At 37.0% G+C, this 144,179-nt stretch overlaps 2 protein-coding genes and 2 long non-coding RNA genes across 7 annotated transcripts; 1 reads left to right on the top strand and 3 right to left on the bottom strand.

Moving 5' to 3' along the window:
- Positions 1–59,668: 59,668 nt before the first annotated feature.
- Positions 59,669–64,085, bottom strand: LOC145123761 (RING/U-box superfamily protein). Its single transcript, XM_079058973.1, has 9 exons — positions 63,725–64,085; positions 63,111–63,375; positions 62,929–63,030; positions 62,280–62,362; positions 62,062–62,178; positions 61,592–61,694; positions 61,107–61,515; positions 60,113–60,354; positions 59,669–59,952 (listed from the first exon to the last, which is right to left on the bottom strand). The coding sequence occupies exons 1-9, from the start codon at positions 63,856–63,858 to the stop codon at positions 59,845–59,847; spliced, it is 1,563 nt and encodes a 520-aa protein (XP_078915099.1). The 5' UTR covers positions 63,859–64,085; the 3' UTR covers positions 59,669–59,844.
- Positions 64,086–71,531: 7,446 nt separating this feature from the next.
- Positions 71,532–72,227, bottom strand: LOC145124068 (uncharacterized). The gene is made up of 3 exons (XR_013715496.1): positions 72,102–72,227; positions 71,760–72,017; positions 71,532–71,654 (listed from the first exon to the last, which is right to left on the bottom strand). It is a non-coding gene; the product is annotated as an uncharacterized LOC145124068 (long non-coding RNA).
- A 1,243-nt stretch (positions 72,228–73,470) lies between these two features.
- On the top strand, positions 73,471–82,185 carry LOC145123372 (uncharacterized). 4 transcript variants are annotated; one of them, XR_013715115.1, is made up of 9 exons: positions 73,471–73,679; positions 73,806–73,947; positions 74,535–74,578; positions 74,666–74,774; positions 74,855–74,913; positions 75,949–76,051; positions 81,479–81,594; positions 81,681–81,727; positions 81,833–82,185. It is a non-coding gene; the product is annotated as an uncharacterized LOC145123372 (long non-coding RNA). The 4 variants fall into 4 exon arrangements; XR_013715112.1 differs by having other exon boundaries at positions 73,471–73,947; XR_013715114.1 differs by having other exon boundaries at positions 73,471–73,947; positions 81,476–81,594.
- A 12,993-nt stretch (positions 82,186–95,178) lies between these two features.
- LOC145123845 (methylenetetrahydrofolate reductase (NADH) 1-like) lies at positions 95,179–100,478 on the bottom strand. Its single transcript, XM_079059052.1, has 11 exons — positions 99,950–100,478; positions 98,853–98,913; positions 98,600–98,682; positions 98,308–98,481; positions 98,006–98,179; positions 97,239–97,339; positions 97,038–97,149; positions 96,449–96,529; positions 96,164–96,341; positions 95,663–96,000; positions 95,179–95,564 (listed from the first exon to the last, which is right to left on the bottom strand). The coding sequence occupies exons 1-11, from the start codon at positions 100,358–100,360 to the stop codon at positions 95,481–95,483; spliced, it is 1,797 nt and encodes a 598-aa protein (XP_078915178.1). The 5' UTR covers positions 100,361–100,478; the 3' UTR covers positions 95,179–95,480.
- Between the last annotated feature and the right edge of the window lie 43,701 nt (positions 100,479–144,179).

Here is a 144,179-nt window from a genome sequence, read left to right as displayed (position 1 = left end):
CATGGACTTGAAGATCAGATTTTGAGCTTAGGAAGTTATGATAGATTAGTTAGGAGTATTTGAATACATAGTTTTTCATTTGAATTTTGCATTGTAAGGACATGTTTTCCGCTGCTTTTATGAATAAAATAAATTATGGTTTTATCTTATTTATTTATCCTTACAATGGCATATATGAAAAATTGATGTTTGTGTACTTCTATTATTAGCAAAATGGATTTGATTCTTAATTAGATTTCTTGTGGAAGCGTCAAAAGTTTACCAAATAGGGAGAGTTTCTCATCGCCCAAGTTTCAAGTGGATAGGAACTTGGAATCGTGCAACAAGTATTGCATGATGAATGAAAACTTTCACATTTGGGAAATTTAGACTAATTTGGACAAAGTGTCAATTTAAGGACTAAGAGATCGAGTACACTAGGTCGTACGTTGATCAAGTCTACCACAAGAGTAACAAAGATATTAGTCATGATTTACTAAAGTTTAGTGAATATGGTTATACTTATAAGATTAAGTATAATTCTGGGTTGATTAAATGAGTTTCAATCAATAGCAGAACGAATAAGAAGAGTCAAGTGGGCAGATAGATAAAAGTTTCTCCGTTCTAAGAAGAAGGGAGAGTACCTTTTATTGTGTTTTATGATAGGACTTAATGATTAAGAACCATATCTCAATTAATCCTCTAAAGTGATTCTCAGTACAATTTGTATGTCTAAGAAGAGGAAATGAGAATTGTGAAAATGGTTAAATCAAGAAGTCAATCATACTTCGTTCCAATGTCAAGTCTTAGAGTTATACTCCAAGATTGTGAATTAGGTGATAAATCTTAAGAAGGTTTATAACTTTCATCAAATGTGGAACTTGGAAAAAAGTTTTCTTGTTCTCGCACATTTGAAATTGGTAAGTTGTGATGTCTTGCATAAGACAAAGACCAACTAGGACCAATTATGTGAAGAGTTTTGTCTTGATAAAAGCTGCACTAACTCTTGAATATTTGTTTGTCAAGAAATGTTTCTTAACAAGGATATCTTATATGTCAAAGAGTCAGTGGGAGTCTTAATGGTCTTGAAAGATTTCAAGAACAAATCAAGAATAAACCTTATCGATCATCACTAGCACACGACTTGAGGTTTATAACCTATCAAGTTGACGTTATTTTGTTTCTGTGCCATTCCAATTGAGTTAATTATGCATGTGAGTTCTACGAGTTCTCAATAGATTGTATAGGGGCAAGGCACCTTGTTCAATGGAAAGTACATTGAAATGAAGGGGTGGGCTGCTCAATAACTTGGAAGTAATGGTGGGACCCTTGATGTCAAGAAATTAAGAAGAACAAGTTCTATCCATAAGAGTTTGGATTTGTCACTGACATTATCTTGTGATTATGGTTATGACGAATTCACATGGACGGGAATGTATACACCACAAAATCTAAGTGTCATAAGGTTTCTCTCATTCATGAAAATGGTTGTGAGGAAACGCTTTCACTAAGAGAGATTTTGAAGATAACATTATGTAATTTGGGTTTCTCAAATTCAACTATGATTACAGCATACCTCTTCATAGTTCGAATTGTGGGAAATGACAAATGGGTCTGAACATTTTAGACTTGTTGATATGAGTCCTAGAATTGTTTAGACATATACATATGAGCTGTCCAAGGAAAAGTGTATAAGTTTGAGAAGCTTAGATAAAGTCTTATCAAAGCATCTAGTATTAGAAATATGAACTTAAGAAATTGTTTTCTAGAAGTTCAGCTGATTTCTGAATACATGTCAAAGCTAGTGGGAGCATAAGTGTTATGCCGGTAAAGAAATAATCATCATGTAAGTGGGAGCATGATTATTATGATAAGTATTGCAAGTTAGCAATATTAATTATAGAAAACAAGTGTTATACTTTGCAAAGTCGTAAGGGTTGAAAAGTTGTTTTACTATAATTAAGGGAGAGAATATTATACTTCGTTCAAAATCTAAAGCTTAGATTGAGAAATTTTAATAAATTTAGTCAAAGGATACATAGTGTGTTCTTAAATTTTGATTATGATTACGGTATCCCTCTTCATAGTTCAAATTGTAAGAACGTGACACATAAAATATTATGGCAGAAGATTGATAGAGTATCGTATCTTTATGTAAGACATTATGCATCGTGTTAATACGCTTCAGGTAAAGGATCGATTGCAAGTGCTGTAATATTTGACCATTCTAAAAATTTTCCAAATGTCTAGCGCATTATGAGGGAAAAAGGACAAGAATCGGTTTTGACTAAGATAATTAAACAACTATCAAAGGACGATCCAAAGTTCGCTGAGGATTGGTCGCTTGTGAGTAGTTGGAAGTATGGTATTGAATGGACCATATCGACATTATTATGAATAGATAAGATTCTATTAAGAATGAGTTGTCACATGGTAAATATGGAAATGTTTCCATAATTGGGAGTTGGAAATTAAGAATTTATGTCTAGATTAGAAAATTTTATGCAAAAGGATGTTCAAGGAATGTACTTTGAATGAGAGACATCACAGAATTGTTCTGTAACTATTTTGATAGAGTACCTTGTGATTTCGATGGCCGAGTCTTTGTGATTTTGTGCTGTAACTTCACAAGAGAATCATTGCATAAAATATTAGAATTTGACATATTCTATAAGTGACAAGAATTTGATATTCTTGTGCTTATGATAAAGAATTGGGATTTGTGAAATGAGAATGATTGAAAATGTGTTCACTTGATCTATTTCACGAAGTGATAAACCATTGAAAACCAAAGTGTGCATGCTTGGAGCATGGGACAATTGTGGTTATAATTCAAGTTATAAAGTTGACTATCTGAAACGTTAAACAATAGATAATGAGTAATCAATATGGTGATTAAATAAAGGTGTTTTATTTATACTCAAGGGTTTGGGACCATATAGGATTAGTATAATTCTTGTGTTTTACTTTGCATGTTTTGACTTCCAGAATAATTGAGTTTATTAAGAATAGTCGAATTATTCAAACGGACCACATTCGGTCATACGTTGGAAGTAGGTATGAATGAAGACTGTCATGAATTGGTTGTAGATTGTGTAAAGCGTATTAGACATAGCAAAGGTTTGCTACAACGTTCATGAGTGCTTATGAATATGATTTTGAGCATTGGATTAAACCCACGTTCACTTGGATCGCTTCATGGATTCTATCACGAGCGATTGGTGAGACGATAATATCTTGTATTCTTGAAACCAAGATGTGTGAGTTGTATCTTGCGAATCGGTTACACATTGATAATATGTAAACGCACCAGTAACTTGGTGTTATAAAACTTATTGTTGTGTGTGATTTGGTGAGTGAGTGCAAGCAAACATTGAGTCGAAGTTTATTCGTTCCTTTTACCCAAAGTGGGATAAAAGCGATATCTGTGGGCCCCTCGATGATTTAGTGATGACAAACGTAAATGCTCGGCCGAGCTAGGGCTAATTTGATTTGTTCAATTAGTCAGTCGTTGTAAATCGGAAATCGGGAAACAACACATAGACTGAGAGAATGATTTCAATCCATGTCTCGTGTCTATACGATATCTAGAATGGAGGAATATATGATCCCTTATCTAAAGGACAGGTTACTGATAAGATCAGAGTTCGACAGCGTCTTTGAGAGCTACGATTGCTAATCGGGTAGTACTTACTATTATAGTTACTAGACTTATCCAAGTGGGAGACTGTTGGATTAGTGTCTAAGCCCGTAACCATATTTGTCAAGTACTTGACCCGATTGTGCATGGTCCTTTTGGGTTGCCTTCACCAAAGCAACTTGACTGGAGAAATAATAGAGAAAGAGGTTATTATGATTTATTAATATGTTATAAGAATAACATATTAAAGGAGAAATCATATTTGTTTAATTAATATTGGTCAATAATTAATTAAGAATTAATTTTGTGATCAAATGTAATTAATTAAACTAGAGGGGCTGAATTGTAATTATGTGATAGTTACAAAATAGGGTAAGGATTATCCCAAGGATAGGTTGGATGAATTTAAGGTGATAAGGCCTTAGAATTCGTCCATGATAAGGATTCAAGGCTTATCTTATGGGTTGCTTGGTGGGCAAGCAACTAGATAAGGATAAGGACTGAAACCCTAATCTTTACACCTATATAAACACCCATTTGGCTCATGAATTCGACCATACCTTCCCAAGGCTTCTTAGGGACGAATTTTTATACCTCACCTCTCTCTCTATATCATCTCCAATTGCTTGTGGTGTTTGTGAGCCATTAGAGGCACTACACTTGTGGTGCTTGCTTTCAAGACTTAGGGTTTTGAAGATTTAAGTTGTTATTACAATATAACAACAAGAGGTATGTAATCTAACCTTTTTGGTTAATTTCGAAAATAGTAAGCATCATTAGGGTTTTATTATGTGTTCATAATGTTGTATAACTAATAGTGATAACATAGATCCAACTCTAGGGTTGCATGCACACATAGGATTGTTTGTATAAAACCCATCATAAATACCACTCTAGGTAACGTATAGTGAGAAGACTCACCTCGGGTAAACTCGGATGATCTCGTACTCGAAACACTGATCTAGCCTCCGCCTAATCACATACATAAATTACCTCTAGTTAACAATGGCTCTCAAAGGCTAGCCTATACCCTTCCTATGCTCTCTCTCAGAAGGGTAAAAGACCATTCTACCCTTCCTGACTTCTTACACTCATCTTGACCAAACTCTAACGTCAAAAAAAGTCAACTCCAGTCAACAGTCCAACTTTTGACCAGACTCGTCGAGTGCACTCGGGCGACTCGTCGAGTCCAGTCGATTCACGGAAACCCCAGCAAGCTCCAACTCGACGAGCTAACCCCTAACTCTTCGGGTCACCATCTGACTCAGTTCATCGGGATAAAACCCTGGGCTACTCGCCGAGTCAGCGGCTCGACTCGGCGAGTCTATTCAGACTCTTTGCATTCAGCCATTTTAGTGCAAGACACTTTCCCAAACTTCAGATCTATGCACTCAAAGCTCATTAATCACGTAAAGGTTCGACCTTTATGACCATGCATAACTTATCTAGCTCTAATTGACAAAATAACCCTTAAAATGGTGCCTTTGGTTCAATATTCTTATGTAACTCCATAAAGTTGGGTTCTTGGGACTATCTGGACCTCTCAAGGTCTAGATCTGATGTCTAAACCTCAAAGGGACTTCACATGCTTCATATCTCAACTTAAAAGAGGGTAAAGAAGCCCTAAATTCATGAGATCTACTAATCATATGAAAACAGGTATGGATTCATACCTCCAACAGCAGCCTTGAATGAAATAGTGGAAGATCTGAGCCCCTCTAGTCAGTCAAGCTTGAACCTTCTCCTTCTTCCTTGCAAGAATGCACCAAAATGAAGCAATTAGATCCCTCTATATCTCTAAGCTCTCTGGATCAATTTGGGGTCTCTCAAGGGGAAGTGTGGCCGCAAATGAAGGCCATAAGAGCCTTTAAATAGGTCACAAACCCGGGCAATTAGGGGTTTCCTCAGCAGCGCTGGCTCGGCGAGTCAGATACCCGACTCGTCGAGTCCACTCATTAAACACGTCACCAAGTCGTGACCCTACTCGACGAGTTGAGGCACCAACTCGTCGAGTCACCCAAGCAAACTCATACTTGCATATAGAAATGTTATACCTCGGAAATCAGGATGTTACAATTATCCCCCACTTGAATTAGATTTCGCCCTCGAAATCGCTCCTTAACCAGACATAGATTGAATCCAACAACCCGAAAGGCACTACCGAAAGGAGCTCATACCACACCGATATCTTTTCCCATGGACACCTGAATCCACACTGAAATTCCCATGTCCGGAACAATACCAACTCTTCTGCCGCTAAGATGCCCCCTTATGACCTTCTCAGAATCTGGAAACTCCAGTGGCCTGGCCCGCCGCCATACTGCCCACTCAAGCTATCACCATGATATTCGCTCCTCGATATCATACCCTGATAGCTCACTGCTCCTCTAATTCTCACAAGACGAAATCCAACAATCGGCAACCGATCACTCACCCAAACATACCAAACGATCCGAATCGCCCCAAGAAACGAAAGGGTTCACATCCCACCAGGGGCTCATCCACTGAACTACTATCAAACCCATCCGAACAATAAAATTTCAACACCCTGTTCTCCGACACAAGGACAAAATGATCATGCTCGCTCAGAAGTCTTGAACACGTCTCGCCGCCTTCCTTCTCACAACAGCTACCTCAGTCCATTGTGACACACAAGTCACGAAGTTATCTTTACTCCAAACGAACACTACAATCCCAACTGAAGATCAACTCAACCCCGACCTCTGTCGTCTACTGCTCATAGTTCCATGCATCTCGCGGTACCTCCCGTACCCGAGTACTGACCTACCCAGGTCTAAGACATCAGATGACAAACAATACCCCTCAACATGGAACTCATCTCTGAATCCGGAATCTCATCTCGCCTACCCCACACACTACCAAAGCCAAACTCAAAATTAAGAGTTTGGTCTGTCCCAGGGTTGGAACCACTCAACTCATGACTCATGGCCCGCAACCCATGCGTACCTCACTTATCCACTTCCCTATGGTTGCGACAACCACTACTCAATTCAGATTATAACGATTCCCGACAAATATGGAGACCCCAGTCTCGCCCTTGGTTCGACCACCAGGTTCCCAACAACTCAATATTAGGGCTACCCAAACCTAAAACTCTTCTGCGTCATGCTCTGATCAGAGAGTACTTCATCACAACACTCTCACGGACTAGTGAGTACTACGGCTCCCCGTAGCATCACAACAACCTCTCACTGACTAGCGAGTACTACGGCTCCCCGTAGCATCACAACAACCTCCCACTGACTAGTGAGTACTACGGCTCCCCGTAGCATCACGACAACCTCTCACTGACTAGTGAGTACTACGGCTCCCCGTAGCATCACAACAACCTCTCACTGACTAGTGAGTACTACGGCTCCCCGTAGCATCACAACACCCTACTGCGTCCACTAACTCATGCTCCGCGGACCAACATAGATAGGTGCTCACACTTATCCAAATTATGCATCACAATTCCTGACGGCAACCGTCACGACCAAACCCCTTTTCTCACTGCAATCCATTTTCTCACTTGCTGCCATTAGCCGAAGGGCTCCCACCGGAACCATAGATAATTGATACACCACTTGCCGTCTCAAACTCAAGACCCAAAATAACCCGAAATTCAAGGCATTAAACTCGGATACCTCGGTACACCATCACAGAACCTCACGATGTCTTGCCTCAGCCACTGATCTCTTACTTACGACATCATACTCTGATACGCAACTCATCCCTACAGAATTCCTTTCATCACTGATCTTCTTGTCACACAACATGAAATCTTGCAATATTCCAATTCTCAATTTGAAACACGGAGAAATGGTCACTGACCCAGAAAATGTTGACGACAATCCGAAATTCCCTCCTATAATGCTCAGAACTTATACAAACATACCCATAACGACCTTGAAGTTGGTTGCCTAATCAACTTCTGCCCTTCCCAACTGCATATACCAGCCCATACATTGCACCATAAATTCTCAACCGCCGAGCTAACCTTACGATCCAACCCCCTCGAATTCACCATTACAACCTTGAAAATTTCCTGACCACCACAAGGTCTCCGATCAACAGCCACCTGCCGTTGAGACCCTCATCCTTTCTCGAACACGCACAACCTGCATTACCTTGCTCTGCACCTCGCCTCGACCACTAATAACCCTGGTCTCATGAATCCGTTCCGCAGGTCTCTATATCCAGTTCTCTAACCGCTCTTGAACAAATTTCTGATCCCTTCAATAAAATACCCGGTTCTCGCCCACTTAGGGTTCGACCCAACACCGATTGGCGCATTAACAATCTATCCTACAGACTGTTTCTACCAGTAACATCGCACCTACCCTTGGAAGGTGTTGCGCAACGCTCGATGATCTCCCCGCTAGAGGTCAAGCAACTCCAAATACCCTGAATCTCAGATGAAATCCTCAGAAACTACTCATCATGACTGCCTCTAGTCATTCAGAGTCTCATACTATCCCATTACCGGACATCTCAACTGTCCAGTAGTAACCCTGGCTCTTAGTCTGGAAATAATGATGTAACATCCGGATTCCCAGGTATTCTATGTTATTCATTTATTTTGAGTTATGAGGAGGGACTCGACGAGTTAACGCCTAGACTCGTCGAGTAGGATCGCGATTTGCTGACTGGATTAATGAAGGGACTCGACGAGTCGATGGGTGGACTCGACGAGTCCGCGCTGTGGACAGAAACCCTAAATCTTTGGGCCTGTGCCCTATTTAAGGGTCCTTATAGCCCTCAATTGCGGCTACCAGTCCAGAGAGAGAAACCCTAGAGAGCTTGAACGAGTGGTATAAGAGAGAGAGCCTTTTTGATCCTTATTAGTGTGATTTTGCAAAGAAGAAGGTGTTTCCAGCAAGAGGAGGTCAAGGGGATTGCTATTCTGTGGATTTCCAGCTTGGATCTGCAACTTTGAGGTAGTAAATCGATCCCTTCTTCTGTTTAGTATGAGATCCTTGAATTTAGGGTTTTCTGTACCCTTCTTTTGGCTTGAAATGATGAGTATATTGTCCCTTTGAGTGTTAGACTCTGGATCTGTACCTTTAGAGGTCCAAAGAACCTTATCTAACCTGCTTTATGTTGTTCCATGGAAGAAATGATCTTAGGTTGCCTTTTTAGAGATGATTTCACCAAAGAGAGCCTTATGTGTGTTGCATGAGTGTAAAGGTCGGACCTTTACGTGATTATTGTGAATGGGGAGGGTAGATCTATAGGTTAGAGAAGCGGATCTGACCTCAGAAGGTCATTTGAGTGTTGCCATGGACGTTACTCGCCGAGTTCATAAGTGGACTCGACGAGTCGAGTCGGGGTTGCCCCGCGATTCGCGACAGGTGTAACCCGTCGAGTGAAGGGATGACTCGACGTGCCAAGTGAGACTAGAAGGATTCTGAGGACCCGCATGGACTCGCCGAGTCACCCATGTGCACTCGATGAGTCGGGTCAAAGGTTGACCGTTGACTTCAGTTGACCTTAGGGTTTTGGTCAAGCTGATTCAGGAGAGTTCAGGGAGGGGTAGAATGGTCTTCTACCCAATCTTTAGAGATGGGGCTATGAGCGGGTATTGATCAGGAATGTTATTCGTATGATAGGAGGCGGCTAGGTCGGGACGTCAGGCACGAGAGTTTATCCGACTTCGTACGAGATGAGTCTTCTCACTATATTGTACCTAGAGTGGTACCTATGTGTGACCGGAAGGTCTTATATGCTATGAGATGTATGTGCTGTATGCTGTTATGTGATATGTATGTTATGAATGATAAGGACCGGAAGGTCGTCATGATGTGGACCGGAAGGTCAGGATGATAAGGACCGGAAGGTCATTACGGGTAGGGCCGGAAGGTCTACCAGGGTTGTGGGACGGAAGTCCTCTGAGACACAGTGACCGGAAGGTCTTATAGCCTTGAGTGGCGTATGTGCGTATGTGGTATTTTGGGGAACTCACTAAGCATTTATCCTTACAGTTGTTGTGTTATGTGTTTCAGGTACTAGCGAGGATCGCGGGAAGGCGCCGGCATGATCCGTACACACTTATGGAGTTTATGTCTTGAGATTATGGGATATGTCTTGTTATGATAACATTGGATACATTATGTTTTGATATTACCTTATGAATAAAAGTATGTTTTACAAATGAAAAATTGTTTTGGAAATTTACGTTGTTACAAATGAACTATCATACTCCTCATCCTTGACTCCTCAACCAACGTTCCATCACGTGAGTTATTATAAGAGCGGGGACTTCATTACCACACTCGATACCCGTCATAGACAAAGAGAACCACCGCCCCGATATACTCCTCTTGATTGTCCGACGTTGCAGCTAATACATGCCCTACTATACTCAAATAGGGTGTATCCTTGTCCTTGATCATCTCAGTCCCCACTGCCAACCTGCTCATGCCATATCATTACCTCGCGGCAGACATACCGCCCAAATACTCTGGTGGAAGATCGCCATCAATGCTACCCCACAGAGTTTACCCCCAAGCTCAGAAACCGAAATCTCAACACCTCTTATGTTTTCCCACAGGAACGAAAATAGCACCACTCAGGTCACAGAAGGTGACATCTCCACTATCGGCTGATTGCTCAACTCAGGCTGCAATCCTCCATAAACGCCATCTCTACTCATCCTTAAGTCTCGCGACTTCGTCTGTCATCTCGCGCAAAAATACCTTGGAATCATCTCGACTTCCCTCACAAGGGATGCTTCGTGGAAACTCGTTCAACATGGCCCTCTGACCTCATACTTTACCGTATCCGACCTCCACCTAATCAATCACGACCGAATAACTGAAAACACAAGCATTAACTGCTACAAATCATGGTACTCGAACCACTACACCACCTCTCGATCTGCCACAAAGCATGGTACTCAAACCATGACATCATTTATCAATCTGCTACTTAGCATGGTACTCGAACCATGACATCACCTCTCGATCTGCCACAAATCATGGTACCCGAACCATGACATCACCTCTCAAACTGCTACATAGCATGGTACTCGAACCATGACATCACCTCTCAAACTGCTACTTAGATCCTCCGGAATACTCCCTGCATCGAGTATGGGTCCTCTGCTTTCGGTAGTACGGGCCCATACTACCTGCCACATCTACCCATGCTTTCTACACGGACCATCCCAGAGTTCCTAAGTAGCTGCTCAACCTTCTCAATCACCAATCCTGTCGCGCGTGCTCGCTCCCCAGCGAAATGCTCTACTCTGTCAGCGCACTTATCTGACCATGGTCACTCCCTAGGCTCTTCCTAGGCTCTCACTCTTTCCCGCCATCAGCTGCTGAAGAACTCCTTATGATGCTAGCCATCTACCTCCTGAATATCGTCACATTCACTTGGTAGCTGACTCCCATCATCGGGAGTTCCACGGAGCAAGCAGCATTCGGGCATCGACTAAACACGTAAAACCCACTCTAGGTTACAACTCTATTGCTCTGCTCGTACTCAACAGGTGTCACCGAACTCAGGAAACTCTACCCCACGCGGGCATCTAGCTACTCTCTCAGTAGGTTCCTCCAATGCTCATCTAGGTGTCTCTCCTAGATTACTCCTCTACTCGAAACTCTATCTCTGTAATATTCCTGTTGGATACTCTTACTCAACACATACTCGGAAGCAGATCACAGATAACAGCAACTCCTAGGCTAAGGCATCACAAATCAGGCCACTCTAGTCCTAAAATATGAAATACCAAGCCTATCCTCTAACATGCAGAATATCACAAAATATCTCATAGCACAAATAGGGTATTTTGGGAAATCACCGTTCGGGCTCTGGCTGATTGTACACACTGCTCCTTCTTGTATTCTCTTAGAAACTCTTGCCCGGTTTAGAAAAAAATCATTTCGTTGAAATTTTTTCTCAAATCCTCAGTTTGAGTCCAGATTTACCCTAAGGTGCATCCGAATCCCTCAAACCAAGTCTCTGATACCAACTTGTAACGACGTGAATTTTCAAAACAATTTTTCATTTTAAATCACATAATTCTCATAATGTATTTCACAAAAATCTCTTTTATTAAGTTTACAACTCAAAACTTCTTAATTACTCAGTTAAAATCCAAGATCCTCAAAAACGTAACTCTCTCACTGGTGTGTACAATCAAGCCGGTGCCTTCCCGCGATCATGAGAACAATCTGAAACACATAACACATAACACGGTAAGCACGAAGCTTAGTGAGTTCCCCAAAATACTACATACAACAAATTCGCCACTCGAGGCTATACTCTGTAAGACCCTCTGGTCACTGTGTCTCAGCGGAACCCTCCAGTCCCGTAGCTCGTTGGACCCTTAGGTCCGGTCTAGCTCGTTGGACCCTCTGGTACGGTCTGGTTGAGCCTTCCGGCCTCATAAATTGTTGGACCTTCCGGTCCGGTCTGGTTGAGCCTTCCGGCCTCACAAGTCGTTGGACCTTCCGGTCCGGTCTAAATAATTCATAGCATAATATCACATAGACGAGATGCACAAGCAAGCACATAAGACCTTCCGGTCACACATAATTATCACTCTAGATAACGTATAGTGAGAAGACTCACCTCGGGTAAACTCGGATGATCTCGTACTCGAAACACTGATCTAGCCTCCGCCTAATCACATACAGAAATTACCTCTAGTTAACAATGGCTATCAAAGGCTAGCCTATACCCTTCCTATGCTCTCTCTCAGAAGGGTAAAAGACCATTCTACCCTTCCTGACTTCTTACACTCATCTTGACCAAACCCTAACGTCAAAAAAAGTCAACTCCAGTCAACAGTCCAACTTTTGACCAGACTCGTCGAGTGCACTCGGGCGACTCGTCGAGTCCAGTCGATTCACGGCAACCCCAGCAAGCTCCAACTCGACGAGCTAACCCCTAACTCTTCGGGTCACCACCTGACTCAGTTCATCGGGATAAAACCCTGGGCTACTCGCCGAGTCAGCGGCTCGACTCGGCGAGTCTATTCAGACTCTTTTGCATTCAGCAATTTTAGTGCAAGACACTTTCCCAAACTTCAGATCTATGCACTCAAAGCTCATTAATCACGTAAAGGTTCGACCTTTATGACCATGCATCACTTATCTAGCTCTAATTGACAAAATAACCCTTAAAATGGTGCCTTTGGTTTAATATTCTTATGTAACTGCATAAAGTTGGGTTCTTGGGACTATCTGGACCTCTCAAGGTCCAGATCTGATGTCTAAACCTCAAAGGGACTTCACATGCTTCATATCTCAACTTAAAAGAGGGTAAAGAAGCCCTAAATTCATGAGATCTACTAATCATATGAAAACAGGTATGGATTCATACCTCCAACAACAGCCTTGAATGAAATAGTGGAAGATCTGAGCCCCTCTAGTCAGTCACGCCTGAACCTTCTCCTTCTTCCTTGCAAGAATGCACCAAAATAAAGCAATTAGCTCCCTCTATCTCTCTAAGCTCTCTGGATCGATTTGGGGTCTGTCAAGGGGAAGTGTGGCCGCAAATGAAGGCCATAAGAGCCTTTAAATAGGTCACAAACCCGGGAAATTAGGGTTTCTCTTAGCAGCGCTGACTCGGCGAGTCAGATACCCGACTCGTCGAGTCCACTCATTAAACACGTCACCAAGTCGCGACCCTACTCGACGAGTTGAGGCACCAACTCGTCGAGTCACCCAAGCAAACTCATACTTGCATATAGAAATGTTATACCTCGGAAATCAGGATGTTACATTCAGGAAGGACTCGACGAGTCGGTGAACTACACTCGACGAGTCGGGTCAACATGGATTGTTGACCTTGACTGTTGACTTTGACTTTGACCAAGGGTTGACCAGTTTGACCTCTGGGGGTATTTTGGTAATTTGGAAATTTATGGAAATGGTTTTATGGTAACTATAGGTGGTGGAGTTCGTGTCGGTGATTCGAGAGTTGAGCTTATCACTTCAGTGCGACATTTGTGAGGTGAGTTACCTCACTATACTAAGGGGTCTAAGGCACCAAGGCCGGCCCATTGGATATGATATCCTAGCAGTGGTAGTATGTTGAGTATGAGTTAGTGTTGCATGCTAGTTGCTATGCCAGTTAGGTAGATCTGTAGGACTACCTGTAGTATTATGTGATCATCTGTATGTGCATTAGTTGTGTTATTTGTCGACATATTATGTGGGATGGGTTGAGGTGATACTGCTCCATGCGGTAACCAACAAACCCGGGAGCATTCCAGATACGAGTTGAGGGCAAGGTGGGGCATGCCAGACTCGTACTGTGGGCTCGGGAGCATTCCAGATACGAGCTGAGGGAGACCCGTACTGTGGGCTCGGTGAGAGACCCTAACTTTCTAAACTTTCGTATTTCTGAAAACATTGTTACTCAAAAACATGCTACATGCATATTCATAAAACAATATTTTACATTGATAATTTATTTACATAGACTGGATACAAACCGACGTCGGACTCGAGAAGAACAGGACACGCGGGTCGGAAACGGGGCAAGCTGCGAGAATCCGGGTGACGTGTCCGAAATCTGACCTTATCCATGCGAGATTTCTTGGTTTTTGTGTCAAAAACTTCCGAAATTCATAACTTTCGCATACGAGCTCCGTTTTTGACGTTCTTTATATGCACGCGTAGGTAAAATTATGCTCTACAACGTTTGTTTAGACTCCGTCGGCTAATTTTGAATTTATTTTTAATATTATTATTTTTAACAGACCGGGACAAGAAAATCCGTTAAAAATTCATAACTTCTTCATCCGACGTCCGTTTTCGTCAGTCTTTTTACCGTTGTACTACTAATGACGAGACCTTAGATTCTCGTTTAGGTTGTGTTGGCTAAAAATCACTCGATCTAAAATTCGAGTTTTTAGTTGTCTACTCCTAACCTGAAACTTAGAAAAATCATAACTTCCTCATACGAAGTCAGATTTTGGCGTTCTTTTTATCATAATTCTCGGTTTAACAATTACTATGACTTTCATTTAGATTACTAAGGCTAAAAAGTAGTTTATCAAAAACTCACTTTATACGTCATTCGGTGTCGTGCCGGTTTTGTCGCGGATCTTCGATTGGTTATAACTTCTTCGTTATAACTCGGATTTCGATGAGGTTTTCGCCTAAATGTTTCTAACGAGATTCTTTACAACTTTCAATAATAAAATTCTACTTATTTCAAATTTTATATTCTCGTTAAATTTCAATATTTTAACTTTTAATTGGAATATCATAAGACTTCCAATATTTTCCGAGTGATTCTAAACATAGTTTTACTTCATTTCTAGTAAAAACTATCTGTTAGAAGCCAATACTCAATATCACATAATATTTCATAATATTATTCGTTATAAAACACGATAACTAAACGTGTATGTTACAAATACCTCCTCCTTTTGAGGATTTCGTCCCCGAAATTACAACGATTTAAACAAATGGGGATATTTTGTTTTTATCTCATTCTTATTTTCCCAAGTATAATTTGGGCCTCGATGGTGTTTCCACTTAACAAGCACCAAATCCACTTCTTTATTACGTAGATTAGTCGTTCTTTCGTTTACGATCTCTTAAGGCTCTTCTACATATGTTAACTTATTATCCAGTTTCACCTCGGATAACGGAACCGCTTCATCATATATGCTTAAACATTTACGCAGATAACTCACATGAAACACATCGTGAATACCTACCAAATCTTCCGGCAATTCCAAGCGGTATGCTTGTTTACCAATTCTCTGGATGATTTTGAAAGGACCAACAAATCTAGGGCTTAGTTTTCCTTTCTTCCCAAATCGCATAATGCCTTTCCACAAGGATACCTTCAGCATTACGAAATCACCCACCTGGAATTCTATGGGTCGTCTCCTCTTTTCTGCATAGGACTTATGTGGATCCTGGGCCGCTTTCATTCTTTCTCGTACAATTTGAATCATGTCGGTGGTGTCTTGAATCATTTCAGGGCCTCCAAGGATCTTTTGTCCTATATCTCGCCAACATAATGGCGTACGGCATTTACGACCATATAATGCTTCATATGGTGGCATTTTGATTGAAGCGTGGTAACTGTTATTATACTAAAATTCGACAAGAGGTAAGTATTTATCCCAGTTACCACCGAACTCCAAGACACATGCACGAAGCATATCTTCTACTGTTTGGACTGTTCTCTCCGTCTGACCATCTGTCTGGGGATGATAAGTTGTGCTGAGAGCAACTCGAGATCCCAATTCACGTTGCATACTCGCCCAAAAGTGAGAAGTGAAGCGAGTATCACGATCAGAAATGATCTTTAGTGGCACCCCATGTCTTGCAACAATTTCATCCAAGTATACGTGTGCGTATTTCTCCATTGGAGCCGTTTCACGCATGGCAAGAAAATGAGCGCTCTTAGTCAGGCGGTCGACGATTACCCAAATGCTATCATGCTGTCTAGCAGTTTTTGGCAATTTGGTAATAAAATCCATGGACAGTTCTTCCCATTTCCATACAAGAACACTAAGACTTTCTGGGGTTCTGTAAGGCTTTTGGTGCTCTACTTTGACTTGTAAGCATACTAAGCATTCCTGTACATATCTTCCAATGTATCTCTTTAATCCAGGCCACCAATAATCAGCTCTTACATCATAGTACATTTTACTTGTACCAGGATGTATTGACAGTTTAGATTTATGGGATTCATCTAAAATCTTCTGTCTTAATCCACCAATCTTTGGAATCCATAGCCGATTCTTAAATACCTTCAATCCTCGTGGATCATCAAGTAAAGCATCATTATAATGTATCATCCCTTCATTCTTCACATTTTCTGGCTTTAAGGCCTCTTCTTGCCATTTCTCTAGTTCATCAAGAATAGTGAACTTTACTATGGTGTGAGTAATAGTATAACCATTACTATTACGATAAACCTTTCTGCTAAGTGCATCGGCAACTACATTGGCTTTTCCAGGATGGTACAGGATTTCACAGTCATAATCTTTGATCAGCTCCATGGCTCGTTGTTGTCTCATATTCAAAGTTTGTTGACTGAATATGTACTTGAGACTCTTGTGGTCGGTAAATAATTGGAATTTTGTACCAAAAAGATAATGCCTCCAAAATTTTTGGGCAAATACCACTGTAGCGAGTTCGAGATCATGAGTGGGATAATTCTTTTCATACTCCTTCAGTTGTCTTGAGGCATAGGCTATCACTTTACCACGCTGCATCAATACGCAACCTAGTCCTAACTTTAAAGCATCGCTATATACAGAAAAATCATTATCACCTTCTGGAAGTGATAAGATCGGAGCATGAGTCAAAAGATCTTTTAGAGTTGAGAAAGCTTTTTCTTGGGATTCACCCCATTCGAATTTTTCTTCCTTTCATGTAAGACTCGTGAGAAGTACGGCTATACGCAAAAAATCTTTAATGAATCTCAGGTAATATCCCGCGAGACCCAAGAAACTGTGAATTTCAGAAGCATTACAAGGTGCTTCCCAATTCTAAATGGCTTCGATTTTGGTAGGATCTACATATATACCGTCACCAGAAATCACGTGGCCGAGAAATTGAACTTGGCGAAGCCAAAATTCACACTTCGAGAATTTAGCATATAATTTCTGTCACACCCCAAACCGGAACGGCGGAAACGTTATGGGGCGGAGGACGTCATGTTTAGTATCACAAGTCATGCATCATAGTAAGTGAAGTAATAAACAACCATTTCATTAGAAAGAAAGTGTTTACAAAGTATGTGATTCACATAATATAGAATACATAGCAAATAACAAAAAGACATGAAGCTGTACTGCTCCATCTTCTGAATCCCAGAGCGCGTACCTGTCTACTGGTCTCCTGAGAATACAAGTTATTTTGAAAGTGTAGATCAGCATTTAAGCTGGTGAGTTCATAAGATTTTAGTGATGTAGTGTGAGTAGTAAGAAAGTTTGTAGAAAGTTGTAGTAAGTTGTAGTAAGTTGTAGTAAGTTCTGTTTAGAAAAGTTTGTCTGTTCCTCCAGAAAATCCTATATATCCTGCTTTGATGAAAGATAAGTAAAAATGACCCTACAGTCCTTTCTATGAGTATTAAATGGATACGAGTTATATAAAACCCAGAGTAAACAAACAACCGGTTGTGTGTATCTGCCCTAAGCCCACAACCAAACAAGGAGCAAGAAATGAGGCGGAAGTCACACATCCCATTGTTTGTTAGATCATCGTTGTATATAACCCTTGCGTGTTCACTCGGTACTCACGGAGTTAACTGTAATAGTTCCTTTATATTTGATGAAAAGATCCTTTAAGAAAACCCTTATTTCTTATTATAAAATGATAACCACGGTAGTTCCTTCTATAATCACTTAGTTGATACTAGTTATATATAATCTAATATCGAACAGATAGTTAATTGTGTGAATCTGCCCTAAGCCCACAACCAAACAAGGAACAGGGAATGAGGCGGAAAGCACACATCCAACTACCTATCTGATATTAATTATATATAACCCTGGTGTATAAACTAAGGTATTATAGAATTAACCACCTAAGGTCCCTTAAGTTTTACTGGTTTAATAAAATGGATTAAACCTTTTACTCGTTAAGTTTCTAGTTTTGTGTTCCAAAAGTTCTTCATTTGAAAAGTATGATTTGTACTAGAAAACTGTGCATTGAATTAGTGTCCTATGACCTGACCCATACATGGTACCCCTTATGATTACTTGGTGTATACGGAACATATATATAGCTAAGCTCGGATAGATAGTAGACTGGGTGTATCTGTTCTAAGCCCACAACCAAACAAGGAACATGAAATGAAGCGGAAAGCACACATCCTACTACCTGTCGGATATTAATTATATATAACCCTGAATGCATACACTAAGGAATCATAAAGTTAGCATTATAGATCCCTTTCTACTGAATGTACTAAACTCGACTGTTCTGTGTGTCGTTTGTAAAATGTAAGTTTTCCCTAGTTTATAACTATCTTGACTCGAAAATAGTTTGTATTAGCTTTCAAGTGGAACTGTCACTTACTGAAAGTAATGGGAATTTATAAGTACACAGTTGTCTTTTGAATTGACATTTTGTAGTACTAATTACCTTAAAACATGTTTGTTTTATTAAGGTCATAATGTGAGGAATAGTACCCATACTATATGCTCTCCATGTAAGAGATTCTGGGGACCAAACGCGACTTACGCAAACAAATTGCTAGGTCGTGTAGAATTCACATTAAAGTTATGTGATCATGTATACCCAATTTTTACTATCGCCTTTTGTTTAGAACAATGAGTTAGTGATTCATTGGTATAATTAGATCCTGTAGTGTTCTCATGCTATAGCATCTTAGTATGTTCGTTCTGTTATAGTATATAGTATGTTCGTTCTGTTATCATGTATAGTGTGTCTCTCTGATGTATTGTATCTACCTCCTTGTTTCTCTTTATGGTATGTTCTAGCATCTAGTATGAACTGAACCTCTAAACTATACCCCTTATAGTTTACTAGTATTTTACTTGAACTGTTATTGAAAAGACTCATTTTACTACTAAGTTATGTTTGTACTTTAAAAATGGAGTTTTGTTAAACTATAAAGTAACATAACTTTAAAAGAGTTTTTGAAATGTTTTGACTACTTATTAATGACATAAGCAATCTTTTGGAAAATGTTTATAACAAACAATTACACAATTATCATTGTGTTCAACTTGTATTCCCCCCCCCCCTTAAAAGCATTTAAAACAGTTTAAAAGATTGATTACTAGGTATGAACTCACCTTATGTGGGTGATTCAAACGAATACGTGTGTAAGGATGAGAAGTTCCACGAATGATGTCCCGAGACTTAACGAGTCCTAAATGATATATAATGGCATATATTGACATAAATATAGTGTTTAGAAGCAACCAACTGCAAGGAAACACCTTACGGGACTAGGAACACTTTGGTCAAGTGTTGGAATCACATGTGATTCACTTAAAGGGAGTGTACGGCCATGACAAGGAGTGTGCGGCCAGGGAGTGTGTGGCCGCACACTCATGGTAAAGAGTGCACAAAACGGATATCCAAAGGTGGGGAGGTTTGTGGGACAATTGCTCAACAAGTGGTGAAGCTAGAAACACATTTTGGAGGCCATTTGGGGTCTTTTAAGGGGTGTACGGCCACACTTGGGTGTGCGGCTGCACACACCATAAGATCATGAGTTCTGGGCATTTTCTAAGCCTTAATCTAGTGTTCTAAGCAAGATTCAAGCAAAGGGAAAAGGTTCTTACGATCCGGAGGCTCGAGAAGGTCCAAAATCGCCAAGAACCAGTGTGTGTTCTTGGTGTTCTTGGTGTAACTTGAAGATCTAGAAAAAACATGATTTCAAATGGATGAAATCAAAGGATGTTACTAGTTTATGAAGATTAACAACAAATCTAAGGAAGAACACTTACCAACTCGAAGATCTAAGCTTAAAATCGGATGGTAGTTGAGAGCAAAATCGAGTTCTAAGCTTGGGAGGGTGAAAAGTGATGAAAGGAGGCTGAGTATACCCTTTGTACACGTGAGTGTGCTGCCAGGAGAGGGGTGTGCGGTCTCACACCCATGTATGCAGCCGTACACTCCTGATGTTGGAGTGTAAGGCTCGATTTTGGTGCCAGAATTGTACGCGATCCTTTCCTATACTCGAGGCTTGAATGTACTGAGCTTTGAACCTTTAAACGGACTCTAAACAAGGCTAAATGATAGCAGAAATGAGTCTGACACTCATTTGAGCTGACTGGTTGAGCTTTACCAGGCAAAAACTTAAAATTTTTCGGGTTGTCACATCATCCCCCCGTTAGATGGAATTTCGTCCCGAAATTAGCTCTCTTAGCCGTACTAATGGGGTTGTGCTTCTCTGATTTGCAGAATACCCACCCGTAGACCTGGAAAATATGCCCTACTGTTCATGATAGGATTCATACTTTGTCCATCTATCATTACCTCATGTATACAAGTCGTATATAATTAGGATTAGTTAGACGGTCGGATGTGCGAGTCTGCTCCAGGTCCACAACCAAACAAGGAACAAGAGATCGAGCGGAAACACACATACTAGATTTGCATAATCATAATCATATACCACCCTCGCGTATACACTGTATAGTAATAGGTGGGCTATATTCGTCCTTAGCCTTTGTGCTCGAACTTGGTCTGCTGGACGAGTGGTATTTCGTAAGGGTTTGTGAAACATACGACGGCAAGGTTTCGGAAGACAAAGTACTCTTCGCACAAGTACTTTGGGGTTTAGAATACGAAAGATAAAACTAAGGTTTAGATCGGACTGTCGCTACGAATGACAGAGGTTTCGCGAACTTGACGGTCGAGGCGATAGAAACATATGAACTTAGTATGGTGAAGACCACGCCAACTCATGACGAAAGATAGCAACGGACTCTTTACTGAACAAAGTTTTGGCCGATTTGAAAGAAACGTTTGTTATACGATGATGTACCTCCCTAGTGTGCTCGAAAATGTACTCTTAGTAAATGTTCTAGTGCTTTCTGTTTTCCCTTGTTGTTAACACTTCTACGTATCATACCACGATGTGCGCGTACATACTGCGAAAGTGCTTTGATAACTAGTATTGACACTTTAAACTATGATCCTCCTTGGTACCACTACGATCGCCTGGAATATACAAGTAATGAATAATTAAGATGAATAAGACGGTCGGCTGAGTAACTCTGCCTCAAATCCACAACCAAACAAGGAACAGGAATTAAGGCGGAATCACTCACTCTAAGTGTAACATCCTAAAATTTAAGACCTAGTTCTTAAATTAATAAAGTAAATAAATGAAAAATGATTTATATAGTTAAATCATCAAGGGATAATCATATCATTAGTTGATATGAAGTTTAGAAAGTTATAATTGGAAATAATAACAGTTTTGAAAGTCAAAGGGCCAAAAGTGTCAAATTGGAAAAATAAAATGAGTTGACCAAATGGTTGACTCAGATAGTGGAAAGGATTGTAGAAGTTATATGAAGGATGGAAAAGGAATTATTATTTCAAAAATTAAGTTAAAGTCACAAATATTGTGGTTTAGTGGGGGTTGGCCAAATAATGTAAACTAGAGGGGCCAATTGTAAAAATATTGGGAAATAAGATGCAAGCCCCCTTCATCCTTCTTCTTCAGATCGTGTTTTGCAAGGGAAGAACTCCCTAATGGCTATTTTGATCTAAAGAGCTCCTAGGGTTTGAATCAAGCAAGTTTAGAAGCATTCAAACAAGAAGGGAAACAATCAAAGGCTAAGGAGGTATAATCTCTTCTCTATTACTCCTAAATTTCGAGGTCATTGCTTGGATAAAACACCAATGTCGAATTTAGCTTCTTCTAATGGTTAGGGTTTTGGTTTCTAACCTCCCTTGAGTAGTTTTGGTGATTCCAATCTCAATCTAATCACTATATTGGTAGATTTGATGACTTGGGTAAAAATCTCTATGAACCCTAGAAATTTAAATTAGGGATTTCATGTTTATATGTTAAATCGGAATGGATTCTATGACCTAGATGATATTTGATAGCAATAAAGCCAATTGGAATGCTCAAATTCATCCATGATGGTAGAGTCAAGCATAAACTTGGGTTTTAGATGGTTATGTGAGAAATTGTGATGAAAAGAATGAAATTCTTGGAATGTGAGCATTTGATGAGTATATGATACTCATAATCATGAGTTGATACTAACAATATGATTTGAATGAAATAACATGAAGTATTAAGTGATCTATAGTTGAATTTATGGAATAATTGGCCATAAGGGTATTTTGGGAAATCTAGGGATAATTATATGTTGATTGACATATAAGAAGTGAATGACATTCATGAACATGAATTGACACTCTAGATATGTTATTGGAACATTAACATGAATGATTGCTAGTGGAGTTCTAGCTCTAATGATTGTTTTGACCCAAGGGTAATACGGGAACATGGAATGGAATTGAGGATTCCATAGTTGGAGGAAGTACTTGCAATGAGATAAATTGTGGTTCTATGTACTTAACAACACCCAATGATGTACTAAATGATTTGGGAATAAGTCATATTGGTTCAAGAGTGTTTTTGAGCAACTTGAGTTCTTAACCCTTTCATTTGAGTGTTTGTAAACATTATGAACATAACACTTTGATAGAGGTCTTAATGAATTAAGTTGAATGTTTTGACATGATAAAACATCCTTTAGTAGTGCTTGGAAACCTTTAAAAGTGTTACAAATGGTTACCTAAAAGACCAAAACTACCCAAGCAAGTTTAGGACTCAAAAAGTGAGTTTTGGGGGGTGTTTGAGCTGCTACGGGACGCGACCCGCGTAGTCATGCACGCGGCCCGCGCACATACAGCAGATTGCCCGGCTAGACGGAACTTTAGTATTTTCCTCATAACTTTTGCACACGAACTCGGATTTACACGCGGTTTTCGCCTACATTCATATTTTTACATAAGGAATCGTATGAAACAATAAAATTTATTAATGGAAACTTTGAGGGGTATTTTGGTTATTTTAATGACTTGTGTCCATGTTATATAGGTATTGATTGAGAGTGTTTCTATAAGGAAAGGAACTAGAAGAAGACTAGCTAGCCTACGTGTGATTGAGGTGAGTACGTGTAACGCCCGTAGATCCGGGCTACTCAATTTAGAGACGATAAGCATCAAAAATGACTTTTTGATGGAAGATTATTTAAAAGGATTAATCTTAACCAAGTTGTAGTATATGGTACAAGGTTTCCGAATATATAAAGAACGCCGAAATCCGAGTTATAACGAAGAAGTTATGACCTGTCGAAGTTTCGCGACAGAACCGGCACGACACATCGCGACGTAAATAGTGAATTTACGTTAGAGCGATATTTGGCCTTAGCGATCTAAAAGAAAGTCGTAGAATACGTTAAACCAAGAGCGTGCATAAAAAGAACGTCCAAATCTGACTTCGTTTGAGGAAGTTATGATTTTCGAAGTTTCGACTTAGCAGTATGCAGCCCGAATACTCGATTTGAGATCGAGCGGTTTTTAGCCGAAACAATCTAAACGAGAATCGAAGATCTCGTCAATGGTAGTGCAACGGTAAAAATATAGACGAAAACGGACGTCGGATGAAGAAGTTATGAATTTATAACAGAGTTTTCCTGCCCGGCCTACTAAAAATAATATATTTATAATATATTAAAAATAAAGTCAAAATTAGCCAACGGAGTCTAAACGAGAGTTGTAGAGCATAATCTCACCTACGCGTGGATATAAAGAACGTCGAAAACGGAGCTCGTTTGCGAAAGTTATAAATTTCTGAAGTTCGGGGCGTGAACCCCAAGGCTGTGTCAGAGCTCACGAGGTGGACATATGTAGTTCACGAGGTGAGCCTAGCTCACGAGGTGAACATATGTAGTTCACGAGGTGAACATATGTAGTTCACGAGGTGAGCCTAGCTCACGAGGTGAGCATTAGTGGCTCACGAGGTGAACAGATGATGGACGTCTTCCAGGGCAAGTGGCCATGACGAACGCAATGACGTATCGAGCTCACGAGGTGAGCATATGTAGCTCACGAGGTGAATATTAGAAACTCACGAGGTGAATCCAGAAAAATGGCCCTATAAATAGAATTCAAGGGGCAGCCGAGTTTGGTTGCTCAATCTCTTGTCTCCCACTCCCGATACTCTCTCTAAGCCCTATTTTAACCCCCCGAAGCCCCGGTATCATCCCGAGACCTGAAGCGAGTCCCGAAGCCCGAAGATCCCAAGAAGAAAAGAGTTTCCGAGCCGAAGCTCTGCTTGCGAGAAGCCCGGTGTGTGAAGATATCCCGGTTTCACCGGAGAATTACTACTCAAAGAGCCGTAGTACTGTCTAAGCATCGTCTAATCAAGTGAGTGTATATTCGTTTTCTTCTAACGCATAATTACGAAGTATTTTATATGAAATACGTGTTATGTGTATATTTTGTTGTTATATGTGTGAGTGTATAGTTACTTTCTTCTAACGCATAAATATTAAGTATTTGCTATGAAATACGTGTTATGTGTTTATATATATATATATATATATATATATATATATATATATATATATTGTTGTTTATATGTGTGAGTGTATAGTCCCTTTCATAAACGCGATAATAATACAAGTACTGTTTGAACGTATTAAGTATATTGTTGTTTATATGTGTGAGTGTGTAGTTACTTTCTTCTACCGCATAGATACAAAGTATTTGCTATGAAATATGTGCTATGTGTTTATACGTTGTTTGTTTACTTGAGATGGTTGTTGAATGAATGTTTTATACAGATTTTTAAATGATTTAAACTATATATGTAATTTATATCTACAAATATGTTGGGTAGAACATGGGTAGATGAAATAGTTGGTGTGTGAGGAAAGATTAGTTTGAGGATGAGACGAAAGATGATATAGATCATGAGATGAGGGTGACAGGTGATAAATGAGTGAAACCTTTAGCCAAACGATGGCCCCCGTCATTCAGCAGAGTAGGGATGACAACCACGGACTATTCTAGACAATCATGTGGAACACTAGCAAGCTCGCAACTTGTAGGTGTTGTGGACTTGATGTTCACCGGTGTACTCTAAAAACCCATTGATATGTATTGCTAGAGGATGTCTCGGAACCAATACTGTCAATAAACGAGATAACTCGGCGAATATGGAGTTAGCGCTTGGTAACTACGGATATAGTGTCTGTTGCGAAAACCCTGGCAACGATGGATTTCATGCCGATTCCTTAGGATAATCCTTAGGAATAAATGAACGAGGAATAGTTGATTATTAGGGTAATCTTTAAGAAATAAAGAAGATAATGGGGATGGGTAATTGGGTTGATTGTTTGATGATTGAATATAATAATTATATTATTGTGGGTTGAAAACCCTATATGCTCACCAGGCTCCCAAGCCTGACCCACTCAGTTTTCTTTGCATTACAGGTAATGGCACAAGAGTATAAGTTGGTGGACTTGACGAGAGACTTTGGATTATAGATCAGTAGTTATAAATAACTGTTGTAAGGTCTATTTTATATTGTTTATGCTTTTGGTCTGTATCGGAACATGACATCCCGAGATTTTGTTATTTAATGAAAATACATTTCTTTAAAGAAATGCTTTGATAAATTCTTATCATATTTTGTTTTGGGAACAAATTCCGCATCTGTTTTTGTATAAAAGATTACTCTGATTTTAAAAACAAAGCATAAACAAATCGGTCTTTTTTGGCCGTGAAATTGGGGATGTCACCGTACGTGTTGGCATTTTCCCACTTTGGGGTACATGGCAAAATGATTTTATGATAATGAAATGCAATGCTTTGATATATGAATTGTTTTGAAATGAAAGCGTCAAATGTTTTTGGAAAGGGTATTTTGAAAGAGTGCCCTAAAGGCAGGAATGTTTTTGAAATAAAAGAATGTTTTGGAAGGTCGAATGTTTTGAAAATATGATTGAAATGTTTTGAAATATAGATGATTTACTTTTGAAATGATTTTATGATACTAATGTATGAAATGTGTAAAGCATGGAAAGTAATGAAAAAGAAATGTAAAGTAATGAAAAGGAATGGAAAGTAATGAAAGGAATTGGAAAGTAATGAAATGAAAACTGCCCGGGCCATGATACCTCGTGAGAGGCACTAGAGGAATCTATCGGGGTGGCGCCTCCCCTTCGCGAGATAGATGTCCTATTATGATACCTTGGTGGATTGATTTGTTCTTTCCACCTTGGCCTTGGAAATGATACCTTGGTGGATTGATTTGTTCTTTCCACCTTGGCCTTGGAAATGATGCCTGGGTGGATTGATTTGTTTTTCCACCTTGGTCTAGACTTGGGAGTGGTTCATTTATTGGACATAGACCCTAAGTATAAAAATGGCAACGTTATAATACTGGAATTAGCCCTTAATGATAAAAGAAAATGAAATATGGAAATATGGCTTTCGAAATGAAATAAAAGGAAATGGAATGAGAAGATATGAAATGATATTTATGAAATGAGTTTTCCTTGAAAATGCTTGAAAATGTTTTATGGTCTAAAAATATGTTTTGCAAGGATGAAACGTTTTTGATGAAAATGTGATAAATGTTTTGGGTCTCAAACCCACGTAGATCACGAGACATTATTATGTTACGTATCTCTTTTTTAATGCCATGTATCTCAGGTTACACTTAAGAAGAGAAAATGATAGATGGAAGCTAGAAGTCAAGTGATAGAGAATGGAGTAGAACTTGTTAAGTTCCTTATTAATTGTATTGATGTAATTCTTATTTGCTTGCTATGGTTGTATTGATGCTTAATGGTAACACCCATTGTTTTAAATTTGTAAATGTTTTTGTGGGACCGGTTTTTTGTTAAATGTGGGTTAACTCCCAAATGTTTTTAAAACCATAGCATATTAAAGTTAAAAAAAAATTGGGGTGTTACACTAATTCTGCAGAATCTTAGTTATGCACAACCCTTAACGTACATTCTAAGCCATCATAGCTTCTCAGAACGGATCCCTTAGTTCTTTTGAATACTGTGACTTATTTCAATAAGTGAGTTAATATAATTACTTTTATGTGTTATCCCCAAGTTTTAATCTTATATAAATATAAATTAATTTTTAAAGCAATTACTATTTCGAAAATGTACCGCTGCTCGTCGACGACTCTAGGGTTGATTCTCCTGCGGTGATCATCAGAATTCTTCCGTCAGCTCCTGAGTTCTTTGTTATCGGGCAGTCCTCCTGGTAGTGTCCATCCTCACCACAGCCATAGCAGGCTTGGTTTTCTTCAACTCCGGGGACTTGGGAGATCGGTTGAGCTGGTGCCCTGCAGAAACGGACTGTGTGTCCCTTTCTGTGGCAGTTCAGACACTGCATTTCCCGACATACTCCAGTGTGGTGATAGTTGCACTTTCCACACTTCGGGAGGGTTCCAGCATATCGACTGGCAGGTGCTGGAGTAGCAGGCGTTGTGGCGGCACACATAGTACTCGTTTGTTCCTCCTGCAGGGTGTCCTGTGTTGTTCGCTTCTTCTTCCTCTTGTTCCCCGACTTCTGTCCATAGTCCTCTTCCCTCGATGGCTCGGGAATGGGGACTTCCACACCATGGCGGACTCCATGGTCGATGAGCCGCTGAGCCAGGCGTTTAGCACTATCGAATGTGGCTGGGTTAGAAGACAGTACATCTCCTTGGATCGGGGCAGTTAGACCCCAGATGTATCTTTCTATCTTCTTGCTCTTCGGGGTAACCATTCCGGGGCATAGAGCTGCTAGGTCGTTGAACCGGTCGGTGTAGGCCACTATGTCTGAGCCGACCATAGTGAGCTCCCACAGCTCTTGTTCCAGCTTTTGAACTTCGCCCAACGGGCAGTATTCTTCCAGCATCAACTCTTTTAGATTTTCCCAACCTATTGAGTTAGCCACTGATAGGGTCAATGACTCAACATGGCTGCTCCACCATGTCAGGGCTCTGTCAGAGAAGGTGCAGGCAGCAAACTTCACTTTGCTCCTTTCAGGGTACGAATAGATTTCGAAGACCGAATCTGTTTTCTCGAACCATCGCATCAGAGCGATGACTCCACCATTCCCATCGAAGGAATTGGGTTTGCAGTTCATGAAGTCTTTATACGAACACTCCCTTGGGTGTCCGTGAGTAACTCCGGGGTTGGTTAAGTGTGTACCGCTACCAGATTTGAGGGTACCACTTTCACCGAAATGAGCTAGAGCAGTTGCCACTGCGGAGGATTTCGCTGCTTGAAGAGCAGCAGGATCGAATTGCGGAGGTGGAGTTGGAGTTATCAGAGTAGCGCGTCTGCTTGATCTGCGAGGATGCATCTTTGCTAAAAGAATACAAAGATAAGATGGAATAAGTCTAAAGCAATGGACACATGCCGAAAGCTGAAAAGACAAGGTTATCCTAGTTCTGAGTGTATCGGGTCCTGACTTCCACAGGGTTCTGGAAACAATTCATAAAAGAGTCTATACCTAATAAACTCTATAAATTTGAAATGGCTATCCTCGAATGAATATATGTTGCCTGAATAACTGTTACCAGTTGCATGTAAGAAAATAATCCTAACATATAAGATGAGCAGTGTCTCCACTCGCTCATTAAGTTAAACAATATTATTACTTATTAGTGTGACGCATAAGACGTTTTGGTTACTTCGGTTGATCCTTATTTGAAAGCTTCTTATTAACTTGCTCTTGTTTCCTCTTGACTCTTCTGTTGTCTACTATGAGGAAGTGGTTACATCTACCTGGGTTTGTCGTGCGAGAATGGAAGTGTCTAAAGAATCTATGAGATTTAAGTGAAACATTATGGGGTGATCCTTACAGAGTCATCCTATAATGGCACAATGTATACAAGTTGTATATAACTTAAGACTAAATAGACCTTCGAATAAGTGATCCTACTCCAAAACCACAACCAAACAAGGAACAGGTAGTGAAGCGTAGATCACAAATTCTAAGTCTATAAAATCTCAATTATATATAACCTTGGGAGTATACACTGTAAGATTATAGACCTATCCGTAAGGGTCTTTTAAGTTATCACATAAGTTATTTATATAGTGCCTAAAATACTCCTATAGTATTTTAATGTAATGAACTTGGTATGTTTTAAACTTGTTACCGCGTTATAGTATCATAGAATACTCCTATAGTATTCTAACTCTATGTACTTGATCTAGAATTCTCTTGACTAGTTTTAGGTAAGTTTTAAGACCGTTGTAACACCACATCACTCCCAAACACATGTCGGTCACATCTCGAATGAATATAGTTGATCAGGCTATATTGATCCTAGCCATGATTACATAACTGTCCAGGCTTGACCATAGTGTTCAACCTTTCACTTCTTCTGTTCTGTTCTTCTCGTGATACTTGTTCTAGTATGTATATATGTATAAGCAAGTATGTATACTTTTATAAGGTATCATTATATATTTAAAATATATTCTTATCCAGAGCACTTCGGCCCCATTGTATTTATAGTTGTATATCTTTTATCGGTTGATATACTTAGTTCACTATAAACAATGCTCTGATACCAATCTGTCACACACCAAAACCGGAACGGCGGAAACGTTCTGGGGCGGAGGACGTCATGTTTATTATCACAAGTCATGCATCATAGTAAGCGAAGTAACAAACAACCATTTCATTAGAAAGAAAGTGTTTACAAAGTATGTGATTCACATAATATAGAATACATAGCAAATAACAAAAAGACACGAAGCTGTACTGCTCCATCTTCTGAATCCCAGAGCGCGTACCTGTCTACTGGTCTCCTGAGAATACAAGTTATTTTGAAAGCGTAGATCAGCATTTAAGCTGGTGAGTTCATAAGATTTTAATGATGTATTGTGAGTAGTAAGAAAGTTTGTAGAAAGTTGTAGTAAGTTGTAGTAAGTTGTAGTAAGTTGTAGTAAGTTCTCTTTAGAAAAGTTTGCATGTTCCTCCAGAAAATCCTATATATCCTGCTTTGATGAAAGATAAATAAAAATGACCCTACAGTCCTTTCTATGAGTATTAAATGGATACAAGTTATATAAAACCCAGAGTAAACAAACAACCGGTTGTGTGTATCTGCCCTAAGCCCACAACCAAACAAGGAGCAGGAAATGAGGCGGAAGTCACACATCCCATTGTTTGTTAGATCATCGTTGTATATAACCCTTGCGTGTTCACTCGGTACTCACGGAGTTAACTGTAATAGTTCCTTTATATTTGATGAAAAGATCCTTTAAGAAAACCCTTATTTCTTATTATAAAATGATAACCACAGTAGTTCCTTCTATAATCACTTAGTTGATACTAGTTATATATAATCTAATATCGAACAGATAGTTAATTGTGTGAATCTGCCCTAAGCCCACAACCAAACAAGGAACAGGGAATGAGGCGGAAAGCACACATCCAACTACCTATCGGATATTAATTATATATAACCCTGGTGTATAAACTAAGGTATTATAGAATTAACCACCTAAGGTCCCTTAAGTTTTACTGGTTTAATAAAATGGATTAAACCTTTTACTCGTTAAGTTTCTAGTTTTGTGTTCCAAAAGTTCTTCATTTGAAAAGTATGATTTATACTAGAAAACTGTGCATTGAATTAGTGTCCTATGACCTGACCCATATATGGTACCCCTTGTGATTACTTGGTGTATACGGAACATATATATAGCTAAGCTCGGATAGATAGTAGACTGGGTGTATCTGCTCTAAGCCCACAACCAAACAAGGAACAGGAAATGAAGCGGAAAGCACACATCCTACTACCTGTCGGATATTAATTATATATAACCCTGAATGCATACACTAAGGAATCATAAAGTTAGCGTTATAGATCCTTTTCTACTGAATGTACTAGACTCGACTGTTCTGTGTGTCGTTTGTAAAATGTAAGTTTTCCCTAGTTTATAACTATCTTGACTCGAAAATAGTTTGTATTAGCTTTCAAGTGGAACTGTCACTTACTGAAAGTAATGGGAATTTATAAGTACACAGTTGTCTTTTGAATTGACATTCTATAGTACTAATTACCTTAAAACATGTTTGTTTTATTAAGGTCATAATGTGAGGAATAGTACCCATACTATACGCTCTCCCTGTAAGAGATTCTGGGGACCAAACGCGACTTACACAAACAAATTGCTAGGTCGTGTAGAATTCACATTAAAGTTATGTGATCATGTATACCCAATTTTTACTATCGCCTTTTGTTTAGAACAATGAGTTAGTGATTCATTGGTATAATTAGATCTTGTAGTGTTCTCATGCTATAGCATCTTAGTATGTTCGTTCTGTTATAGTATATAGTATGTTCGTTCTGTTATCATGTATAGTGTGTCTCTCTGATGTATTGTATCTACCTCATTGTTTCTCTTTATGGTATGTTCTAGCATCTAGTATGAACTGAACCTCTAAACTATACCCCTTATAGTTTACTAGTATTTTACTTGAACTGTTATTGAAAAGACTCATTTTACTACTAAGTTATGTTTGTACTTTAAAAATGGAGTTTTGTTAAACTATAAAGTAACATAACTTTAAAAGAGTTTTTGAAATGTTTTGACTACTTATTAATGACATAAGCAATCTTTTGGAAAATGTTTATAACAAACAATTACACAATTATCATTGTGTTCAACTTGTATTCCCCCCCCCCTTAAAAGCATTTAAAACAGTTTAAAAGATTGATTACTAGGTATGAACTCACCTTATGTGGGTGATTCAAACGAATACGTGTGTAAGGATGAGAAGTTCCACGAATGATGTCCCGAGACTTAACGAGTCCTAAATGATATATAATGGCATATATTGACATAAATATAGTGTTTAGAAGCAACCAACTGCAAGGAAACACCTTACGGGACTAGTACACGTGAGTGTGCTGCCAGGAAAGGGGTGTGCGCATGTGTGCGGTCGTACACTCCTGATGTTGGAGTGTAAGGCTCGATTTTGGTGCCAGAATTATACGCGATCCTTTCCTATACTCGAGGCTTGAATGCACTAAGCTTTGAACCTTTAAACAGACTCTAAACAAGGTTAAATGATAGCAGAAATGAGTCGGACACTCAGTTGAGCTGACTGGTTGAGCTTTACAAGGCAAAAACTTAAAAATTTTCGGGTTGTCACAATTTCTCCTTTCGAAGAAGTTCTAATATTTCACGAATATGAATGGCGTGATCCGATTCAAACTTGGAATAGATTAGAATATAGTCAATGAATACGATGACAGATTTATCGAGCATTGGATGGCATACCCGATTCATCATATCCATGAATATGGCAAGAGCATTTGTCAGACCGAATGGCATGACAAGGAATTCATAATGTCCATAACGAGTACGAAAAGTAGTCTTCGCTACATCCTGCTCGTGTACTTTCAGCTGATGATAGCCGGATCTCAAATCAATCTTCGAGAAATAGCTAACACCCTGAAGTTGATCAAACAAATCGTCAATGCGAGGTAGTGGATATTTGTTCTTGATAGTCACCTTATTTAGCTCACGGTAATCAATACACATTCGCATCGATCCGTCCTTCTTGACAAACAATACTGGAGCACCCCAAGGAGAGGTACTTGGTCGAATAAAGCCTTTGTCAAGTAATTCCTGTAGTTGGATCATCATTTCTTTCATCTCAGCTGGCGCAAGACGATAAGGAGTCTTTGCAATCGGAGCAGCACCAGGCACAAGCTCAATTCGGAAATCTACTTGCCTATCCGGAGGAAGTCCAGGCAATTCTTCGGGAAAAACATCAGGATATTCATTAACAACGGGAACGTCATTTATCGTTTTATTCTCCTCTTTTGAGATATCGACGGTATAGGCCAAATAAATATAACACCCTTTCGATATGAATTTACGAGTTTTTAGGAAAGAGATTATTTTTAAGTTTCTTTGTTCACCGTAGACATAAATAGGATTCTCCCCTTTAATAGGAATGTGTACTATCTTTTCATAGCATAAGAGTTCTGCATGGTTATTTGACAACCAATCCATGCCGAGAATAATATCAAAGTTGGGCAAAGAGATAGGAATCAGATTAGCAAGGAAATTATAGCCTTCAATTTCTATGACACACTCCCTATAGATTTTATCAGCAAGTAATGATATATTTCCCGCAGTATCTACGTGAAATGGTTGCGCGAGTGCATAGAAAGCAATTTGAAAAGAATACACAAATTCATGAGACACAAAAGAATCTGAAGCACCGGAATCAAATAAGATGTAAGCAGGTCTAGAGTTGACAAGAAATGTACCCGTCACAACATTCGGGTCCTCGCGTGCCTCTTTTGTGGTAATCTGGAATGCACGACCCTTAGCTTTTGGCACCTCCTCCTTTTTAGTTGGAGTACTCTTTGGTTGTTGAATAGAAGCTTGACTTCTCGCCGGTTGTTGAACAGAAGCTTGACTCCCCGTCACCTGACTAGTAAGAGTAGGACAGAAGCGCTTCCTGTGGCCAGTAATACCACACGCAAAACATGTAACATCCTTCATTGGGAAAACGGGCTTCTCGTGGCCTATTTCTCCACATCTAAAACAGACCACAGCTCATTTTCTAGTCTGCATTCACCCGGATGATTCTTTCCACAATTTCGACATAATGGCGATTGAAGAGAAAAAGATTGTGACCTACCGCGGCCACGAGAGGCTTTTTGAGTTTGCACTTGTTTACCAGAATCAGCTCGAATAGATTGAGATGGTGGAATAGAGGAAACAGGAACAGTTCGATCGATACGTGGGTGCTTTGAAACAGAAAGAGTGGCACCACGTATCTCCAAGTCATGCTCGCGCTTTCGAGCATACTCAACAGCTTTGTCAAAGGACGGAACCTCCCGATTACTTAGGAAATCGTGGATTTCATATCGTAATCCTTCCATGAATAACTGAATTTTATCATCTTCAGTTGGAATATACTTTGTAGAAACCGTGCTTTTTGATTGAATTGTGTTTCATATTCATTCACGGTCATCCCTCCTTTCTTAAGGTCAAGGAACTCCTTCTCCAACCTTCTTCTCATATCTATAGGACAATACTTTTATAGTAAGCGAGTTTTGAACATTCCCCAAGACAAATTCTCCTGATCCTACTCTTTAAGAGCTTCAAATGTTGCTTCCCACCAGACCAACACTTCTCCGGTGAACATTGCAGAAGCATAATTCGCCTTGTCCTCATTATCCACATGAGAAATACGAAATACTTTCTCTGTGTTCTGAATCCAAATTAGAACAACAATAGGATTAATGGCACCTGAAAACTCCGTAGCACCACTACTTTTGAAATCTTTGAACGAGGGACGCTTCACCTCCCCTTTTGAAGATCCTCCAGTGGCTTTCTCTTTGCCTTTATCATTATCCTTCTTGTGTTCTTCGAGAGTCTTTCGAATAATACCAGTAAGTTTACCCAAGAGTCGCTCCTCTCGAGGGGATATTGGAGTATTTACTTCACCAGGTTTAGGATCTCCACCCACTTCTGGTGTATGGATACCTTCTTGTTCAGCCATTCTTCTAAAAATTTGGGGCAAAATAGTATTTAGAATTTTAGGATTTATTATTACCTAATACTTTACTTAAATCTTTCCTATGGTTTGTATCCATATATTCCTAATGAACCGTTCATATATTGAACTTCTAACGGTTTAAGTCTAAATACCAATCCGTGATATTTAGTTCACTTAAACTATCGCTCTGATACCATTATTGAGAGACCCTAACTTTCTAAACTTTCGTATTTCTGAAAACATTGTTACTCAAAAACATGCTACATGCATATTCATAAAACAATATTTTACATTGATAATTTATTTACATAGACTGGATACAAACCGACTATTAAGATTTTTACAAAGTTTTATATATTACATATATTCCCAGGAATACATTACAAAAGTTATAATATTATCTATTCTACATCTTCTACCAGTATAAACATTGAGAGGGATAAGCGGGTAACGCTTAGTGAGTTCAATAACAGTTACAATATAACATTATGCCATATACATATCAATATGACAGAAGCAAAGAGGGACAAGGAACAAGAAAGACAAGTGAGTATCATATGACAGGCTTTCCATATCAACAAATAATCTGATTCAAAGATATACGATCAATGAGACATAACAATTTCAATACTTGATGTACATCAATAAGACTTCAGCCCAAGTGACGCAGAAAATATAATTTCAGAATATCAGTTTGCTAGAATACACAGGCTTTCGGCCCTGTCTGTAACATCCAGATTTCCAGGTATCATAAATTGTGTATTTATTTTTTAGTCAAGGAGAGGGACTCGACGAGTTGACGCCTAGACTCGTCGAGTAGGATCGCGACTGCTGACTAGGATTAATGAATGGACTCGACGAGTCGGTGAGTCGACTCGACGAGTCCGCGCTGTGGACAGAAACCCTAAATCTTTGGGCTTGTGCCCTATTTAAGGGTCCTTATGGCCTTCATTTGCGGCCACTCATACCCTGGAGAAACCCTAGCGAGCCAGAGAGCTTAGAGAGAGAGAGAGAGAGAGAGAGAGGGCTAATTTCACCACCATAGTGCATTCTTGCAAGGAAGGAAGGAAGATTCAAGCTAGGCTGCTTAGAGGGGGCTCAGAACTTCTTCTATTTCATCAAGGGCTTCTGTTTGAGGTATGAATCCATGCCTATTTTCGTGTATATAGTAGATTTATGGAATCTAGGGTTTCTTTACCCTTTCTTTAGTTGGATTATGGAGCATGTGAAGTCCCATTGAGGGATAGACTTTAGATCTGGACCTTGAGAGGTCCAGAGTGTCCCAACAACCAAGCTTTATGATGTTACATGAGAATATTAAGCCTAGGACTCCATTTTTAGAGCTATTTCTTCAAATAGAGCTATATGTGCGATGCATGAACGTAAAGTTCAGACCTTTACGTGACTTTTGGGTGTTAGAAGGTCAGATATATAGGTTAGAGAAACAGATCTAACCTCAGAAGGTCGTTTGAGCATTCTCAAGGAAGAAACTCGCCGAGTCCATGAGCGGACTCGACGAGTCGGATCGTGTTGCACCACGATTCATGATCAGTGGTAACCCATCGAGAGAAAGGTTAACTCGACGAGTCGAGTGAGGCCCTAGGAAGATTTAGAGGACACGCATGGACTCGCCGAGTCACCCGAGTGCACTCGACGAGTCTGGTCAAAGTTGGACCGTTGACTGGGGTTAACTTTTAGGGTTTGGTCAACATTTGGACATTGGACCATTGGAGGGGTAAAATGGTCTTTTCCTCTTCTGAGAGAATATAGGGAGGGACTAGTCTAGCCTTTAAGAGCCATATTAATTAAAGATAATTACTTTATGTGATTAGGCGGAGGCTAGGTCAGATATTCGAGTTCGAGACTTTCCGAGATTTATCCGAGGTGAGTCTTCTTACTATACATTACCTAGAGTGGTAACTATGTGCAGACCGGAGGGTCTTATGTGTTATGTGTATGTTGAGTTTATGTGCATTGTGATATATGTATGCTATGTGTTATATAGACCGGGACCGGAGGGTCCAACGATTTAGACCGGACCAGAGGGTCCAACGAGCTAGACCGGACTGGAGGGTCCAACGAGCTACGGGACTGGAGGGTCCCGCTGAGACACATTGACCAGAGGGTCATACCGAGTTAAAGCCTCGAGTGGCTTATATGTTGTATGTGGTATTTTGGGGAACTCACTAAGCATTTATGCTTACCGTGTTATGTGATATGTGTTTCAGGTACCAACGAGGATCGCGGGAAGGCGTCGGCATGATTTGTACACACTGGTAGAGGATTATATTTTGAGATTTTGGGATATGTTTTATTATGATGACATTTGATACATGAGATTTTGAGAATATTATGAGTTTTATTATGTTGAAAAATGAAAAATTGTTTTAAAATTTACATCGTCACACTGTCTTTGTATTTTGCTATTGCCAAAGTGATGCTTATGCCATACACTTCATGGCCAAAGACTACGTACCAGTACCCAAGTGATGCTTATGTCATACACTTCGTGGTCAAAGGTATAGCTCATTATCATAATAACATGGGAAAGCACATTGAACATATAACACATAACATAAAATTGTCCCTATATTGAACTCACCGTGAAATAATCGGGGGTTAAAATAGTAATTTGGGCAGCACCTCGGCTCTAAATATAACTTCCTTCGTTGAAAATCGGGAGATTTATTGAAAACCGGGCCCTGTTAGGGTTGGGCTTCAAAACCGAAAAAATAAATTTTTCGGGGTCTTCGGGAACTTCGGGGCGTGTTTCGGGCGTTGGAAATAATCTCGGGGATTCGGGGGAAGTGGAAGTAGTGGAAATATGAGTTTAGGGGTGAAAAAGGGGTAATTTCTCAAAATTAACCGGGAGGTCTCGCACCCTTTATATAGGTGCGAGCCTCGGATACGAAGCAAGAGGAAAGGGGCAGGTGGCTGCGAAGCTGCGAGGATCGGTACACACGGCAGAAGGGCGAGGCTCGGATGCGAGGGTCGGAACAGGTGTGCGCTTCGGAGTGAGACACGCGTCGGTCTCGGATTGGGCCACGCTTCGGATGCGAGGGCTCGCCACCGAGGCCACACGCGTCAACATCTGATTGGACCGAACGTCGGACTCGAGAAGAACGGGACACGCGGGTCGGAAACGGGGCAAGCTGCGAGAATCCGGGTGACGTGTCCGAAATCTGACCTTATCCATGCGAGATTTCTCGGTTTTTGTGTCAAAAACTTCCGAAATTCATAACTTTCGCATACAAGCTCCGTTTTTGACGTTCTTTATATGCACGCGTAGTTAAATTATGCTCTACAACGTTCGTTTAGACCCCGTCGGCTAATTTTGAATTTATTTTTAATATTATTATTTTTAACAGACCGGCACAAGAAAATCCGTTAAAAATTCATAACTTCTTCATCCGACGTCCGTTTTCGTCAGTCTTTTTACCGTTGTACTACTAATGACGAGACCTTCAATTCTCGTTTAGGTTGTGTTGGCTAAAAATCACTCGATCTAAAATTCGAGTTTTTTGTTGTCTACTCCTAAGCTGAAACTTAGAAAAATCATAACTTCCTCATACGAAGTCAGATTTTGGCGTTCTTTTTATCATAATTCTCGGTTTAACAATTACTACGACTTTCATTTAGATTACTAAGGCTAAAAAGTAGTTTATCAAAAACTCACTTTATACGTCATTCGGTGTCGTGCCGGTTTTGTCGCGGATCTTCGATTGGTCATAACTTCTTCGTTATAACTCGGATTTCGATGAGGTTTTCGCCTAAATGTTTCTACCGAGATTCTTTACAACTTTCAATAATAAAATTCTACTTATTTCAAATTTTATATTCTCGTTAAATTTCAATATTTTAACTTTTAATTGGAATATCATAAGACTTCCAATATTTTCCGAGTGATTCTAAACATAGTTTTACTTCATTTCTAGTAAAAACTATCTGTTAGAAGTCAATACTCAATATCACATAATATTTCATAATATTATTCGTTATAAAACACGATAACTAAACGTGTATGTTACAAATACCTCCTCCTTTTGAGGATTTCGTCCCCGAAATTACAACGATTTAAAAAAATGGGGATATTTTGTTTTTATCTCATTCTTATTTTCCCAAGTATAATTTAGGTCTCGATGGTGTTTCCACTTAACAAGCACCAAATCCACTTCTTTATTACGTAGATTAGTCGTTCTTTCGTTTACGATCTCTTAAGGCTCTTCTACATATGTTAACTTATTATCCAGTTTCACCTCGGATAACGGAACCGCTTCATCATATATGCTTAAACATTTACGCAGATAACTCACATGAAACACATCATGAATACCTACCAAATCTTCCGGCAATTCCAAGCGGTATGCTTGTTTACCAATTCTCTGGATGATTTTGAAAGGACCAACAAATCTAGGGCTTAGTTTTCCTTTCTTCCCAAATCGCATAATGCCTTTCCACGGGGATACCTTCAGCATTACGAAATCACCCACCTGGAATTCTATGGGTCGTCTCCTCTTTTCTGCATAGGACTTATGTCGATCCTGGGCCGCTTTCATTCTTTCTCGTACAATTTGAATCTTGTCGGTGGTGTCTTGAATCATTTCATGGCCTCCAAGGATCTTTTGTCCTATATCTCGCCAACATAATGGCGTACGGCATTTACGACCATATAATGCTTCATATGGTGGCATTTTGATTGAAGCGTGGTAACTGTTATTATACTAAAATTCGACAAGAGGTAAGTATTTATCCCAGTTACCACCGAACTCCAAGACACATGCACGAAGCATATCTTCTACTGTTTGGACTGTTCTCTCCGTCTGACCATCTGTCTGGGGATGATAAGTTGTGCTGAGAGCAACTCGAGATCCCAATTCACGTTGCATACTCGCCCAAAAGTGAGAAGTGAAGCGAGTATCACGATCAGAAATGATCTTTAGTGGCACCCCATGTCTTGCAACAATTTCATCCAAGTATACGTGTGCGTATTTCTCCATTGGAGCCGTTTCACGCATGGCAAGAAAATGAGCGCTCTTAGTCAGGCGGTCGACGATTACCCAAATGCTATCATGCTGTCTAGCAGTTTTTGGCAATTTGGTAATAAAATCCATAGACAGTTCTTCCCATTTCCATACAGGAACACTAAGACTTTCTGGGGTTCTGTAAGGCTTTTGGTGCTCTACTTTGACTTGTAAGCATACTAAGCATTCCTGTACATATCTTCCAATGTCTCTCTTTAATCCAGGCCACCAATAATCAGCTCTTACATCATAGTACATTTTACTTGTACCAGGATGTATTGACAGTTTAGATTTATGGGATTCATCTAAAATCTTCTGTCTTAATCCACCAATCTTTGGAATCCATAGCCGATTCTTAAATACCTTCAATACTCGTGGATCATCAAGTAAAGCATCATTATAATGTATCATCCCTTCCTTCTTCACATTTTCTGGCTTTAAGGCCTCTTCTTGCCATTTCTCTAGTTCATCAAGAATAGTGAACTTTACTATGGTGTGAGTAATAGTATAACACATACTATTACGATAAACCTTTCTGCTAAGTGCATCGGCAACTACATTGGCTTTTCCAGGATGGTACAGGATTTCACAGTCATAATCTTTGATCAGCTCCATGGCTCGTTGTTGTCTCATATTCAAAGTTTGCTGACTGAATATGTACTTGAGACTCTTGTGGTCGGTAAATAATTGGCATTTTGTACCAAAAAGATAATGCCTCCAAAGTTTTAGGGCAAATACCACTGTAGCGAGTTCGAGATCATGAGTGGGATAATTCTTTTCATACTCCTTCAGTTGTCTTGAGGCATAGGCTATCACTCTACCACGCTGCATCAATACGCAACCTAGTCCTAACTTTAAAGCATCGCTATATACAGAAAAATCATTATCACCTTCTGGAAGTGATAAGATCGGAGCATGAGTCAAAATATCATTTAGAGTTGAGAAAGCTTTTTCTTGGGCTTCACCCCATTCGAATTTTGCTTCCTTTCGTGTAAGACTCGTGAGAGGTACGGCTATACGCGAAAAATCTTTAATGAATCTCCGGTAATATCCCACGAGACCCAAGAAACTGCGAATTTCAGAAGCATTACAAGGCGCTTCCCAATTCTGAATGGCTTCGATTTTGGTAGGATCTACAGATATACCGTCACCAGAAATCACGTGGCCGAGAAATTGAACTTGGCGAAGCCAAAATTCACACTTCGAGAATTTAGCATATAATTTCTCCTTTCGAAGAAGTTCTAATATTTCACGAATATGAATGGCGTGATCAGATTCAGAATTGAAATAGATTAGAATATCGTCAATGAATACGATGACAGATTTATCGAGCATTGGACGGCATACCCGATTCATCATATCCATGAATACGGCAGGAGCATTTGTCAGACCGAATGGCATTACAAGGAATTCATAATTTCCATAACGAGTACGAAAAGCAGTCTTCGGTACATCCTGCTCGTGTACTTTCAGCTGATGATAGCCGGATCTCAAATCAATCTTCGAGAAATAGCTAACACCCTGAAGTTGATCAAACAAATCGTCAATGCGAGGTAGTGGATATTTGTTCTTGATAATCACCTTATTTAGCTCACGGTAATCAATACACATTCGCATCGACCCGTCCTTCTTCTTGACAAACAATACTGGAGCACCCTAAGGAGAGGTACTTGGTCGAATAAAGCCTTTGTCAAGTAATTCCTACAGTTGGATCATCATTTCTTTCATCTCAGCTGGCGCAAGACGATAAGGAGTCTTTGCAATCGGAGCAGCACCAGGCACAAGCTCAATTCGGAATTCTACTTGCCTGTCCGGAGGAAGTCCACCCAAGTTTCGATTAGATAGAAATTTGGAGTCATACAATTCGAATTGTGTGATGTATGAGAATCTTGATCTTTAGATGATTATGACTAATTCGTTAATCACATATTTATGTGAGTCAAGTGAAGGACTAATGGATCTAGTACACATTGATGTGGACTATTCAGATCTGCCACAAAGGATGGTAACTTTATTCGTCATGATTTACTGATGCTTCAATAAATATGGTTGTGTTTATAAGATTAAGCATAATTCTAATACCTTGAAAGGGTTTCAAAAGTAGCAGAACGGATAAGAAGAATTTGTTAGGCAGAAGGATAAAGGTTTCTCCAATATGAAAGGAAAGGAGAGTACTTTAGTATCATGTTTTGCAATCATGTGAATGATTGTGGAACTGTATCACAATTAAACCTCGAAGAACATCTTAGTGCAATTGTTTGACTAAGAAGAGGAATCATATATTGTTGAAATGGTTCAATCAAGAGATGAATCATACTTCGTTTCCAATCAAGTTTTAGAGCCATGCTCTAGTTACTTCAAATCATATCTTCAAGCTTGTTTCATACTGTCACACCCCCAAACCGATACGGCGGAAACGTTCGGGGGTGGAGGACGTCATCTACAGTATCACAATAATTGCATCATAGTAATCAAAGCAAACACAACCATTACATTGAATATATAAGGTATTTACATTTGTTTGATACATAGTTTGTATACAACAAAAGTATAACAAAAGTATAAAAGACGCGACTCTAAAAGCTCCGTCTTCTCAAAAACCTGCGAATGTACCTGTCTACCGGTTCCTTGAGAATACAAGCGGTTTTGAAAGAGTATCAGCATTTAAGCTGGTGAGTTCATAAGTATGTTTTTGTAATGAAAACCTGTCTATGAATCTGTAAAATGTTTGCATGTTCTCAAGAAAATCCAATATTTTCTTTAGTAATGAAAAGTAGTCTTAAACCCTAAGACCAAAATGTATGTTCGTTACTGTATTCTGTAGTAGTATATGAAAATGTTAGTCTGTATGCCTGGTTACCACCAGTTGTATTGTATATTGTGTTCTATACGAAAACCTTTGTATGAAAACCCTGACTATCACCAGTAATGTATAATGTGTTCTGTATGAAAACTTTGGCTATCACCAGTAATGTATAATGTGTTCTGTATGAAAACCTTTATATGAAAACCTTGGCTATCACCAGTAATGTATAATGTGTTCTGTATGAAAACCTTGGCTACTACCAGTATGTATAGTAGTTTTATTACTTAAAATAAAACCATGTATTTGTATTACCTGGATTCCTCCAGTTGTAGTGTATGATAGTTCTATTAATGAAAATAAAACTATTTGAAGAATTGAAATCCCGTAAACAAATGGTTAGTTTATACTGTTGTGAGTTTGGTATAACCATGCTTGATATGACCTAGTGACCTCTACGACGTTCTTCAGGCGTCGGATGTTATGACATTTGTCACCCCAGGCATGCCTGCCTAACTGTAGCTAGCAGTTTAGGTGTGGGATTTTCAGTCCTGAATAGATCTATTCACAAATCTCACTCTCTCCCTCCAGGAGACTCTGGTTATACTGTAGTAGGATTTAGTTCCGCACCCCGAATGGGTACAATTGAAGTCGTGTCTCACAACCCGGTATTAACTAGTTTACGTGTAGTGTTCTAGTGTTCTCTTGTACTTGAAACTGTATGTATACCTGTAGAGTAAAAATAATTATACTTCAATAATTATTTAGTATTGTACTCTTGTTTTCAGAAAATAGTATTGTATGTCATAAACTATATCTATCATAGTTTATATGTTTGTTAATGTATAAGCTCTGGAATTGATAAAACCGTGTGTTGAATCCCAAACTATACCTATTATAGTTTGCATGCATGTTAAGTATTCGATTCATGTATTGTACTGAAAACTTTGCAATTATGGTTGTATGTTGAAAACTTCCCTTATGCTCAGCATGTTACAAAAGGGATAAAATATCTAAATATTTTATAAAATGTAGTGATCTCTTGGTTGTATCAATTGCATAAGTTTTAATCTTGTTGAAATCCTTTATATAAGAACACAAAATTTCTTTGTGTTTTGCTTGTATTCCCCCCCCCCCTGAAAACATTAAAAAACAGTAAAAGTGTAGGGGTATGAACTCACAGTTGATTATGTGCACGTGCTCGACAGCAAAACCAGTAAGATGACCCTCGAGTTGGAGTACGGGGAAATTAACGGTATCCAAATGATAATTAAACACATAATTGTATTAAAATTAGCGAATCCATTAATTAAAGTGTTAGAAAACACTTGCTTTTGGGTTAGGAATGTTACCGAGATTTGTTTGAAGTGGAAAAAGAGGGTTTTCAGCGAAGGTTCTCGGCTCAAGGCTGTTTGCGGCCGTGAATTGGGTTTGCGGCCGTGAACTAGGTTTGCGGCTGCGAACTGGTTAGCTGCTGGTTTGCGGCTGTGAACTGGTTTGCGGCCTTTGAAGATATGAAGGCTGTTCTTGGTGTTCTTGGTGAAAATATGAAGATTTGAAGGTTTGTTCTTGAGTTTTCGTCTTTTGTCGGTCACCAACCTGGAATTCCAAGAGTTTTCGTCTTTTGTCGGCGTAACTCTTTAGTCTATCTCTGGAGGCTTTTAGTCGTTCTTGGATTTGACGATCTTTTCGGTGGTTTCTCGAATGATTTCAAGGCCAGTGAGAGTGCTATCAGGGACTTGACCTCTAGCTAGCTGCGTGTCACCCACATCAGCCCAGCACAAAGGGGATATGCACTTACGGCCATAGAGGGCTTCGAATGGAGTAGCCTTAATACTAGTGTGATAGTTGTTGTTGTAGGAAAACTCGACCAGGGGCAAATGAGTATCCCATGACTTGCCAAAGTCGATAACGCACGCTCTCAACATGTCTTTAAGGGTTTGAATGGTTCTCTCACTCTGCCCGTCTGTTTGAGGATGATAAGTTGTACTCATGTCCAGCTTAGTTCCAAGAGCCTTCTACAGTGACTGCCAAAATCTCGAGGTGAATCTGCTATCTCTATCCGAGATAATAGATATGGGCACATCGTGCAGTCGTACTATCTCTCGGATGTAAGTTCAGGTCAGCTTCTCCATCTTGTTTGTTTCCTTGATTGGCAGGAAGTGGGCAGATTTGGTTAATCTATCGATGATTACTCAAATGGTGTCATGACCACCCGATGTCTTGGGCAACTTGGTTATGAAGTCCATCGTAATCCGCTCCCACTTCCACTCAGGTATTTCTGGCTGTTGAAGTAAACCTGAGGGCTTTTGGTATTCTACCTTGACCTTGGCACAAGTTAGGCACTTGCCCACGTAGGTAGCAATCTTTGCTTTCATGTTTGGCCACCAATAGAGTTTCTTGAGATCCAGATACATCCTATCTGAACCTTGGTGAACGGAGTATCGATTTATGTGAGCTTCGTTCATGACAATCTCCCTGTAACCACCGAACTTTGGGGTCCAGATCCGGTTCATGAAGTAGTAAACTTCGTCTCCCTTGATCTCTAAGTTCTTCTCCATTCCACTCAAGGCTTCATCAGTCATGTTCTCTGGTTTCAAGGCTTCCAGTTGAGCCTCTCTGATTTAGGCAGACAGATGGGAATGGATTGTCATTGTTAGCGCCTTCACTCTGCGACCAGAGTACTCTTTCCGGCTGAGGGCATCTGCTACCACATTGTCCTTGCCGGGATGATAGCGTATTTCACACTCATAATCATTGAGTAGCTCTACCCATCGTCGTTGCCTCATGTTAAGCTCCTTTTGGTCAAAAATATGCTGGAGGCTTTTGTGGTCAGTGAAGACAGTGCACTTGGTTCCGTAGAGGTAATGTCTCTAGATTTTCAGCGCAAAGACCATTGCTCCCAACTCAAGATCATGAGTAGTGTAGTTGACTTCGTGTGTCTTAAGCTGTCTCGTGGCATAAGCAATAACTTTTCCTCGCTGAATAAGCACACAGCCTAGCCCCTGATTGGATGCATCGCAGTAAACTACGAAGTCTTATGTCCCTTCAGGAAGAGACAAGATAGGTGCGCTGCACAGGGCTTGCTTCAGAGTCTGGAACGCAGTGTCTTGTTATTCTCCCCAACTAAAGGTTACACCTTTCTGAGTCTGGGCGGTAAGAGGCTTAGCAATCCTGGAGAAGTTTTGAATGAATCTGAGATAGTAGCCAGCAAGTCCCAGAAATTGACGGATCTCTGTGGGCGTTCTCGATGTTTACCAATTCTTGGTTGCCTTAATTTTGGAAGGGTCCACGTATATGCCTTTTTCGCTAACCACGTGACCCAAGAAAGTTATCTTCCTAATCCAAAACTCAGACTTATAGAATTTCGTGTAAAGCTTTTTTGTTCTCAGTGTTTCTAGAACTTGTCTTAAGTGCTGGTTGTGTTCTTCCTCGCTTCGTGAATAGATAAGTATGTTGTCTATGAATACTATTACGAACTTATCTAGGAATGGGCGGCACACCCTATTCATCAGGTCCCTGAATACGGCAGGTATGTTGGTTAGACCAAAGGGCATCACTACAAAATTGTAGTGACTATATCGAGTTCGAAAAGCTGTCTTAGGAACATCACTCTCCTGGACTCGTAGCTAATGGTACCCTGATCTCAGGTCTATCTTTGAGAAGTAGCTGGCTCCTTGGAGTTAATCGAAGAGGTCGTCGATTCTGGGTAGTGGGTAGGGATTCTTGATAGTGAGTTTGTTGATTTCACGGTAGTCTATGCACATCCGGAAAGATCCATCCTTATTCTTAACGAACAAGACCGGTGCTCCCCAGGGTGAGAAGCTTGGACTAATGAATCCCTTGACGAGCAGTTCGTTAAGTTGGCTGGATAATTCCAGCATTTCCGCTGGAGCTAGACGATACTGGGATTTGGCTACTGGGGTAGCTCCGGGAATTAAGTCGATTCGGAACTCGACTTGGCATTCGGGAGGAACTCCTGGAAGATCCTCGGGGAAGATATCGGGATAGTTACAGACTTAGGGGATGCTCTCGAGGTCTTTAACTTCTTGTTTTTCGTTGACAACATGGGCAAAGAATGCGTGACACTCCTTTCGTAGGTATTTTTGGGCTTTAATGCACAAAACGATACGAAGTTTCGTGCTGGGTTTGTCGCCACAGATAACGAGGGCTTCGCCAGATGGCAGATTGAGGCAAATGGATTTTTCGTAACAGAGAATATCAGCATGATTGGGGCTCAACCAATACATGCCGATGATGACATCAAAGCTTTTTATGGAGACCGGCATAAGGTCAATGGAAAAAGAATGGTCGTTTAGAGTAAGGGTACAGCCTAGGAATATGTCGTTAGTGCTCTCTTTCTTGCCGTTAGCCATCTCGACGGTGAATGTTTCGGTTAGAGGTTGGGATTTATGCTTGAGTAGGTGTTTAAATGCATGAATGACAAAACTCCTCTCCGCGCCACTATAAAAAAGAATGCATGCATAAGAGTTGTCGAGGAGGAACGTACCTGTAACTACGGTGGGATCAGCGACTGCCTCCTCCTGGCCCATTGCTAGCACTTTCCCTGTGTTTCCAGCAGTCGTTGCTTTTGGGAAATTCCTCTTGAAGTGCCCGGTTTCACCACAACCATAGCAGGCTTGGCCTACTCCAGCTCCAGGGGTCTGATTGGTTGGTTTGACTTGTGTTTTGCAAAAACGGGTTGTGTGCCCCTTTTTGCCACAGTTATTGCATTGCATGTCATGGCAGGTTCCGTGATGATGGAAGTTACACTTATCGCACCTTGGGAGGGTTCCAGCATATCTACTGGAAGGTGCTTGAGCAGTAGGAACAGCAGCAGGAATGGTAGCAGCGTGGACTGCCACTGACTATTGCTTCTTGGAGGGATCTTGTGAAGGCTGGCCCTTGCGCTTGTTCCAGAACTTTTTCTTTCCACCACTCTCTTTAGGTGGTTCGTGAGCGGCTGCTACGGGTTCATGACTATCCCCGTGATCTATCAAGGTCTGCGCCAGACACTTAGCGCTGTCGAAAGTGAGAGGTTTAGCAGCCAAGACGTTCCCCTGAGTTGGGAGTGTCAACCCCCATATGTATCTCTCAAATTTCTTGCTTTCCGGGGTGACCATCCCGGGACACAGAAGAGCCTGGTCGCTGAACCTAGCAGTGTATGCAGCAACGTCGGAACCTTTCATCTTCAGATTCCATAGCTCTTGTTCCAGCTTTTGCATCTCGCCCCGCGGGCAGTATTCAGCAAGCATCAGTTCCTTCAAATTCTCCCAACTCATGATTGGCTACCGGAAGAGTTAGGGAGTTGACTTGGATGTTCCACCAAGTTAGTGCTCTATCGGTGAAGGTGCATGCGGCAAATTTCACCTTGCTTTCCTCGGGGCACGCACAGATCTCAAAGATTGATTCGATTTTCTCGAACCAACGAGTTAGAGCAATGACACCTCCATTGCCGTCGAAGGATGTGGGCTTCGCGTTCATGAAATCCTTATAGGAACACTCCTTCGGGTGTCCCCGGCTACCATCAAGGTTAAGGGGATGGGTACCACTACCCGATCCGCTAGTGCCGCTAGAATTGATCTGTGACATGGCGGCAGCGACAGCGACTGTAACTACTTCTTGAAACACAGCAGGGTCGAACTGAGGAGGTGGTGGCGGTGGAGGATTGTTGTTCTTTCGGTTGGAATTCTTCTTCGGAGGCATCTTTCTCTAAAATAATTTATGAGAAAAACGAAGATAAGTCCTTTATAGTGGTCAGGATTCAGGTGATATTGAACAATGAATATCTTACCCTGACAGTTATAGTGTTCTATCAAGCAATTTACCGTGGAAGTCTACTTAGTGCAAGTAAACAATCGCCATGAAATTATAGCAACACTTGGAATGAAATCTGTATGATGTGTTAGGCTCTAGTATCGGAGTGCTACCAAATACTCCTATAGTATTTTAGTTTGTGTGTTATGTTCTATTGATCTCTTTTGTATGGAGATTGGTAAGTTTTAGACTCGTCGCAACACCACTATCACTCCCAAACACATGTTGGTCATATCTCAAATAAATATAGTTGATCGGGCTATATTTATCCCAGATATGATTACATAACTGCCCAGGTTTGACCGCAGTGTCCAACATCTAAATACTTTTGTTTTGTTCTTCCTGTGATACTGTTTCTAGTATGTATGTATACTTGTATACTTCTTATAAAATACTTAGATTTTAAAAGTATACTTTTAGTTCAGAGCGCTTCGGACCCTTAGTGTTTATAGTTGTATACCATGTAAGGTTTGATATACTTAGTTCACTATAAACAATAGCTCTGATACCAATCTGTCACACCCCCAAACCGAGACGGCAGAAACGTTCGGGGGTGGAGGACGGCATGTACAGTATCACAACAATTGCATCATAGTAATCAAAGCAAACACAACCATTACATTGAATATATAAGGTATTTACATTTGTTTGATACATAGTTTGTATACAACAAAAGTATAAAAGACGCGACTCTAAAAGCTCTGTCTTCTCAAAAACCTGCGAATGTACCTGTCTACCGGTTCCCTGAGAATACAAGCGGTTTTGAAAGAGTATCAGCATTTAAGCTGGTGAGTTCATAAGTATGTTTTTGTAATGAAAACCTGTCTGTGAATCTATAAAAATGTTTGCATGTTCTCAACAAAATCCAATATTTTCTTTAGTAATGAAAAGTAGTCTTAAACCCTAAGACCAAAATGTATGTTCGTTACTGTATTTTGTAGTAGTATATGAAAATGTTAGTCTGTATGCCTGGTTACTACCAGTTGTATTGTATATTGTGTTCTGTACGAAAACCTTTGTATGAAAACCCTGACTATCACTAGTAATGTATAATGTGTTCTCTATGAAAACCCTGGCTATCACCAGTAATGTATAATGTGTTCTGTATGAAAACCTTTATATGAAAACCTTGGCTATCACCAGTAATGTATAATGTGTTCTGTATGAAAACATTGGCTACCACCAGTATGTATAGTAGTTTTATTACTTAAAATAAAACCATGTATTTGTATTCCCTAGAATCCTCCAGTTGTAGTGTATGATAGTTCTATTAATGAAAATAAAACTATTTGAAGAATTGAAATCCCGTAAACAAATGGTTAGTTTATATTGTTGTGAGTTTGGTATAACCATGCTTGATATGACCTAGTGAGCTCTACCACGTTCTTCAGGCGTCGGATGTTATGACATTTGTCACCCCAGGCATGCCTGCCTAACTGTAGCTAGCAGTTTAGGTGTGGGATTTTCAGTCCCGAATAGATCTATTCACAAATCTCACTCTCTCCCTCCAGGAGACCCTGGTTATACTGTAGTAGGATTTACTTCCGCACCCCGAATGGGTACAATTGAAGTAGTGTCTCACAACCCGGTATTAACTAGTTTACGTGTAGTGTTGTAGTGTTCTCTTGTACTTGAAACTGTATGTATACTTGTAGAGTAAAAATAATTATACTTAAATAATTATTTAGTATTTTACTCTTGTTTTCAGAAAATAGTATTGTATGTCATAAACTATATCTATCATAGTTTATATGTTTGTTAATGTATAAGCTCTAGAATTGATAAAACCGTGTGTTGAATCCCAAACTATACCTATTATAGTTTGCATGCATGTTAAGTATTCGATTCATGTATTGTACTGAAAACTTTACAATTATGGTTGTATGTTGAAAACTTCCCTTATGCTCAGCATGTTACAAAAGGGATAAAATATCTAAATATTTTATAAAATGTAGTGATCTTTTGGTTGTATCAATTGCATAAGTTTTAATCTTGTTGAAATCCTTTATATAAGAACACAAAATTTCTTTGTGTTTTGCTTGTATTCCCCCTGAAAACGTTAAAAAAAGTAAATGTGTAGGGGTATGAACTCACAGTTGATTATGTGCACGTGCTCGATAGCAAAACCAGAAATATGACCCTCGAGTTGGAGTACGCAGAAAGTAACGGTATCCTAATGATAATTAAACACATATTTGTTTTTAAATTAGCGAATCCATTAATTAAAGTGTTAGAAAACACTTGCTTTTGGATTAGGAATGTTACCGAGATTTCTTTGAAGTGGAAAAAGAGGGTTTTCAGCCAAGGTCCCGGCTCAAGGCTGTTTGCGGCCGTGAACTGGGTTGGCGGCCGTAAACTAGGTTTGCGGCTGCGAACTGGTTTGCGGCTGCGAACTGGGTTTGCGGCTGTGAACTGGTTTGCGGCCTTTGAAGATATGAAGGTTGTTTTTGGTGTTCTTGGTGTTCTTGGTGAAAATATGAAGATTTGAAGGTTTGTTCTTGAGGATATGAATGTTCTTGGGAGGTCCTTGGGAGCAACTTGAGAGAGTTTTCGGGTGAAAAATATGAGAAATGAAGAATCTCTCCGGGAAAAACCTTTATACCGGTTGGGTTTATGGCCGAAAATGGGTTCACGACTGTAAACGGGTTTACGGCCCAGGAGTTTACGGCCCAGGGGTTTACAGCCCATGGGTTTACGGCCGTAAACATCTGGCTGAACGAGTTTGCTGATTTTTCGAGGGAAATCTTGATTTTTCGAGCGTTTTTGGTTCCGAAAACTTATATAACCACTGATTATATATTTTAGATTATTTTCTAACCCACAAGGACTTAACGGAATAAATAGAACTCGAAATTTTATTTAACGGAAATTGACTTTTGTTGACTAGAAAGTATTGGGTTGTCACACATACTAATTAGGTTTATAACACCACACGAAATGTGGAGTAATAATGTTTTCTTACTCTAGCACATTGGATCTGGAAGTTGTGATGTTTTGGTTAAAACAAAGGATAAGCTAAGACCAATTCTATGAAGTGTTTTCTTGTCAAGAATCCACACTAACTTTTGAATATTTGTTTTAGTTCGTCAGGGAATGTTCCTTGAAGAAGTAAACTTATATGTCAAGAAGTCAGTTGGAGTCTTATTGATCTTGAAGAGTTTCAGGAGTCAATCGAGAATAAACCTTTTAGTTATCACTAGCACACGACCTGAGTTTCATAGCCTATCGTGTTAAATTGACACATTCTTTCTATGCACCTTCCAGTTGAGTTGGCAATGCTTATGAGTTCTATGGTTCTCATTTGACTGCAAAAGGCAGAGCACGTTGATCAGTGAGGGTACATTGGTCAATGGAAGTGATTTGTTTTAACAACATGGAAGCGTCGGTAGGCCCTTGTGCTACCAGAAGGCAAGAAATTAAGAACAAGTAAGTTCAGTCCATGAAAGATAAATATGAATTTGTCATAAACCTTGTCTTATGATTGTAGGTTGGAAATGATAGATTCACATGGATGGGAACAAATACACCATAAAATCTAGGTGGCAAAAGATTTCGCTCTAATTCATGAAAATGATTCTGAGGAAACACTTTCTCTAGTAGATTTCAAAGATATCATTATGATTAGTGGTTGTGACAATTGCATTCTCAAATTCGTTATATGATTACAGCATCCTTTTTTATAGTTCGAATTGTGAGAATTGGCAAGAAATAATTTGGACGTTTGGGACTTATATCTATAAGTTCTGAAAGGATTTAACCACACACATATGCTATCTAATGAAAGGTGTGTGAGCTTGAGAAGTTTGGCTGAAGACTTATCGAAGCATTACGTATTAGAACTCTGCACTTTAGTAAGAAATTCAAAAATTATTGATTTCTAGAAGTCCGGTTGATTTCTGGATACATGTCAAAGCTAGTGGGAGCATAATTGTTATGCTAGTGGGAACATAATTGTTATGCTAATTGTTGCAAGTTGGCAATACTAATTGTAGGAAATAAAGATTTCAAATTTGAAAATTACAAAGTTTGGGAATTGTTTCGCTACAGAAAGATTTGGGGGAGAGGGCATTCATACTTCATTTCAAATCTAAAAGTTTAGTTTTAATAAAACTTAGTCTTAGACATATATGAATATCGTGTTGAAATGATTCAACATAAGAAATTCGATATATGGAAATATTATAGCAAGAGACTGATCAGATATCATGCCTTTATGTAAGACATTATGTATCGAGTCTCATATGCTTCGGATATAGGATCGTTTACGTATGCTATGATATTCACTTGCCTAGGGCATTGAAAAAGGACTAGAACTCGGTGTGACTAAAGTTATTAAACAACTGTCAAGAACATTCTGAGGTTTACTGAAGATTGGTTGCTTGTGGACAGTTGGAAGTATAGGAAGGACCATAGAGAGACATAGTATGCATGTTTATAACATGGCATGAATGATGTTTAATTCAAGTGTTTTGTTGATTACTCGAAACATTATACAATGAATAAAGTCTAGTTAATATGGTGATTAAATAATAAGAGTTTTATTTATATTCAATAGTTTTGAGACCATAGTTAATTAGGTTATTATTTTGTTTCACTTCGTATGTTTTACTTCCCGAATAATTGGATTATTTGAAACATCCACAGTCGCTCGTATTTTTGGAAGTAAGTAGCGAATTAAGACTGTCATGAATTGAATTGTAGATTGTCTATGGGGATTAGACATAGCAATTGTTTGATGCAGTGTTCATGAGTACTTGAAAATGGGGATTTTAAGTATTGGATAAACCCACGCTCAGAGAATTACTTCATGGATTTTATCACGAGTAATTTTGAGACGATAATATCTTATATTCTTGAAACGGAGATATATGAGTTGTTACTTACAAGTCGGTTGTGCATTGATAATACGTAAACGCATCAGTAACTTGATGTTATAAAATATATTGTTGTGCGTGATTTGATGAGTGAATAGTGCAAGAATATAAGTCGAAGTTTATCCATTCCTTTTGCCCTATCGGGAAAAGCGATAAATGTGGGCCCCTCGATGATTTGATGATGACATCTAAAGCGATTGGCATGCCTGGACTGAATTGATGTGTTCAATTGGTAGTCTGATTTCGGTTGTCATAAATCAGAAATCGGGAAAAAAAATCTTGGACAGAGAGATTGATTATAATCCATGTCTCATGTTTATATGATATCTTGTAGAATGGAGGGATATTTGATCACTTATCTAAGGACACGTAACTGACTGGGTCAGAGTTCAACAGCGGCTTTGAGAGCTACAATTTGCTTATCAGGATATACTGGCAACTATATTTATTAGACTTATCCAAGTGAGAGACTGTTGGATTAGGTGTCTAAGCCCATAACTATAATTGGTATATACTTGAATTGATTGTAGCACTGTCCTTTTGGGTTGCCCTCAAGACTAGCAACCGGGAAGGATGATTTTGGAGAAAGAGCATTAGTTTATTAATTTGATTAATAAATTGAAATAAATGACTTATTAATATATTATGTAAATAATATATTAATTAGAAATCAATTTATTTAATTAATATTTAATCGGAAATTAATCGGAATTAATTTTGGGATTAAAAGAATTAATTAAAAGTGCAGGGACTGAATTGTAATTATTCAATAGTTGAGCAAGAGGCAATCTATCCATAAGGTGGGACGATTTCTTGGAGCCTAAGGGTTTTAGAATAGTCTTTGGTGGATAAACAGGAAAATGGATAATTACCCGGTTTGAGATTATCTTGGACTTGGGCTTATCTAGGGTTTCTTATCTACACTATATAAATCGAGTAACCCTATGAATTTCGGCTATCGGTTCCTTTAGAAGTATCAGCCGAAACTTTAAGCCTCCTATCTCCTTATCCATAATCTCCTTCAATTTCTAGTGTTGGGTGTGAGCCATTAGAGGTGTGACATTTGTGACATTTGTTCTCAAAGCCTCAACAACACATGGAAGTTGGATTGTTATTACTACATAGTAATCAAAGGTATGATATTCTATAACCCTATTTGTTGATTTCGAAATTAATAGAAGCATGCTAGGGTTTTCTACTTTGTTGCTCAACTTGTCTGTTCAATTAGAGAAAACGTAGATAAAAAACTATTTACGATTGCATGCACACATAGGATTGTTTGTAATGCTCAAAACCCATCAGTATGTTGATTACATATTCCTTATAGGAAACGACATTCCAACATTGTAATAAGCTAAGTCTTGGCTTGGGAAGTGTTTTGCTATGAAGGATTTGTGGGAAGCGTCTTATATTTTAGGAATAAGGATTCATCTGGATAGAAAGAATCGTCTTATTGGTCTTAGCCAGAGTACATATCTGGATAAAATACTGAAGTGTTGCAGTATGGAGAATTCAAAGAAAGGGGAATTGCCCATTCATAGTATTATCAAGTTGATTAAGACTCAAAGTCCAAGTAGTGATGAAGAAATAGTTGGCATGATTCGAGTCTCATATGTTTCGACTATAGGATCGATCATGTATGCAATGACATGTACTCGCCCTGATGTGTCTTATGCTTTGAGCATGGTTAGTCGATTTCAGGGAAATCATGGCATAGCCCAATGGATTGCGGTGAAGAATATTCTTAAGTATCTGCGAAGAACGAAAGACATGTTTCTATTTATTCGCGGCAATGATACGTTAAGAGTGAGTGGTTACAGTGACACCAGTTTTCAAACAGGTCGGGACAACTTTTGTTCGCAGTCTAGTTGGGTATTTTTACTGAATAGAGAAATGGTTACTTGGAAAAGTTCCAAACAAGACACGGTGGCCGATTCCACGTGTGATTCTAATACATTGCAGCAAGTGATGCATCGAAGGAAGCGGTTTGGCTGAAGAACTTTATCGGATATCTCGAATTCGTTCCAACTATTCAGGAACCCATGAAATTGTATTGTGATAACGAAGGCGTGGTTGCTTTGACAAAAGAACCAAAGGATCATAGTAGATCCAACATATTGACAGAAAGTACAATTACATTCGACATCGGGTAGAACAAGGACACCTTCTGGTGAAGAGAGTATCATGAGATGATAATGTTGCAGATCCTTTCACAAAGACTCTGAGCAGAGTCAAACACTACCAGCATGCTAGGAGCATAGGCCTAAGAGACGATATTAATTTTAGTAGTTAGGTGATATGTTTGAAACTTGTAACAAAATAAATGTAATTGATTGGGTGAATGAATAATAGAGAATTATTTATGAGTATCGTACAGCCTTATTCAATTATTTATTCTTGTGTTTCTTTTTGCATGTTTACACTTCCAGAGTGGTTTGAATTATTCAAACTTCCACACTCATTCATACTTTTGGAAGTAAGTAGTGAATTAAGACTGTCATGAATTGATTGTAGATTGTCGATTGAGGTTAAGAAATTGCAATTTGAATTGCTACAATATTCATGAGTACTTTGAAAATATGTATTTTAAGTATTGGATCAACCCATGCTTAGAGATTACTTCATGGGTCTTGTCACGAATAATTCTAAGACGATAACATCTACTATTCTTAAAGCAGAGATATGTAGTTCATAGTTTACAGATCAGTTATGCATTGGTTGACTCAAACGCATTTCGTAACTGAACGTTATAAAGGGTTATTCCATGTGTGATTTGATATGTAAATTGTATGACTACATAGTCAAAGCAATTTGTTCCTTTTTCCCTAACAGGAAAAGCTATATCATTAGGCCCCTCGATGATTTGATGTTGACTATATAGTGTTGGGCCCATCCAGGGCTAATTGATGTGTTCAATTTGAAGTCCAATTAAGTCTTTACAAATCGAGAAACAAAATTTTGGACAATGGGATTGATTTTGATCCATGTCTCGTGTCCATACGATATCTTGAAGCACAATGGAATAGTTGATCACTTATCTTAGGGTCAATAACTGATTTGAATCAGAGTTTGACAGTGACTTTGGAAATCACTCTTTGTTGTTTATTTTAAGGTTTATACTTTCAATTGTAGTTACCGACTTATCCAAATAGGAGATTGTTGGATTAAGGTGTCTAAGCCACTTAATAAATTGGTATATTCTTGAATTAGAAGCAAAGTCCTTTTTTAGGTTACCTTAAAACTATATTTGGATAGAATGACTTTTAGAGGAAGAGGTTGATTTGTTAATTTATTATATGATTAATAAATTAATTAGAAATTGAAATAAATGATTTTATTAATATATTATATGATTAATATATTAATTGGAAATAGTAATAATTAATTTGGAATTAATCAGAAATTAATTGGAATTAATTTCGGGATTTATTGAATTAATTAAAAGTGTAGGGACTTGGGTTGTTATTGTTCAAAAGTTGAACAAATGAAGGCTTCTAGAACTTTCCACATAGGAACGGTTTTAGAGGATCCCTAGATGGGGTTTCTGGAAGCTTCCTAATGATAAGGATACTAGATATTTATCTTGAATTTGAAATATTATTATTTTAATTCAAGGGCAGGGTTTCTAGGGTTATCCTATAGCCTATAAATAGGACCCTTTGGGATCCCATTTTCCTCCACCGCACACACTCTCACAATGATTCTACTTTTATTATTTACAATAATAATCAAGAGGTATGTAACCCTAATTTGACATGAATTTCGATTTCATAGCCTCTCTCTTAGGGTTTCTTGATATTCATAGTTAGTTGCTATCAATAGAGAAAACATAGATCATTTCTAGGTTACATGTGAACTTAAGTGTTTAAGTGTTTTTCCGACACATGTAATTTTATTATAACCTAGAAAACCCATCAGACGCATCATACAAGGTGTTTGAATATGCTTAAAACATTATCATTTGAATTAAGATCATAAAAATTAGTTTTGTAGTGTTTGATAAAAGAGTAATTACATGAAAATCATTTGATCTTGAAATAGATAAAAAAGGTTTTATAACAAATGTGATTCTTAAGGTAGAATAATCACATGTTTTATTTCTTGTATATAACTTGTTCTACTATTATAGTTTTATGTTTTTTAACGATTTTATTAGTTAGTCTTGATAGTAAGAATTCATCAAACACTCGATCACCTAATTTTAATTATATAATACCATATAATTTTTTTTAAACATGTGTAATTGTGATGATGATATACGTAATATAGCCAGGGCCGGACATGAGGATTTAAATATCCTCAAATGCCCTAGACGAGCGAGAAAAAATGGTCATTATCGCTATTATAATTTTTTTATTTTTAAATATATATATATATATATATATATATATATATATATATACACACATGGGCCCAAAAAAATTAGACAGTGTGCAGCTGCCCATTTTGTCTCTCCCTCAATGCCCTTATGAATATAGTACCAAAAAAATCATTCTTTAAGATGAGTTGAGATAATATCAAAACTTTTAGGTGTCACTTGGGCACCTAAAGGATGAATAATGCAATTGATAATTTGAATAGACCTTATAATATAAAAATGTAAAAAAGACCTATTTAAAACTGTTTAGTTAGAATGCACATTTTAAATTTTTAGTCGGAGTAGCCATAGATAGGCCGATAGCCATCTTCTAACAATTTCATGGTTACAAAGCTTACTTAAAACTTTTTATGAACACAAAAAGCCTCATGTGTCTTACATATTATCAAAAAAAATCAACAAAAGAGAACTAAAAAGGTATACAAGGTTAAATTGTGCCAAAAACTATGATCTCAAGTATTTTTACTGAGTTATAACTCATGGAAACCACGGTTGATATGTTTAAAAAAAATTTATACAGACAAAAAATAATATTAATTGTGAACAAAATAAAAAGCAATGTATTTCAGATTGTAAGTAAAGTTGAATTAATTTGATAAATAAAATAAGAAAAGTCTTTTAACATACATTTTAAAACACTTCTTTGTATACAACATTAGAAGTTTTATTGGTCAAATTATCATTTTTATCTAAAATCAATAACTTTAATCATTCTCTGCTCTTTACTCTTTACTCTGGTCAATTTACAAACAACAGTCCTACAAATCCGTTGGAATGTACAATTCATTAAAATTTTTCCATATCATCTATCAATAATCCAAAAACATTATTTTTTTAAAGTATAATGCTATTAATGACCTAGGAGTGAAATAAAATAACATTGTATTTTCCATTAACGGAATTGTTTCCATAAAAATGTCCGATTAATGAACTCTAATGTATAAAAATATGAAACTTTTCCAGATTATCTAAAAAGAATCCGAAAAATTCATTTTTTTAAAGTACGATGCTATTAATGATTTTTTTTTGTTGCAAAGTTGAATGCTTTTATTGAAATTTGCTTATAGAAAACAGTACATATCAGTTTGAATGTACAAAAAATTGAAAGCTTTCCAAATCAAGGGTATAATGGTCAATTTACTACTATGGATGTGTATACACTTATATATGTGGGGTGTTCAATATTTAATTGCAGGTGTGTGTGTGTGTGTGTTTTCAATACCGATTTGCAGGTGTGTGTGTGTGTGTGTTTTCAATACCCTATTAATAATTAGGCAGAAAATCACACAAAAGTACATAGTAAAAGTACATTGCTATTAATTTCGTTAGTATTTTAGGAAATATAATAAATACCAAAAAAGTTGAACATCTATTGAATTGATGACATTTGGCATAATTTAGATTAAAGGATGATGTGGCATATAGAGTACTTGTTTATTAGAAGAGGGAGGAGATATTAGCATGCTATTCAAACGACAAACTATTGAGATGCTTATAATTATTAAAATGTTTGACATTTTAAACCATTGTAATCATCATTAAACAACATTTTTTGAAAAAACGGTAATTAGGGTTTTAAGTGGTTTGGGTTTTTGCTTATTTTTTACATGTTATTCCTGCTATTTATATTTTATATCTATATCGACATTTTTTATTTGCTCCAAGAGCATTGAGATTTACAAATAGTGGCAGTCGCATTTTAATAATGAATAACCCTAAAAGAAGACCATTTGGATGTAATTTGCAAGAAATAGCAACATACTTTATTTACTGTTTTACCAATATCAGCAACATACTTTACTTTTTATTCACTCACAATTCTTTACCAATAAGAAAGAACAATATGCAACTCATTATAGAAACATACTTGCATTTTCTTTAGACACAAAAACAAAGTTACATTTCTTTACTCATAATAGCAACAGACTTACATTTCTTTACTTGTTGTAGGGTTATAGCAATACTTATGAGTTATACCACACAAAACACAATGTCTATTTTGGTAGCAAAATGCAAGTACATTGCTATTATAGGTAAGAAAATAAAGAAGCTATCTATTATCAATAGAGAAATATAAGTATTCTGCTATTATAGGTAAAAAAAAAAAACATAATACAATGTGCATGTTAGATTAGACATAACAACATGTACAAACAACATAAGCCATTTAAAAAGGAAAAATGAAATATTTCCAAATCCCCCAAGACAACAGCAAAAATGGCTCTTTTAGAGCAAAAACAATTTCAACCGATCAAGATCATGTCACATTTCATCAGTTGTGTTTTTATAAACAGATAAAATCTACATAAAGCTGTATACCAACTATTGAGCTGCTTTACTGAAGAAGTGGTGGATCCCACGAGACTGCACACTAGTTGTTTTGGTCCCCAGCTTTCCATTTTTAGTAATAGAAGATGATTTCCTGGAATCCTGTTGGTAATAAAAGAAATTGTAAGTGGTTGAATAAACTTAAATTCCAATTGCACCAAACCAAACAAAAGGAAAGGCCCTTTTTTAATATGTGAAAAGAAATTTGAAATGTAAAGTATATTTTATAAAGATGAAAGTGATTTGAGTAGAGTGTAATTACGGTTAAGGATGATTTGAGAACTTTGATTGTTCCACCTCTGCCATCAGATCCAACAGCAATAAGATCACCAGATGCTTGCATCGGTGTCGGTGTTGGTGTTGGTGTTGGTGTTGAAGATGCATTTTTATTATTATTATTATTATTAAAATTAAAACTCTTTTTACACCATTTTCCAAGATGTCTTTTACTTCCATCTGGGCCCAACAATCCACCCGAGAAACAAAACTCTCCTCCTCCTCCTCCTTTTCAAGATTCAACAAACAAGATGTTAAATTATTAACAAATCAACCTCTTCTTAAAAATTAAAACCAACTACATAACACATGCCAAAATGAATAGTCAAACAAGACAAAATTCTACCAACTTTTTTTAGTTACTAGATTACAATATGTGGTCACTATTTCTGGGTTACATAACAATTTTGGTCCCCATCCTATGTAGAATGCCTATTTTGCCCTTTATATCATCTTTTACAACTATTATTTATTTATTTATTTATTTATTTATTTATTTATTTATTTATACCCCTTTCTCCAGGAATGGAGATTTCTGTGAAGCAATGAAACCTGTATAACTTTTCATTTATAATATTTACATTAAAAAATATAATAACAGTTAGTAAAAAAAAAACAGATAAGAGGGACAAGATAGTCATTTTACATGGTGACAGGACCAAAACGCTATGAAACCCTAAAATAAGGACCAAAACATATAAAAAAAATTGCATAACAAGGACCATATATGTAAGATAATCATAACTAAAGCATTATATATGATTAGAAAAACTATTAATAAAACAATAATCTAGTTTTTATTAATAAAACATTAAAGAGATCATAAACAACCGATATGCCCTGGGCAACTATTAACCCATTTGACCCGTTTCTATTTTTTCTTTTTTTTTAATTGTTTTTTACCCATCAGGCTTCAGTAATAAGAAGTATAGCCCAGCTTAGCTAAATTTTCACATCAAGCAAACAGCATAATTAGTTACCTTGTTGAGAATCAAGAAAAGGCAAAGAAGCTTCTTTTGTGATGTCAGGCATGGATTTATCTTGTGCCACCACATCATCATCTCTCAGTTTCTCATGTGATATTGAGACCCCATCATCATCATCATCATCAATTAAAATGTAAGAATTTATCTCAGGCGCAGGGGCAGGGGCAGGACTAACTCCATCTTTTTTATCATTTCTTTCATCAATATTCTCAGAGCCTCTAAACCTCTTTGTTTTTCTATCATCAATGGCTGCCTCTGATGCATATATTGTACTTTGTGGTGTACATGGCTCAGGGGCATTTAAGACATTTGGACAACTGTTTGTGTTCTTTGAAGCTTTTAGAGATCTCAACAGTTCGTTATCTTTGATTTCACTGTTTGTCTCCATTTCTTGGATTCTTGTCTGAAAACCAAACAAAGTTAGATTATTTATTCAGGATGATTGTGAAATGAAAAGGGTATTTTCGGAATGGAGTTACCTTTAATTTTTCTAGCTTCTCTTTGGCTTTTTCAAGCTTTTTACGTGCACGAGCTTCATCTCTCCCCAAAGTGTTGCATTTTGCAATTAAATCCTTATACATCCTATGGACAAACATTGTAATATATTATAGTAACTATAAAAATGTAGTAATCATACTGCATAAAATAGAATAGATTCTCCTTCCTACTCATATTTTTTTTTTTTTGAAAGAGACAAAGTCTCAGCAAACTTTATTCAGAAAAAATAAAAGAATACAAAAGAGTACAAAAGGGATTACAGGAAATGAAGATAATAAAATATGCAGCAAAGCAAATAAGAGGCAAACTTTTAGCTTAAACATTATTTTACTTATTAATATGTATTTTATGCTTAAAAATAATTTGACAACATTTAACAGTGATATGAAGGATGTCAGAAATTAATAACTCTGTTTATTTACTTATAATGGTAAATAGTAATGTAACTTACTTGTTGCGAACAACCAATGACTTTTTTAAAACATCTATATTCTCTTTACTATTGGCATGTGTACCCAAAGAAGCAAGCTTCACAATTTCCTCTTCATTTAAGTTCAAATCAGACATCCTGCATCATAAGACTGATAATCATTAATCCCGAAAAAAAAAAGTCAAAACTAAAAAATAAAATAAAAAACTAAAAACTGAAGGTTTGTTTCTTCCACTTACAGCTTTAATGCAGCAAGTTCTTTGGCTAAAGCCATATTCCTCTCCTGCAATTTAATGCGCTCCAAATCTGATTTATTAAGTTCCTGACACATGCTTAAATGTGAGACACACATCCTCATAGACAATGATTAAATGCAAGAAATAGCAATGTTCTTTCATTGATTTGTTTGTCAATGCATCCCACTTTCATTTCTTCCTATTACATCATTTTACTTTGAAAAATCCACCAATCATAGAAATGTCATCCAAATTCAAATCAATTTTCACTAATATAATTAAGTAAAGTTTTCAAAGTAAGATGTCCTAATAAGAAAAAGTTAAAACTGCAATGCTAAAATTGGGTGGATTCTTTAAGGTTCAACGCATCAATAAGAACAAAAAAAAAACAGTACAATGTTGTAACAAAAAGAAAGAAAAGCAGGATGCTATAATAATCCAATTAACGAAAGCAAATTGCTCTTTCTTGGTTCTAACCCTAAATCTAAACAGCACATGACTTTTCAAAACTACAAATGAAACACTTTGCAAGAATGAGAAATTTTGCATACATGGAGTAATTGGCACTTCTAAAAGAGAATGACTGATTGACAACAAAAAACCAAGTACGATTGTTGAAAAGCAAATCACTCAAAAATCAAGACGAAATTACCTGTGTTTTTAAGTTAAGTAAGCGGCTGACTGTGCGTGTTTGTTCCAAAACTTCAGTTTTCAAAGATGTTTCTTTCTCCAACTGCTCCTTGCATACACAAAGCTACATGCAAAAAAACATAAAAAAATCAAGCAAACATAGTAGGGGGAAATGAATTATTCTAGTCAAATATGAATAATTACCTCATTACTAATGTTTCTAAGATCATTTTCTCGACTTTCTAAAGCTGAATTGAGTCCCTTAACCTTCCCCTCCAGTCTTCTGCATTCTATCTTCAGTTCCTCTGGATCTTCTTTTTGAGTTTGCAGATTTTGAGAGAGTTTAGGCTCATTAGAGTCACCAACTGACTGGAAATAGAGCCGACTCACATTGGATGCTGAACATGTTTGCTTGCATATGGGACATTTCTTCTTCCCTTTTGAACAGTACTCAAACCATTGCTGTATGCTACATTTGCCACCATTACAAGCACATTTATATCAATATAATGCGCAAATCTATTGGATTCATGGATTACAAACAATCACGCCTCTAGGTCAAAAACACAAAGGCGCTAAAAACACTCGAGTGAAATAAAACATTGCATTGAAAGTATATATTCGAATAAACATAAAATGGAGATAAAGTTCATATTAAGTTTACACCAAACACTAAAAGTAAGATGTGGAGAGACACTGAAATTCATCAGATAGATACTAGGGTTTTACGAATTCCACAATTCCGATTTCAGTTGATATCACAGATTATGTACAGAAAAAGGATCAGCGAGTAAAAAGGGGGTTAATTAGATACTAACCAGAGTTCATGGAAGACATGACCGCAAATTGAAATTGCTTGAAGGTCTTCAACAATAGGTTTGAGATCTTCGTAGCAGATTGAACAGATCGTCTTGGCGAATGGCTGTGATGCATCATTGCAGGACCCGGTCATCACTCTCCAAAACCCTAACCTTAGAATCTGCACTGGGTTGATTATATATGTATGTGTGACGGGTTTAATTGAAATGAAACTGATGAAATTATGTGAGCGGGAAGAGGAATAGAAGAAGCGCCAGGACCTTCAGCCGAGAATTTTCAATGTACAAGTCCTGCTGCATGGTGCACATGTTCTAATTCATTATGTACAACTCATAATCCACTCTGTACAAGGCTCAATGCCTTGCGAAAATACCAAGGCACTATGTACCATGTACATTTGAGCGAAAAAACATGGGTTATTTTACATGTACGAACCATAATTTCAATTCACTGTCAATCAACAATAAAATGTTATATTATCATGATTTAATTTTATTTTTAATTCATACCCTTCAATTGTATCAAAGTTTAAAAAATAATACCTTTTATTTAGTTTAACTCCAAGTTCTTGTTAATTTCTTTTATGCTAACTTAACGTTTTTTCTTTTGTATCCTTTATTTTTTTTACACGTGTGTATATATATATATTAGGTGTAAAATCCGTGAGACCCACGGTTGATTAATTTAAGTAGAATCATAATTTTGATTACATAATAAAATAAGATATCATAGTTAAGAAAAAAAGATAAATACATAATAATAGTATATTTATTTTATTAACATTGTCATTTGTAAGTATTTAAAATTTATAAATTTTAAGCAAAATTTTTTTAATTATAACAATTTAGTTAAGTAATGTATTTAACATGAATAAAGCAAAAACAATAAAATATTATAAGTTAATTAACATGAATAAATCAAACACAATAAATTAATAAAATTAAATCAAGTTATATAATTTAATTAATTACTACTAAAAATAAATAAAATATGATACAAAATAATTGATTATAAATTACCAAAAACTTCTTTATAAACAATATTGGAAGTTTTATTGGTTAGCATATCATCCTTATCTAAAATTAACAATTTTAATTCCTCTCTGCTTTGAACTCTAGATAATACAACATATAATTGGTCATGTGAAAAAACAGGATCTTTGAGGTACAAACCAACCTTGGATAACGACTGTCATTGACTCTTATTAATAGTCATAGCAAAACATGCAGCCAATGGAAACTGTCTTCTTTGGAATTTGAATGGAATTTTTTTCTGGTGGGGTTAAAGACATTCTTGGAATAAAAGTCTAATTTCCAATATTAGTTCCAGATAAGATACGTGCCTCGATAACACATTTGCCCAATGATATCACTTGGAGTCTTGTTCCATTACATAAGCCATTTTTCTGATCAATATTTCTCAGTAACATAACTGGAACACCGATTTTTAAAACTAACTTATGATTTGGTAGACCCGAAACTTTGAGACCATTTAAAATATCAGGTGATTATAAATCTGCATCAAACTGATCATGGACAAATTCAGATTGGCATATACTATCTGAACTTAAATATTCAACCTCATCTCCGGGAAACTTCAATAGCAAACGGTCATTTGTTTCCTGAACCACTTCATTCTTTGGAGCTAGTATTGCTCTTTCTTGAAAATAACTTGTATTGTTGTAATTTTCAAAATTGAAGGATATACAAACTCGATTAATGAACCTATAGGATCATATGTATCGCTAATGAGAATATCATCCGGAATTTCAATAACCGTTTCGCCGTCATTCTGACCACCAAGTTTGCCTTCTCCTATATCCAATAGTCATTTTGCAAAATCTCTAATTTTTTCTACAGCAGACTGATCCCTTCCAACCGCTAGCCTCATGTTTTTTGTTAACTTATGGATTTTGCATTGTTGCCATAAATATAAAGAACTTAAAGAAGCATTAACAATGTTTTGTCTGCTGCCACCCGGAATAACAGACAAAATTTGTCTGAAATCTCCTCCAAAAACAATAACTTTCCTCCAAATGGAATATTCGACTTGGTAGAATTTTCAGACCTTAATACATCTTTTAAACTGGATCTAAAGCTTCAAATGCATGCTTATGGACCATATGTGCTTCATCCCAAATTATCAAAGATGTTTTTTCTCAATAAGCTAGCGAGCTCACTACTTCGATTTATTTTACATACAGAATCCTCAGTAAGTTCAAATGGAATTATAAATCGAGAGTGCGTTGTTCTACCTCCGGGCAATAATAACGAAACAGTCCCACTTGAAGCAACATTTAAAACGATATGACCATCACATCTAATTGTTGCAGATATTGTCTTCCATAAAAAATTTTTACCTGTTCCACCATAACCATAAACAAAGAAGACACCTCCTTTTATTTTTTTAACTGCACCCATGATATAAAGGAAAATGTCACGTTGCTCGTTTGTTAATGCAAGAAACATACGGTCAAATTCAGTCTTTATAATGGGAATGTCATAATCTAGCTCCTCGGTGATAAGTCGATTGTTTGAAGAAGAAACAGAATCAATGTCCGGGTAAGGCATGTTTTTATAATTTTTTAGAGTGTTGTTGTTACGAAGTAAAATCCGTTCTATCTCGGGCAGAGTTAAGTTCATAAGCCGATCTTCACTAAGAGTTCAGCCTGGAGGACAAAATATCAAATTAGTTACATATATTATTAACAATATTTACTTATAATTAAAAATTTATCAAATGCATGTTAGAAAATAAATAGTTTAACTTTTAAATAAATAATAATAATAAAATTATAATACCTGGACACTTGAATCTCTGTCGTTGATTATAAAGAATTCCATCCGCCAAATACTTTCATGTATTTTCCCAAACAACTTCTGGTTTAGACAAACTGTTACACATCAACAATGTGGCAAATAAGAATCGTAGATAAAAAACCAGATCCAGAATGAATTGCTTCTTTAATTGCATCGATGTATTCTTTGTCATCATCCAAGAGCCCAAGAGCATAAACAAGCATCTCTAAAAGACAAATATTCTTCACCGTTTACCGTCCGAATCTCTTCAAATGATCTCGGACCTTTCACCTTATTTAATAGAATCCTTAAGAAACAAGCTTCCCCTAGATTAGGTGAAACCGAATGAATTCTACCAATGCACTTTCCTACTTCCCTAGGCTTCCAAAACCTATCCTTACGATTCCAAAACAAACTTTGTAGGAAATTCAACATACGTAAGCTTCCGTGCATCACAAGAAATTGCATTACACTTCATCCAAGTTGTGAACATTGAAGCAGCAACAAAATGTTTGTCCAAAACATCATCAATATCATCGTCTTCCCCATATACAATCTGCTGTTGACCAGGAAGATGAAAAGGTAGTCTAACTATAGAAGGATACCTGTAATGAACATCATATTTAAAAATTCGCCATGACGCTTCACATGCAGATAAATATCTACAATCGTAATATTCATTTATTTCATCGACCGCTTCATGATTATCACAATCATTGTTGCTTCGTACAACGGCAACTGTAGCTCTATCAGGTCCTTTGTTTATGTATTTGAATAAATACTTTATAGAATATCCCTGATTGCACCGTTCAACATTAATATGTGTCTGATATCTTTTCAATAGATATTTGTTGTAGGGGACAACATTTCTATTATCCAACTTGGCACCTGATTTTTCAACAAAATGACCATTGTTTCTTCTCCTATATAAGGGAAAACCATCTTGATTGTAACGCCCGTAGATCAGGGCTAGTCAATTTAGACACGATAAGCATCAAAAACGACTTTTTGATGGAAGATTATTTAGAAGGATTAATCTTAACCAAGTTTTAGTATATGTCACAAGGTTTCCGAAAATATAAAGAACGCCGAAATCTGAGTTATAGCAAATAAGTTATGACATGTCGAAGTTTCGCGACAGAACCGGCACGACACAGCGCGACGTGAATAGTGAATTTACGATAGAGCGATATTTGGATTTAGCGATCTAAACAAAAGTCGTAGAATACGTTAAACCGAGAGCGTGCATGAAAAGAACGCCCAAATCTGACTTCGTATGAGGAAATTATGATTTTTCGAAGTTTCGGCTTAGCAGTGTACAGCCCGAAGTTCGAATATGAGATCGAGCGATATTTAGCCGAAATAATCTAAACAATAATTGAAGATCTCGTCGATAGTAGTCCAACGGTGAAAAGACAGACGAAAACGGACGTTAGACGAAGGAGTTATGATTTTCTAACGGAGTTTTCCTGTCCCGGCCTACTAAAAATAATATAATAAAAATATAATAAAAATAAAGTCAAAATTAGCCGACGAAGTCTAAACAAGAGTTGTATAGCATAATCTCACCTACGCGTCGATATAAAGAACGTCGAAAACGGAGCTCGTATGCGAAAGTTATGAATTTATGAAGTTCGGGGCGCGAACCCCAAAGTTGTGTCAGAGACCACGACGTGAAAATAGTGTTCACGACGTGGACTCTGTGATTTGACCTTTAAGAGCCTGTCAGACGCAACCTGTGATGATGCATGCAGTGACGATCAAGCCCACGACGTGGGAGTACTGTTCACGACGTGAATTTCATGAAAACAGCCCTAGAAATATAATTCAAGGGGCAGCCGAGTTTGGTTGCTCAATCTCTTCTCTCTCACTCCCGATACTCTCTCTAAGCCCTATTTTAACCCCCCCGAAGCCCCAGTATCATCCCGAGACCCGAAGCAAGTCCCGAAGCCCCAAAGGTCCCGAGGAGAAAAGAGTTTCAAAGTCGAAGCTCTGCCCACGAGAAGCCCGGTGTGTGAAGATATCCCGGTTTCACCGAAGAGTTACTACTTGGAGAGTCGTAGTGCTGTCCGACAATCGTCTTAACAAGTGAGTGTGTAGTTACTTTCTTCTAACACATAAATATGAAGTATTTGCTATGAAATACGTGCTATGTTTTATGTATTATTTGTTTATTTGAGATGGGTGTGGAATGGATGTTTTATACAGGTTTTTAATGATTTAAACCGTATATGTATTTTATATCTACAAATATGTTGGGTAGATGAAATATCTGGTGACTATGAGACGTAGTGCCTATTGTGTAAACCCTGGTGACTATGAGACGTAGTGCCTATTGTGTAAACCCTGGTGACTATGAGACGTAGTGCCTATTGTGTAAACCCGGGTGACTATGAGACGTAGTGCCTGTTGTATAAACCCTGGTGACCATGAGACGTAGTGCCTATTGTGTAAACCCTGGTGACTATGAGACATAGTGCCTATTGTGTAAACCCTGGTGATTATGAGACGTAGTGCCTATTGTGTAAACCCTGGTGACTATGAGACGTAGTGCCTATTGTATAAACCCTGGTGACTATGGGATGTAGTGCCCCTGGTGACTATGAGACGTAGTGCCTATTGTGTAAACCCTAGTGACTATGAGACGTAGTGCCTATTGTGTAAACCCTGGTGACTATGAGACATAGTGCCTATTGTATAAACCCTGGCGACTATGTGACGTAGTGCCTGTTGTATAAACCATGGTAGCAAATGGATTTTGTGCCAATCCCTTAGGTCAATCCTTAGGAATGAATGAATGAAAGATAATTGACTCTTAGGGTAAAGCTTTAAGAAACAGAAGGAGATAATGGGGATGGGTAATTTGGGTTGATTGTCTGATGATTAAATATAATATAATATCTTACTGTGGGTTGAAAACCCTATATGCTCACCAGGCTCCCAAGCCTGACCCACTCAGTTTTCTTTGCATTACAGGTAATGGCATAAGGGTATAAGTTGGTGGATTTGACGAGAGATTTTGGATTATAGATCAGTAGTTATAAATAACTGTTGTAAGATCTATTTTACATTGTTTATGCTGTTGGTCTGTATCGGAACATGACATCCCGAGATTTTGTTATTTAATTAAAATACATTTTTTTTAAAGAAATGCTTTGATAAATTCTTATCATATTTTGTTTTGGGAACAAATTCCGCAACTCTTTTAATCAAATGATTACTCTGATTTTATAAAACAAAGCATAAACAAATCGGTCTTTTCTGGCCGTGATTTTGGGGATGTCACATTGATCAACAGACGTATGATTACATAATTGCTTTGGAAAGTTTTTAGAGCACTTTTTGTCCACCATGCATGGACAATTGATATTTTCAGCTCCACACGGACCATCAATCATGAACTCATTCACAAGTGAATGCAATTCAGGGTCTTCATCTTTGTTTGGTATTTCGGCGGATATTATGGGATCGATAAATTCAACAGTGGGTAGCTTGTAGTCAGAATGCATGAACATACATATATGACTATGTGGCAAACCTCTTTTTTGAAATTCAATTGTATAAAAAACTGCAAAATATTTTGCACAAAAAAATATGGTTAGACCGCAAGCAAAATGTTAAAAATATGAAATAAAAAAAATTTAATCTCATCAATTATGAAATAAGTTAATTTTAAATATCTGCTTGAACTATGTCGAAGATATGATTCTCCCTTAAGTCTTTAATAAATGCATCAAGCTTGATCTTGAACAACCTACATAGTATATCAGGTCTGTCTTCTGGTTGAAGTGAAGTATCCTTAAGAAACCTTTTGACCTCTGGCCATTTGGGATTACACGTAAAGGTTATGAAGAAATCAGGATATCCAAACCATTTACATAACGACATGGCATCCAAATAGTTTTGAAGCATATAGCGTGCACCACCAGTAAATGATGAAGGTAATATCACACGTTGTCCGACGTTCGAGATACTTGTAGCTCCTTGAGCTTTTTGGTTACGTAAATTCTCATAAGACTCGCATCTAAGAACATGTTGTTGCCTGCATATGTAATGCAATCTCTCACTTTCAATCATAGTATACGCATCTACCAGAAATTGTTGAAACAACCTTTTTGAATTAAGAATCAGTGAGAACGAATGATCCCTGTCTTGAATTCTAAAAGCGAAAATTTATCTCATTGTACATGTCGCCCGCTTGCTGTGGGGTGTATCTGTAATACCTCTATGAAGAATGTCAAAACTGTAACCATCATCCCCATATGGAAATAGTAGTGGATACTGGAGAGGAAGGTAAGAAGGATGCAATTCACTGATACGTTGTAGAAATCCCGATTTTGTTTGAACAACGATATCTCTATTTTCAATCGAATCAGAAATGTCACCTACAATTAAAGCTGCAACCTCAGAAGCAGTTGGTAGGTTATATGTCCTTCCATCACGATTCCTTTGCCCGATAATTCTTAACTTCATATCAACGTGAGGATTTCTTTGAAAAGCATCTCTTACCATTCTATAAGAGCTAACCAAGACATTATTTGAATCTAACATCACCTTCAAATCTTCAATAATATCATTATCAAATGATGTAGATGGGTGGTTTTCCCTACTAAATGAATGGAAAATATACATAATATTAGTAAAAAAATAGAAAATTATTAAAATTGAGTATGAATAAGAAGTTTGAAAATTTACCCAAAACATCTCTGTCTGTTTGAATTTTCATTCTCGGTATCATAAATGTATAACTGAGAGAATTTTGGTTGCGATCCTTTTGCTGGTAAAAGACTTTCAATACTATGATAATTTTGGTCACCAAGTCTGAAAATGTATGGAGCATTTCCTCTATTGATTGAAGAATCAATTTTACCACCCATCGATGTAAAAGAAAACATTGAATTGTAACGTCGAATATTTTTCATGAAGTTTTTGCTTTTAGAATCGTTTGATTGAAACATTCTTTCATAAGTTGGTGGTGCCTTCTTTAAATCTGGTAGTTGAACCTTGCCATAACCACAACATAATGAAAAATCTGTGTTCCTTTTTTGTTTGCCTCTAATGGATTCATTTGTCCATAACTTTGCACGACATGTTTGACATACAACAAACTGATCACCATGATCCAAATATTCTGTGAAAAATTAAGTGTTATAAATAAAATACTAACTTTATAAATATATACCATACAAGATTTGATTTGTAGAAAATAATAAAAATGGATATATTTTTTGTTTACCTTTCGAAATACCAACGATTAAGTTTTCATATATGACCTCATGTATATTTTCTACATCTGCTGTCAGGTCAATTAATGGAATAGGAGATAAATGTTTCGATTTCCTTTTTAATTTATGACATCCTGGATTTAACTTGATTGATGATGAAGATTGAAATATTGTAGATGCAATTCTGGATGTCATATCGTCTGAAAGCACAGAGTAGTTTCTTTTATTTGCTAACGTTGAAGTGGGGTAGTTATTGAAACCAATGTTAGCTGAAACAAATAATAGTAAATTAAAAAAAGATTATAAATTTATTAGAGTGTGCATCATAGTAAATTTAAAAACAAAATTATTACCATTTGTAATGTTAGATAACGGAGTTCTAACATTTATGTACGAAGGAGAAAATTGTAAGGGCGTATTTTCATTTCCTTGAGATCTATACGAATGAACATTTTCATTTTGAAGAACAACGCTCTTAGATTGATCTGCAAAAAAATATATATTATAAAAATTGAAGACATGACGTAAAAAAAATAAGAAGGTAAAATTATATAAAATTATAGGGTAATAACATAAAAAGATGAGAAATCATGTATTGTATTTTTCATCTAAATGAAGTGTAAAACATGGTTGATTTTAATAAGAAAATTTCAGTTATCCATGTTTTTAAGACATGTGGAGTTGATGGATTTAGAATGCTGGATCTTGTATTTGTTCTCTTCAATCGCTTATTATCCAAATATAATTTTCTCCGTCTTCTATTCTCTTTTACTTGCAAGTAGTACATATAGTTGTTTTTTTCTGCATAAGGAATATAAGCATATGATATAAAATTAACAATAGGTAGATAATTGCATTGATATAGAATATTAATAATAGTGAAGAAATAAATGTACCTTTGTAACATTTGTTAAAAAATATTGCAGATGATGAAGATTCAACGTACAAGGAAGGAGATAATTTATTTGCTTTTTTTTGTCATGTTAATACGGGTTGGTGTTAGAATAGTACATATTTTTATGTTATCAAAAAATATACAAAGAACTTAAAAAATATGTAAAAATAAAAATAAAAAATGGTGAATGATAAACATACCGTTGTTAACTGAAGTAAGAACATTAGTAGCGGTTGAATATTGTTGGATTGATGTAGCAGACAAATTAATGTTATGTCTATTTTCTAAATAAAAAGTATTTAATTTTCTAGTCTTTTTAAAATTAACCGACTTCATGATCTGTTTGCGTTCTGAACAAACAACACCATTTAGTTAATAAAATAGATGATATGCACATAGTTAATAAAACAACACAATCGTAATTATTATTTAAAATTAGACGATAGACATGGAAAAAAATAATTAAAGTAAAGATAATATAAGATAAACTAATACGATGATAAAATTTGAAATATATTTGCATTATGGTTTATAAAGTTTGTAAATGGGACCATCCTTGTAATGTAGTTACAATCTAATATTTTTATATCAAGAAAACATAAATATAAAATATAGAGTTACCACTAAATCATTTGTCTTAAAAATGAATTGTACATCAATATTATATACAGACTATATATTTATATTGTAATATCTAATTTTTTTTATTTCTAAATTGTAATATAGAATTGCAGTTTCAGTATTCTCATTATAGAGTTATTATAGCTTAAGAATTTTTATACTTTATACACTTTGAATTGTATAATTTAGCATTAAGATCCCCTATTTTGAAATACTGGCAGCCAAACCCCCCTAACCTCCCAAACCTAACGTACCCATCTACATTTCTACATTTCTAGGTATGCGAAAAAGGAAGAAATGATGAATGGATGCGTACAATTAAACGTAGCCCTAAACCTATTTATCCAATTGACTACAAATCTCATATGGGGCGTACAATAAATCAGATGAAGCTGTTGGAAGAATGTGTATGTAGGTCAGAACCTTCACGATTAAACTACATACAATGATTGGTCTCGATATTCTCCAAAATCAGGAAATCAGAAGGATGCGATTACTTACATATTATCGTGTGTTTTGAAATGTAACGTGGAACGATTAGGAAGAGGATATCGTCATCGGCATGAGTCAGCCCAAGCAATGATGAATCAGAATAAAGTATGAAGGCTGAAGAAATGATGAATCAGAGGAAGTTGTCAACGTTCTGCAAAATCCTTTAGGCGAATCTATATACCGATTTGGAGGTAATTTAGACCCCCAAAAAATCTAGTTTTTTAGAAATTTGAATTCTAATTTCAAATTTTCAATATGGAGTTTTTTTACATTGATTTTTCAAAAACAAATTAAAATATATACTTTCCTAGTAAATAGGGATGATTTTTAGGTATGAATTAAAGGATAAACGTGTATTGGGGCTAGATTTTACATGTAGTCGATTTTTCTCGACAGACCATTTATGTGAATTTAGAAACAGACACATCTAGATTGAATTCAAAAAGACAACTTTGCCCTTGATTGTTTAAAGCTTTAAATCTGTTTTTGTAAAGAGGAAGCAAATGCATTGGGTGCTCAGGAAAAAGTTTTGGAAATTGCAAGCAGGATAGGAATTAGGATTACCATGGTTGTGATTGTCTGAAGTGAGATGTTTCTTTAGAGCTATATGTTACTGATTATAGAAGTGAGATGTTTCTTTAGAGCTATATGTTACTGATTATATCATAATATAAGTTATTGGGTTTATTATCAAATGCTACAATTTTTGTAAAGATTATTCAATCAAGTAGTTGCGTTATTACGTGTATTGAACATAGTGTAAAATGCGTAATTTCAGAAACCAGAGGACAATTCGTCCAAAGATGAGTGCACATTATCGGAGTAAGGTTCATCATTTTATTTACATTTCTTTTTAATTTACTAAAACTCAAGGAAAAAACTTTTAAAAAATGTTATTTTTATTTACAGGAGGCACAAGTAACATAAAACATTGAAGCTACTTTGGGTAGTAGAAACATGATTGAAGCTGTGAGACTACCTTCTGGGGAAGATATCGGTGAACGGCTTGCTGTCAACAGTTAATATCCTTCAATTCATAATTTGATTCTAATTTTGACTTTGAGTTTTGAGTTTTGACTTTTGATACTTGATTTTCAGCAAAATAAGAATTAGGATTACTGTGGGTTTGGCTCACCAATTTGATATTGTAAAACCAGGTATCATTTACATTCGTGAAGTTGCAATTGAGCATTTATTTACCCATGTCAAACTTTGACTCTTATGACATTTTACTCAACTACATTGCTTTTGTATGATTTAAAGGGATTTATAAAGCATAATTATGAAAAAAAATATTAAAAAAACAGTGTTTAACAGTTTTTCAACAGAAAAGGACAATTATGCCCTTGTATACAAGTACATTACTTGCTTTGAATTTAAATTTAAATGTTTAAATGGAGTTATAAAGAATAATTATGCAAAAAAAAAATAGTAAAAAAACCCTGTAAAAACAGTGTTTAACAGTTTTTAAACAAAAAAAAAGACAATTATGCCCTTATAAGAAAATTCATAAAAGTTACTAATTACTAAATAAATATAAAACCAATCTATGGATTTAACGACCACAAGCTTAATGAAACAATTGTTTGACCAATTTATGGATTCTTGATCTTCGACAGAATTGTACCAATTTAAGCTTTGAAAAACCATTACAATGTTCCTATAATTGAGAATAAATTGAATTATAATTTTCAAGAACGACCTTTTATCTAATAAATATTTTAATTTTTCATTTTGTAGGTTCTGAATTTGTTCATATTAACTCGTAAAAAAAAAGACATATAAAAATATCAAATAGATTATAATATTAAAAGATATCGTTGAATATTGAATATGAATATTGAGTTTATTTATAGTTTTATAAAAAAAAATATATGAAAACTTTCCATTATATTAATTTTTAGGTTAATTTTTTTTAGATTTAGGTATACCTAAGTGATTGTTCAGTACAAAAGTAAATTCTTTGTAATTTTTTTTATCATAATTTTAAATGGTTTTAGTTATTATATATATATATATATATATATATATATATATATATATATATATATAGTTTAACAGTTTTTCAACAGAATAGGACAATTATGCCCTTGTACACAAGTACATTGCTTGTTTTGAATTTAAATTTAACTGTTTTTAAACATTTTATGTTCAAAGCTTAATTTGAGTGTACTATTTCATCTCCATATCAGGTACGTGTATGTCTACAATAAAACGTTTCTCATGCTATGAGGAGTGGAAGCATCAATGAGGTTAAAAAGTTGAAGACAAACATCATTCATGCATCATTTACTGGTATTATTACTAATTCTCATTTTAATTTACATTTTTGCCTGTTTTTACATAGGTATAACTGCAATAGATATCAATTTACTTTGAATAATTCAAGCAATTCTAGAAATCTAATTGTGATACAAATCAATTTTAAAGCAAAAGTGTCAAACCAAGTGAAAATGTATTGTTAAACCATTTGAAATAAACAAAACAAACGTATCAAAACAGTTGAAAGTCCCCAAAATAATTGAACGAAACAAAGAAATAGTCTTTAAAACCAAACCAAAATTAAGAATTGTTTTTATAAACCATAATGAACTCACTTCTCCACTTTTGGCACCAAAAGTGGAGTCTCTTCACCCAAAGATTTCCTTTTTGATTTTGTTGAACTTGCATCACCATCATCATCAACATCATAAACGTCATGCAAATTGCGCTTTAAATCAGTTGACGTTTTGACAGGACTGGTTGCGCTCGATTTATGAACATTCGACGGAGTTAAATTGCCATCCGTAAAAGAAATAGCATCCTAATAACATAAACAAAACATAAGTTGTTAAATAAATTACTGTAAAAATTGAACAAACAAATAGAAGAATAAAAAATTACATTTTATATTTATAAAATTAAAATTTTTCTATATAATGTATAAAATTACAAAAGTATGACCATTTTGCCCATGTACGGTTGACAAATATGTAATTTGAAGACATTGTTGGAAATAACAAAATTAATTTGAAAACATGAAAGTACATTGCTATTAAACTGTTTTTATTTTGTTTATTTCCAAAATTACCCTTGTAATGTATAAAATGAAAAAAAAAATCAGATAATGCATGTTGCTATTAACAACATATAACAATAAAAACAAAACATAATTTGTTAAATAATGAAACTGGAACAAATAATGAAAGTACATATTGAAGTTTATATCATTAAATATAAATAATTATTGTTATGGACTTCAAAATACGTTCACAACTTTCTCTACATCTTCATCAGATTCCAAAGGGACTTGAGTCATAGACACAGATTGAGTACTCTATAAAATAAGTTGGAAAACCCGGAAGTTACTTAAAAAGTCAAAAAGAAAAATCTAATTTATATGGGAAATGTAGATACCAAAAGTTCAAGTTTACTTTCCAATTCGGAAACAATTGATACATCTTCCGTAAGTTTGAGAATGGTATATATATATATATATATATATATATATATATATATATATATTAGTTTTCCACATTATAGGATGTAATATCTACAAGAAAAGCAAACTTGCGGTTTTTCAAGATGTTAATTTGGTTTGGAAATAGTTTCAAACTGTCTCCAACCTGTAAGAGGAATGTTTAACATATTAAAACAAATAAAATGTTTTTTTATTTAAAAATATGAATTAAAACAAATAGAATGTTTTTTATTAAAAAATATGAATAACATACTATACCTCTTCATGTATTTTTCTCAATTGGTATGCACTTATACCCAATAGCTTCTTCGCTTCCCTATTAAAAAGAGTCAATCTGATGGTGCCAGTAACATCTTGTACGTTGATTGGAATCATATACCTAAACAAAAAAATATAACATTAATATCAATTTTGTTCAAAAGTGAAATGGTTAATATAAATACAAATGTGTATAAATACAAATGTTTATACTTTGTAACAGGATGAAAATCCGAAGTGTTGCAACGTGCTTCTTTACATTTAGTAACAACAGTCTCTGAAATTTTGTCTGGGGTGCTATAGGAATAATTGACTTTGGGCATTGTGTCTATCTTTTTCCCACATTTGGAGCACGCATCGTAATACTAACGTAGATTTTGTCTTATATTCACGATGGAACCAACTAATAGAAATTTCATTACCTTTATGAAATAAAAGGTAAAAGTTACTCAATAAAAAGTAAATTCCAGTAAAAAATAAATATATATAAAAAAAGCATAAAATTTTTAGTAAAACATTAAATTTTATATTAAAAAAACATACAATGTGTAAATAAAATTAAAGGATATCAAATAATGCAATATACCTTCGGTGGTTCTGTGATCTCACAAACTGTTTTTAAAGGGAAATCACCTTTAAAATCATCTATATAAGAAGAAGAGTAGCTTAGAAATGTAGTTATACTTTTTTCAGACATACCTCCATTGTTATCAGCTTTCAATCTGTAATGTTTAAAAATATTTATTTACATATAAGAAGTTGTATTTGTTTTAATTACAAAACAATAATAAAAAATTTTAAAAGTTCAAGAAAACTAACTCTTTCTTAAACTCGATAATTTCGACAGTGTCTGAATTAATGAACAATTTGGTTACATCAAAATGACCTTGGGCTTGACCAATTCCTATAAAAATAAATTACTCAATAAAATTAAATTCAAATAAAAAATAAATAAAAATGGCATGACTACAAACCATCCCAAATGTTAAGTTTAGCAAATTGCATCACTATAACAACACAAGTTACAGTAGGATTAGTTTTATGGTACTGTGACATCTGGTGTGCTTGAGTTCCAAATATAGTGACCTTCAGGTGTACATACCTAAATAAAAAATTAAATTAATTAGTATGTAAAAATATGATTAAAAATAATAAAGAAATATAAGAAATATAATCTCACTGTAAGTTGCTAAAAGTCATCTTTATGTAATGATTGGATGGGTTAGGATTTGATGTTTCAAGTGCACGAAATGAGACAACTTGTCCAATAATATCTACACAAGTTTAATAAAATATAATAATTAATATTAAGTTAAATACTAACATGTATAATAAATTAGACAATTTAAAAAAGTGATTGCAATAAAATAAAATAACTAACCAAAGAATGACTCTCTAGAGCATGTTTGTTCGATAATAGAATTAAAATCAACAAACACAAAACCATTCACTGGACCTGAAAAATCCTCACATTTTTTTAGAATACTTCTTCGATTCAAAGTTATGGTCTGTTTATGACCCGTAACACTAAAACCATTGTTCACCGCCGCCATGTTGGGTTTGATAATGATATAAGTTTGATCTTCCTTTAAAAGATCACCAAATCTAGAAAATTTTTGATTGAAAACACGATAATAGTATTTTGTACCCTGTTAAATCAAATAAATAACAATTATTTTATTGATTGAAACATATTTAATATTGAGTGGTATATATAAAAAAAATAGTACAACAAACCTCCTCATCCATTACAATCATTTCAATTGCTAAAACCGCATTATTTTTTATAAAGTTCCACATCTTTAACACTCGCACTTTGATATGGGAATCATCATCAATATGCTCAATGTTTTTAAGGTATACTTTATTACCTATATTCATTTCCTGCAAACAATTGAAAGCAGATTTTAAGAATGATAAAACAAAGAAATGGTACACCTAAATTGCCTATGTTCATACATGAATAAATCATTATTGAAAGCAGATTTTATAATTATTTTTGTGTGGTTTTGAATATTTTGAGAAGTAGGTTGAATATATACATAAAATTGTATGTTAGAAAGAAACTTTAATAATCTATATATGTTTTTGTTAGATAATAATAATCATAATTGAAAATTGTAATAAGTAATAAAATATTTGCAAAACAAATTATTAATTTACAAAGATATAATTATTGTTATGAATTTAATCATGGAAATTACAATGAAATAACATGACAAATAACGATGTAATGACTTTGATACATGAAAAAGTAAACATAACAGTAATAAACATATATAAATATAACACAATAAATTTTAAATTAAAACGATAAAGTCCGATTTACTATATTAAGTAAAAGGTTATATAAAAAAATAAAATTACAAAAATTATTTATAAATTTCTAAAAACTTCTTTAAAACATTTGTAATACACGGTTTTTTAATAACCTTGCTAACTTTTTGTGAATGATCAACACACTTAAAGTTGTTAACATTCTCAACTATTGTGAGATTTATAATGTATTTATCACCACCTTATTTATGTAATCATTCAAACTTTTGGAACCCATTAGCTTGAATTCAAGTTCCTTGAGAACATAAATAACAGATCATTTGAAAAACATGGCAATATTCTTTGTTAATGTACTTTAGCAAGAGATTCAAGTTATAATGCTGAAATAGGAAGATTATGAATATACAATGTTGAAAAGGGTTGAAATAGGACCAAACATAAAATAAGAAGATTATCAAAGTACAATGTTGAAATTAGGGGTGTCGAACGAGTAAAATTTTCAGGTTTCGGGTAGAACGGGTCGGGTAGAACGAGTATTTCCTTAAGAAAATAATACCCGATACCTGACCTATATTGTAATTCGGGTTTTCGGGTTTCGGGTATTCGGGTTTGAGGTCGGGTCGGTAATTATCGGGTATACCCGAAAATTTATTAAATGACACTTATTGTTATTTATTTATTTATATATTTTTACATGTTGGTTGGTTTAATAAAGAATCGGGTAGGAAAATACTCCATACAATTAACAAGTACATATATAATAACAATACAACTCATTATAATATGTTATGTACTTTTTTAATTCCATTCCGTGCAATGGTGAGAAACTGAGAATTGTGATGACGGTTCAGGACTTCAGCTTCAGCGTCGTATTCCCTTTGCAAGTTTGCGTCGACTGTCGAGCCGTCGTTCATAAGAAGGAAACGGAGGGCTTTGTTTTATTTGAAGTGTGCGTACGTGACTGTATTGTATATTTGGTATTATTTAAAAAACAAATTCGGGTATTCGGGTATACCCGAAAATAAATATTCATACATAAAACCCGACCTATATTATTATCGGGTTAACCTATTACCCGAATGTTCATACCCGTTACCCGTTTACCCGACCCGTTCTACCCGAATTCGGAACGGGTCGGGTGGGTAGAACGGGTTTCGGGTTTTTTCGACAGGCCTAGTTGAAACAGAGCAAGAATAGAAAAAACACTATGACATTCTACTTTCTGAAAATTCTCATCCATTTATGTTTTTCGCATATGTTTTTACATCCATATTCAACCAGTTTTTCAAAATCTCCAAAATAACAAAATTATTTTATCTTAATAAAAAAACAGAATGTACACTAACCTTCCAAAAAAACGCAAAATATATTCACGAAAAAAAGAAAGCAGATATGGAAAGTAAGATGTACACAAAATCGAATGTATCCAATTCAGATGAATAAAGTTGAATGATTAATGCTAATTGCATTAATCATTTATAGTAGAATAAAAACAGAAAAAAACGGTTTAACATCAAATTATACTAATTGCTATATTATTTCCAGCAAAATAGGATGAATCAAATGATTAATGCTAACTCCATTAATCATTTATAGTAGATTTTATAAGCATGAAGGTTCGATATCAAACACAAACCATGAATAAGATGAAGGAGAAGCAAATAAATGTACAAATATGAACGATAGAATTAAGACTAACCTTTAAGCGTTGAACTTTGATGAAGCAGAAATTCTGAGATGCAGTCGAAACAGAAAGAATACGAAGCTAAATACCATATATCCAAGTAACCGGTGAATATATAATTCAAAAACTGAAAGGATTGTGATGTTTACGAAATTTAAGGTAAGATGTTCCGTTATCTTTTACGGTGATATATATACGAAATATAATTGAAAAAATCTTCCTGGTTTTATGTATTTTTAATGCAGGTTTATTGGAATAGGAAGATTTGAAATTTGAAATCCGAAAATTTAAGGTAAGATGTTGCGTTATCTTTAAGGTGATTACATTTTTAGTGCTAAATTTGTATAGAATATGAAATCCGAAAATTCATACTGATTTTATGTGATTTTTAATGCAGGTTTATTATAATAGGAAGATAGGAAGATTTGAAATATGATATCCGTAAATTGAGGATCGAGGAATAGCATATTAATAGGGACAACTAATTTTTTCGTTAAAGGGCAAATAAGGAAATTAACTTAGCCTTTTGAGCGGGAAAAATTGTTGGGGGGAAGCTCATAGAATGCCACGTGGCGAGCTGGTACTGTTTTATTAGTTTAGGAGATATATATATATATATATATATATATATATATATATTAACTATATTATAAAGCATATTGAACTTTTCTTAAAATTCAAGAGGTATATGCTTGAAAACTTAATGTATAAATTTGTTATAAAGCATATTGAACTTTTCTTGAAATTCAAGAGGTATATATGCTTGAAAACTTAATGTATAAATTTGTTATGCACAAACCGCTTATCTTTCAGGGAACAAAAACTAATTATGGTAAATAATAATCACCGAAAATATTTAAAGAATGAAATATCAATTAAATTTTGTTCATTTTTTAACGTAGATAGAAGATTATACTAAAAAGTAAAAAATATGAGATATGTTATCGTTTCACATTACTGTCACTTTATTCATTAGAGTTCACGATTTCACGTTATTTTAACATATTTTATCTTTGGTTTTAATCTTTTAGTTTATTTTTCTTTCTTTATTCATGTTGCATATCGATATTTTATAGGAAGGAATTATTGTGGTTGTCCAATGATGTTTTTGGTTTTAATGGCGCGATTATCACATAATGGTGGACCTCTATGTCAATGAAGATTTTCTCGTTTTGATCTCTTTTTCTTCATAAAATAAAATTATTATTTGTTGATAGATTTAAGTCTTTGTATTTTTATGAAAGCTTATTTTTTAAGGTTGAAAATCAGTTTCCGGACCATCTCAAGTGGTTTCCTCCACAATATAACAAATTTACTCAGGGTCAGTTTGTTAAGTAGTACACGAAAAAACAAGATGAATTATGCTTAGTTTTTATTCGACAAATGGTAATTGGACAAAAATGCATTTTCTTTTGTTCAACCCATTTCTTTCTATCTCTCACTGTTCCAAGAGATATGATTTCCCACTTCATCCTTATTATTGAAAATAGTCCAAGATAATTTGTGACAGATAAAACATTCAAAACATTCTCTGAAAAAGTTTCGATTTTTATTTTATATTATCTCAACTTAGGCATGATGTTTGTCCAAAGGTCGGACATGAAATTTTCTAACCTATCAGCCAGAAAATTTATAGTCATTGAAACAGTCAAATAACATTTTTCTGAAGAAAAAAAAATCATTCATTGAAATAGTGATAATTGTTACCCAGTTTTATATATATATATATATATATATATATATATATATATATATATATATGATGAAGTAAAAACTCAAAAAATGGTAGGAACCGTGAAGACAATTTTTGGCCTTAAGATTAAAAAAATAAATGGCCAAGATTTGATTTTTTTTATCTTCAAAATCTCACGAGATGATATGACATTTTAGTAATTAATTACGAGATTTTGATAATTTTCGGGGAAAGTTATTTGTTTGGAGGTACAAATGACAAAAACAAAAAGATTAAAAGAAAAAACAAAAAACAAAAATAAAATTTGGTCTATGTGGCCTCTCCAAACGATGCCACATGTCACACCCTACCATGGCAAGTGTTCAGTCCTTATTGGATGGTGAGTTTTTTTTCCACCCACTTAGTTTTTCGGCCATAATTTTTTTTTTGAAAAAAAATCTAAGAAAACCAAATTTCTTAAAATTTAGTTCTCTACAAAATGAACACGATCATGAAAATTTGAAGAAAAAAAATATTATTTTTTATATTTATAAAAAACCCAGAAAAAAAATTCTCCAATAATTATAAAAATTTAAGGAAAATTTCTACTCACTATTCTAATGATTTTGTAAAAAGAATTTTTTAAAAATAAAGTGTTTTATATACCAAACTTGATTTTAAAAGATTAAAAGTTTTTTTTACATGTTGAACATAATATAATCCAAATAGAGATTATTCAAAAATATTATGAGTCAATATGTTTATGATCCTTAACTTGTTATGATCTAAAAATATTTTTGTAACAACCCAAAATTATGAGGTAAAAATTTTATTTTTAATTCAACCAAAACATTAATTATCTTTAAGTCAACATTCAATAATTGTTTATCCAAATATTCAGAAGTACTTTTATAAGAAAACAGTTATCAGATTACAATCCCAAATTATCATGATGCGGAAACATGGGTGGATGTGCTGCAATCAAGTCGGGTCATTCCCTTTCGAATCGGAAGTACCTGAAACCATAACCATAAAAACCGTAAGCACAAAGCTTAGTGAGCTCCCCCAAAATACCATATACCATACATACCATTGGGCCTAGCCTGCATATTGGGCTCAACTCACCATAAAGGGCCTAGCCCTGCCAAACCAATGGGCCTAACCAGATCATACAAATGCAAAAGTATAGGAACTAAATCGATTATAAGACCAATACGTAAGGGCTTTATTCCAGTTTTCCCTAATGACAATATGATAATTAAATCAGTTTTTAAATATTTTGTTGTAATATAACAAAATAAAATGTAAAATGGTGTGAATTAACGGATATAATTGATATGTACTATACTTATTTGCAGTTAAAATGGGAAAGATTGAAAAATATATTCAAATAAATTTTTTTTTTGAAGATGTAAAAGAAGGCGTTCGAAAAAAAGAAAAAAAAACATTCGATAAAATTGTGTTTTTAGGCTAGAAGATATTTGAAGAGATTAGAAGACTGTAATCAATATCAACGTCAGGAAAAAGGCACACAAACATTTTTATCCCCGTATCAATCTTTCGTGATTGAGGAGTCGAGACACCATAAGTTGCCATCAATTTGCTACAATCTAAAAATAAACAAATTATTAAAGCGATAAACTTGAATTTAAAAATTATATAAAATATAAAATTGCATTAGCCTAATCAATTTTTTTGTTATTTGTTATTTTCCGACTAAAAAATTCCTGTTTACCCTTCTACACCGAAAACTCACAATATGGGTTTATAAAGTGTGATGTATCAGATATATTGTATCAACAAAATCAATAAACGCGTCAAATACACCAATATCATTTTGGAATTATGGATTCTTAGGCCGGACGGTATGGTGAGCGGGGAAGGCCGCGGGAAACGTCCCGCATGGAGAAACACCGCACCGGGGGTGCAGGAAAGGAAACGCGGGAAAGAGGTGGGGGGAGGGAGTCCCGCACTCTCTCTCTTCACTTGATTGGGTGTTTAATTTTTTTTTTCTTTTTTTGATTCCAAACGGCTATATAGCCGTTATATACAATTTTTTTTTCTTTCCCTTTTCTTAAACTATAAATACTACAACATCCTATCTTTTTTTTAACCCATAACCTATATTTCTCTCCAAAAAAATATTATTCAAAATGTCATCATCTTCATCATCCGATTCGACGGCTGTAGAGGAGGCTAAGTTTATCAGTTCCGCCATGACGAAAACGGTTGCATACTATCAAAACCGACTAGGCGAAACATCACGTGCACGATCTAAACCAAAAAAGCCGCGGTTGCGTAGAAATCATGAAGCCGGACACGATCGCCTTATAGAAGATTATGTTGCAGATGACGCCATCTACGCTGTAAAGTTTCGACGTCGGTTCCGGATGAGGAAGGAACTATTCTTACGTATTGTGGCGATTTGGAAGGCCGCTTTCCATATTTCCAATGGAAAATGTATGCAAGGCGGATAAAAGGTTTCTCTCCCATTAAAAAATGCACGACTGCAATTCGTCAGCTAGCATACGGCATGGGCGCAGACAAATGGGACGAGTATTTTAGGATGTCAGAGCGTACCGTGCGGGAGTGTGTGTACAAGTTCTGCAAAGCGATCTGTTTGGTTTATGGGCAACGATATTTGCGCAAACCAACTATCAACGATATCCATCAATTGTACACGGTGCATGAAGGCAAGCATGGATTCCCTGGAATGCTAGGTAGTATCGATTGCATGCATTGGAGTTGGTCATTATGCCCCAACGCATGGCGTGGTCAGTACATGAGAGGCGACCACAAAGAGCCGACGATCATTCTAGAGGCTATCGCATCACATGATCTTTGGATATGGCATGCATTCTTTGGTCCAACTGGTGCAAACAATGACATCAATGTGCTAGACCAGTCGCCGGTATTCAACGATATCTACCTTGGAAAGTCGCACGATGTACCTTTTCAAGCAAATGGGGTAGCATATAAGCGTGGATACTATCTTACTGACGGTATATATCCTCCCTTGTCTGTTTTTGTGAAATCGTTTACATGTCCTAACGATCCGAAAAGGAAAAAGTTTAAAGAGGCGCAAGAGTCAGGTAGGAAGGATGTGGAGTGAACATTTGGTGTACTTAAGAGACGTTGGCAAGTACTAACGGTCGGGGCAAGGTCATATGAGGTGAAAAGGTTACATCACGTAATGTATGCATGTATCATATTGCATAATATGATTCTTGAAGACGAAGGAAGAGCGATATGTCGGTACAACGAAAATGAAGTTTTGCCAAATGTCGAAGGAGTAGCTGTTGGTACACAAGAGTATAGGGTGAATAGAAGAGAAGTACACAATCGCGACATTCATCACGCCCTTCGTGCTGATTTGGTGGAGCACATTTATAGGGCTCATATTCAGCCCCCGTTAGAGTTTTCTCACGATGATTTGTTTGACGAATCAGACGAGGATTCTGATATGTTCGTCGAGAGTGAAGATTCCGACGACGAGAGTGACGCTGGGGAGAATGATGAAGACGATCAAGGCGATGACGAGGACGATGAGGGCGATGACGAAGACGATGATTCCGAGTGACGTATTTTGGTTTAAATAAAATTAGGATATTAATTATGTTTTCTATGTTGTGGGTTGTTTGATATATTTTTTTGCGTTTTTATTTTTATTTTTCTACTTATTTAAATATTAGGTTTAATGTAATTTTTATTTTAATTAATGAATTGTTTTTTATTTTTAATTAAATTTTATGTTTAGTATTAATTTAAAAATTATAAATCATAAAAAAAATTAATTTTATTTAAAAAAAAAAGCGAGGGAAGGGCTTCACACTCATTCCTTTGGTTTTAGATGAGGGAAAGAAAAGTGAGGGAAATATGAGTATGACCCACAAAAAATAAAAGAAGTTTCCCTCTCGTACCCTCCTGTCTTATGAAGACAATATGCTATAAAGGTAAGGCCATCAAACATTCAAATGTAGCTTCTTATCAAACCTATCTTTCATTTTTTTTATATGATTTCCAAAACCAGCGTGTAATTTTTTATTATTGCCTACAAAATTAATAGTTTCTTGTTTCGTGTTTTCCAATCTCACCGCCACATCAACCAATTTGAAAAACTTTTACCAAAGAGGTAAAAAAAAATTAAACATAAAGTTACATCCGTCAAAAATACCGTATTTATCACCATAGCATATGCCGATAACGATTTCCCTTCGGCCTTCTTAGAAAACTTAAATAACTCTCATTATTCGTTAGTAAACATCTGTTTTGGTTGGACATTGTTATCGGCCAAACATAAAAATTGGAAGCAATATTATAATAAAATCGAAATTGTATTCAAAAGTTACTTCAAGTAAAATTTAATTTTATTATGGTCTTTTAAAGAAATCAATTTACTATTTAAACATCAAAAGACAGAAGCAATATTATAAAAAACCAAAATTAAATCAAAATTCAAAATTTATTTGAATTTATTCATTCAAACACGTAAAGCAAATTTATCTAGATTCTACTATGATTTTCTACTTCTACCATTATCTTCATAATGATTCCATTTTGAAACCCTCTACACAAATTTTTCCTTGCGCAGTGTCTAAAATATTTTGTTTGTTCAAGAATTATAGGATATTGTTTATTAACATATGATACTAATGAGTTACACTAACAACAACTTAATAGAATTGATTATTTATTAGAAATTGGTTTTAATAAATATTCAATAAACTCTTATAATTAATTGAAAATTATTTATTTCTTGGAAATAATAATTTTTCATTAGCAAGTAACATAATATATCATATGGTATGATTTATTAAGTCATGTATATTATTTTGGACTAGAAAGACTTTTATCTTTTAGCCAAAAGCCAAAGTTTATATTTTATAAAAGAAGGTTATAAAATTTATAAACTTTTGTCTTCTTTTATATATTTATAAGAAAAAATAAAAGAAACATGGCCTTTTGATTTGTTTAATCAAAAGTAGTCAAGGACAAGCAGTTGTTGATCTGTCAATCAACTTCAGCGTTTCATATGTGTAGTTTCGCATGGGTTTTTTTCAGTTGTATGTTGGATCATTGGATTAGTTGTAGATGCTTCCTCGACCATTAGTTATTTCGTTCACCTTCAAAGGTTGAGGTTCTTCGAAGGATTAGAACTGTATCAGTTGAAAGTGCAATTGATACGTTAACCTCTCATCAAGTTTTGGTGAGTTGAATATTTTGGCTTTTGGGTACGCTTACCCTTGATTGTTTGGTCATGGAATCTTAGTTCTGCAAACTTGAATTGGTGATGGTTTTGAATAGTGAGGTCGTGGGATGGCTTGGAAATTTGAACGCTTATTAGGTTGGCATCGTTTAGTCGAATCCAAGTGGGGGATAATCATTTGGGATTAGTCTGAAGTACGAGTCACCTTGGGTTTCGGACCTATGGTCGGGAGACATGTTTGGTGTATATCTTGAGGGTTCACCAGAGTCCTTTTGGTCGGTAAAGATAGGTCGGTGAGATTGTGACCGGTTGATCAAGCGGTACGGTTAAGAGATTGTTTGGTCAGGTTAACTGGGAAGGCCAGTTACATGGATCATATAGGCTTTAGCAACGAAGGATTTGTTTGATATGTATCATATAACTGGGTAACTAGGTAAGGCTAGTTGCCAATGGAGCAGGGTAAGCGACAAGGTTACCGAGTAGTGATAGCTTGAGGTTTTTGTAGTTTAAGTTGGATATCCTGAGAACTCTTGGTCTCATGTCTGTTTGTGATGTTCTTGTCTGATTGTTCGTACTCGGGCGGACCATCTTTTCGACTGTCTATCTGATCCCTGACTATATATGATCGTATGTCAATACCTAAATCCAAGTGTTACATAAACGAAAATGCTGAGTTAAACTGTGCTCACGACGTGAGCATTAGGAGCTCACGACATGAGAACTGTGCAGCCCAAGCCCATGAGTTTTAGGGTTTTCAATATATATATAAGGGTTGGTTCCGTGTTTTTAGGTCATTTTATGAGCCTCCATCATATATATATATATATATATATCATCTTGAGAGAAACCCTAGCCTCCCTTTCACCATTTTGAGCCTCCCATTTCCTCTTCCATCCATTTATGAAGATTTTGGTGCTTTGAAGAAGAAGAAGATGTTCTTGGTGCTTAAATCCAGCAAGCAATTTCCCTCCCCACCTTAAAGATCATACCTTGGACCATGGTAAGTCCTCAAGTTCCAACCTTTATGTGTTATTATTCTATATCTAGACTTTTATGCCATTTTCTTCATGTTGGAGGTGGTTTGAGTGGTTGGATTCCATAAAGTTGGCAACTTTAGGGATCCATGAAGTCCCTTTAAGGTTTGGTGTGCTAGATCTAGAGTTTGGTTGAGTTTTGGTCCCACGCATGAGATTTGGATCTCATTTTCACCATTTTAACCTAATCAAGTTCAAGACATGCGTTGGACATGCATGTCCATAAAGCAAAGATTTTTATGTTGCTTTTGGTATATGAAAGCCCCCTGGAAAGTTAGAATGGTTGACTTAATGGATTAAGGACTCAAGACATTAGGATTTAGCATCAAACGTGGCTCACGACGTGACACAAGGAGTGTCACGGCGTGAGAATGGTTTTTACGCGATTGTTTCGACTGACTGAGCTCACGACGTGACCAAGGAAGGTTCACGTCGTAAGGTCTGCGGAGTGGGCCATCCGGGACCAAGTTGATTGAGTTGAAGCGAGTTGAGTTGGAATCTGGCCGAGTGTGTTCTCACGACGTGACCAAGGACTGGTCACGACGTGAGTATCAACTGATGGGAACGTTGACTTTGACTTTGACCGTTGACTTTGAGGTCGACTTTTGGTGGAGTTGACTTTCGGTCAAATTGCTAGTTTTAGAAGGTGGACTAAGGGTTTACCTTGTATGGTATGTTAAGAGGTGTATGACACCCGTTCGTTGGCTGTGTGAGCTGTTAGCTGTGGATTTTGTTAACGAGGTGAGTTTCCTCATTATAGTTAGTGGGTCGAAGGCACCAATGTTGGCCCATGGTTTATTATGTGTAGGATGCTAGTTGTCTGCGTGACTCTTGCATATGTTATGTGTTTATATGTTTACCTGGTGTGGCCTGATGATTTCATTGTATGCTATTTATCTTTGTGATTTTTACGCATGTGTTTATATGTTTGTATGTATATCGGGCGGGGCCTGATGACTGACAGATCTGTTCCGAGTGGGGCTCGATGACGGGCGGGGCCCATTATATGTTTGATATGTATGGTATGTGGTATTTTGGGGAACTCACTAAGCTTTGTGCTTAAGGTTTTTAGTATGTTTCAGGTACTTCTGGTTCGAAGGGGAAGAGCTCAGGTTGATTGCAGTGCACACACCACATCGCTCCGCATTTTATATTACTCTGATGTATTTGGATGTTATTAATACACTTTGATTCAATATGGTTTTGATGATGTTGTTTTTGATAATGGTTTTATCAATTTAAAAATCGAAATTTTTAGTCTTAAATTTTAGGACGTTACAAAGTCACTTAAATTATTAAGTAATAAATGAGTTAAGTTGATTTTTAGTAAGTACATTTAGAGGTTAGAGTTTATTTCATATAAGGGGTCATTAGATATTTATGTTTGAAAATGAAGAGTTAATGTTTTCATGAGTACTTAAAAAGTGAGAGACTTATTTGAGAGTAGTGGACTCGTTCAGATTAGTTGCATATGCATATGAATTGTTCTTTTATGAATTTATACCAACTCTATATTTTTACCATTACTATGTTAAAATGTCTTGGAAATGGTTTATAATCCGTGTGTAACATGTAGAATTTCATAAAACATGTGGGTATTATGGGTAAAATCTAAAATGTATTGCCCATATCAGTAAAAAAGGGAAAAATACATTATTATTGAACTTATCTGCCCATATCATATCAGTAAAAAAGGCAAATTATATTATTATTGAACTTATATGACAAAACTATTTAATATCTTTAACACTATATTAGTGATGTATGCTATGAATTTAGGTATCCGTAACAACTGAAGCTGATAAGCACCCATTATATCATTCATGTTTTAGCTTTAGTTTCACACAATAAAAAAAATCGTAAAATAATAACTGAAGCCGATAAGCACACATTATGTCATTTATGTTTTAGCTTTGTTTTCACACAATGAAACAAATCGTAAAATTATGCAAAATAATTTTAGTATCTTTATAGAAACTGTTTATTGAATAATTTGTCTTCAATACACAAGTAATGTAAATAGTTGATTAACTGTATGATTCTTTGGGTGACACCTTTTGTCCATTTGTGGACCTTAGTGAGACTAATGATCAAATTTTTTTGACACAACATATATTTTTTGAGATATTTTCAAGTATAATTTTCTAACAGGTTATCCTGATATATATATTTTTTTGGGTCTGCCACTTATTTTGTCGACCAATTATCCCACCTCCGGTTCTTAAGGTGTCCTATGCTAATCCACACCACATAGACAAAATCAATAAAATAAGTTCATGGAAATTACATGTTTTTTTAATTACTCAATTTCATTAAGAAATTAGAGCAAGAAAATGTAGTAAACTGATTAGAATAGTGCCAAGGTTGTAAATGGCCCTATGAAAAATGAATCGTCCGTGTGTGAAAATGATCCCTAATAGACGAGTTGATATTTGAATAAGAATACAGAAACATGACTCGCAATATACGCAATTACAGGAATGATCCTTGGAAAATAATTAACAAAAAAGGTCCATGATATACAAAGTTACATAATGAATTAGTAGATACTTTAAGTAATAAATAACTATTGTTAAAAAATAACAAAAAAAATTCATAAATCATAAATTTTCAAGCCTTCTTTGTATATAATGATAGTATTATTCTTTTGTACGTACGTAGAACAATGTTAAAAAAATCAAATCTTTCAAGCTATTCATTGAAATTAGTTATCAAAGGTAAATATTGTCATTATCACAACTATTTGAGTTCTTTTTTGTTTTCCAAATTTTGAAGTTATAAATGAGATCATTATAATTTGTTTAAAATAAAATTTAGTATTATTATATAACTTAATAGATTAACTAAATAAGATAAAACGATATGCATATAATATGAATATTCAAAAGTAAATGAAAACATTACCAAGAATATGCAAATAAAAAAATGTAACGGGAAATTATAGAATTTTAAGAATCTAGAAGATATAATCGGTTGATCACACACAAAGTTGCATCTTTACGTTTCATGATCATTTAGCTAGTACTTTACAAATATAAATAAAATATTGAGATTTTTTAATATGTGCCCTAAAGATACATATAAAAAAACATTAATTGAAATATTAATTATAAAGAATATTATCATATGATAAATATTAATTATAAATAATATTTTTTATAATTAATGTATTTTATAATTAACTATGATAATATTATCCATAATTAATGTTTATTATAAATACTATTTCAATTAATAACTTTTTTATATAGAACATATATTAGAAAATCCCTAAGAAACATAAAATTTGAGATATTTATACAAACACAAGTAATAAAATTAATATTTGGGAAAATTTGGAATCGTATCGAATCAATCGATTAACTCCAATTGAATAAGATCGGAGATATTGATTGTAAGAAGATGGAGGAGAATTCGAATTCGAATTCGAGCAGCGATTCGAACGAAAAGCCCGGATTGGCGAGTAGGGTGGGTAACAATGTGGCATCGGCGTTTTTCGCATCTCTGGAAAGTTGCTCTTGCGTTAACCTAACCACCGCCGATTCCGACGACGAGGATGAACTGGAGGAAGAAGAAGCCAAAGAGCAGGCTATTATGATGGCTCATCTTCAATCGACAGTCTCCGATAAAAATGCTCCTGCCTCCGTCGAGAATCTCCCCGTCTGAATCATGATTCTAGATGCTCCGATTGGTAATTCCGTTTATTATTAACGTGTCGTGTCGTGTCGTGCATATTTGGTGGATTCGATCATGTATGTGTAGTTTTTTCGCTTTTGGTTAATCACGTACGATACTTGTATCTATATATTGAATTCATTTGTATCCACATGATTTGATTATTCTGGGATCCCTTTTTCTTATGTTTTTTTTATCGATAGTAAGCATTGTTGTATCTTCTTCATATCATAATATGGCCCGTTTGAACGGATAAACTTTTCTAATAATTCTTTGTCAGCATGTATCGGTCTCCAATTCAAATAAAATTTTGTTTGAATAGTTTAATGTTTTTGAATCTACAAGAACATGATTTAAAATTCATAATGTAGTGGAAAGATATCTTATTAGCGGCTAAGATTTTGATATTACAAGAATATCATTAATATATTCTTGTAACAGGAGCATATCAGACTAAAAAAATAGATGAAAGATGAGACTAAAAAAATAGAATAGAAGATTACCGATCGAGGTGTAGGCCAAGGCAAGGTGGCTAAATATTTGAGCTACAACACTCGATAGAATGAATTTGTTCGACAATTCTTTTAATATTATGAATAACAGCGACATAAAGGTATAACAATCAAAGCTAAGAAATTGAACACGGACAATAAAGATGACATAGGCATAAACTTGTTAAACGATCTTAAAAGTTGAATGGTTAAAGCCACCATTTTGACATTTTCTATTCCACTAAAATCATTCAACTTTGACATACTTTTAACTTATTATATTCAGTTTTATAAAAATCACGACTAGCTAGTCTCTGATTAATCCTGTCTAGGCGGTAAGCGACCAACTAGACAGTGCATATCGATTAATCTCTATGTAGACTATTAGTGAAGTTGTCCAAACCGATGATTTTTTAACTTGGAGAATTTATATCTCAATAAAAACTATTTGAAAAAGTGTTAGTGTTTTATTAGTTATATTAACTTATTTTGTTTTGATACTAATCGTATTTATTAGTCATTTTTTTTTTTTTAAATTGAAGGGATTTATATCTTAGTGTCCCGATTAGTCGCTAGTCGACCGACTTAATATACCATCTAACGACTTTTACAATACTGAGTATAACATATCAAATTAAAACATGCAATAGTGTCAGTGACAGATCCAGAAGACACATTCGTCAGGGACACTAGAAATTAGTTAATTCATCGTTTTGAGTGAAAATGACCGGTCCAGCAAAAATTTCTACTTTTTCACTCAGTCTTTAAGTTGAAGTTCAAACACTTTGAAATTTTAATAAAATAACATAAAGATTTAGCTTAATGTTTAAATATCCACATAAACCACCAAGCCTAGAATTGGCAATATAAACAATTAATCACGATCAAAAGTTAAAGATATTACATATCAAAATTCAAATAAGTAAAAAAACAATTTCAAAAATCACATACAATAATATAGATATATTGTTGACTTAGTTATTATATAATTATAATATATTAGACCATTTTTTATAGACATAATTGGTCGACATTATTTCATTGATGGACTAGCCCCCTACCTACTTAATGGTGTGCCCGTCCCTTTGCGGTGCTATAGCAGGTCAAAGTGTTAGATAAGAGTTGTCAAGTATCTTTTTGGTTATATATCGAGACAGAAGGTACAAAATGCACATTCAAATAACTTAAGAGGACTCGGGAACACAAGGTTCGGGGACAACACCCTTGGCGTGTCTAGGGGCAAACCGTATTTTTCCCGGCAAATGACCCAAACTTTGGGTCCATTAAAAGGGAGTTGTTTCACCTTAAAACGGTTGTCTTCTATATATGTATATAGAAGATTAAAACGTTGCAAAAGATTGAGAACGATAACTACTTCTCTCTACACTTTGTCTTTGGAAAACACATTCAATTGCAAGGCATTTATGTGTTTCATAATTTGTAATAGGTATGTATTTCAATTCAGCTTGTTATTGGATTATCCCAAATCGGATTTCATAATACCCTTGGGTCAAAATCACAGTGTTTTTCATATATGATCCTTGAATTTTCCAATTGATTGATATTTGAAACCCAAAATCTAAGATTTTGTTAACAATGCAATACAAAAAGCAGATGACATTCTCCATTAGAAATGGTGAATTCTATAACACAAAAATCCAATAATAGCACAATAGAAATTACTTTTATAAGCAATGACATGATGGTACGTATATTCTGCATTTAATACTTGTACACATACTAGGTAAAAAGAAGCTGGTTTGGTCTTGTTTCTTGGTAATGGAATAATTAAAATATGTTGCTTATGGGTGTATGTAGTTTGCACAACAAATGTAGGAACATTAGATTACAAAACAAGAAAGACAGATGAGAGAAGACGTCGAAATCAAAATATAAAGAAGAAAGTATAAGTAAGAGCATAAGACAATCAATTTTCTCTATAGAAAGAAGAGGCGGTGGATGTGTTTCTAGAATCCCTTGAAAACGGTGAATAAATTGGTGTTTATGTAATCATTATCAACCAAGCTCACCAAGTAGTAAGTGTTTTGTACCTGTATGTATAAGTAAACCATAATCAATGAAATAACGAAAACAAGAAAAATAAAAATAAAAAATGGCAAGAAAAGAGATGAGAGATAAGAAAAGGAACCTCTTGGAGAAGCGATCTTGAAGAGTTATCTTCCTGGGGATACAATTGAGCCCATCCTCTTGACCAGATCTCAAAAGCTTCATCCTTCCATATCAAGAAACTAGCGGGGTCCACAACAGTTGGTTGAATGATCTCCTTTCCTGGGAAGGCACCCCATGTGACTGCATTCACATCGTTTTTCCCAACATTTGAAACCAGGGTTCCTTCCTTGTTCACCGCCAAGTATGTGAGTGAAGGAATTGCCTTGCTTTTCTCCACAAGAGCATTTAACTTTTCACCAGAGCAGAAAAACTCCACGTAGGCTTTCTGGTATACGTACCCACCCGCTGGGCCCCATCCTTCAAACCCAAATAACAACTCATCTCAGTCAGCAACTTTATTATATATATATATATATATATATATATATATATATATATATATATATATATATATATATATATATATGCAAAAACTGTGTATTATAGCTATTTCTTGCATCAAAGTAAAAGCTTATCTTACCAACAGATGGGGAGTCAGATTTGGCTCCATTAACAGCAGGTTGGCTGTTGATGGTGAGGAAACCCTTGAGGTTAATGGAAGCGAGTTCTTCATTGATAATTTTTGTCTCTGGCTGAAGTGCATCGAGGTCCGACCAAGGGCTGGTTTTTAGTTGCCCAAGGCAGTACTTCATGAATTTCTGATATAAAATGTAAAATCATTCATTCAATTAGCCGCCCAACGCATTTTTACATTACATATATGTATAGTATAGTGATTAAATTAGAAATACCATAATACGCATACCTCGGAAATATCATCAAACTTGGTCAAAGGGACCACCCATTCTGCTTGAATTTTCTTGTCACGTGCACGCGGCCGCATGAACTGCTTGTAATATTCACAACATATGAGAAAAGAAAAGAGTGGCATATACCTTTCGCTTAAATACAATAAATATAGCAACGTGCTTTCATTTTTTTTTTTTTTTAAATTATTATTATAGTATATCAGACTTTCATCTCTTCCTATTACAAAACTGTACTTTGAAAAATCAACCCGCTATAGCTATATCAATTTCATCAAAATACGAATCAATTTTTGCTGTGCTATGATTGGGTAGTAGATTTATCAAAAGAAATAGAAAGTACGATGATGTAATAGAAATAAATGAAAGTAGGATGCAATAGTTCATTGCACTTTCTTGCATTTAGCTCTATATCTTTTTGCATTCAACTTTGTCCAATATCAGCTGTTGTGTTGATTGTTAATTTGCAACCGAAAGACGAGTATGATGTCGTCATTGGAAACAAATACAAGAATTTTCGTGATAATGGGTGGGCAAATAAGTAGATTAATATTTCCAGAAAATGAAATGTTGCAATTGTAGGCATACCTGATGATCGGTTAATGCTCCGTATGATGCATTAGAAGAATCCGCCCAACGCCCATGTGGATATTGCTCCCAACCACCAGTCCTTGATATGTAGCTCTTTGGACGATTGGCCCTATCAAAATTCATAATGAGTAATTTTAAAATGAAGTAATTTGTTAACAAATCAACTTAAAAATTCATGTTCATGTTCATGTTGCATACCAGAATATTGGCCTAACATCTTCTTTAAGACGGAAAAGGTTAGTAGGTCTCCTCCATGGAAGTGGTCTTGTAATTTTGGCCTCGTCAACCAATCCAAGACTCTGTATGGTAGATAGATATAATGTAAGTTTACATTTTATAATGCAAATGACATGACATAAGGGAGGAGGGAGTCATTCCCTCCCAACCCACTGCCACATCACTTTTTCTCTTTTGTTTTTATTCATCTTTCCGAACCCACAACACACGGAAATCATATCTTTTTGAATCCACTCAACCCACTCAATTAAAAAAAATACAAAACAATCAAATGTAAAATCTTAATTAGCAATAGAGTTATCGGCGGTACCACTCCCGCTTCAACGAGTGGGTTGATTGGTTTCACTAACTCACTTCATCATCTCTCTCTACTTTCTCTTTCTTATTTTCTCTTGTACCATGTGTTTTAAAACTTGTACCTTAGTTGCTTTGTATTTTTTTTAATTGAATGGGTTGAGTGGGTTCAAAAAGATAGGATTTCCTTGTGTTGTGGGTTCAGAAAGATGAAGAAAAATAAAAGAAAAAAAGTGATGTTGCAGTGGGTTCAATGGGTTGGGAGGGAACGACTCCCTCCTCCCTAACAGGTTGTACTATGTTTGACTACACTGGGACTAGGACTGATGTCAATGGGACATAAATTCAAACTTTCTGTCCCAACAAAATTTAACTACAACCTGTATGTAATATTTCAAGTGAAAACAAAAACAATATTGAGGAGTTGTACTTACTGTCAATATTGCCAATGCAGATTTCTCATTGTTGAGTGTATAAAGATGCAAAGTCTTGATTCCACTAGCCATGATTTTCTTACACATTTCAGTTCCAAGGTGGACTCCATAGTTTCTAACAGCTTCCTCATTGTCCTTGATAGGCTCCAAAGCAGCAGTAATTTCAGATGGAATCTGCAGTAGTTATAAAAATTATATCACGCCCACTTCATACTTCATGTAGCCATGTTAAAGATATACCCTTACAGTAAGGTGAATCATAAATTATTAGATCAGAACACCAAGTTTGGAGGCCAGCATACCTTAGTTTTGCAGAAACCAGTCATCCTAATGAAACCATTATAGTTGTTAATGGGCATAATACCGGGAACAATGGGACAAGTTATTCCAATTTGGCGACAATCATTCACGAATTTTAGAAAATTATCAACATCATAGAAAAGTTGAGTCACAATCACATCTGCTCCAGCATCAACCTGCAACATAAAATCCCATTTGTAAGTTAGAAGTCAACATAACAAATACTACCTCAAAGCACCTAAATTTTGAAAGTAGGTTGTATTTTGGGACACAAATTGTGAAAATAGATTGTACCTTTCTCTTGAGATAAGCAAGATCCTTTTGGTATGCTTCGGGTGTAGCCAAGCCATTGCCTTCAATGACTTCAGGATGTGCCTCTGAGAAGTAAATTTTTAGAAATGTTAAGAAAAGGGTGATTATAAAGCGTTTGCCCCAAAATACACTGAGATATTAAGTAGAATAACATTTACAAATAATACTAAAAATATCATGCTCATGGAACTCGATAGACTCTAGATATAAAGACAAACGGAAGCCAGATGGAAACCTGGATAACCAGCAACAGCTATGCCAAAGTAGTCATCATATGACTTGCGGATATGCTCCACCTACAAAAGAAAAAAAGGCACAAAATTAATATAAAAAACCAAAGCTATTAATTCCATGTGAAATGACTACAATAATTCTCTTACTGCTTAATTAGTTCACTTGAAAATGGGTGCAATTTTTTTAGATTCTTGATGCACCATGATGTAAACTTCTTCATTATCTAAATAATCTTAAACAAGCTAAATGGACTCGACATACCTCGACCTAAAGTTCATCTATTTAAACAATGTTCAAAAGGAATTTGTGTATCAAACGAATTACTAGGAAATGAGCGAAATTCAACAAGTAATTAGTTAACTACAAGCAAGCAATTGAAAATCTCATTCAAATAGCATGTTGCCAGTTAAAAATATAATGCTGAATAACATAAATCAAATATGATCCTAGCATGTAGATCATCTAACTTGTGATGGAACTTGGCAGCTAGTTAAGAAATGTTGGTAACTCAATGATCAATTAGACTGCAAATTCACAAATTTGAATCTAATTAAGTAATCAAAATACTGTGAAAACAGTAATATCTTGTAAAGTCCTTCGTAATCTAAATCATTTTAGAGAAGCTATTATGGACTTCAAAGTTCTCAAAAGCTAACATTCTTCCAGAGTATCTATTTTATGAAACTAATTATTGGAAATTGGGCTAAAATGAACAAAACTACTCTATAGCAATAACAGATCCCGAAATTAGACTTCAAAAACACTCAATTTAATAAGAAATTAGCAAATTGCAAGCAAGTGATTCAGAATCCCGATGAGATAACATGTGGTAATTAAACTCTAAAGCTCAATACACATTCTAATGTGGTCCTAGGATCTAGATCATCTAACTTGTGTCGGTAGCTAGCGTAGAAAGCTTGCAACTTAATGATCAGTTAGACTTCAATTTCACGACTTCAAATCTAATTAACTAATGTCGGTAGTTACTAGTTCGTGTGGAAATGTCGCTAACGCAATTATTGATTAGACATCAAATTCGTAAAATTAAATCCAATTAAATAATCAAACCACTACCGAAAGCAAAATCGTGATACGTACCAGGTCGAGAGCACAAGCGAACCCGCCCTGGATCTGAACGAACTTATCCTGACCGCGTGGTGGATCACCTCGAAGAGCCAGCACATTCTGGATTCCATCTTTCTTAATAGTCTCTAGAGCGTGATCTATCTTCTCCACCGGCATATTAGTACAAGTCAAATGCATCATAGTCTCCACACAAACCATATTCTGCATCCTCCTCGCTATTTCCAAAGTCAGCTCTGCCGTGGAGCCACCGGCGCCCCATGTGATGTCGCAAAATGTAGGATTGTGAGCCACCATTCGCTCCATCCTTTCGAACAGATTTTCAACACCTTCTTCTGTCTTCGGAGGGAAGAATTCGAAGGAAAAAACCACCTTTCCGGCATCTCCAGCCGCCGTAGACTCCAAAATCTTCTCAATTACCTTCATTTTCTGCTTTAATTACAGAAAAATCGGGAGATCTAAAGATTCAGTAGTGTGTTATCTCAGATCTTGTCCTCTGATCTATTTCACAACTCACTGAAGGATGGCACACCAAGATTGGTAGATCCCTGGATTGTTTTATAATGCAAGGATAATACATTTAGCCCCCTTTTTTTCAATAGTATATCAAATTCGCCCCTAAGCTTTGTTGGATATTTAAAGTCAAAATCGACTTATTATTTGTTTCGTTTTTTTCTTATAAAATAAAAAAGTTGATGTTTGTTGTTGGAACTTCAAAGTAGTAGTTTTGTATTTGTGTAGAAGTATTTTGTATTTGTGTAGAAGTATTAGACGAAAGTAGGGATGTGCGTTTGGACCGAATACCCGAACCGAAACCGAAACCCGGACCGGACCGACCCGAATTATGACCGAATAAGTTATTTGGGTCGGTTCTCGGGTATCTATTTTTTTCTAATTCGGGTTTCGGATTATTCGGTCCAGGTTACCTGAATAAAGGTTTAATCGGGCCAAAAAGACCGACCCGGAAAGTGAATAGTCACTTGAACCGAATAACCCAAATAAACCGAAATGACCCGAATAACCCAAATAAACCGAATTGACCCAAATAACACAAATAAGGAAATTCTATATTTAGTTCAAGAAAAAAAATATTAAATTAATATTTTTTTTCTTGAACTAGATATAGAATTTCCTTATTTAGGTTATTCGGGTCATTTCGATTTATTTGGGTTATTTGGTTCAAAAACATAATGTAAATGTTTATTTGAGTTATTTCGGTCCTATCCGGGTTAATAACCGAACCGAAACCCATATTACCCGAACCGAACCGGTCCGTATTAGTATAATCGGTCCGGGTTTCAGTTTCCCATTTTTCATCCAATTCGGGTTTCGGGTTATTCAGGCTCGGGTCGGTTCCGGCCCGAAACACAACCCTAGATGAAAGAACATCTAAAATAAATAATAAAACAAAAGTTTTGTTTAATGACAAACTAATAATATAAAGGTGAAATGCATTTTGTAACAATCAACATAATACGTCTTAAAAACAATAATTTTGTTATAATTAGTAAAGTTCTTTATTTAATTTAAGCTTTTTAAATAAAATCCAAGCTCCTAATTCCTAAAAGCTCTAAAAAGTTTGTTGCACGTTATTTTAAATTTTTATTTTTGCAAATTAAAACAAATTTAAGTATGAGAAAATGACTTATAAGCCCAACGATGTTTCCAAATCGTTCAGTAAACCCCAATTATGTTTTGTCTATTCAATAAAACTCAACGAACTTAATCATTTGTCTAAAAAACATAAACTATCATACACTTTTGCTTACCGGCTAATGAAAATCAACGAATGACATGGTTTATAACGTAAAATTAAATATTGGGAAAATGACTTGTAAGACCAACGAAGTTTCGAAACCGTTCAGAAAACCTCAATCATGTTTTGTATGTTAAAAAAACCCAACGAACTTACGCTTTTTGTCAATTCTCATTAGAGGCAACAAAATTTAGTAGGTATATAATTAGTTGGCAAATGACATGACATTATATTTAATGACATGAAATAAACAGATTAAAATTGTCATTTATATGTCGATTTAAGGCTTGGAGAAGATAAAAACGAACGACGTCTATTTTAGATCTCTTGTAATGGATATTTTTTTTTCTTCCAATCATTGATGTACAACTCAAGATCTACAAAAAATATATTTAATGATGCAAACTCTTGTAGATGTGGACGCCCTTCTCGGATTTGGACTTCTAGAATAGAGGATCATCAAGAGAAAAAGTTAATGGCTTGCTCGAACAGATAGGTAAGTGTAATTGAAAGTTTTAGCATGTCCATCTTCTATCTATTTGGTTGATTATATTAATAAGTTATTGTTTTTGAAGGAACCAAACAAATAGATAGAAGATATCCATCTTCTATCTATTTGGTTGATTATATTAATAAGTTATTGTTTTTGAAGGAACCAAACAAATAGATAGAAGATAGACATGATAAAGCTTTCAGTTACACTTATTCATGTGTTCGAGCAAGCCTTAAACTTTTTCTCTGGATGATCCTCCATTCTAGATGTTTAAATCCAATAAGGGCGTCCACATCCACAAGGGCTTGCATCATCAAATATCTTCTTTGTAGATATTGAGTTGGAAATCAAGATTGAGATGAAGAATAAGAAGTAGTCATTACAAGACATCGAACACAGACGTCATTCATTTTTCTATTCTCCGAGCCTTAAATCGATATCTCAAGGGCAATTCTAATCTGTTTATTTCATGTCATTAAATATAATGTAATGTGTTTATTTCATGTCATTAAATATAATGTCATGTCATTTGCCAACTAATTGTATACCTAATGAATCTGGTTGCCTTCAATGAGAATTGAACAAAAGCATAAGATCGTTGGGTCTTTTATACAAAAAGTTAAGCTCGTTGGGTTTTTTTAAACATACAAAACATAATTTGGGTTTTTCTGAACGGTTTTGAAACTTTGTTTTTCCTTTAAGTATTTTATAAGCCTATGGTTTGGTATGAACCACGATAAAACTTAGATGTTTATTTATCATTTTCTTTCTTCAATCCAACTTTACTTAGATGCACAACCCTATTAATGATTAGATTTACGGGGTTTGAGTTTTGACATGTTCGATATTGAATCTCAATTTTAACTTTTTAAGGATGAAAATCTGATTTGAAAAACATATAAAGATTTCTCTCAACAAAACTATTTTTCATGAATAAATTCAAAAAACGCAACTACATCTTAATTTAATCAAAATATATATATATGTCCCAACTTATAAATGTTATAGTACTTAATATGGAATTGTACATCCAATCGTCTTAAGAGATAGTAGTTTTCATGGTCATTATCTTGGCAGGTTTATCAATTATTATATACATCATATCATATTCATCATCTTAATTTAATTATCATCGAATTCCATAATAAGGTAAGTAGCAACAATCAAATGATGTGTGGCCTATCAGGTATGTTAGAAATATATTCCTTAACCAATAAAATTAATATTAGAATCATGGTGTTAATTTGTGATATTGTCCGTAAAAAAAAATTCAGTAACATAATTAACATTGTATATATTTGGCAACGTCTGTATGAAATTCTATCCAAAATTGTCTATTTTATTCTAAAAATAAAATAAAATGATATATTAGTTAAATAATAACTAATAATATACTATTCAAACACATCGATTGTGACTTAATTTGGTAAAATAGAATCCTACATCTATCACCCAAATAAGTTGAATCATATGTTACAAGGATTTTTATTAAAATGGATCTCTCAGTTTATGATATCAATTATAGTTAAAATATTATAGTATTAGAATAAATAATTGTTAAAAAAATATATGATTTTAAATATAAGTTGGACGGTTTATTTCTCGTATACCTGGTTTTAAAATAAATTTATATTTATTTAACTTGTTAGATATATAAATATAACTTAAATCAATATATTATTGGGTAAATAAAAATTGCCAGTTTTTTAATAAATTATTTGTGATGATATGATATAACAAAATATCACTATCAATGTCGTTGAAATAAAAATTGTTGTTAATTTTAAATGGAAAATACCGATCGAGAGTAATTGTTTAGAATAGAAAACGCAAATCAGTTATTTGAGGGGAATGTACAAGTTGTAGATAGTAGAGGGACTAAAATGTAATTAAGAAATCATTCAACAACCTCACCAACCACGTATCCTCAACAACCCCACGAACTCATCAACATTCCCAATACTTATTTACCGTTCATGATTTATTGATTCAATTTTTTTGTAATTTGAGTATAAGAAAATAAAAGGTTTTTATTCAGGGCGAGTAGAATAGAATCTGTATACCGAAAAATTGACAAAAAAAAACGATAAAATTAGAATTGACAGTTTGGGTTTGATTTTTTAAACAACGAAATATTGGGTCGGTTTCGGTTTATAAAATGGCAAAACCGAACCGAACTTTTATATATATATATATATATATATATATATAAAAGCCCTAACCCCACCCCCACCCCCACCCCACCCTCTCTACGAATATGAAATCAAATGTTTATCTCTCTCATTTGAGTTGCACCACCACTCAGAACACAACACCAACGTTAGAGTCACCGGACAGTCGTTGGTATCATCAGAACGGAGTCGTTATCACCGACCGTTGCCTTTCTACTTTCTCCAAATCTGGCTGTTCACCACTTCCCTTCGCCGTTCACTATCTCCCTCCGCCTTTACTCCTCCCGCCGTCAAAGTTTGTTAGTGTCGCTTCTCCTCCATCAATCTTCATCGATGTTAATCTCTACAAACACTATTTGTGGGAGCTTCCTGGTACGTGTATTTTTCAGGTCTATACTTCTTGTGCACAATCCACAATTCATTCAAACTTGATTTCTGATAAATTTTACCCTAAACCTCTTCAAAAACTGCTTCTCGTACTTCTAGTTACTATCTCTCATTTTTATTGTTATAATCACCAATTCACCCAATTCGATTCTCAAAATTGGAAGAATGGGGAATTGAGGATGAGTTATTTGGATTGATCTCTAAGTTAGGATTTTGCAGGATGAAATTTTGAACTCGATTTAACTTGATGTCAATTCAAAACATGCTCTTAATATTAAATTTGGCTTTGATTGACTCGGTTGGGTTCTACTTTTACTTGATTGTCGTTTGTCCTGTAAAATTTGAGTTCATGAATTACACAATCATCATCAGTCGTTGCAATGGACCACGTTACCCTGTCTATCTCTTATAAACTAGTTCTTCGTAATGTCATGTACTTGATGATCATCTGGCCCTCGAAATTGATGGGTTATGGAGGTTACAAAAACAATGCTCTAAGCGGAAAAACATTTAACAATTAAATGATTATGACACATGCAACCTAAGAAGGATCTATTTCTTTCACATAAAGGCAACATACTATGAAATATCAAACTACAAATTTTTCCTATTCAAACTTGAATTCATTAGTAAGAATACATACCTTATTGATTGTTGAAGTAAAGAACAAATAATCATTTTGTTGATATTTTGGAAGCAAGCACCACAAGCGTTATGCTTTAAGTGGTTCACACCCAACACAAGCAAGAAGGATTTTGAGGAAAGATGAGGGAGGATATCATAATTTCGGCCTAGCTCTTCTAAGTAATGAGTTCCGAAAATCAAAGGCCTAGGAGTCTTTATATAGTACAGCCAGGAAACCCTTGATAAGCCCAAACGCAATATAATAATATTATCTTGAATTTGTAATCATCCAGCTTCCTGATTATACTCCAAGGATAATTCTATAACTCCTAAAACCGTCCAAGGCTCTGTTGGATTAGGTGTCTAAGCCCATAACTATAATTGGTATGTACTTGATTTGAATGTAGCATGGTCATTTTGGGTTGCCTTCACCATAACAACTTGACATGATGAGTTTTGGAGAAATAGGTTAATTAATGGTTTATTAATATATTATAAGAATAATATATTAATTAATAATAATAATATTTAATAAGTGTTTAATCGTAAATTAATTTGGAATTAATTTAGTGGTTAAAGGAACCAATTAAAAGAACGGGGACTGATTATGTAAATCAGTGATAGTTGCAGTTTTGGGCTAATGGACTCTATTGAAAGGGGGTGGATGAAAATTTATGGCAAGCCCCATAGAGTTTTCGTCCAAGGCCTATCATATGTGGGTTCATGGACTGCTTAGAGCCTAAGCAAGGAAATTAGAGTTTCCAGCTGAAAACCCTAGCAACCTCAACTATAAAAGGAACCCCAACCTCTAGAAATCGGCCACTTGATTCCCAAGAGAAACCCTAGCCGATTTTTATATCCTTCTACCTCATTTTTTGCTTGTGGTGTTTGTGACTCCATTAGAGGTGCAACGCTTGGGGCACTAGGCTTTCGAAGGTCAAGGAATTGAAGAAGGATTACTTGTTACTACTAGCTAACAAGAAAGGTATTCTTCTAAACCGTAATATGTATAGATTTCGATTTTATATAGTAGATATAGGTTTCTTGCTTTGGAAAATTAATTTGCATGTATAACTTGAGAAAATCTAGATCCAAAGCAAATAGGGTTGTATGTGCACATAGGGATGTAGATATGCTCAAAACCCATCAGTGGTATCAAACCCTAGGTCATTTTTTCTGTTATATTTGATGCAATAGTGATTTGTCTAAAGCTGGAACAAAACCGTTTTTGCTCTCTGTCTGATGAACTCGACGAGTCCAAGCCCTGACTCGACGAGTTGACTCGTCATACAGTTGATTTTTCGATTTCCTTATATTGTTTGGTTTGGGATAATTACCATGAATCGTTTTTATCACCATAAATTGAATTTTTTGAATGGCAATCTGATTTCCTTACCAAATAATATGGATTAGGTCAAATTTTAAGATAATAACAAAAATATATGATTAGTTTAATTGTTTAAAATTTGATCTAGAAGTTTTGAAAAGTTTCAAAATTTGCTCTCAAGTTTTGGAATTTAAAATTTAATTAAAAGTTTAATTTTGAAATATTAAATTCTAAAACCCTTAGTATTTTAAAAGTTTAAAATACAACCCTTATACTATTATAATATTAAAAGATTAATATATATATATATATATATACACACACACACACACACACACACACATATATATATATATATATATATATATATATATATATATATATATATATATATATAAGATGAGTCGGCCTTACCGTTAGTAGGCCTCATTCACGAAGCTGGTCTATAAGGAGTGTTTAAGGAATCGGCCTATAAAATGACCGTCATTCGGTATCCACTCTTACCCACCGCACTCTTGACTAGTGGAGGGTCGTTAGCCGAAGAGGTAGGATATGACATTAATTCCTCATTAATAAGTATAATGAAAATTATAAAGTAACTAAATGTTTTTATAAATTCTCAATCTTAGTTACTTTAGGAAAAATGTGAAAATTATGCTAGTCCATTAAATTGCACTTTGCACCTTCCCAAGTCGTTAGTGGAGTGTGTGTGGTTAACTGGAACACTAACTTGGACTAACAAGGGTGGCAAAGGGTAGCTCGTAAATTATTATAGATCAATGGAGCGTGTGTAGTTAACCGGCACATTGATTAGGTGGTAAATGACATCGAGAGTACCAAGCTAATTTGCATGGATATTCACACCTTGTTTGTGATCCTCGGTATCCCAGTCACAAACTTGAAGGGCATAATCGAGATTAAACATGACATTGAAAAGTTCAATGAATCTCAAAAGAATCTAGGAATTTCATTTCATTTAAAACCTAATTCTTCATTTCGTTTTTCGTGGTGGAATTGGTAAATCGTCATTTACCTACCTTCATGTAACGACGTGAATTTCCAACACAATTTTTTTCATTTTTAAAACATAATTTCATTCATAATAATTATCAAAATCCAATGTAACACATGTCCTCCAAATAAAAAAAATCCCAAGATCTCAAATACATAAAACTCCATCAATGTGTACAGATCATGTCGGCGCCTTCCCGCGATCCTTGCTGGTACCTGAAACACATATCACATAAACAGTAAGCATAAATGCTTAGTGAGTTCCCCAAAATACCACATACGCACAAACGCCACTCAAGGCTATAGCTCTACAAGACCTTCCGGTCCATGTGTCACAGGGGACTTCCGTCCCAACCCTGGTAGACCTTCCGGCTCTACCCGTAATGACCTTCCGGTCCGCATCATCTTTAACTTCCGGTCCATACACTGTTGACCTTCCGGCCCATATCATAATGACCTTCCGGTCCATACCATACTATTCAAATCATGCATAGCACATGCAATCCATATAACAGCATACATCACATTCTACTCATAACACATAAGACCTTCTGGTCAAACATAATTACCACTCTAGGTAAAGTATAGTGAGAAGACTCACCTCACATGATGTCTAGAAAACCTTCTGGCTTGATAACCTCGATCGAGTCCCCGCCTAACACATAAGGCAAACATTTCTAATTAATACTTCCTCTTGTCCTCATCTCTAATGAATGGGTAGAAGACCATTCTACCCCTTCATGACCTCTCTTGATTCAGCATGACCAACACCCTAAGGTCAACTGAAGTTAACCCATGTCAATGGTCAAATTTTGACCAGACTCGTTGAGTGCACTCGCGTGACTCGGCGAGTCCATGCGTGTGACATCCCCATTTTCACGGCCAGAAAAGACCGATTTTTGTTTATGCTTTATAAAATCAGAGTACTTCTTTTAATAAAAATGTTGCGGAATTTGTTCCCAGAAAAACATGATAAATACGTTATCAAAGCATTTCTGAAGAAATGTATTTTTATTCATTTAAAACATTTGGGATGTCATCGTCAATACAGAAACATAAGCATAAACAGAACTTACATTCATTTACACTAGTGATCTACATCTCTTTTAAATCTCTCAGTGCAAAGTAGCTTCGTATCGACACCTGTGATACAAATAAGCTGGAGTGGGTCAGGTTGGGAAACCTGGTGAGTACATAGGGTTTTCAACCCACAATAATATAATTATTATATTTAAACATCAAACAATCAACCCGATTACCCATCCCCGTTATCTTCTTTAATATTCCTTAAAGAATTATCTTAAGGGTCATCTCCTATATCATATTTACCTCTCATCTTTCTACCTCACATTTCCTTATATGTTCGTTCCTAAGGCATGAATACGTAGTTACGACGTCGCCTGGACTCGTAATTCATTGTAAGGGTTAGAGTATCATCGCATGAATATACAGTCACCATATCACCTGGACTCGTAATTCATCACCTACAGGTTATAAGTTTGTTGGTGTTTCCACGGGTTGTCTAGAATATTCCGTGGTCGCCATCTATACTCTAGTAGATGACTACATCTCCAAATTGTCGGACAAGGTTATAGTATCTTTCATCCTACATCACCGATTCATCATCACCTATCCATCACCTAATTATCATCACCTTCCTATCATCACCTATCTCTCATCATTTTATTTCATCACACACCAACTATTTCATCTACCCATGTTTTATCCCAACGTATTTGTAGATATAAAATAAATATATATTTAAATCATTTAAAACATGTATAAAATCATTCATCCATCATAGACAGCAAGTATTCAGATAATATGCACACATAGCACGTAATTTATACAAAATACTTCATATCTATGTGTAAGATGAAAGAGACCATGCACTCACCTGTTAAAGTGATGATTCCAAACTCAGACAGCGCTTCGTTACTCTTAAAACAATTTCCTTCGACAAAACCTAGTATCAATACCACTAGGGTTTAGTCTAACGTTAACCGCGACTAATTAATGGTCTAGCTATTATTATTATTATTATTATTATTATATAAGCGTTAAACAACACTCTTATATAACTCATAATAATATCCCAAATAATTGTTTTAAGGTCCTAATAATGTTACTATAATTAATTAGAAGTTATATTAAAAATAGCGTAGGCGTAGCTCACTTACAGCGAGTTTTTATTAAAAACCGGGCTTCGCTGGAGCAGCGTTTCCGAGCCGAAAGCTTTTCTTCTCGGAGCCGTCGGGCGCTCCGGGGCTTTCTTCTCGTGCTAGGGAGGTTCCCTAGACTTGGGAGGGGTTTAGGGAGGTTAGAGAGCGAAAGAAAGGTTTGAAGGTGTGAGGAAATTATGAAGAGTTCATCTCTTATTTATAGGAATTGTATAGTAAAGTAGTCTCCAAGCTTCGTCCGTAACTTTCGCATACGAGCTCCGTTTTTGTCTGTCTTTTTACCGTTGAGTTCCTATTAATGAGATCTTCAACTCTCATTTAGACCTCGTTGGCTAATTCTCATTCTATCTCGGATTTACAAAACCGTATCGAATTCGCCGCGCTTGAAAAGTAGAGACTAAGCTTCGTCCATAACTTTCGCATACGAGCTCCGTTTTTGTCTGTCTTTTTACCGTTGAGTTCCTATTAATGAGATCTTCAACTCTCATTTAGACCTCGTAAGCCAAAAACCGCTCGAACTAAAATTCGAGTTTCGGGTTGTACACTGCTAAGCTGAAACTTCGAAAAATCATAATTTCCTCATACGAAGTCAGATTTGGGCGTTCTTTTTATGGACGCTCTCGGTTTAACGTTTTCTACGACTTTTGTTTAGATCACTAAGGCTAAAAGTCGCTCCATCGTAAATTCACTATTTACGCTTCCCGGTGCCGTGCCGGTTTTGCCGTAAAACTTCGACGGGCCATAACTTCTTCGTTATAACTCGGATTTCGGAGTTCTTTATATGTACGGAAACCTTGAGAAATATTCTACAACTTGGTTAAGATTATTTATTATAAATAATCTTTTGCCAAAAATTCGTTTTCGACAATCATTGCCTCTAAATTGACTAGCCCGGATCTACGGGCGTTACAATGCGTGTCCTCTGAATCCTCATAAAGCCTCACTCAACTCGCCGAGTTAACCTTTCACTCGACGGGTTACCACTGGACACGAATCGGGGCAACCCGACTCGACTCGTCGAGTCCCCTTATGGACTCGGCGAGTTCCTTCCATGGCAACACTCAAAAGACCTGATGAGGTCAGATCTGTTTCTCTAACCTATAGATCTGACTTCCCAATGCTCAATAATCACATAAAGGTCCAATCTATACACTCATGCAACACACATAAGGCTTCTTTTGGTGAAATAGCTTCTAAAATAGCAACCTAGGCTCATATCTCCAAAGGAACAGCATAAAGCAGAATGGTTGGGACTCTCTGGACCTCTTAAGGTCCAGATCTAAGACTTTTTCCACATTGGGACCTCATATGCATCATATACTATCCAAGAAAGGGTAAAGAAAACCCTAGATATAAGGATTCTACACAAAACAGAAGGAAGGGGCGAAATACTACCTCAGAATGGAGATCCTTGCTTGGATGTCTCAGAATAACAACCTCCTTTGGTCCTTCTATGTAACAACGTAAATTTCCAAAACAATTTTTTCATTTTTAAATCATACTTTCAACCACACAATAATCACAAAACATAATGTATCCACTGTGTCATAATAAAACATGTCCCGGAATCTCAATAACATAAACTCTATAAGTGTGTACGGATCATGTCGGCGCCTTCCCGCGATCATCACTAGTACCTGAAACACATAATATAACAACTGTAAGCATAAATGCTTAGTGAGTTCCCCAAGATACCACATACAACACATACACCTTTCCAGACCACAACTCTGTAGGATCTTCCGATCCATGTGTCTCAGGGGACTTCCGTCCCGAATCCCGGTAGACCTTCCGGTCCTACCCGTATCGACCTTCCGGTCCGTAACCACTTGACCTTCCGGTCCATATCATCTTGACCTTCCGGTCCATATCATCTTGACCTTCCGGTCCTTATCGTACATAACATACATAATACATACATTTCACATAACAACATACAGTTCATACATCTCATAGCATATAAGACCTTCCGGTCACACATAGGTACCCTTCCAGGTACAGTATAGTGAGAAGACTCACCTCAATGAAGTCGGATAAACTTTCGTGCTCAACGTCCCGACTTAGCCTCCTCCTATTATTCAAATAACATCCCCGATCAATATTCTCTCGTGATCGCATCTCTACAGATTGGGTAGAAGGCCATTCTACCCTTCCCTGAACTCTCTTGAATCAGTCTTGACCAGAACCCTAAGGTCAACGAAAGTCAACTGTCAAACTTTGACCCGACTCGTCGAGTGCACAAGGGCGACTTGGCGAGTCCATGCGGGTCCTCTGAATCCTTTCAGCCTCTCTTGGCTCGTCGAGTCATCCTTCCACTCGACGGGTTACACCTGTCACGAATCGCGGGGCAACCCCGACTCGACTCGTCGAGTCCACTTATGGACTCGACGAGTTGCTCCCATAACAACTCTCAAATGACCTTCTGAGGTCAGATCTGCTTCTCTAAACTATAGATATGGCCTTCAAGTGCTCAAAGGTCACGTAAAGGTGCAACCTTTACGTGCATGCAACCCACATCAAGTCATAAGTGGAGAAGTAACTCTAAAAATGGCAACCTAGTCTCCAATCCTCCATGAACAAGCATAAAGCAGAATGGGAAAGGTTCTCTGGACCTCTATGGGTCCAGATCTGAGGTCTAACCCAGCAAGGGACCATAACCTCAACCTTTCAAGCCTAAAAAGGTTTATAGAAAACCCTAAATCATAGATCTTAACCCAAAACAAAAGGGAAGTTCGATTTGATACCTCAATAGTGTAGATCTGAACTTGAAAACCCTTGATCCACAGCTCCCTTGACCTCCTCTTGTTGGAAACTACTTCTCTTTTGCTAAAACACACAAGAAATGGTGAATTAGCCTTCCTCTTGCACCACAAACGTTCTCTTTCTCTCTCTAGGGTTTCTCAGGGGTGAAGTGGCCGCAATGGAGGCTATAAAGGCCTTTAAATAGGGCACAGGCCCCGAGAATTAGGGTTTCACGGCGAGTCCACGCATCGACTCGTCGAGTCCTTCATTAAATCAGACCAGAAATGCGCGATCCCACTCGGCGAGTCTGAGCGCCTACTCGCCGAGTCCCTCTCTAAAATTCAATATAAATACTTAAAATAAGATACCTGGGAATCCGAATGTTACAATTTTCCCCCACTAGAATCAGACTTCGCCCTCGAAGTCCTGCTCGGCAAACAACTCTGGATGCTGCTCCCGCATCTCCAACTCCGGCTCCCAGGTCAGCTCGGACCCTTTCCGATGTTGCCACTGGACCTGCACCAGGGACACTTCCTTTTTCCTCAGAACCTTGATCTTCCGATCCCGGATTGCGATTGGTCTCTCAGCATAATTCAGGCTCGCATCCACCTGAATATCCTCCAGCGGTACCACCGCCGATTCGTCGGCTATACACTTCCTCAACTGAGACACGTGAAAGGTATCATGAATCTGTCTCAGCTCCTCAGGTAGCTCCAACCGATAAGCTACCCTGCCCACCCTCGCGGTCACCCTAAATGGCCCGATATACCGGGGCCCCAGCTTGCCCCTCTTCCTGAATCGGATCACTCCTTTCCAAGGAGACACTTTCAGGAGTACGAAGTCTCCCACTTGGAACTCAAGCTCGGATCGTCGCCTATCCGCATAACTCTTCTGACGACTCTGAGCCGTCAATAACCTCTGTCTAACCTGCTGTATCTGCTCTGTCGTCTGAAGCATTATCTCAGTGCTACCCATCACACGCTGTCCTACCTCTCCCCAGCAAATGGGAGTCCGACACCTCCTACCATACAACAACTCGAAGGGAGGCATACCAATACTCGAATGGTGGCTGTTGTTGTAGGAAAACTCAGCCAACGGCAAGTACGTGTCCCAACTTCCTTTGAAGTCCAACACACATGCTCGAAGCATGTCCTCGAGTGTTTGAATCGTCCGCTCACTCTGTCCGTCCGTCTGGGGTGGTAGGCGGTACTGAAATGCAACCTCGTACCCAACTCCTCGTGGAACTTCTTCCAGAACCTGGAAGTGAAACGTACATCTCGATCTGACACAATCGAGATTGGTACTCCATGACGCGATACCACCTCCCTCACATACAACTCTTCCAACCTCTCAGCAGAAGAGCTCTCACTGATAGCAAGAAAATGCGCGCTCTTCGTCAGCCGGTCGACGATCACCCAAATTGCATCGACACCCCTCGCGGTCCTCGGCAATTTGGTGATGAAATCCATGGAAATATGTTCCCACTTCCATTGGGGAACCTCAAGCGGCTGCAACTTGCCATGCGGACGCTGGTGCTCGGTCTTAACCTTGCGACAGGTCAAGCACCTCTCGACAAACCACGCGACATCCCTTTTCATACAGGGCCACCAATAATCTTTCTTCAGGTCCAAATACATCTTAGTGGCCCCGGGATGGACCGAGAACCTCGATCTATGCGCCTTCTCCATCAGAATGGTACGTGCCCCGCCTGCATACGGCACCCAAATCCGACCTTGAAAGGTCATCAGCCCTCGACTACAGGTAACGAACTCGGACACCTGCCCGATCACCCGCTCCCTCTTGCGTTTCTCCGGTATCACGGCCTCTGCCTGGGCCTCCCAAATGGTGTCCAACACCGGAGTCATCACTGTCAGTCGCATGCAAATGTCTCGAATCGGGGCACTCTCCGCCCTACGGCTCAGGGCGTCAGCTGCGACATTAGCTTTGCCCGGGTGGTACAGGATCTCACAATCGTAATCCTTTACCACGTCCAACCATCTCCTCTGGCGCATATTCAGATTGGGCTGATCCATCAAATACTTCAAGCTCTTGTGGTCCGTGTATATGGTACACCGAACCCCATATAAATAATGACGCCATATCTTGAGGGCAAACACCACTGCATCCAACTCCAGATCGTGGGTGGGATACATCGTCTCATGAGGCTTCAGCTGCCTTGATGCATACGCTATCACATGCCCTCTCTGCATAAGCACCGCACCCAACCCTGATATCGATGCGTCACAATACACCACAAAATCCTCCATCCCTTCCGGGAGGGCTAACACAGTGGCTTCGCATAACTTCTGGCGAAGTGTCTCAAACGAGGTCTGCTGCTCCGGACCCCATGAAAAAGCAACACCCTTCCGGGTCAACCTGGTGAGAGGCACGACGATCTTGGAGAAATCTCTGACAAATCTCCGATAGTAACCGGCCAATCCTAGGAAACTCCTGATCTCGGTGGGAGATCTCAGCACCTCCCAACTCATCACTGCCTCAATCTTGGCCGGATCGACCAAAATCCCATCCTGGTTGATGAGATGCCCCAAGAACTGGACCTCCCGTAACCAGAACTCGCACTTGGAGAATTTGGCATAAAGCCTCTCCGTCCTCAATACCCCGAGGATCTCTCTCAGATGCTCTTCGTGCTGCTCTCTAGATCTCGAATACACCAGTATATCGTCGATGAACACGATCACCGAACGATCCAACATCGGTCTACACACCCTGTTCATGAGATCCATGAACGCTGCTGGTGCATTGGTGAGCCCGAAAGGCATCACCACGAACTCGTAATGCCCATAACGAGTCCTGAACGCCGTCTTCTGGATATCCTCATCGCGTACTCTCATCTGATGATATCCAGACCTCAGATCAATATTGGAGAACCAAGACGCTCCCTGCAACTGATCGAACAAATCATCAATCCTCGGTAATGGGTAACGGTTCTTGACCGTCAACTTTTTCAACTCCCGGTAATCAATACACATCCGGTGTGAACCATCCTTTTTCTTGACAAAAAGGATCGGTGCTCCCCAAGGGGAACTACTCGGTCTAATAAACCCCTTCCCCAGCAGCTCCTGAAGCTGCGAGGATAACTCCTGCATCTCTGGCGGCGCAAGGTGATAAGGCGCCTTGGCGATAGGCGCTGCCCCCGAAACCAAATCGATGCGGAACTCTACCTGCCTCTCGGGAGGCACACCCGGCAACTCCTCGGGAAAAACATCCGGGAACTCACGCACTATCGGAACGTCATCCATCGAACTTGGCCTCCCAGCAGCCTCTCGTGCGTCCATCACATAGGCCACAAACCCGCTGCAGCCCTGCTGTAAACTCTGTCTCGCTCTGGCAGCCGAACAAATCGCCGACCCACATCGCGTACCCTCGCTGTACACCGTAAGTACTCCCCCACTAGGGTCTCGTATCGTCACCAACTGTCGCTCGCAGTCTATAACAGCCCCAAATCGGCTCAAACAATCCATGCCTACTATGACACACACGTCCCCCATTGCTATCGGGACCAGATCTATCGGGAACTCAACACCGAAGATCTCGAGTACACATCCTCGTATCACATCCGTAGCATACACCGCTCGCTCGTCAGCTATGGAAACTCGCAGAGGTCGACTCAACGCCTCTCGTCTGCTACTGATGTGTCGACTAAACGTTATCGACACAAATGATCGACTCGCACCCGAGTCAAATAACACTAAGGCAGGTACAGAACTCACAAGAAAAGTACCTACGCATATCATCATATAAGCACAATATCTCAACTCAACATAAATAAATAAGAATACATACCAGCCACTACATCGGGCGCTGCACGGACCTCCTCCGCTGTCAACTGGAAAGCTCTCCCGCGAGCCTTCGGTGCATCGGCCTTCGCTGGCCGAACCTCGGTAACCCTAGCAGTAGGGGCAGATCCCTGTGCTGATCCCTGATGTAACTGCGGGCACTCGGCCTTCCGATGGCCAGTCTGGTTGCAATGAAAGCAAACCATAAATCCCTTGGGGCAATCCTTGGCGATATGCTCCTCCTTGCCACATTTGTAGCAAGCACCTGATCGACAGACCCCATCATGTCCCTTGCTGCACTTCCCACAAGTGCGGCCCTTCTGGCCTCCAGATCTTGTATCAGCGGACTTTGCCCGCTTGGCTGCCGGCTGAGACTGTGCCGGCTGCCGATCCATCCTCTGAGACTCGGCCTCCTCCCTGGCCTGAGTCTCCAACTCAATCTCCCTCTTCCGGGCATTTGCCTGGAGCTCAGCAAATGTCTGGTAAGTCGAGTTCGACACGAACTCCTGAATATCCCTCCTCAAAACGCCCAAATACCGGCTCATGCGTGCCTGCTCAGTAGACACCTGCTCAGGGCAGAACATCGCCCTCTCATGAAACTTCCTGGTAACCACAGTAACCGAATCAGTACCCTGCTTGAGGGTCAAGAACTCCTGAACCAACCGTTCCCTCTCCACCGGGGGAACATACTCGTCTCTGAACATGGTGGTGAACCTCTCCCAGGTCACCGCTGAAATCTCTGCAAGAGTGAAGCTCGCCGTCACGAACTTCCACCAATCCTTCGCTCCCAAGCGAAGCTGGTTCAACGCGAACCGTACCCTCAGATGCTCCGGACATGAACACGTGTAGAAGCATCCCTCGATATCAGAAATCCATCTCATCGTAGCGATCGGATCCTGCGTCCCGTCAAACTCTGGTGGCTTCGTGTTGCTGAACTCTCGAAGCAACAACGAGTCACCTCCCTGAGGTCTGGCAGCAGCTACAGCTGCAGTAGCTGCAGCAGCCGCAACCTCAGTCACTGCTGCGTACTGCTCATCAAAAGTCTCAATCAATGTGGTCTTGATAGACCCAAACATCTCCGGAATCTCGGCTCGAATCGCCGCTGCCACCTCATCGTGGATCATCTGACGAAGCTCCTCGTCACTCACGCTACTCGGCTCAGGTCTGTGACGTGTCCCAACCATGATGTCTCTGAAATACAACATAAAAATATCAGAGACTCGCTCGATCATACTTGCACTCGATAACTCAACCCTACTTGTTCCTTAGTACCCAAAGGATTCTTACTTAGAGTGCGCACTGCTCCGGTGTCTTCAGTAGTATGGGACCTATACTACTGTCCACACCGCATCAGTATTCACCCTAAGTCCTCCTCCTTGGATCCCAGATCACAAGTACTCTATATCTCACTGGCATAGGCTACCCTTGGTAGACCCCTCATCAGCTCCTCACTGCTACCTACTCGCTCTCAAGCATCACATAGCAACAAAATCCTTCCTAGGCTAAGGCATCACAAAATCAGGCCACTCTAGTCCTAATATGAATACCTAGCCAACTCTATCATGCATATCATATCATAACATATCTCATAACACATAATGTAAGGGTATTTTGAGAAATCACCGTTCAGGCGCTGGCTGATCGTACACACTGCTTCCTTTTGCCTTTCTCAAAATCTTTTACTCTCTTAAAAAAAATTGTTTATTTTATGAAAAACTTTCTCAATTCCTCAGTTTGAGTTCAGATTCATCCGAAGATGCACCCGAATCCCTCAAACCAAGGCTCTGATACCAACTTGTAACAACGTAAATTTCCAAAACAATTTTTTCATTTTTAAATCATACTTTCAACCACACGATAATCACAAAACATAATGTAACCACTGTGTCATAATAAAACATGTCCCGGAATCTCAATAACATAAACTCTATAAGTGTGTACGGATCATGCCGGCGCCTTCCCGCGATCATCACTAGTACCTGAAACACATAATATAACAACTGTAAGCATAAATGCTTAGTGAGTTCCCCAAGATACCACATACAACACATACGCCTTCCCAGGCCATAACTCTGTAGGATCTTCCGATCCATGTGTCTCAGGGGACTTCCGTCCCGAATCCCGGTAGACCTTCCGGTCCTACCCGTATCGACCTTCCGGTCCGTAACCACTTGACCTTCCGGTCCATATCATCTTGACCTTCCGGTCCTTATCGTACATAACATACATAATACATACATATCACATAACAACATACAACTCATACATCTCATAGGATATAAGACCTTCCGGTCACACATAGGTACCCTTCCAGGTACAGTATAGTGAGAAGACTCACCTCAATGAAGTCGGATAAACTTTCGTGCTCAACGTCCCGACTTAGCCTCCTCCTATTATTCAAATAACATCCCCGATCAATATTCTCTCGTGATCTCATCTCTACAGATTGGGTAGAAGGCCATTCTACCCTTCCCTGAACTCTCTTGAATCAGTCTTGACCAGAACCCTAAGGTCAACGAAAGTCAACTGTCAAACTTTGACCCAACTCGTCGAGTGCACAAGGGCGACTCGGCGAGTCCATGCGGGTCCTCTGAATCCTTTCAGCCTCTCTTGGCTCGTCGAGTCATCCTTCCACTCGACGGGTTACACCTGTCACGAATCGCGGGGCAACCCCGACTCGACTCGTTGAGTCCACTTATGGACTCGACGAGTTGCTCCCATAACAACTCTCAAATGATCTTCTGAGGTCATATCTGCTTCTCTAAACTATAGATATGGCCTTCAAGTGCTCAAAGGTCATGTAAAGGTGCAACCTTTACGTGCATGCAACCCACATCAAGTCATAAGTGGAGAAATAACTCTAAAAATGGCAACCTAGTCTCCAATCCTCCATGAACAAGCATAAAGCAGAATGGGAAAGGTTCTCTGGACCTCTATGGGTCCAGATCTGAGGTCTAACCCAACAAGGGACCATAACCTCAACCTTTCAAGCCTAAAAAGGTTTATAGAAAACCCTAAATCATAGATCTTAACCCAAAACATAAGGGAAGTTCGATTTGATACCTCAATAGTGTAGATCTGAACTTGAAAACCCTGGATCCACAGCTCCCTTGACCTCCTCTTGTTGGAAACTACTTCTCTTTTGCTAAAACACACAAGAAATGGTGAATTAGCCTTCCTCTTGCACCACAAACGTTCTCTTTCTCTCTCTAGGTTTTCTCAGGGGTGAAGTGGCCGCAATGGAGGCTATAAAGGCCTTTAAATAGGGCACAGGCCCCGAGAATTAGGGTTTCACGTAACAGCGCGGACTCGCCGAGTCCACGCATCGACTCGTCGAGTCCTTCATTAAATCAGACCAGAAATGCGCGATCCCACTCGGCGAGTCTGAGCGCCTACTCGCTGAGTCCCTCTCTAAAATTCAATATAAATACTTAAAAGCAGAATGGTTGGGACTCTCTGGACCTCTTAAGGTCAAGATCTAAGACTTTTTCCACATTGGGACCTTATATGCATCATATACTATCCAAGAAAGGGTAAAGAAAACCCTAGATTCAAGGATTCTACACAAAACAGAAGGAAGGGGCGAAATAGTACCTCGGAATGGAGATCCTTGCTTGGATGTCTCAGAATAACAACCTCCTTTGGTCCTTCTAGCTGAATCCCTTCACTTCCTTTGCAAAATCACACCAAAATTACTTGATTTCATCACAAGAACTCTCCCATGGCTCCAATGACGATTTAGGGTTTCTCACAGGGGATATGAGGCGCATCCAAGGTCATAAGTTCCTTTAAATAGACTCCAACCCCAGAACTTAGGGTTTTCTCTGCCCAGTACCTACTCGGCGAGTCCATACTTGGATTCGTCGAGTCCGCTCATTAAATCCACGTGGTCAGCTCGACGTGACTCGGCGTGTCAGACCTACGACTCGTTGAGTCCCTCCTAAATCCTCGAAATTGAAACACGAACTATCATACCCGAAATTCCGTATGTTACACTTCAAATAATTTGTAATTGGATTACGACATCCCTCTTCTAAATTGCGAATTATTGTGTTGGGTCCTAGCCTTAATATTTCATTTGGGTGTTATATTAAGGATTCTTTATCTAATAAAAACTTTGTCCTTTTTATCTTTTCAGATGTCTGGCTCGAACTCCAGCTCCTCAAGCTTCTTTTCTCTTATGAACATTTGCCCTAGGATCACCTTCGATGGATCCAATTTCAATGATTGGATTCGCAACATTCGAATGGCCTTGCGATATGAGGAAAAGGAATATGTTCTCGACAAGCAACTGAACGAGATCGATGAAACCAAAGCTACTCCTGAACAAATGACTAAGTATAGGGCTCACAAAAGGACGCGACAAAGGTGTCGTGTATTATGGTCGCCACTATAACTTCTGAGCTGCAGCAGTTCTACGAGGACTACTGGCCTTACGAGATGTGCCAAGACTTGATGGAAAAATACCATCAAAGTGCGCGTCAAGAAAGGTATGAGATTGTCGCCTCACTGATAACAACCAAGATGAAGGATGAAGAGTCCATCATGAGCCACTTGCAAAGAATGCAAAGGTATGTGGATCATTTTCTCAAGTTAAATGTCAACTTTGACGAAGAGCTGACCATTGATATAATCCTACATTCTTTACCTCCTTGTTATGATCAGTTCAAGATGACTTATCATATGAACAAGGAGGAAGTCACTTTGAGCAAACTTCAAGGTTTGTTGAGAACTGCTGAAAGTGGATTGAAAGGCAAATGTGTCGAATCCACTCCTAATGTTGCTGCCCCAGTCCTGGCTATAGGACATGGAAAAGGGAAAAATAGGAAAGCTCCCTCTAAGAACCATAAGGGAAAGTCCCATGATGGATCTTCTTCAAATGGATCCAAAGGTAAAACCGGTTCTGCCACTACCACATCCGATCCTAAAGAAGCAACTTGCTTCTACTGTCACGAGAAGGGCCATTGGAAATGAAGTTGCCCGAAATACTTGCAAGACATCAAGTATGAGAAGATAAATCCCTCCTTCGCAAGTATTTATACTATTCTATCTAATAACTCTTCACATGCTAGTTCTTGGGTCCTTGATACAGGATGTGGTTTTCACATTTGTTCTGATTTGCGGGGGCTAAAAAGAAGTATGGATATGGAGCATGGGAAGATGAACCTGATAACGGGGAATAGGAAATCGTCGCCTGTAACCAAGATCGACGTTTACTCTTTAGTGCTTAGTAATGGGTTAGGATTAGATTTGAATGAATGTTGCTACTCGTTCGAGATGACGAGGAATATTATTTATTTTCATGGTTTGTACAGACAAGGTTTTGATTTACATTTAATAATGAAATTGGTTATAATAATGCTTATTATAATGGTTTATTTTATTTTGAAGCATTGCCTTGTAATGGTGTATATGAAACTATGATGGTTGTAGATAACTTAGGAAATAATGTGTTGCATATCGATTCGTCTAATGGTTTAGACAAGGCATGCTTGTAGCATTGCCGTAAGAAGCGCATAGCCCAACTCCAAAAGGATGGAGTCTTGGAGTCATTTGACATAAAGTCAGATAACACGTGCGAATCTTGTTTACTTGGAAAAATGACTAAATCACCTTTCACTGATACTTGTGAAAGATGTGTGGGATTGTTGGATCTCATACACACAGATGTGTGTGGGCCCTTCAGATCCACCACAAGGGATGCAAACCGCTTCTATGTGACTTTTTACCGATGATTATAGCAGATATGGATACATCTACTTGATCAAGCACAAGTCATAAACTTTTGAAAAATTTAAAGATTTAGAGCAAGAAGTGGAGAATCAATTGGGCAGGAAGATAAAGATGCTCAGATCTGATAGGGGTGGTGAGTATCTTAGTATCAAGTTCCACGACTATCTTAAGGAATGTGGAATTGTTTCACAGTTGACGCCACCTTGGGCACCACAACTTAATGGTGTGGCTGAGAGGCGTAATCAAACCCTGTTGGACATGGTTCGTTCCATGATGAGTCGAGCTTCGCTACCAATCTCATTATGGGGGTATGCCTTAGAGACTGCCGCCCATATCTTTAATCTAGTCCCAACTAAGAAGGTTGCCAAAACACCTCACGAGATGTGGACAGGGAAGGTTCCCTCGCTGGTACATATCAAGGTTTGAGGTTGTGAAGCTTTCGTAAGACGAGAGACTCACGACAAGCTTGAACCTCGAAGTGAGCGGTGTATTTTCATCGGCTACCCACATAAATCTTTTGGATATATTTTCTACAGACCTAGTGATAATGTGGTCTTCGTAGCAAGGAGAGGGGTTTTCCGCGAAAGAGAACTCATATGTCAAGAGGAAAGTGGGAGGAAAATTGATATTGAAGAGCTTCAAGAGTCAAGCGGTGAAGGAACCTCTAACACTAGCACTCAACCTGAGGAGGAGACTAATGTTGAGCCAGTTGACGAGTCCTTACCTCTGATACGTTCCAGTAGAGTTAGTGCTCCACCTGTGTTATATGGTTTCCATATAACTGCTGAAGGTGATACGTTTATCAGTGATAGTACACTAATAGATTTGGATGAACCTAGCGACTACAAGGAATCCATGGCGGGCCCCGAGTCTGCAAAGTGGAAGGAGGCAATGGACAATGAGATTCGGTGCATGTATGACAATCAGGTTGGAACTTGGTTGGTACCAGGTCGTAAGACGGTCGGGTGCAAGTGGATCTTCAAGAAAAAGACTGACATGGATGGGAAAGTACACACGTTCAAAGCACGACTGGTTGCGAAGGGCTATACTCAAACCCCGGGGGTTGACTATGATGAGACCTTCTCACCAGTCGCCAGGATCAAGTCTATAAGGGTTATGCTGGCCATAACTGCGTTTCATGATTATGAAATATGGCAGATGGATGTCAAAAATGCTTTCCTTAATGGGAAGTTGGCTGAAGATGTTTACATGTGTCGGCCAGAGGGTTTTGTGGATGCTAAATACCCCAATAGAGTGTTCAAGCTTGAGAAATTCATTTATGGATTAAAGCAAGCATCTCGTATATGGAATCTTTGTTTCGATGAGAAAGTCAAAGAGGTTGGATTTTCGAGAAGCGAGGATGAGTCATGTGTATATGTCAAAGCTAGTGGGAGTATAGTTAGCTTCCTAGTATTGTATGTTGATGACATACTGCTTATAGGAAATGACGTTCCAACCTTGCAGGAAGTTAAGTCCTGGCTTGGGAAGTGTTTCGCTATGAAAGATCTAGGAGATGATACCTACATTCTGGGAATAAGGATTTTGAGAAATAGGAGTAGAAGACTAATAGGACTTAGTCAAAGTACTTAATTGGACAAGGTGATTTTAGCATGGAAAATTCCAAGAAAGGGGAGCTGCCAATCCAGAGCAATACCAACCTGAGTAAGACTCAGGGTTCGAGTACCGATGCCGAGATAGCGGAAATGAGTCGAGTGCCATATGCTTTCGCCGTTGGCTCGCTCATGTACGCTATGACATGTCCTCGCCCTGATGTGGCTTTTGCGTTGAGCATGGTCAGCCGATATCAAGGGAACCCGGGTAGATCTCACTGGACAGCAGTTAAGAACATTCTTAAGTACCTGCGAAGGACTAAGGATTGGGTCCTTATACTGATGGGTTTTGCGCATTCTAACACTCCTAAGTGTACATGCAACCCTAAATACCTTGGATCTATGTTTTCTCTATTATACATGCAATTATGAACTTTCCAAGGTATTACCCTATCTAGCATACACTACTTGATACTTGGGTAATCAAATGGATAGAATACATACCTTTGTTTGATGTAGCTTGTCTCCATGAAGCTTGAGTGCCTAGTGATAGGTTTTATACAAACAATCCTATGTGTGCATGCAACCCTAATTGGATCTATGTTTTCACTATAAGACATACAACTATATGAACACAAAATAAACCCTGGCATGCTTCTATAATTTTCGAAAATCATATAGAAGTGTAGTAGACATACCTTTGTTGTTATATTGCAATAACAACTAGTTTCCTTGATCTCTTGAACTCTTGAAAACAAGCACCACAATTGTAGTGCCTCTGATGGCTCACAAACACCTTGAAGCAAGAAGGCAATTAAGAGAGAGAGGGAGGATACTAATTTTCGGCCCTAGGGTTTCTCTTTGAAATCAAGTGGCCGAAAATTGAAGCACAGGGCATCTATTTATACTGTAGGGTGCTAGGGTTTCAGTCTAAACCCTAATGGACAGCTTAGCCACCAAGCAGCCCAAGGAACCTTCTGGAATGAGGCCCTTGGACGAAAGTATGATGATCCCTCATTATAATTTCGTTCCTCCTTATTCCATTGGGTTTCCCAGCCCAAAACTCAACTATCACACATTTGACAGTTTATACCCCTTTATTTAATTAATCTCTTTTAGTCACCAAATTAATTCCTAATTAATTTATGACTAATACTAATTAAATAAATATGATTTCTCCTTTAATATATCATTCTTATAATATATTAATAAACCATAATATATTCTCTCTCATATCAAATTACCTTGTCAAGTTGCTTTGGTGAAGGCAACCCAAAAGGACCATGCACACTCGGATCAAGTACATACCAAATATAGTTACGGACTTAGACACTAATCCAACAGTCTCCCACTTGGATAAGTCTAGTAACTATATCTCACATATGACTTCCGTATCCGATTAGCAATCGTAGCTTTCAATAGCCGCTGTCAACTCTGACCAATAATCTGTCCTTCAGATAAGGGATCGTATAATCCTTTGTTCTAGATATTATGCTAACAATACTTATTGTTCAGCATTTTGTTTCTCGATCTCTGATTTGTTCGACATAGAACTCAGTTGAACACATCAACTTTATCCTGACCGGGCCCGGCACATAAGTCAAACCAAATCATCAAGTGGCCAAGATATCGCTTTTATTCTCATAGAATAAAAGGAACAGAAAACGCCGACTTATATGCTTTTATCATTTACTAGCTAAGCCACACACAATAATGCATTTTATAACATCAAGTTACTGATGCGTTTTTGCATCATCAATGTATAATCAACTAGCAAACAATAACCATATCTCTAGGTTTAAAGATTATATGATATTATCATCTTGCGATCACTTGTGATAACATTCATGAAGCGATGCCAGCAAGTGCGAGTCTATTCCAATGCTCAATACAAATTTCATAAGCACTCATAAACTTTGCAGCAAACCTTTGCTATGTCTAAAAACTTTTCAGACAATCTACAAACAAATTTATGACAATCTTCCTTCATATCTACTTCCAATATATGAGCGATTGTGGACTGTTCGAATAATCTTATTATTCAGGAAGTCAAAACATGCAAAATTGAAACAATAGATAAATAATCAACACAAGATAGAAACTTTCTTATAAATAACACACCTTTATTTAATCATCAAATGTTGAATATAAGATCATCCATTACAAGTTTCCTACCTATCTAATCTAAACTAATATCGTCCTTTAGCCCTATGCTCCTAGCGTGCTACAAATGCTTAACCCTACTCAGTCCCTTCGTAAGGGGATCTGCTGGGTTATCTTCCGACGATACCCTCTTCACAACGAGGAGTCCCTCTTCTACCCGATGTCTAATAAAATGGTATTTCCTGTCGATATGTCGAGATCTGCCATGATCCCTTGGTTCCTTGGTTAAGGCAACCGCTCCTTCATTATCACAGAAAATTTCCATGGGCTCCTTTATGGATGGCACAACTCCAAGGTCTCCAATGAAGTTCTTCAACCATATAGCCTCCTTTGACGCCTCGCTTGCCGCAATGTACTCTAATTCGCACGTTGAATCAGCTACAGTTTCTTGCTTGGAACTTTTCCAAGTCACTGCTCCTCCATTCAGGGTAAAGACCCAGCCCGACTGTGATCGGTAATTATCCCGATCTGTCTGGAAACTAGCGTCACTGTACCCTCGCACCCTTAAGTCATCACTCCCACCGAGGACTAGAAACCATTCCTTGGTCCTTCGTAGGTACTTAAGAATATTCTTGACAGCAATCCAATGTGCCCTACCAGGGTTCCCTTGATATCTGCTGACCATGCTCAAAGCGAAAGCCACATCAGGGCGAGTACAAGTCATAACGTACATAATCGAGCCAACTGCGGAAGCGTAAGGTACTCGGCTCATATCAGCTATCTCTGCCTCTGTACTCGGGCTCTGAGTCTTACTCAGTTTGGTATTGCATTGGATTGGCAACTCCCCTTTCTTGGAATTTTCCATACTAAAACGTTTTTGTACCTTCTCCAAGTATGTATCCTGACTGAGTCCTATCAGTATCTTGCTTCTGTCTCTCACTATCCTTATTCCCAGAATATATGCAGCCTCTCCGAGGTCCTTCATAGCGAAACACTTCCCAAGCCAGGACTTGACCTCCTGCAATGTTGGGATGTCGTTTCCTATGAGTAGTATGTCATCGACATACAATACGAGGAAGCTCACTATACTCCCACTGGCCTTGACATATACACATGACTCATCTTCATTTCGCAGAAAACCAAACTCTTTGACCTTCTCGTCAAAACAAAGATTCCACCTGCGAGATGCTTGCTTTAATCCATAAATGGATTTCTCAAGCTTGCACACTCTATTTGGATGCTTCGCATTGATAAAACCCTCTGGCTGATTCATGTAAACATCCTCAGCTAGCTTCCCATTTAAGAAAGCGGTTTTTACGTCCATCTGCCAGATTTCATAATCATGAAACGCAGCTATTGCAAGCATTACCCTAATAGACTTTATTTTCGCAACTGGTGAGAAGGTCTCATCATAGTCAACTCCAGGAGTTTGAGTAAAGCCCTTCGCGACCAATCGCGCTTTATAAGTGTGCACTTTCCCATCCATGTCTGTCTTCTTCTTGAAGATCCACTTGCACCCGACTGTCTTACGACCTGGTACATTATCAACCAAATTCCAAACTTGGTTGTCATACATGGACTGAATCTCGCTGTCCATTGCCTCTTTCCATTTAGCAGACTCTGGGCCTGCCATGGCTTCCTTGTAGCTGTTAGGTTCGTCCAGATTCACTAGTGTACTATCACTAATAAACGTATCCCCGTCAGTAGTAATATGGAAACCATAAAACTGGGGTGGAACAATAACTCTACTTGAACGTCTAAGAGGTAAGGACTGGTCAATTGGTTCAACAGGAGTTTCCTCCTCATCTTGAACGCCAGTGTCAGAGATTCCTTCTTCTCCTGACTCTTGAAGCTCTTCAAGGTCAATCTGACTCCCACTGTCTCCTTGGCTTATGAGTTCTCTTTCTCTGAAAACCCCTCTTCTAGCAACAAAGACAACATTGTCATTTGGTCTATAGAAGAGATAACCAAAAGACTTCTGTGGATAGCCAATGAAGTAACACTTCTCACTACGAGGTTCTAGCTTATCGTGAGTCTCTCGTCTTACGAAAGCTTCATAACCCCAAACCTTGATATGTGCTAACGAGGGAGCTTTTCCTGTCCACATCTCGTGAGGTGTTTTGGTAACCTTCTTGGTGGGAACTAAGTTAAGGATATGGGCGGCAGTCTCCAAGGCATACCCCCAGAATGAGATTGGTAACGAAGCACGACTCATTATAGAGCGAACCATGTCCAACAAGGTTCGATTACGTCTCTCAGCCACACCATTCAATTGTGGCGTTCTAGGAGGCGTCAATTATGAAACTATTCCACACTCTTTCAGATAGTCGTGAAACTCAAGACTTAGGTACTCTCCCCCTCGCTCAGATCGAAGCATCTTGATTTTCCTGCCCAACTGATTCTCCACTTCATTCTTGAACTCTTTGAACTTTTTAAAGGTTTCTGACTTCTGCTTGATTAAGTAGATATATCCATATCTGCTATAATCATCTGTAAAAGTCACGTAGAAGCGACAAGCGTCCCTTGTGGTGGATCTAAAGGGTCCACACACATCTGTATGTATGAAATCCAATACACCCTCACCCCTTTCACATGTGCCAGTAAAGGGTGACTTGGTCATCTTCCCAAGCAAACAAGACTCACACACGTCATCGTCCCTAAGGTCGAATGACTCCAATACTCCATCCTTTTGGAGTTAGGCTATGCGTTTCTTGTTAACATGGCCAAGGCGACAATGCCACAAGCATGCTTTGTCCAAACTTGTGGACGAATCAATATTCAAAACATCATTTCCTAAATTGTCAATAACTAACACAGATTCATAAATCCCATTACAAGGTAATGCATTGAAATAAAAGACACCATTCAAATAAGCATTAATAGAACCATTACTATTATCAAATGAATATCTGAAACCTTGTCTAAACAAACCATGAAAAGAAATGATGTTCCTTGCCATATCTGGCGAATAGCAACAATTATTTAAATCTAGTCCTAACCCATTACTCAACACTAAGGAATAAACTCCGATCTTGGTTACTGGTGAAGACTTCTTGTTTCCCATGATCAAGCTTATCCTTCCATGCTCCACTTCCCTACTTCTTTTTAGGCCCTGCATATCAGAACAAATATGGTAACCACACCCTGTATCAAGAACCCATGAAGTAGCAAATGATGAGTTATTAGATTTAATTAAATACATACCTGCAAAGGTGGGCTTTATCTTCCCATCCTTAATATCTTGCAGATATTTAGGGCAGCTTCGTTTCCAGTGGCCCTTCTGGTGGCAATAGAAGCACTCTGCTTCCTTGGGGTCAGAAGAGGGCTTAATAGAACCTGCTTTGGTCCCACTAGAAGAGGAACCATCTTGAGTCTTACCCTTATGGTGGCTCTTGGAAGGAGCCTTCCTCTTCTTTCCCTTTCCTTGGCCAATTGCCAACACAGGAGCAGCTACATTAGAGGATGATGCAATAGATTTGTCCTTGAGGTTGCTCTCAGCTGTCCTCAGGAGCCCTTGAAGCTTACTTAGGGTGACCTCTTCCTTATTCATGTGGTAGGTCATTCTGAACTGGCTGTAGCAGGAAGGCAAGGAGTGGAGGATGATGTCGATAGCCAAATCCTCATCAAACTTAACATTAAGTTTGAGAAGACGATCAACATATCTTTGCATTCTTTGCAAATGAGCAGTTAGGGATTCTCCACTCCCCATCTTAGTGGTGATCATGTTGGTGATGATCTCATAGCGCTCTTGCCTCGCGCTCTGGTGGTACCTGTCCAGCAAATCTTGGTGCATCTCATATGGATACATGTCCTCATAGGACTTTTGGAGTTCGAGGTTCATGGTGGCCAACATGATGCAATGAACTTTCGTTGCATCACGCTCGTGGGCCTCAAAGGCGGCCATCTCTTCAGGAGTAGCTTCTTCTGGGTTGATCTTTTCTAGCTTCTCGTCTAGGACATATTCTTTGTCCTCGTAACGAGTTATCATGCGAATGTATCTCATCCACTCGTTGAAGTTCGAGCCATCAAATGTCACTTTCTGACATAGGTTCATCAACGAGAATGACCCAGAAGTGTTGTTGTTCGCGTTTGACATCTGAAATAGAAAGGAACAAAGTTTGATTAGAATGAATCCCCAATTAAACACCCAAATGAGAAATTAGGGCTAGGATCCAACAACATTATTTACAACTTAGAAAAGGGATGCCGTAATCTAAAAGTAAATAATTTGAAGGTAAGTGAATGACGATTCACTAATTTTCACCATGAAAAACGAAAGAGGTTAAGTTTTAAATGTATTTGAAAATTCCTAGATTTATTTTGAGATTCATTGAACATTTCAATGGCATGTTTAAATCTCGATATGCACTTCAAATTTGCGACTGGGATGCCGAGGATCGCAAACAAGTTTGTGAATAACCATGCGAATCAACATGGTGCACTCAATGTCTTCATCACCTAATCAATGTGCTGGTTAGCCACGCACGCTCCATTGATCTATGATAAGACATCGAGCCACCCTTTGTCACCAATGTCAATCCCAAATTAGTGTGCTGGTTAACCACGCACGCTCCACTAACGTTTGACAGGGGTACAAAGTGTAATTTCATGGAATAGCATCATTTTCACATTTTACCCTAAAGTAACTAAGAATGGGAATTTGTAAAACAATGTAGTTACTTTAATATTTCCATTATACTTATAATGAGGAATTAAGTGCCCTATCCTATCCGTTCGGCTAACGACCCTCCACCAGTCAAGCAAGCGGTAGATGTGAGTGTACATCCATTAAGCGCCATTTTATAGGCAGCAACCTTATACCCACCTTATAGATTGGCTTCGTGAATGAGGCCTACTAGCGATAAGACTAGCTTATTCTTATACATATATATAATAATTAATCTTATAATATCATAATTGTATAAGGGTGTATTTTAAAAACATTTCAAAATACTAGTGTCTTAATTGTATTTAAAATTTTCGAAAATTAGACCATTTAATTTAAAATTTTAAACACCAAAAATCTTTGATTTAATAATTATCAAAATTAAACAATTAATTTAAAATATTAAATCATGAAGAATTATCATGAAATTAAACTATTAATTTACCAAATCCTTTAAATCCCCTAGATTGTGAAATATATGGAAAGGATAATACAAGATCTTCAATTATCTAGTTTAAACAATTAAATTGATAATCACAAAGATAGTAATATCCAAATCCCTAAAATCTTGGGATCTTGTCTTGGGGGGCAAGGGATTTTCGAAATCCCTAGGGTTTCATAACCCTAATTTCGAAAATATGGAGGCTAGGCAAAAGGGTTTAAGAACCCTATCAAAATCGCCAACTAGGGTTTTGCAACCCTAATTGCGAAAATCACCAAGCCTTAGGGTTTACTTGCCATAAACCCTAATTTGTCAAGTTCATAATATGTATCAAATCCAATTGAAAACAAAAAACCAAAGGCTCTGATACCACTGATAGGTTTTATACAAACAATCCTATGTGTGCATGCAACCCTAATTGGATCTATGTTTTCACTATAAGACATACAACTATATGAACACAAAATAAACCCTGGCATGCTTCTATAATTTTCGAAAATCATATAGAAGTGTAGTAGACATACCTTTGTTGTTATATTGCAATAACAACTAGTTTCCTTGATCTCTTGAACTCTTGAAAACAAGCACCACAATTGTAGTGCCTCTGATGGCTCACAAACACCTTGAAGCAAGAAGGCAATTAAGAGAGAGAGGGAGGATACTAATTTTCGGCCCTAGGGTTTCTCTTTGAAATCAAGTGGCCGAAAATTGAAGCACAGGGCATCTATTTATATTGTAGGGTGCTAGGGTTTCAGTCTAAACCCTAATGGACAGCTTAGCCACCAAGCAGCCCAAGGAACCTTCTGGAATGAGGCCCTTGGATGAAAATATGATGATCCCTCATTATAATTTCGTTCCTCCTTGTTCCATTGGGTTTCCCAGCCCAAAACTCAACTATCACACATTTGACAGTTTATACCCCTTTATTTAATTAATCTCTTTTAGTCACCAAATTAATTCCTAATTAATTTATGACTAATACTAATTAAATAAATATGATTTCTCCTTTAATATATCATTCTTATAATATATTAATAAACCATAATATCTTCTCTCTCATATCAAATTACCTTGTCAAGTTGCTTTGGTGAAGGCAACCCAAAAGGACCATGCACACTCGGATCAAGTACATACCAAATATAGTTACGGACTTAGACACTAATCCAACACCTAGTGCCCCAAGTGTGACACCTCAAATGGTTCACACAACACCAAATGCACATGGAATGACTTGAGAGAAATGGAACACTCTTTGAAATCGTCTAGCCCTCATATTCACACATTAGTGCACGATTTCTTGAGCCATGGGATTCTTTTATATGGTGGCTATTAGGGTTACACCATGTAACTCATAACTTTACCCATTCCTTATGCTCCATGGATTTTAACCTCCATGGAGTATCCATGGGTCACCCCATGGACTTAGTCCAACATAAGAAATCTTGGATCACAAGCCCACATATATAAGAATGAATGATTTACACAATCAACCCATATATTTAATTAGTCTCCTTTTGATCACTTAATTAATTCCAAATTAATTCTTGATCAATACTAATTAAATAACCTTATTAATATATTAGAACTTATAATATATTAACCAACCTTAAGTGTTATTTCTCTCATTATAGTCTATCCAAATGCATGATGCCATGCAACCCAAATGGACCATGCCGGGTCGGGTCAAGTCTTACCAATTATAGTTATGGACTTAGACATTAATCCAACAGTCTCCCACTTGGATAAGTCTAAAACTATTATTGAGTATGACTTCAAAAATCAACTGGCAATTGTAGCTCTCAAAAGCTTCTGTCGAACTCTGACCTTGCCGATGAACTCTGACCTTTGTCAATGACTTATCCATTAGATAAGGGATCATATATTCCTCCATTCTAGATATCATATGGACTGAGACATGGATTATCAATCATTCTCTCTGTCCATTTGTTGTTTCCCGATTTCCGATTCATGATGACTGACTGATTGAACAAATCAAATCAGTCCTGGCTTGGCCAAGCACTCACATGTATCATCTTTAAATCATCGAGGGGCCCACATATATCGCTTTTATCCCGAAGGTAAAAGGAATGGATAAACTTCGACTCATATGGCTTGTTCTACTACTTGTTGAATCATACATAAAGGCACGTTTTATAACATCGAGTTACCGAATGCGTTTTCGTGCAATCAATGTACAACCAACTCATAGTAACAACCCATATCTCTAGGTTTGAAGAATATAAGATATTATCGTCTCATGATCACTCGTGATAAAATCCATGAAGTGATTCAAATGAGCGCGGGTTGAATCCAATACTCAGAACTTATGAGCACTCATGAGTGTTGTAGCACCACTTTGTCCACCAACTTGGACCTCTACAAACCAACCCATGACAGTCTTGATTCATATCTACTTCCAACATATGACCGACTGTGGATGGTTTGAATAACTTAATCATTCAGGAAGAGCGACTTAGTTATTCTGGAAGTCAAAACATGCAAAGTGAAACACAAGAATAAATGAATCAAATATGGTATCAAACCCTATGAATATAAATAAACACTTTTATTTATCACCATACTGATTACTCATTATTCATTGTTTCGGTTTTATCAACTTTATACTTGAATTAAAAACACTAGTTGTCCCATGCTCCAAGCATGTACACTATGTTTTTCTTAAACAATAGCTTTGCCATACACCAAGTATGCACTCTATGTTTGTCTATGATCCTTACTTTGTGAAATAAACCAATTGAACATAATTTCAATGATTCTAATTTCACACTCCCAAATCCTTATCGAAAAATGTGAGAATTTCAAATTCCTATCATTTATCGAAATCTGTTTAGATTTTAAACTTATATGCACTGACCCTCCTGTAATGAATATGTACAAAGTCACAAAGACTTGTCAACAGTCATTATAAGGTATTCCAATGGAGATCAACTCCATGGAAACTAAGTCTCATATTCAAAGTACATTGCTTTGGACATGCTTCTTGCATTAAGTTTTCTAATCTTACACAGATAACTTCCACCTATGGAGACAACTCCATATTCTCATTTTGACTATCACTTCTGAATAAGAGATGCCTCTTTTCAGAATATGTCAATATGGTCCTTCCAAAATTAGCACTATACTTCCAATTGTCCCTGAGCAACCAATCTTTGGTAAACCTCAGATTGTCCTCGACAATTGCTTAATCATTTTAGTCATATCCAATTCTAAACCTTTTCCCTTCTTAATGCCTCTGGGCATTTGGAAAAATTTAGAAATGACAAATATTATAGCACATGCAATCGATCCTGTACCCAAAGCAAATGGTACACGATTCATGATGTCTCACATAAAGACATGATTCTAGACCAGTCTTTTGCTACAATATTTTTATTTGCCATGTTTTCAAAATTTGACTATGAAGAGGGATGCCGTAATCATAATCGAATTTTAAGAATGCAATATATAGAATTTCCTTAAGTTGAACCAATCCAACATGAAATTCATATATATATTCTTGACTAAAGATGATTAAGGTCTCAATCTAAGCCTTTAGAACTGAAATGAAGTATATCCTCTCCCTTAATTATAGCAAAACAACTTTTTCAATCCCTGCAGCCTCACGAATTGAAACTTTTGTTTTCTATAATTAGCATTGCTAACTTGCAACACTAACAATAATTATCATGCTCCTACTAACATGATGATTATTAGCATAACACTTATGCTCCCACTAGCTTTGACATGTACTCAGAAATCAGCTGGACTTCTAGAAATCAATACTTTATTGACTTCCTTACCAAAGTTCAGATTTCTGATACGAGATGCTTTGATAAAACTTTATCAAAATCATACACCTTTCCTTAGATAGCATGCATGTGTGTCTAAACAATTTCAAAACTATGAAAAGGGATGCCGTAATCATAGTCTCAATTGTTTAGACCTTTTGCCATCTGCTTCAAATCTACTTGGTGGAAGTGTTTCCTCACCATCATTTTCATGAATCGGAGAGAAACCTTATGACCCTTAGATTTTATGGTGTATGTGTTCTTATCCATGTGAATCGTCAAAACCATAGTCACAAGACAAGGATAATGACAAATCCAAACTCATATGGACTGAACTTATGCAATCTTAACTTCTTGCCACCTGGCAGTACAGGGCCTGTCATTGCTTCCAAGTTGTTATGCAACCAATTGAGAACTTTCAGAACTCCTATGCAAAGCCAACTTTAACTGGAATGGGCACAGAATATGTCAACATGATAGGTTATAAACCTCAAGTAGTGTGCTAGTGAAGAACCTCAGGTTTTTATTCTTGATTAGTTCTTGAAATTCTTTTTAGGATCTTTAAGACTCCCACTGTCCTCTTGACATATAAGACTATCTTGCCAAATATTCAAGAGATAGTGCGGATTCTTTATCAAGACAAACACTTCACACAATTGGCCTTAGTTGGTCTTTGTTTAATCCAAAACATCACAACTTACCAACTTCAAATGTACAAGAGTAGGACACTTTTACTCTTACATTTGATAAGTGTTATAAACCTTTCTTTAAGATATGTCACTCAACTTATAGTCTTGGAGTATGACTCTAAGACTTGTTTTGAAACGAAGTATGACTCATCTTCATGATTTAACCATTTCAACAATTCATGACTCCTCTTCTTAGTCATAAGAATGCACTAAGATGTCCTTAGAAGACCAATTGTGATGTGGTTCTTTAATCATTAAGATGATCACAAAACATGATACTAAAGTACTCTCCCATCTTTTCAGATTTGAGAAACTTTTATCTGTCTGCCTAATTTGATTCTTCCCATTCGTTCTGCCATACATTGAGACTTTTCCAATGTTTCAGAATTATACTTAAACTTGTAAGTATAACCATATTTACTAAAATTTAGTAAATCATGACGAATAGTCTTAACGAGCTTTGTGGTGGACTTGACCAGTGCACAAGAATGTGTACTCGATTCCTTTAGTCTTTAACTTGACTCACACATCCATGTGAACAAGTCTTAATTTTCCAATGCTTGAAAGTTCTCATTCATCATAGTATTCAACTTGCATGATTCCAAGTTTCTATCCAACTGAAGCCTTGGGAATGAGAATCTTTCCTTATTTGGTAAATTATGACACTACCACAAATGAAAGAATCAAATCCATTTTCCAATATTGCTATCAATGGAAACATGTAAACAACAATTTTTCACAAATGCCATTGTAAGGATACTTAAAATAAATCAAAACTGTTTTTTATTTTAAAACTTCCGGAAAAACTTATCCTTACAATGCAAATGCATATGAAAAACTTGTTGTTATCTATTCCTAAGCAATATATCATAACTCCTAAGTAACAGCTTCAAAAATTCTGATCACCAAACCATGCGATCGAAATCCATCTTCGTGATGAGAATCAGCATGTACTTCCTTTAAGTTTCTTCACTTTTCTTTGATTCTTAAAGCATCAACATGTGAACCAGTCACATCATGTAATGAGAATCTCATAATAGAAACTTAACAGAGTTAGATAATGGACTTTTACCTGAAGAAGAGTCAAACTTCTTGAATTGATCAACCTTATGATCTTTCAGGTAAATAGGCAGCTTCGCAATCAATGCCCCTTCCTTTGGAAAGAGAAACATATGGACTCTTTGGGAATGGTGTACTGGACTATCACAGACTTGCCTTTCTCTTTACCATTTGGTCAACCGAGTTGACTATGACCAATCCCTTTCCATTGGGAAGCGAAAGATTTTCTGGATATCCAATGTTACCATTTTCAAAGTCCATAGAAGTTTGGGAAGTTGATCTTCTAATCAAATTTGCTTTACTGGTCCTCCAAATCATTGCTGATTCAGTAGCACCAAGCAAATAGATATGATCATTAAGGTTCATGTCATAGTCTGTTTCATAGTAGTCCCAAAGGAACTCACTATGTGACTTAGAAAGTGATTGAACATCCAACTTTCTCAAGACTTTGACACCCAACTCTCCCGGCTTGTCAATATGTGACTTCATCTCCAAGATGTGATCACACATAGACCTTGCTTGCCAATAGGGATTGAGTGACCTTTGAACTTGTGGGTTAGGGAGAATAATTGGAGGAGGTGGAGGAAGTAAAGTTCCAAGAGAGTTGGGAAGATCATAGATGTCTGAACTAGACATCTTTTGGGAGATATTCAAGATAGTTGATCTAAAGTCCTTAATATAACACCCAATATGAAATATTAAGGCTAGGATCCAACAACCTATTTATAACTGGAAGAGGGATGTCGTAATCCGAGTTATAAAATTGTTGAAGGTAGGTAAATGACGATTTACCAATTTCCACCATGAAAAACGAAATAATGTAATTAGGTTTTTAATTGGATTTGAAACTCCTAGATCTTTTGAGATTCATTGAACTTTTCAATGGCATGTTTCAATCTCGAGTGTGCCCTTTAGGTTTTGTGACTGGGATGCCGAGGATCACAAAACAAGGTGTGAAGTAACCATGCAAATATACTTGGTACCCTTAATATTTACCCCTCAATCGATGTGCCGGTTAACCACACGAGCTCCACCGATACTATGATAAATATTAAGTTACCCTTTGCCTACTTTGTTAAATCCAGGTTAGTGTGTCGGTTAACCACACACGCTCCACTAACGGTTTAAACAAAGTGCAAAGTGTAATTTCATGGATTAACACCTTATTCACATTTTCCTAAGTAACTAAGATTGGGAATTTATAAAAAGTTTAGTTACTTAGTATTTATCATTAATACTTTTAATGAAGGGAGAATTATAGTCCTTGTCCTACCCGTTCGGCTAACGACCCTCCACCAGTCAAGGAAGCGGTGGGTGAGAGTGGACACCCATTAAACTGCCATTTTATAGGCAGTAACCTTATACCCCCCTTATAGACTGGCTTCGTGAATGAGGCCTACTAACGGTAAGACTGACTTGCTCTTATACATATATTTATTATTAACTTATAATACTATAAAGTATAAGGGTTGAATTTTAACTTTTAAAATTCTAAGGGCTAACTTGGAACTAAAGTATTCATGGGGAAAACTTTACAAATTCCAAAACTTGAGGGCAAGTTTTGAAAATATTCAAAACTAATTAATTCCATAACTTATGTGTTTAAAGTAGTTTTAATTAAAAAAAAACTCTTCAAGTTCCATAACTTGAGGACAAGTTATGGAAGACTTTAAACTAATAAAAGAATATAACTTTTCTTTATTTTTGTAACTTATGGAACTAATTAAGGTTACACATTTTATCATTTAATGAAGTGACTCTTGAACCTCCATAACTTGAGGACAAGTTATGGAGTCATAAAACCATTTAATGAGGACAAGACTCTTCATTTTTGTAACCATTGCCAACTTTTTATGAGTTTTATGAAACTTAAATGTGACTTTTCATATAACTTGAGGACAAGTTACAAAAACACATTTTAGAATCAACTATTAGATTAAAATGGATTGAAAACACATAATCAATTAACTTTTCTATTAATCTAATAAACTCATATGAACAAAGATAATTCACATGAAATTTTTTTCCAAGTAATTAGCATAACTTTTAAACTAATACAATTCGATTTTTCAGCTAATTTTGCAAGTATAACAAGAAAACAAGCATTGGCTCTGATACCACTGATGGGTTTTGCGCATTCTAACACTCCTAAGTGTACATGCAACCCTAAATACCTTGGATCTATGTTTTCTCTATTATACATGCAATTATGAACTTTCCAAGGTATTACCCTATCTAGCATACAATACTTGATACTTGGGTAATCAAATGGATATAATACATACCTTTGTTTGATGTAGCTTGTCTCCATGAAGCTTGAGTGCCTAGTGCCCCAAGTGTGACACCTCAAATGGTTCACACAACACCAAATGCACATGGAATGACTTGAGAGAAATGGAACACTCCTTGAAATTGTCTAGCCCTCATATTCACACATTAGTGCACGATTTCTTGAGCCATGGGATTCTTTTATATGGTGGCTATTAGGGTTACACCATGTAACTCATAACTTTACCCATTCCTTATGCTCCATGGATTTTAACCTCCATGGAGTATCTATGGGTCACCCTATGGACTTAGTTCAACATAAGAAATCTTGGATCACAAGCCCACATATATAAGAATGAATGATTTACACAATCAACCCATATATTTAATTAGTCTCCTTTTGATCACTTAATTAATTCCAAATTAATTCTTGATCAATACTAATTAAATAACCTTATTAATATATTAGAACTTATAATATATTAACCAACCTTAAGTGTTATTTCTCTCGTTATAGTCTATCCAAATGCATGATGCCATGCAACCCAAATGGACCATGCCGGGTCGGGTCAAGTCTTACCAATTATAGTTATGGACTTAGACATTAATCCAACATATACTTGGCGGGAGTGATGACTTGAGAGTGACAGGGTATAGTGATGCCAGCTTTCAAACCGACAGAGATAACTTCCGCTATTAGTCGGGTTGGGTGTTTACCCTAAATAGAGGAGCAGTTACTTGGAAAAGTTCCAAGCAGGATATTGTGGTTGATTCAACGTGCGAATTAGAGTACATAGAAGCGAGAGAAGCGTCGAAGGAGGAGATATGGTTGAAGAACTTCATTGGAGACCTTGGAGTTGTACCAACCATAAAGGAGCCTATGGAGATTTTCTGTGACAACGAAGGAGCGGTTGCCTTAACCAAGGAACCAAGGGATCATGGCAGATCCAGACATATCGACATAAAATACCACTTCATCAGACATCGGGTAGAAGAAGGACTCCTCGTGGTCAAGAGGGTATCGTCAGAAGAAAATCTTGCAAATCCCCTCACAAAGGGTTTAAGTAGGATCAAGTACGTTCAGCATGCGAGGAGCATTGGTCTGAAGCACGATATTAGTTTTAGTGATTAGATAGATGTTTCGAAACTTGTAATAGATAAATGTAATTGACATTTTGGTAATTATATAATGGAGATTTATATATAAGTACTCTTTACTATCTTGTGTCAATTGTTTACTATTGTTTCACTTTTGCATGTTTTAATTCCTGAATAATTGGATTGTTCAAATTATCCACGGTCGATCATACTTTGGAATTAAGTTATGAGGTTAGACTGTCATAAATTGGTTTGTAGATTGTTTAAGTGCTTACACATAGCAAAGTTTTGTTGCAACGTTCATCAGTACTTCTGAAATAAGATTTTAGTATTGGATTAAACCCACGCTCATATGAATCACTTCATGGAATTTATCACGAGTGATTGTGAGATGATAATACCATATAATCTTTAAACCGAGATATATGAGTTGTTGTTTGCGAGTTGGTTGCGCATTGATAATGCGTAAACGCATCAGTAACTTGATGTCATAAAACGTGTTGTTGTGTATGATTTGATGAGTAAATAGTACAAGCATATAAGTCAAAGTTTATCTGTTCCTTTTATCCTCGGAGGGTAAAAGCGATATCTTGGGCCCCTCGATGATTTTGTGTCGACTTATGTGTCGGACGCGGTCAGGTCTGAACTGATGTGTTCAATTAAGTTCTATGTCAAACAAAAAAGAAGTCGAGAAACAAATTGTTGGACATTGAGTATGACTCTATTACATGTCTTTGTCCACACGATATCTTGCAGAATGGAGGATTATATGATCCCTTATCTAAAAGGACGCGTCATTAACTACGTCAGAGTTCAACAGAGGCTTTTGAGAGCTACAATTGCTAATCGGATTTTGAAGTCATACTTGCAGCTATAGTTATTAGACTTATCCAAGTGGGAGACTGTTGGATTAGGTGTCTAAGCCCATAACTATAATTAGTATGTACTTGATTTGATTGTATCATGGTCCTTTTGGGTTGCCTTCACCATAGCAATTGGACATGATGAGTTTTGGAGAAAGAGGTTAATTAATGGTTTATTAATATATTATAAGAATACTATATTAATTAATAATCATATTATTTAATCAGTGTTTAATCGTAAATTAATTTGGAATTAATTGAGTGGATAAAGGAACCAATTAAAAGAACGGGGACTGATTATGTAAATCAGTGATAATTGTAGTTTTGGGTTGATGGACTCTATTGAAAGGGGGTGGACGAAAATCTATGGCAAGCCCCATAAGGTTTTCGTCAAAGGCCTATCACATGGGGGTCCATGGACTGCTGGGCATAAGCAAGGAAATTTAGGTTTCCAGCTGAAAAACCCTAGCAGCCTCAACTATAAAAGGAACCCCAACCTCTAGAAATCGGCCACTTGATTCCCAAGAGAAACCCTAGACGATTTATATCTCCTTCTACCTCATTCTTTGCTTGTGGTGTTTGTGACTCCATTAGAGGTGCAATGCTTGGGGAACTAGGCTTTCGAAGGTCAAGGAATTGAAGAAGGATTACTTGTTACTACTAGCTAACAAGAAATGTATTCTTCTAAACCCTAATATGTATAGATTTCGATTTTATATAGTAGATCTAGGGTTCTTGCTTTGGAAAATTAATTTGCATGTATAACTTGAGAAAACCTAGATCCAAAGCAAATAGGGTTGCATGTGCACATAGGAATGTAGATATGCTCAAAACCCATCAGACTCTAGATAGGTTCTAGAATCTCTCGTGTTCAACTATTGAACAATTACACTTTAGTCTCTACACTTTTAATTAGTTCTTTTAATCACAAAATTAATTTCAATTAATTTATGATTAAATATTAATTAAATATTACTATTTCTAATTAATATATTATTTTCATAATATATTAATAAATTATTTATTTCAATTTATTAATCAAATAATAAATCAACCTCTCTTTCCAAAATATCATGTCCAATTGCTAGGTTTGAGGGCAACCCAAAATGACTATGCTACCATCAATTCAAGTTTATACCAATTATAGTTATGGGCTTAGACACCTTGATATGTGCTAACGAAGGAACCTTCCCTGTCCACATCTCGTGAGATGTTTTGGAAACCTTCTTAGCTGGTACAATATTAAGAATGTTGGCGGTAGTCTCTAAGGCATACCCCCGTAATGAAATTGGAAGACAAGTTTGACTCATCGTGGAACGAACCATGTCTAACAAGGTTCGATTGCGCCTCTCAGCCACACCATTAAGTTGTGTTGTCCTAGAAGGTGTCAATTGTGAAAGTATTCCACATTCCTTGAGGTGGTCGTGAAACTAGATACTAAGATACTCTCCACTTCTATCTGATCAGAGCATCTTTATTTTCCTACCCAGTTGATTCTCGACTTCATGTTTAAACTCCTTGAACTTTTCAGAGTTTTCCGACTCATGCTTGATTAAGTAGATATAACCATATCTGCTATAATCATCAGTAAAAGTCATATAGAATCGATTAGCATCCTTTATGGTGGATCTGAAGGGCCCACACAAATTTGTGTGTATGAGGTCCAACAAACCTTCACCTCTTTCACAAGAACCAGTGAAAGGTGATTTTGTCATCTTACCCAAAAGACAAGATTCACATTCATCATCTGAGCTTAGGTTAAATGATTCCAACACTCCATCTTTTTGGAGTTGGGGGGATGTGTTTCTTGTTAATGTGTCCAAGACGACAATGCCACAAGCACGCTTTGTCTATAACATTAGACGATTCAATTTGAAATACACTATTGCCTAAATTGTCTACACACATCACAGTTTCATACACACCATCACAAGGTAAAGCTTCAAAATAAATAATATCATTTTTATAAGCAGAAATAGAACCATTCTCATCATTAAAAGAATATCTAAAACTAGGGATGAGAATTTGGCCTGAAAACCCAAATCGAACTGAAACCCGAACCGAACCGAACTGAATTAGGCCCGAATAAGCAATTCGATTCGGGTATCTATATTATTCTTATTCGGTTCTCGAGTTATTCGGTTCGGGTTACCCGAATAAGAGCTTATTCAGTTCTAAATACCCGGCTCGAATAAACATTCATCGTCCCCTTTCTCTGATCGACGAAAATCAAAATCATGATTAACACATCTGTCCTCGTCATTCATAACAGGAAAAACCCTACGCTCGTCCTCGTCGACCAATCTTCTTAACAATTTCCAAACTCGAAATCACTTTTGTCGATCCTTCCTCTTGTGTCAGACTTTTAAAAATCGACCTTCATATTACCTCTAAGGATTCACGAATTCCTACTTTTTCTAGTCATGAAAAATTGGGCTCCAACTCAAGAAATTTAAGTAAGCAATTAATTCTCATAATGTTAATCTAATACGTAAATGTTATTCTTTCAATGTGTTATTGTGTTATGTTAGTCTTTGAATGTTTTATGTTGATGTATAAAAGTACATTGTTATTATATTATTTGGGTTATTCGGGTTATAGAATTCTAACACAGTTTATTCGGTTTGTTTTGGTTATATTAGGTCCCGAATCATATTGTACACTTTATTCGGGTTATTCGGGTAATAACCGAACCGAACCAAACCAATTAATACCTGAATCGAACCGAACCCGTATTGGTTAATCGGTTCGGTTTTCGGTTAATGCAATTACCCTTATTCGGTTTTCGGGTTATTCGGGTTCAGTTTGGTTCCAAACCGAATAACATCCCTATCTAAAACCTTGTTTAAACAATGCATGAAACGAAATAATGTTTCGTGTCATTTATGACGTGTAACATCCTAAAAATCATGATCAATTTTTTTTTTAATTAAATATCTTATAAAACAGTTTACTAAAAAACATTATCGATTCATATCATTTCATAAACCATAGTCACGTGTCTCAAAACCATATCATAAAATAGTAATATTATCATAGTACAATCCCAAGAATCTCATAATGCGGAAATCTTGTGTGTGTGTGTGTGTGATGCGCTGCTACCGTGCCGGCTCCTTCCCCTTCGACGAAGAGGTACCTGAAACAAACTGAAAATTGTAAGAACAAAGCTTAGTGAGTTCCCCCATCATACCACATACCATACAATAAACATATTTTTTAGGCATATCTGGGTGCCTGACCTACCCTGCTAGGCATACCGGGGTGCCTAACCTACCCCTGTCAGACATACCAGGGTGTCCGACCTACCCCTCCGGTTTATCTCAACCGGTTACGGGGACCTTTTCACCCCTACTACTACCACGTAATAACATAACAGAATCATACTGTCAGGCATACCGGGGTGCCGGACCTATTGTGACAACCCAAAAAAAAATTTCCTTGTAAGTCCAGCCAATCAATCGAGAGTCAGACTCATTTCTGCTATCTTTTAGCATTGGT

This window comes from Lactuca virosa, chromosome 7, assembly GCF_052849685.1.
Source record: "Lactuca virosa cultivar CGN04683 chromosome 7, Lactuca_virosa_CGN04683_v6, whole genome shotgun sequence".
Classification (NCBI taxonomy): Eukaryota; Viridiplantae; Streptophyta; class Magnoliopsida; order Asterales; family Asteraceae; genus Lactuca; species Lactuca virosa.
The sequence above is the reverse complement of the archived record's forward strand: the minus strand, read 5'-3'. Positions and strand labels throughout refer to the sequence as shown.

What these genes read in the sequence shown, in the direction of transcription:
- LOC145123761 (XM_079058973.1), bottom strand. Translation starts at nt 63,858, where the DNA reads ATGACCGGGTCCTGCAATGATGCATCACAGCCATTCGCCAAGACGATC. An exon ending in GAACTTGCTGCATTAAAGCT is followed by an intron (nt 62,179 to 62,279) that starts GTAAGTGGAAGA and finishes CTTATGATGCAG; the next exon opens with GATGTCTGATTTGAACTTAA. An exon ending in TCATTGGTTGTTCGCAACAA is followed by an intron (nt 61,695 to 62,061) that starts GTAAGTTACATT and finishes GTTTGTCCATAG; the next exon opens with GATGTATAAGGATTTAATTG.
- LOC145123845 (XM_079059052.1), bottom strand. Translation starts at nt 100,360, where the DNA reads ATGAAGGTAATTGAGAAGATTTTGGAGTCTACGGCGGCTGGAGATGCC. An exon ending in TCGCTTGTGCTCTCGACCTG is followed by an intron (nt 98,914 to 99,949) that starts GTACGTATCACG and finishes TTTCTTTTGTAG; the next exon opens with GTGGAGCATATCCGCAAGTC. An exon ending in TTGCTTATCTCAAGAGAAAG is followed by an intron (nt 98,482 to 98,599) that starts GTACAATCTATT and finishes TTTATGTTGCAG; the next exon opens with GTTGATGCTGGAGCAGATGT.